This window comes from Diplotaxodon limnothrissa, linkage group LG15 (assembly GCF_057381915.1).
Source record: "Diplotaxodon limnothrissa isolate DT_005_m linkage group LG15, D_limnothrissa_male_GT1.1, whole genome shotgun sequence".
NCBI classification, from domain to species: Eukaryota; Metazoa; Chordata; class Actinopteri; order Cichliformes; family Cichlidae; genus Diplotaxodon; species Diplotaxodon limnothrissa.
The window spans coordinates 10,838,041-10,953,308 of NC_140610.1; the positions used below are offsets into that span (position 1 = coordinate 10,838,041).

The 115,268-nt window shown below is 39.8% G+C and overlaps 2 protein-coding genes across 2 annotated transcripts; one reads left to right on the top strand and one right to left on the bottom strand.

Annotated features, from left to right (window-relative positions):
- Window positions 1–13,014: 13,014 nt before the first annotated feature.
- On the top strand, window positions 13,015–26,175 carry LOC146617114 (N-lysine methyltransferase SMYD2-like). The gene is made up of 12 exons (XM_085371823.1): window positions 13,015–13,336; window positions 14,928–14,991; window positions 16,368–16,478; window positions 16,579–16,639; window positions 17,423–17,547; window positions 19,131–19,198; window positions 20,813–20,915; window positions 21,598–21,708; window positions 22,728–22,848; window positions 23,377–23,551; window positions 24,111–24,219; window positions 24,888–26,175. Exons 1-12 carry the CDS (start codon window positions 13,167–13,169, stop codon window positions 24,966–24,968), a joined length of 1,299 nt encoding a protein of 432 aa, XP_085227949.1. The 5' UTR covers window positions 13,015–13,166; the 3' UTR covers window positions 24,969–26,175.
- Window positions 26,176–26,591: 416 nt separating this feature from the next.
- Window positions 26,592–114,836, bottom strand: LOC146617115 (tyrosine-protein phosphatase non-receptor type 14-like). The gene is made up of 20 exons (XM_085372121.1): window positions 114,449–114,836; window positions 100,246–100,658; window positions 98,309–98,484; window positions 85,601–85,698; window positions 84,137–84,204; window positions 83,670–83,740; window positions 39,366–39,453; window positions 39,190–39,278; window positions 38,992–39,079; window positions 38,712–38,794; window positions 38,412–38,472; window positions 36,802–36,880; window positions 35,377–35,846; window positions 34,014–35,285; window positions 32,578–32,718; window positions 31,375–31,593; window positions 28,206–28,334; window positions 27,751–27,985; window positions 27,475–27,638; window positions 26,592–27,199 (listed from the first exon to the last, which is right to left on the bottom strand). Exons 2-20 carry the CDS (start codon window positions 100,417–100,419, stop codon window positions 27,071–27,073), a joined length of 3,834 nt encoding a protein of 1,277 aa, XP_085228247.1. The 5' UTR covers window positions 100,420–100,658; window positions 114,449–114,836; the 3' UTR covers window positions 26,592–27,070.
- Window positions 114,837–115,268: the final 432 nt, after the last annotated feature.

Sequence of the window (115,268 nt, forward strand, 5' to 3'; positions counted from 1 at the left end):
GATATCCTGTTATCTGATGATTTTTAAACATACTGGAAAATGATGTAAGTTCCTGACTTTTTTTTTAAACTTATGGTCAAAACCTCTTTCAGTGCCACAAACTGCAGGAAATAATGCACAAGCAGAGAAAACAGCTTAAATTCACACGATGAGGTCTGTTTTCAGTGCACTGCCTGCTAATTGGAAATCTGACTCATGCGTTTAAAATGTCTAAACACCACCTTTATAATGCATTTCGGTTATGTTTGTGCGCTACTGAGCAGCTGCCTCAAGTTGAAGATGAGGGTGAATACAATTTACAGGCTGCACCTATTTCATGATGTACATCTCCAAAGCCCATTTGGGAAAAGTAACATCCTACTTCTCTAAGCCTGGATGGCAGCATTTTGCTATTTAGCTACATTTGTGAGTAGGAATAATAATAATTTTTTAAAAAGCGTCACATGCTGTGCACCAATGAATGGAAGAGCTACACAAGGTGAACTGGAATAAAAAACAAACTGTCAAGTAATTTTGATAATTTGGGAATTGTTTGATTTTTCAAGCTGAAATGCTGAAAACTGATTTCACATTCTCAAAAAATGTAATAGAAATGCTTTGCTTTTTCTATTACACGTGTCATCTGAAATGTTTGACTGTTAAAAGCAGCTAAATCTTATCATTACAGAACAACAATAAGATATCCTAAAATAACTTGTGTTTAAGGAGAAACTTTCTAAAGCTTTAGCCCAGTCAGGGACTTCCCGATTCCAAATATTTATAATAATTTTGTCATTTACAGTGCGCAATGATGCAGCAAGGGGTAAATATAACCTCAAGAGTGGGAGAGAATAGGTATTACAAAGACAGCTAACCCCCCCCAAAAACATTTTAAAAGCTCAAGTGGAAGAAGATTACATTAAAGCAGGCGTGGGACGGAGCTTTTTCTGGGAACTGCCTGAGAGTATTAATAAAATAAGCACAGAAAATATAATACAAGAATGTTTTTATCAACATAATCCAGAGAGATGAGGCCAAACCAACCTGGAATATAATCCCAAGGAGAAGGTCCCCTGGTTATCTGTCATCAGGGACACACACCCATACACACATATGGACACACGCTAATACACAGTCTCTTTCTATGTCTCGCCGTCGCTTCAAATAATCGACTCATAATCTTAAAAGGATCTTGTCCTTTCGGTTTCATCTTTACTGCAAGGGTCAAGAGGTCAACTGCTGGGTGAAGCTATCAAAGTGAATATTGACATCAATATAGCGTGCATTTAATAGCTATTATAGTCGTACGTAACTCCTAAACGTGTTTAGATTTGATGGATTTTAGTTTAAAATCAAGTGTTTTTCTCTAAATTCCTTTTACATAAATTGTAGGTGTGAATCCTGCTCAATTTACGGTGCCACAACTTATAATAAAAGAAGTAGCAAATATTTTGTGAGGACTGCCTGAGTGAGAGAAGTAGGCGTTTTACTTGAAGGACAGATCCAACATGAATTCGGTAGCTGACACTTGGAGGACTGTAAGACAATGTCGAGCAACTTTCTCTGTCACTCTGTCCCTCCCTCCTGCATCCTCTCTTTCGCTCCCTCTCTCTCTCTTCTGTATCTAAGCAGCATAATTTGAGTAAATGACAGGGGAACATCTGCTGTGCATAAGAGAGAGGCCAACACTTTAACATGCAGATGTCTCTCTCCATCTGCATTAATTCAATAATTACCGCAATGGAGGCAGGAGAAAAAATCTTTTTTTATAGCTTAAGACAATGTTATCTGTGCCAGTTGGTATGGGGAGGGCAAATTGGGGGTGGAGGGGTGCGTGAATGAGTGTGTGTACGAGTGCATGTGCTGCTGGAGGTTTGCGAGAGGAGGGGTAGATTATTACACCATTTAGCCAGAGCAAGCTGTCACATTGCAGAGAATCTCACTAATTCCATTGTGCCCTTGGTGAGTCACTGACAGACTCCAAGTGACTGATGATGCCTCAACACCACCACTTGGCCACTGGACGACCAACCAGCTTCACTTAGGATATAACCGTACATGTCTTACATTTAATGTGCGTGTGTGCAATGGGGGATGATTAACCCGAGTATTTTAATGCCTGCAGGGGTATGACAGGGTATGCATGGGTATTTAGTGGATGGTGTACGTGGTAGACATAGTGCTCGGAGTTGTGCTCAACGAGTAGAGTTTTTTGTTGAATGAGACCAAAGAATCCCTTCCCTCGTGCCTTCAGAGCTGTTAAATGCCATTTGGAAAACTCCCAGTGTCGTAAGATTTTGACTCAAAGGAGGTTTCTTTGTAGCTACTCTATCATAAAGACCTTTTAAAAGGAAGCACTAGTGGGATGGTGGTCTTTCCAGCAGGTTTCGCCCATATTTGCAAAGGATTTCCAAAGATATGTTCGACTGACTGCTCAAGACTTTGACCAGTCCTTATTTTTTAGTTATTTATTTTGTCCAAAAGCTTAGAGAGTTAGTTTTAAACTTCCATTTCAGAGTTACTGAGGTTGCAGAATTTAGAAATAGTCTGTTTTGCCACATCTTCTTTAAATATTTATAGCAAGTTTCTTGGAGTTGATTTATTTACCCGACATGAAGTGAGATTTAGCAAATTCCAGTAAAGTTCCCGATAATTAACAAAAAGGAAGAAAAATAGGATGTGCCAAAATGGACAAAATTTGCCGGTGCTGTGATAAATTGTCCAAATATTTTTATAAATGACAGGTTTGACTTTTGAGAAAAGATTGGGGGGCAAAAAGTGGCAATTTTATTAATTTACCTTTGAATTAACAAAATAATTGGGGGAAAAAGTGAAAATGTCTGAACACTTAATGAATTTACTGCAAAGACACCGGTCTTGAACTACTGACTTCAATCTTGTGACATTTAAAATATCAGACAATCATATTTCGATTGGACACTCTCAACTAAAATGAATAAAGGGCCACAGAGAACATTAGCATGTAATGGTTTCCATTCAAATAAACCTAATTACTTTATTGAAATGTTGGCTCCAATATCTCATTTTCAAGAAAAAGCACTTAAAAGCCATTCAGAAAAGCTCAAAGAACGTTAGATGAAATGTGAAAACAAAACTTTAAATGACCATGCACACTGTACCCAATCTCCTTCATTTATAACGCATACCTGTGGACCAATACAGCATGTTGTAAAATGTATTAATGTGGTCCATCTAACAGAAATACCCCAACAATCATTTAATGCACCTGAATTCTCGAATAAAAGGTCACAGAGTTTGTGTGTCACACTCAAACTGACAAACACAAATCATTCCAGGATGTCTCATCGTACATGTATGATAACACACATAAATAAACAGACATCCTAACATAATCCCATCAGCATGCATGCACTTGCTTCTGCAGCCACACAGCACCTTCATCCAGGCAGAGTCTCTCACACACACATATCTGACTCTTACATGCCTGCTAAACATAGGGACAAAGGAAAATATCTGTATACTTGGCAGGCCAACTTCCTTTGATTGCAGCAGTGCTGCTGTAGGAAACAATGCACAGGCACTATTAATACACCAAGGAGAAAGAGAATTCCTCTTAGAGGAAAGCTCAAAGGAGCCATCGGCCAGGCTATTTACAGACTTACTGACTGATTGGATGACTGACTGCACTATACTTAACTGTAGTCTCTGCATCTTGTCTTACGTGACTCTTTTTTTTTCTGCAAGGACTGGTGATGAATACAGTATAATGTACATTAGAGGATGAGTGGTACATATTCTTCCATAATACTCCCTTTTTATTTGTTTATACATCCTTTATTTATTTGTTTTGTGACACTTTCAGTGCACAGATATTAATTAGAAGCAAGTGCTTAGGAAATGTAACAGATCTCTTACGTACTTGCTCTGCTGTGTCACATCAACACGCCTGTGACATTTGACTGGCGGTGAATAGCTGCCCAGCCACACTTATGATTGCCTCTCCTTTCTAAAAGTGCCCAGTTAAAGAGCATCAAATCCCCACTCGTTAAACCCACACAAGCCCAACCTTCATTAGCATAGCTAACAAACTCCCTGAAAGAGCAACAGTGGAGGGAGAGAACAATGGCAGTCTATTAAAGGGGAAGATGAGGGGGTGAGACGAAGCGCAGAGGGGGAGAAGCTATTGTTCTGGTCTTATTTAGCCCTTGCTGTCACCCTGCAACTGTTGTCACTTCTAAGTTTAGCTGGACGGCTGAAGAGGACGGCGAAGAGAAGAAGGAGGAGGGAAGGAGGAAGAGGATAGGAATAGGGTAGGGAAAGATGGAGGACAGAAAGAAGATAGGGAGGAACTGAAGACAGTTTTGAACCAAACAGTTTTGTGGATTCCCTACAAACTTGGGAGCTCCCCAGTAACTAAAAACCTTCAAGGGCTTTTTTCTTGCATTTGCATTGCCAGTGGAAATTCTGTAGCAACACAAAAGCTGCTTGGTACAGCCAAGGTTAAATTGAATACTGCATCCAGAGCATATGGGCTCAATAAACCCGAGACAGTAGTGCTTTGAATTAACATTAAATACTGAAGTTTAAACACCAACTCAAGCTTGATTTAAAGCCTGAATTACGGAAGGATGAGAGAATACAAAAACTAAAAAATAAATGTTACAAGTAGGTACACATGTTCGGTTGAATGTTAAACCAAATATCTAATCAGTCAATCACAGCAACATTTAAGCATTTAGACATGGTTACGACGACCTAGTGAAGACAAACCAAGCATCAGAATGGGGACGAGAGGAAGACAGGTCATTTAAGTGACTTTGAATGTGGTGTGGTTGTTGGTGCCAGACAGGCTGGTCTGAGAATTTCAGAAATGGCTGATCTACTGGGATTTTCCCACACAACCATCTCTAGAGAATGGTCTAAAAAAGAAAAGCAAAAAAAAAAGAAAAGAAGAAAATACCCAGTGAGAGGCAGTTCTCTGGGTGACTATGCCTTATTGATGCCAGAGGTCAGAGGAGAATAGCTGGACAGCTTCGTGCTGAAGCAGGGTAACAGTAATAGTAGCAGAAGACCACATCGAGGGCCGCTCCAACAGGAGTGTCAACAGGAAACTAAAGCTACAATTCACAAAGGCTCACCAAAACTGGACAAAAAAGATTGGACAAAATGTGCCTGATGTGATGAATCTCAATTTCTGTCGCCACATTCAGAAAGCTGGGTCAGAAATCTGTATGTGGTGGAACAGGATATTCATATTATGGAGTTCCAGTCGACAAATCAGTTTCATGAACTGAAGAAGATGTCATTTCCTTTACACGAGAAATTCTTTTGTTGCATGTCAAGGGAAGAAACACAGTATTTGTTAATGCCCATAGGTTGTAGACTTCAGGAAGACGGACTGAAAATTATTAATACTAGCGACAGGGTGAGGAACTTGATTATTTGAGAGGGAAGGTTTGGATAACTTTTTTCCTTTAATAAATGAAATCATCATTTAAAGCTCCATTTTGTATTTAAAAACAAATAAAATTGGAATATTCAAAAACTCCTAAATCGTTTCTGTTTAGGATGAATTTTGTGTTCTGTAACCTAAAGTGGTTTTAATTCAAATAAGATTAAAATGATTAAATTGATCTGCATAATATCTAACCTTATTTATATTTATCTTCATTGTCTTCAAAGTCCATGAACTCAGAGGTTATGCCTCTGAGAGATCCTCTGTTTTGAGTTCAACTAGCGTATACAGTACTAAGTAAGTACTTTATTTACTTACTTTTGAACAAACCAGATGGCTTTAAAGTTTTTTGACTGTGTCTTGCATGGTTTTGATGCTACTGATAAACACAAACACACACACACACACACACACACACACACACACACACACAGTGACGGACAGGCTCAGAAGGTAAAAACAATAATGGTCTCATTGTCACAAGTGGTAAAAGAAGAGGAAGACTGAGACAGAATAGCCCAGCTGTCTGCTCATAAAGCAGCCGATGGCTGAGGCGCTAAGCCCTACAGTGAAAGCAGAGCTTAGGTGGGTGACACAGGGCAGTAGACCCCAATCAGCCCTATAGTGTAAGGCAAGAGCCAAAGCAAAGACACATGGATAAACAGTGGGAGATGAGGGTCTGCGCCTGCAAAGCTCACAGAGCTAAGACGGCAGAGTAGGCAAGCAGGGACTGCATTCCCCCCCTATCCAGGAGTGGAGACAGTGTGGTTAAGGCTTTAGGGTTGGCTCCCCAGCTGAAAGACAAAGGACAAAGTAGGATGAAAGACACTGTCTCAGTCAAGTCAACGAGTTCATCAGAAAGACTGAGGAATTACTGTAAATTGCCTCAACTCAGCTGTGGGGAATATAGGGACAATTACACAGGGTCTTGGCATGTACCCACTTCTAAAACACAGCCTGGAATTATCAATTACTCTGTCCTCACTTCTCTCCACTACATGCAAACACACAACACTGTCCATCTCTCAAGCCGTGCACTGCTGTTGACCTGTAGTTAGCACAGCAGCCTGGAAACAGCTTGCGATGACAAGGTCACGAGTACGAGGTGACGAGGGCTCGGTCACTGCCTCTCCAAATCCGAAAGTAGGAAAGGTCTTTAACCACAATGGATTTCACACACAACCCTCCTCCACGACCTCACTGTAAAGAGATATTAGCCGGTGCTGTTTTACGAGCTCAACAATGCGACGCTATACTGCATATTTCCATTAATAGTGTGGCCACAATTATAAGAGCCTGAAAACAGCAACAGAAGAAGTGAGAGAGAAAAAGAGATCTGGTGATATGAAGATGGTAAAACTGATTTGTTATAACCTTTTTGGTTTGATCAGGTTGGAAAAAACTACACAAACCAGCACTGACACTATACACAATTGCATATTCTTACCTAGTCCACATCTCCAAAGCGTGAAAACACACTCTTTAATTCACTGGCCCAGTCTTGTTTAAACTGGGAAGGCTGAGTAACAGCCTTTTTTTATTTTCTTTAGGGTTAAACCCAGAGAATATGGAACTCCAGGCCTCGAGAGCCGGTGTCCTGCAGGTTTTAGATGTGTCCTTGATCCAACACAGCTGATTTAAATGTTAAACTATCTCCTCAACATGTCTTGAAGTTCTCCAGAGGCCTGGTAATGAACTAATCATTTGATTCAGGTGTGGTGACCCAGGGTGCGATCTCAAACCGGCTCTCGAGGACCAACGTTCCCTACCCCTGGTTTAACCCAAGGACTAAAAATCTACCTGTTTATACAAAAGACTTTCTTTTGGGCCAAACAGGCCTTGAGTCTACAACATCTTGTTCTAACTTTAACTCTTTCCCCCTTGGACACAAGTAGGGATAACCCTTGTTTTTCTTTTCTGAACTCAGCAGTTTGTGTCATATTTCAGGTCTGCTTCTAGAACAAAATGATTGGGTATCAGAGAGTGAGAGTGATCTCTGCCTCTACAGTTTACTAGGGCTACCCTTGGAAAAACCCAGAAACTGTTCTAATGGTTACAAATGTCATCTTTATGGGATGGTACCATGGTTAGCACTCTAATCTCACAGGAAGAAGGTCAGTGGTTTAAGCCCTGACTGTGTTTTTCTGCGTGGGGTTTTCTCCGATATTCTCCCACAGTCCAAAGACATGGGGTGTGTACTGAGCCCTCTCCTGTACTCACTCTACACCTACGACTGCACGGCCACTAACAACTCCAACATCATTGTGAAGTTTGCGGACGACACTACAGTGGTGGGTCTTATCACCAACGGTGATGAGACGGCTTACAGGGAGGAGGTCAGCGCCCTGACCCACTGGTGCCAAGACAACCATCTCACCCTCAACGTCGCAAAGACAAAGGAGTTGATAGTGGACTTCCGGAGGTGCAGAGAAGTACACACCCCCATCACCATCAACGGCGCTGCTGTGGAGAGAGTGAGCAGCTTCCGGTTCCTTGGTGTACATCTGGCTGAGGATCTTACGTGGTCAGTACACACAAACAAAACAGTGAAGAAGGCCCAGCAGCGCCTCTTCTTTCTCAGGAGACTGAAAAGATTCGGCATGAACCCCCGCATCCTCAGGACCTTCTATCACTGTGCCATTGAGAGCATCCTCACTGGATGCATCACCACCTGGTATGGCAACAGCACCGCCTACAACCGCAAAGCTCTCCAGCGAGTAGTGCGGTGCTCTGAACGGATAATTGGAGGTGAGCTTCCCTCCCTCCAAGACATCTACAGGAAGCGGTGCCTGAGGAAAGCGGGGAGGATCATCAAGGACTCCAGTCACCCCAGCCATAAACTGTTCAGACTACTTCCATCAGGAAGGAGGTTCTGCAGCATCCGGTCCCGTACCAGCAGACTGAGAGACAGCTTCTTCCACCAGGCCATCAGACTGCTGAACACTTCATAGACACCTCACCTCCACTACTGGAACTTCAACATTTTGCACTCCATACTGTACAGTAATGCCACTGTTTTGCACATGTCTCAACTCTGTATATTTTTATATATTTTATTTATTGTTGACTCTATTTAATTTGTAAAATATGTGTATACACACACACACACACACACACACACACACACGTAGAAAAACATTTAGTATACACATCCAGAATTTTTTTTTTTATTTATTTATTTTTGCATATACTATTATATATTGTACATACACTGAACAAAAATATAAACGCAACACTTTTGTTTTTGCTCCCATTCCCCATGGGATGGACGTAGAGACCTAAAATTCATTCCAGATACACAATATAACCATCCCTCCCAAACAGTGGTCACAAATCAGTCCAAATGTGTGGTAGTGGGCACATCTGCTATATTGAGATAATCCATCCCACCTCACAGGTGTGCCACATCAGGATGCTGATCTGACATCATGAGTAGTGCACAGGTGTACCTCAGACTGCCCACAACAAAAGGCCACCCTGGAATGTGCAGTTTTGTCTCACAGCAAAATGCCACAGATGCCACAAGCAATGAGGGAGCGTGCAATTGGCATGCTGACAGCAGGAATGTCAACCAGATCTGTCGCCCGTGCATTGAATGTTCATTTCTCAACCATAAGCCGTCTCCACAGGCGTTTCAGAGAATATGGCAGCACATCCAACCGGCCTCACAACCGCAGACCTCGTGTAACCACACCAGCCCAGGACCTCCACATCCAGCAGGTTCACCTCCAAGATCGTCTGAGACCAGCCACCCAGACAGCTGCTGGAACAATTGGTTTGCACAACCAAACAATTTCTGCACAAACTGTCAGAAACCGTCTCAGGGACGCTCAACTGCATGCCCGTCGTCCTCATCGGGGTCTTGACCTGACTCCAGCTCTTCGCCGTAACAGACTTGTGTGGGAAAATGCTCACATTCGATGGCGTCTGGCACGTTGGAGAGGTGTGCGCTTCACGGATGAATCATGGTTCACATTGTTCAGGGCAGATGGCAGCTGAGAATGTCCCAGTTCTTGCATGGCCAGCATACTCACCGGACATGTCACCCATTGAGCATGTTCGGGATGTGCTTGACCGGCGTATACGACAGCGTGTACCAGTTCCCACGAATATCCAACAACCTCGCACAGCCATTGAAGTGGAGTGGACCAACATTCCACAGGCCACAATTGACAATCTGATAGACTCCATGCGACGATGTGTTGCACTGCATGAGGCAAATGGTGGTCACACCAGATACTGACCGGTTCTGGGTCCCCAGACCCCCAATAGCGCAAAAAACTGCACATTCCAGGGTGGCCTTTTGTTGTGGGCAGTCTGAGGTACACCTGTGCACTACTCATGATGTCAGATCAGCATCCTGATGTGGCACACCTGTGAGGTGGGATGGATTATCTCAATATAGCAGATGTGCCCACTACCACACATTTGGACTGATTTGTGACCACTGTTTGGGAGGGATGGTTATATTGTGTATCTGGAATGAATTTTAGGTCTCTACGTCCATCCCATGGGGAATGGGAGCAGTAACAAAGGTGTTGCGTTTATATTTTTGTTCAGTGTATATTTATTAGTTTCAGATTTAGCCATTCGTATATTTTGCCTGTTTACGTTATTGTATTTTGCACAACTCTGTTGCTTGTGAAGCTCGCACACAAGAATTTCACTCGCATGTGCTGTACCAATGTACCAGCACATGTGATGTGACAATAAAAGTGATTTGATTTGATTTGATTTGCATGGTCAGTTATATGATCAATCAAGTGCTGTTTGAATTATTTGAATAAATACTCAAATTGAGGCCAAAAATGTGTTTCACAGGGTCATAAATACCTTCAGCCCTTGATCACAAAACTGAGTTTATTCAAGTTTGTTGTGAAATCCCAGAAATGCATTCAAGAGATCTCCCGTTCACACGAATTAGATCGATGGTAGACAACCAGGAGACATGTTATCATAAAGTATTAGTAAAATATCTCAAAGTGGGCTCAATCAAATTCCTGACAGCAAGATAAAAAAAAACTGAACTTGTTTTAGGCCAAACAGGTCAGACCTACTGTATCTATTTAATACCTCTGTCCTGTCTCGTCTTTTGATTTGCCCTAACAGGGTTTTCTTGAGAACTAAATCTACTTAGGATTTATTGTTTCTTATTGTTCCTCATCATTGGAAAATTATAATCCATTCACCTAATCTCTTACTACCTCCCTCTCTTTTAGATCATATTCATCAAGATCATCCCCTCTGACAGAGCAAGAAATCAGCACAACGGGGAGGTCTAAAGAGATATCGTACTGGAACAAGGGGGTTTCTTCCAAATCAAATCAGGTTCCTCTGATGTAATCAAGACGAGACGCCAGAGACGACCGCATAATCTCCCAGGGACATGCTTCCCTTGCTTGCCACGTTATTAAAAAATGAGGAGGAACAAATCTTTAGATTGAAAGACTGGAAAAATGGAATTATAATAAATCGGGGAAATCTGGGGCAAGGTTGGATAAAGCCTTCAGATACAGATGAGGGGCAAATCTTCACAGTGGTTTGTGCTTGTATGTGCGTGCATGTGTACGAGAAAGCGAGCAGGCACGCGCACATGTACTGTAATGTTTGGGAATGGTTGGTTATGAAATATTTCAATTTGCTCAAGATCAAGTACTTGACCTGAGCTTGTCTGCACTAGTGGGGGAAAAACAAAACAACCTCCCCCGAAAAAAAAAAAACCCCACAGGAGTCCTAGTTGTCCAATCAGATAATCTGTCTGTATCTAAGGTGGCTTGTGGACTGTGATGCTTCCTGAATGGGTTCTCAATCACTTGAGGCTGTGCTTACAATAAAGCACCACATGATGGCACAATGTGACAAATGTGGATGCCAGATAGAAAAGGAAAACTCTCTCTCTCTTAATCTGGGCATTCATGATCTCCAAGATGAATAATGTCCCACTTTTATTACACAAAGTAATCAAATATTATTATAGCTAAATGTTTAACTTTATTATTTTTATGGTAACTTCAAAAAACAGCGCCCACAACTCAACGACTTAACCTGTACCACAGCATGAGCATCAAGTGTCAAGACCTTCCTGGCCTTTACCACCAGATGGCCTTGTTGAATTGCACTTAAGAACATAACACTGTGGATCTACTGCAGGCCATACATATGTCTTACACCTTTCTTGTGTATTCATAGTCCATTAAGATATGCAGCACAGGAAAGAAAAAACTGAAATAGTGAAATAACTGAAAATAAGAGAACTGGTTATTGTTCCAATACAATGATTAGCTATACCACAAATTAAAAGGATTAAGAAACTCTTAAAAGCAACACCTTCTGCACAGGTGACTGAACAACCAGTCGTGGTTATTATATAGTTAACTAAAACTAAGCTCAAATAATTAGATAATCAAAAATAAAAACTTAAAAGAAAATAAACACTGACCAATATAATATTTTTAATAAATCAAAACTAAACGAGACTTAACAAACTTAATGAAGAGAAATTTTATATTCATACGTACCCAGCAGGTCCCTGAGATCATGTGATTGGGGCCTGCAGGCTGTGCAGGATCTCTCCCACTGAGCTTAAGAACTTTTGACTCTGTGGTATTTGTGCCATTTATACTGAAAGGTGATACATAAATGAAACATTACTTTACCTTTTACTTTCAGAAGGAGCCAAATCACTCTGATAACTAAATTAAAAATAAATTGGTTATGATTCTCACTTATAAATTTAAAGTTAAGTAAATAACTGATCTACGCACACCGGTCACTTCACTTCAACAACTCATCAACACTGGTCAGAGAAGACCAGACTGCTCTGAGCTGAAAGGAAGGCCACACCAACTCAAATAACCTCCTGTTACAACCAAGGTATGCAGAAGAGCATCAGTGAATGCACAACAAGGCAAATGAGCTACAGCAGTAGAAGACTACACTGGATGATACTCCTGCCAGCTAAGAAGAGGAAACTGAGGCTATAATTGGCACAGGCTCACCAAATTTGGACAAAAGAAGAATGTGGTGTATCCTGCCCTTTATTAACGCCTCGGCCTCATGGTAGTGCTGTAAAGATGTGGGCGACATTTTCCCTGGCATACTCAGATGCTCTCCACAAACACCAGAACAAGAAACGTGGGACAAAAGTCTGTGAGCAATGTTTCCAGCAACTTAGCAACGCTGGGGTTAAAGAAAGCTCAACGGCACTGAAGATGTATCAGAGAGAAATGTATCGGTGAATTTGTAAAACATTACTTGACGCCAAAGAGAATCCATACCTTTCACGGAGATGAAGAGCTCAACATCACACCTGCAGGAATGCGGAATGTTTCACGTTAATCATACTAATTTCCTGTTGGGTGTAATGTTGTAATGTTGATTGTCGATTGTTACTCGTTTAACTCCGTGTCCACTAGGGGCGATGTTGCACTCATTTTTGGTTGCTCCACATATCTTTCAAAAACCTGGGGGGGGTGGGGAGGATGGGGTGGACAAGTTCAGTGATGAAGACATTTACACTTGTGAGGGCATGAGTGACTTTTGCCAAGAGGCTTAACACTTTAATAGCTGTAAAATCGCTGTGTAGCTCCGAAAACCCATCGGCTGCTTGTTTGCTGGGTCCATTCTGTGCCTGGATGCCACTGTGAACTATTATTGGGATGGTAACGCCCTAACACTTGATGCCACATCCCCCTTCTCTTCCAAGTCTCTGGGCTCATTCTGAGAGAAGACACCCCGGGCAGAAGGCACAATGATGGGCAGCATCAAAGGACTCGAGAGGTTTGACAGCCCGGGGAAGGGACGAGGGCTCCGGGTAACCAGACCATTTAAAGTTGGAGAGCTCCTGTTTTCCTGCCCAGCCTACTCCCACGTGCTGTCAGTGAAAGAGAGAGGCTGCTACTGCGAGTTCTGCTTCACCAGGTTAACACTTTGGCAGTGCATCTTTTGCTCACCTCATTAAATGTATACATATATAAGCGCATTCTCTTAGGAAATTACAAAGCCACTGTGATGTTTTGTTTTGCTTTTTACTGGAAATGTGCTTATTAGTAGTTAGGACGATGTGAATTGTAACTAATGCACTACTCCTTTTTCCTGCAGGATCATATAAATTCTGCATATTTAAACACAAATATCGGTGCTTGTGCTGTCTGACATTTTTGTTTCTGCATGCAAGAAATTTGAATAAATGACTGCCAGTGCATCTTCTGAGCTGCCAGGTTGCAAGACGTATTGGGGAGAAAATGTAGCTTGATCATAAAAGTTAGCTTCACAGTTACAAACAGATGTTGAATGGCCATTTTAACATCCTATTTACACAATAATTGTCATAAATAGAGACCCTAAATCAACCACCAGAATCTGTTATGCCATATTCAAAAGCCAGCATCTCATATAAGCCCCAAGCTGCAGGTTTAATATTTGTGTTTATTTTGACAGTCTAGTAAGATCTGGCTAACAAAATGTAGAGACTGTTGGTCAGTTGCCAAGTGTTTTAGGAATTAAAAAGATATTTTTACTATTTCTAGAATTTTATTTTGAAAGTCTGTCAAACTTCTTGTAACACAGGAAGTTCCTTTAACTTTAGTTTTTGGCACTTAAAATTGTAAAGTAGCAAGAGTAAAGGTATGCCACATTATACATAGCCTGTTCCACAAATTTGCAACATATATGCAATTTAAAGTGAAAAAATATAGTCTGGTAATATGTTATCACAGTGTCCGGGCTTTAATCATGTCAATCTAAGAGATGTGTGACATATTCTAGCAGAAAAGTAGAAGAAAAGGGGTTTGGAAAGGCTTTTAATTAACTTTCAGTTTGGAAACAGAACCTGTGGAGGCAGATCTGTTCATAAATTGGTTCGACATACTGAAAGATCATTGTTGATCAAGAACCATTAAAATCAGTTGTGTAAAGCTTGCTTTAACTCAACAATTGAGCAAAAGACAGCATCCTAGAGACAACGTCCTTTGTGACTTGCTCAACTTTACACAGTTCAGTGGTAAGTTGACCCCTGAGTTACAGTTGCTCTTTGCAATAGGTAGTTTTAGTGTGTCATGCTTTCCCACTGGTTGCTCCGGCCCGTAAGTGCCTTATGTAAACCTAGTGTGACTGCGGATGGTAAGAGCCTCAGAATTATACTGGTGAACTTTTTGGCAGCTTTACTGATTCAGTGTGTTAAAAAGACAGCTGGCCTGTCAGAGGGTCTGCTCTATTAATACCACAGTAGGTTTTAAAGCCCTCCATTGCTATCAGTTACAACAAGCTACTAGCAACTGCTATTTCATGTGTCAAAGTTATGGAGCAAACATTTAAATGTCTATACATGCACAACTGAATACTATTATGCTACTACAATTCAGTATTACATAACCAGATGCATTCTTGTGGATATGTTGGCCCTTTGAAAATAAATGGTGCAAAGATGTGTACGGTCTCAGGGTGATTTCTTTTATATCAACTCAGTGCCATCCGCAGGGTAATAAAAAAAAACTGTTTTTGTAATTTATAGGACACAGCATTTGGCAAGATGTGGGAAGTGCAAGAAAGCCTTCTACTGCAATGTGAAATGTCAGGTAAGAAAACATCCTGCAAAGTCACAGCTCTTGTGTGAATTCTTTAAAGTGCACTGCGCAATAATTAAAAAAAAAAACACATCTATATTAAAACTTGGAGCTTAAAAAGTCTATTCCAGTAGTCATAAAGCCAGGGTACATCGCTGACAGGTCGCCTGTCCACCAAAGGGGCCAACACATGGAGAAAGCACAAACCCACAAGCACAAACCCTCACATCTCATACTTACAGCCAAAATAGATCTACCAGTTGGACCGTGGGAAGAAACCTACACAGGCATGGGGCCTCTTTGAATCATTCGATTTGAACCCAGAACCCTCTTGGTTTGCTAACCACTGTTCCATGCACTGCATTCACTACATATGTCATCATTATTTTATGGGTAAACATGACATCTAATCAATGTCTTTAGGCTCTTCAAATGTAAATCCTAAGAAGTGTAAAATGACAAAAAAAAATGTGCGACTGTAGAGAGGACAAACAAGTGGCGACACATCATCAAGCTAAGCTCTATATTTCTGCTTCAGTACTACTAAAGGTACAGTTGACAATAAGTGATAAAAGCCAAAAAGATTTTCAAATTATCCTGCTCTTGCAGCTCTGCTCTCAATGTTCCTCCCAGCAGACAAACGCAGGCATTTGCAGATGCTTCATGTGCACATATAAACAAAGTAAGTCAATTATAACATTTGATTTTATGTAAGATTGAAACCTGATTCTCCTTGGTGAAAGTCATCAGCTTAACTCATTGCACCATGAGAGCTTAGCTTATATCTTGAAAGGATTTCTACGATCTTTAGTTAAATATCTCAAAAGACCTGCTATTGGCCAAAGTCTCCCAACATTTGCTCAATTATTTTAGCCTGAAAACAGATCCCAGAGCAGGTGTACTCGTCTAGTTCTCTCTCAGACCTGTCAAATTAGAATTTGTTTTCATATCCAGTGTCCAATGACATAAATATATCATTCATGTGTCTTCTAATGTAGTCTCAGCAGATGTACAGCTTAGCTGAACTTGGTTGTTCTATGCACTTCTATATGCATGCATAGCATGCTCTATTATGGAGTGTGTAGGATGCAGTGTTGTTTATAAAGTTGGGGACTAAGCAGATAATTGAGTGGGCCATTCCATGTTGGAGGAGTGAAGAAGCAAGGGTAACATTAGATTAACAGAGTGCCAGCATGCCACCATGCTACAGCTTAATGCCACAGCTGGTGGTGTCGCTTAGGGGTTGCCAACTGTTAGGCCTTCTGTTGTAGTGGTACATAAACTGTCAATAGTTGACTGAATTGAATGTACTCACATTTCACTTGGCCATAAAGTAAAGAGGGGCTTTTTGTTTTTTTATGCTATTATTGCATTTACGCGCTCCTTAGAAAGGGGACTGGGCCATGCACAAGCTGGAGTGTTCGGCAATGGTTGCTTTTGGAGAGAACTGGTGCCCGTCAGAGATATCCAGGCTGGTGGCGCGAATCCTTGCAAAGAAGGTTGGGCAGTTAATAATACATAAAATACAATAATCTCTTTTTTAATCGCTGTCCAGAGTTTCTTAAGGTCATTTCTGCTAAACATGTCTATTTTCTGCAGAAAATGCAGAAAGAACGATGCGTTTGTGAGAAGATGTTGCTCATAGGAGAGATGCAATCACGTGAGTACTTATTTCTTTACAACACAAGGAGAAAAAACATACATGATTTCTTGATGGTGACTTGGCTGTGGTTGCTCTTTATGAACTACACTTATCTAGCCACCTGTGTAGTGTCTGTGCAGAAACACTCTACAAGTCAGTCCAAGAGATCCCTAGATACCCTCAAGATATCTCAGAGAAAAATCCACTGAGAAACACCCTCAACCACATCTATATATACCCTATAGATGTGGGTCAAGTGGTGTCCAGACTACATAACAAGTGTAAATGCTTGAACGTGAAATAGGAGCTCTTGGGAACACAGCGCAGATTGCATAAGTGTCTCTCAAGTCAAATGATGTTTGACCAAGTTAACAAGAAGAAACTTATAGTTCTTAGTGCAGTGCAAACCATTAAAAATGCATTTAGTTAATTTATGTGAAAATCCAAATAAATCATGTAAACACAAATAGAGTTCAGTACAAGTGGATCCGTTTTTAGTGGCTTAACAAACAAAAAAAATGGTCTGGTACGAGGACTGGGCTGAACATTAGTTCAGAGTTCAAAGAAATATTTAATAAAAACTCAAATGTAACCAGAGCTCAAAAATATATTAGACTTAAGCCTCGACATTACTGATAAGACAGGAAAATAATAGGAATCCACACACTTTAGACCTCTCTAGACCCATCAACATGTATAACCAAACAAAAAGAAAATCTTAGGGTGAAAAAAGCACAGCACCGTGAAACCAGTGAAACAATAAATTATTTTAAATGAAACCAAATTCTTTTATTGTAACAGACACAGAGGATGAAGATAATGAGAAAAGAGAGATGACCGAGGCAGACATTGCCAGATTCCATCGCTTTTACTCCAAACATCTGGATGTGCCGGACCACAAAGAGCTACTCACGCTCTTCTCCCAGGTAATGCGTTGTTACACCATGTAATTTTGATACAGTGAGGACCTTAAATATCAAAAATAAATGCAGGTATTGTGGTATGAAGTAGTAAAAGTTTTCTGTATCTGTCCTTGTGGCCACTGAGCTGAAAGGGGTGTTATAAAAGTGGTGCAGAGGGTGGTAAGCAATGTTCCCTCTAAGCTGGGCACGTGCGCAATTGCGCACTGCTGGCATGGTCTCTGCGCACAGAAAATCTGCGTTGCGCACAAAAAAAATCTAACCTGAATTGAAATTAAAATTAATACTTCAACAATCCTGTTTTGCAGTGTTAGTCAGTGAGTGACTGGCTGCTCCCATTTGGGATTAGAACGATGCCACCTTATCCCATAGTTCAGCCAATAATGCGTATATACGCAGCCAATCAACGCCATTGACAGGCTATGACAGCGTCCTTATGTGCCGACACCGGTGTTTTAGCTGGCAAAGCGGCGTGGCTGATGTGGAGTGAAGCCACGTTAATGACAACGTGTACAACCACTGGAGATGTGAGCAGGACAGACGGAACAATTGATGGAAAAAGTGTAGACTTTATACCAGTTTTTAAATTGTGTTGATAGGCCACGTAAAACCAGAGTAGTGATAAAAAAAAAATGCAATGTTTGGTTTTCTTCCTGAATACTATCGTTGTTTATATTTACTGCGGGAAGAAACGATAAAAACGGCGTTTTATAAAAAAAAAGACTCGAAAGCGCTCTCCACCTGTGAGCAAAAACAACCCCCACCCCCTCTTCCTTTCCTATTCGTCCAAAAAAGTACGATGTCGACCAATCAAAAAATGATATGGCAACGTGGCATCTAGTTGTTAAGAAACGGGGTGAAGTTTTAGGAGTGACGGCGGTGTTTTGAGATGTGAGAGATTTGAGACGTTTAGCGCAAATCTTGTGTAGTTAGTGTGTAGTGTAGTCAATAGTTTTGTTGTTTGTGTCAGAACAAGGAAGCGACTACTGAATGTTACAGGTGTTACAGGAGTGATCTGCTGTTGTCAGGCCTGCAGGTATCAGGCTGTTGTTCTTCTTTATCTCATAGTGGACAGAAATAATTTTTTGGAGTGGCACAAATAATTTGTGCACTACACAGGTCAATGAATAGATTTTTTTTTCATGGTAAGTGGGCTAAAGCAGTTAATTAAAAGTAATCTAACATAAATGTAAATGCTGTAATTTGATTATTTTAATAAACCATGTAACTTGGATGGATTAGATGCCGGCGTGACCACAGTGCACACGTCTGCTGTTGCTCACAGTGGTCCAAGGGACCGCTCAGGGAGTTTGTGTGCTCGCTCAGACAAGTGAAAAATTAGAGGGAACATTGGTGGTAAGGACCCATTAATTACCCACAGCCATTCTCCACAGTCACTTGTGTTACCTCTGCATCAGTATAGGAAGGAATCAATACGGTCTGTTGATCCAAACTGGATTTTACTGACTTCTGGGTGACGTGTCAAACGCCAGCTAGTTAGCTGATAGCTAAGCCAAGCCAGCACACACAGTTGTAGTCTAATTTTTATCATAACTCTTCTCTGTTCTTCTCTTTGTCTTAAACAATAGGTTGGCTGCAATGGTTTCACTATAGAGGATGATGAACTTTCCCACTTGGGTACTGCAGTCTATCCAGAGTAAGAAAGAAATGTCACGCACATGCATATGAGCACTTTTTGATTGATGACCCAAAGGAATGGGCATAACTTTTCTTCATAAAACAATAATATATGACAATAGGAAGAGAAAGCAAAAGTCCAAGAGACTGGCTCAAAGGTCATATGGAAGTAATCAAACTATGAAATGAATTGAAATGAGCTTTAAAGTCCGAAGAGACAGTGTTACAACAGCGCGTGCTGACAACTGGAGGGGAAAAGTGAACACAGGAAGTAGAAGAGCTAAGTGAAACTGATTTTGGGATTTCCTTAAAAACAGGAATTGACTTAAATACAACCCCCATACCATGAAAGGTTTTATGAACACATGTAAGGTTTCAGCAGCACATATACTGCAAAGTACTTCCTTACATAACTCTACCTACTGTTGTGTCTCAGTGTTTTGTTTTGTTTTGTTTTTGATTTCCTGCACTTTGTGTTTTCTAATGACTTCTATGGATGTCAGACTTTTTATTTAGCTTTAAAAGGCAGTTTGTTTGGTTTGAAGTCACCAAAGGCCTAACTGTCCACAGGCAGCAATATGCATGATCTGTTAATGTCAGTTCACCTAGTTATTTATACTGTAGAGTAGTTCATCAGTGCAGCTGGCTTAAAAATTAGGATTAGCAAAGAGTGGTGCTGGTTTAGCTCACTGGATTGAGCAGGCAACCAATATGCCATAAGAATAATGCAGAGGCCTGGGTTTGAATCCACCACTAAAGCCATTTTCTTATTGTCTTTCTCCCAGCTTACCTGTCCTCTCTCTAATGTCTATAGGATAAAAGCTTAAATCCCCAAAATATGTAAATTAGCTTCGGAAAACCAAATCAGCATAACAATGTGATGCTAGAAGGAGAGGAGAGAAGAGAGGAGGATGAGTATACCGCCAGGACTTTTCATTTGAGCAGGGTTGTCAGTGACTTTGCTGAGTGCAAGACCCAAAAGATGAAGTTCTGATGGGCGAGTAATTTGTGTTTTTGTAAAGGATTTTAAATATTGTTACCACATGTTGAACACTCGTACTGTAATATGCGCATATGTAATACATGAGGAAGCTGGTCAATTGGAAATGATTGCTGAATGGGGAATTCTAGGATGGGGCTTCTTTGGTACAGTGACTTCATCCAGTCAGTCTGCAAGGACCTGCGGTTTACAGGCTTCTCTGGTTTGTTCCATGCTTACAGACATTGCAGTTGTCCTTATTTTACTTTAGCGAGCTAAATCTGTTTTTGGCTTGTGGTAACCTATTTGAAAAAAATGGTGGGCGTTTGTGGCACAGGCTTAAAAAAATGTGTCTGTTGCCCTGACTTCTGACTGCAGTTGTTGTTCATGATACTGATGAATAGCTGGATTATTGATTATTGTTATATGCTTTTTTCCAGCATGCAGCCCTGGTAATAACATATGTCAGTGTCATGCAAGAGCTCTGTGCAAGCACAGTTTTAGCCTTGTAGTAATACCACTTAAAAATAGTGAGTGATCATGCAAATGCTAGGAGTAATACTAAGCCTCAGTTTTTCCTTCTTATCCATAGTAAGAAGGGTTCGCTTTTGTTTAAATCACTTTCTTTCTTTTGATATCTTTCTCTCTGCACAGCATGGCCCTGATAAACCACAGCTGCCTTCCCAGCGTCATAGTCACGTACAAAGGGACATCGGCTGAAGTTCGGGCAGTGCAGGACATGAAACCTGGAGATGAAGTGAGGAAAAGAGACAGCTGCTATTAGAGGGGGTTGGGTTTTGATCTTTTTTTTTTCTTTTAAGTGTGTGTGGAGGAGTTGGCTGGCCTTCCTATGCTAAGGCAGCACATGCTAGTTATGTCAGAGTTATTTGTCAATGGAAGATTGACTGAACAACTTTTAAGTTGGTGAGAAACTGATTTTTTTTATGTTAAAAATTAAACTGTGCAATCGCAACTTATTATAATCACTTAACATTAATGCTAGAAACAGGGAAAAGAGCTAGCCTGGCAAAGGTGAAAAGGTACAATTATAACAATAAAGTTTATTTCAACTGAACTCATCTTGTTTGTTTTATCAGCATAAAACTCTTAGAATGACAAGTTACAAGTACATTACTTAAAAAAAGATCAAAGAAGAAGAACAATGTGATTGACACACCAGTCTAAAAATTGTTAAGGGAAAGGTAGAGAACAGCAACATCGCTAATGAAAAGCACCATGTCAATGATAGGTCAGTGTGTCAAGAGAAGCAGGAGATCTGGTTTGAAGGAGGGATGCAGCAGCAGATTTCAGACGGGTTATTTTTAGCAAAACCTTTGCCCTGCGTCTTAGGAGCTATGTGGCAACAAGGAACAGAAAAAACAATGTCAATGACAGAGAGTGTGCTTTATTTTGAATGTGTGTGTTAAATCCCCTTATAGGTGCTTATCAGCTACATAGACCTCCTCTACCCAACAGATGACCGCAATAACAGGCTGAGAGAGTCCTATTACTTTCTCTGTGACTGCCAGGAATGTAAAAGCAAGTCAAAGGTAAGACCTGGTAATATGTAGAATGGAGATTAAAGCCAAAAATTAATAATATGCATCATTTGGATGGGTGCACATGTAAGAACTGGGAAATGCTACATGCCACAAGGTATGTACTCTCACCGGCCACTTTATTAGATACACCTGGCTAGTACTGGATTAAATCTCCTTTTTCCTTCAGAAGTGCCTCAATTCCTCGTGCCATAACAAGGTGCTGGAAACTCCTCAGAGATTTTGGTCCATATTGACATGATGGCAACACACAGTTTCTGCAGATGTGTCCACTGCACATCCTTGATACAAATATCCTGCTCCACCACATGTCTAAAGGTGATCTGTTAGACTGATATTGATGATTGTGGAGGCCATTTGAATACAGGGAACTCATTTTCATGTTCAAGAAACTAGTTTGAATTTATCTGAGCTTTGTGACATGGTACATTTTCCTGCTGTAAGCAGCCATCAGAAGATGGGTACACTGTGGTCATGAAGGGATGGAGATGATCAGCAACAATGCTCAGTTGGTACTAAGGGGACTGAAGTGTGCCAAGAAACTACCCCCAACACCATCAGACCACCAGCAGCCTGAACCATTGAACCATTACTTTCATGTTGTTTGGATTAATTTCTGACGAAAACATCTAAATGAAATTGAGACTCATCAGACCAGGCAACATTTTTCAATTTTCCATCAACAAGGTATTTTCACCTAGAGCACTGCTCCATTTCACACAATTCTCTATAAACCCTAGAGATGGATGTGTGAGGAAAATCCCAGTAGATCAAAAAGAAGTCCTTTCTTCCCCATTCTGATGCTCAGTTTGAACTTCAGCTGGGCATCTTGACCATGTCTACATGCCTAAATGCACTCAGTTACTGCTATGTGCTTGGATCATTAAGATATCTGCATTAACAAGCAGGTGAAGAGGTGTACTTAACAAAGTGGACAGTGAGAGTATAATTTAGGAATTTGAAAAGCATTGTTTTGACTCTCACGCTCTCTCTCCTGTCTTCATCTATAGGACAAGGCAAAGTTAAAAGTACGTAAGCAGAGTGATTCCATTGAGCCAGATGTCATCAACAACATGGTTCGTTACGCCCGGAAAACTATCAGAGAGTTCCGGGAATTCAAACACACAAAGAATATCCTTCAGTATCAATAGATATCGTTTTGTGCCTTCTACATTGTATCGTAAACTTCATAAGGACCAAAAGGTGAAGAGAACTGTCAGAGTACTGTCAACAAGTTGAAACATATCAGCAATAGTTCAGCATTCAAGCCTAAGTTCCACATTTTCCTGCTTTATTCCAGTCAGTATATTATAATTATTGTCTTACAGATGAAATAGCTGCTTGACATTTATCATTTTTAAATAATTTATTTAGCTACTGCACATTTTTACCAGCAGCAACACCATGACCGACGGGAACTACAACAACAACACATTTCTGTACCTTAACACGTTTATATGACTGTTTGCCATAAAGATAAACCCTGATATCAAAGATAAAGTCACAAAAGTTAACAAGCGTTTAACTGGGAACAAAATGAGGATTGGAGATTTACACAAGTACTGAGTTGTGACCTTCTGAGGTGGAATTCTTCTGTCCCACAGAAGCCCATTTGAATCCTTTGCCAACTATGAGCTTGTAGCCTTGACTCAGTGCCACCCCCTAGTGAGTTGCTGGAGATGTGCGAGCAGAGCCTGGAGGAAATGGGAGCCGTGTTTGATGACTCCAATGTGTACATGCTCCACATGATGTACCAAGCCATGGGGATTTGCATGTACATGCAAGATCTAGATGGAGCTATCAGATATGGCGAGAAGCTTCTCAAACCTTACAGGTATTAACATAAAAACATGTCCCCCCCCCCCCCTCTGCTGTTCTTTCCAAATGTATTTGTTGTTGCTGTGTTTTTGTTGTTTGTTTTGTTTTGGAGGGTGGGGGTTGTTGTTGTTTTTTGGGTACTTAAAATTAGTCAGATATTACAGACTGTATTCCTGCAGGTTTCTTTATTCTGGGTAATGTGTTCATCTAAGTTTATTTGTGCCTTAATCTTCTATTTGTTTACATCAGAAAAATCTAAATATGAATGAATTATGCTCAACTAAAACCAATAAGCCACCATACATAAATACATAATTTCAGCTTAAAATCAGCCTTTTTCAAATCGCTGCATTTTATCAACCGTTATGATATTAGCTCATGTTTAAAAGCATTTTTCAAGTAGTATTTTTATTCCAATCTCCCAAAAGCTGGTATAATTTTGAAAATTTGCAAAGTTTGGGGGTTTTCTGTGTGTTTTTTTACTAACTGTACTGCATCTAAAAAGATCGGTGTTATCTTAGATGTGTCTTTTTTCTTCTTCTTTCATTTGCTTATGTGATCTTGGTCCAATGCAGTCATCTCTATCCACCTTACTCCCTTAATGTCTCGTCCGTCTACCTGAAACTGGGCCAATTGTACTTGGGACTAGAGAGGCAATCAGCGTGCACCAGCGCTCTCAAAAAGGTAATATTAGACTGTCTAAATACGAAATAAATACTAACCAGTGAACAACTATTAATAAGGTAATAGCAATGTTTTTTCTATTACACTGCCTGGCCAAATAAAAGTCACCAGCTGGATTTAAATAAACTTAAACAGATAAGCACTTATCTCTGTATAATTACTTGAAGTGATTGAAATGTCTAGGCTAATCCTAACTAACTCTTATTTCTTAAAACAACCAGGTCGGAAATGTATAATTATGTTTAATAGTAAAATCAAGCGCATTTCTACATTCACAATGTGAAGAGAGAAACAGGAATCAAACGGCTGTGTAGGCCTAAGGAAACCACTTATCAATTGGTTAATTAGAAAAGATTGGATCTGGAACAATAAAGGTCTTATGAGTCTGGCTTTACCCTGTTCCACAGTAATGAGGCATCAGGATAAGAAAAGAAGCAGATGAAGTGATGCACACATTATGGCTAGTGCCTACAGTACAAGCCTGTGGGGGGCAGTGTTAGGATTGGGTTTACTTGAGTTGGTCAGGTATTATGTGCCCAAAAAATGAGGTCAGCTGACTACCTGAATATAGAAAAGTGTTCACCTTCAGTATACCTACACATTGAAATAACATACATACAGCAATTGTGTGATGTTAATTAATAATAAATTTACTTGCATTTCTACAGGCAATGGCTATAATGGAGGTGGCTCATGGGAAGGATCACTTTTACATTGAAGAGCTGCGTAAAATGATAGCACAAAAATAAAGAGAACAAGAGAGAAATACCAAGACTGATCCATAAGGACTGCATACACTTTCCAAACTTTGTCTTATCCAAATAATTTATCTTGGTTTTTTCAGGAGTATGTCTTCACGGTTATTTATCCTGCATCTTCCTATCAGTTAGACGCAGGATACTTTTGCAACAAGCAGGTATTTATTGTGGAATTTGCATGAAAATATGACTTTGTGGAAGGTGTTTTGTTTTTTAAATCAAGTAAATAACTTTGATTTGGCTTGAGACTACAGCTGTACTTTGTAACCCAAGAGTTGAGTTGTTTATGGAGGTACGCAAATAGGAGGATCAATGCGTCATGCAATCAGGAGAGCTGCATCACCATATGGGGCCTGTTAAATAAAATTAATGTATCCCTGTGATGGTGGATGCTTCAGCACCTCCTAGAACTCCTTTTATCTGATGTTGATGTTTCACTGTGATCTCGATGCTGCACTTTTAAAGAAAATAAGGCTTTATTGCATAATGAGCAAGTACAACAGCTTCAAACATGTCTGGGGAGAGAAAACTGAAAAATGCATATACAAAACATATGTACACATATTGAAATGTATTTAGAAGTTCTGCCAAAAAAATTAAAAAAGACAACTTGAGGGGAAAAATTAAATATTAACAAACAGTGGAATGCTGTGTGAGAAAATACTGTCAAAGAGAACAGGAGTGCAATAAAACACTTAAATGTCAAGAGAGCACGAAGCTTATATTTATCAGAGAATATATACATTGAAAAAAATTTTTAATCCATGCATAGTTTACTATGTTGCGGTATTTTAAGGGTACCAAGTCAAGGAAGGAAACTATAAAAACACTTGCAGAAATCTTTTTTCACATGCCCATTATGTACAGAGTTATGCTGGACATGGCTGGCTTTGCATTACAATTCAGAGAAGCAGGAAAACATATTTAATGCAATATGGGAAAAAAAATCATTCAGAACGCAATTTTACAAACAGGACATGGCAACACATTTTTCTTCAGCTGGGTTTGGATACGATTATTAGAATTTCTTTGTTTCTACAATGAAACCTAAAAAGTAATGAATTTAGCCAAAAACCTAATCAGTACAAAGAGTGTATCAGCCCATCAGCTTCTCCCCGTAGTTACATATTACTACAATAAGGCACAATGACACATTATACACAGCACTTGCTGCATATGGACAAAGTTGTATCACCAATTCCAGAGTTTTGAAATGTTTATGATGATAAATGATACATATATATATATATATATATATATATATATATATATATATATATATATATATATATATATATATATATATATATATATATATATATATATACACACACACACACACATATATATATATAAAATTCTTTAGATGATAAAGAATTGCTAAAGTGTACTTTGTTTGTCTGCCTGAAAGGAACTTAATTGAAATGCCTCCTCACAAAAACACATTGGAGTTTTTCCAAAAACTTAAAAAGAGTTCAAAAGATCAACATGGTTGCCATGGCAAAGGTGACCACAGCCTTTATAGAAATAAATAAAAAATTTCTTACAAATTTGAAGTAAATACTTGCTGTATTAAATCAATACAGGAATAGGATCATTTTAGAACAGCGATTTAAGAATACTTTTGTTTGGCAAACTCTTTCAGAGTATAGCAATAATACTGCTGCCACCTACTGTTCATGCAGCATAATGCCATTTCTAATGATGGCTAAATGAGAAATGTACCAGTGGTGCGATATCTCCTAATTGAAACTGAGATTTAATTTCTCTAGATACTTCTTAAGAAACCTGAAGCTGAAAAAACCTGAAGGAATATGCATGTTTCACACAAAAAGTCCAAGATCAAAGGGGGAGAAGGAACAAAATTTGAAATACACCGATTAGGAGAAATGGCTGTCAGTTTCTATACAAGCCCACCAGATCCGTTCCTCCCTTGAGGTGAGTTTTGGGTTAGAATTTACATACAGATGAAGTGCCACACAGAAAACACGAATCTCTGTTCTTCCTTCCCTCCAGCTACCAGTATACTGTGTTTGTTGTACTGTCCTCATGCTGACTTTAAGTACTCCGGAGCAGCCGATAGGTGCTCGGGTTCAAATAAGGCGGGAGTTCTTGAGAAACTGGATAAGAACCTGGTGGACAAACTTATACTGGGATATGGTCTGTACCATTAGCATCCTCTGCTGCCTCAGCTCTGATAGCATTGTGGGAACCTCCACGGGCTGAAGGGGAGAGAAGAAAAAAGAAAGAAAAGGACAACAGTGAGAGCCGGTCAAATGTTTTTGATTGAGGTGTAACTTTATGTAGGAATAAAATTAGATAAAAGTGGGATTATGTATATCTTGCATGTAAAATATCCTAATTTACCAAGTTAAAAACATGCTTCTAAGGGATGCATGTATCCTGCGACTGTCAAAGAAAGTCAGGGACTCTAAAAATGTTCTATACCTTCACTAAATTTTAAATTTGCAGCCCCTTAAGGAAATCATCCACACACCTCATTGTGCTCCAAACACCTGATCATGAGCTCAGTTAGGATGACCACTCCAGTTCGACCTACACCGGCGCTACAGTGCACCACCACAGGTGGATTGAGGCTCTTTGAGGTGTCCAGCATAGAGTTAGTGTGTCTCCTCACAGACTGGATCTCCTCCAGATATGCTTCAGATAAGAAAAGTCACATTGATGTCATGTTTAGTCTTTATGCTGGCTCTGTCCTTACACATATCTGATAAAGCATATTTTTAATAAATGACGGGGCAGCCGTACTTACAGAGAAATCCCAGTACATATTCAGGACAGCCCTGCTCAGGCCAGTCTGTGTATTGCAGATGCCAGACCGTCCTCTCCTGGCCAGACAGCAGGTGTTTAACCTTCAGCCCCGTAGTGGCGTAGCACCCTGAGTCCGTGCGAAATTTGGTGGTCACCTTGAACTTGCCGTGAGTGGCTGAGTTGTGTTTGGAGCCCAGTTTAGGCCAATAGCGATGACTCTTGGACCTGCCGCCCTCCTAGATGAAAGGACGACAAGCGCCAGATGAGAAGTGATTCGTGGGTGATGGGAATGAAGAAAAGAAGCAGATGAGGCAAATTAGATGTCAACAACGAGTCCTGGCCCTTAGAAATAAACCTAAAGTCACAGTGACACAAACTCACCACAGTGTCATTTCTCTCACAGACAGGAAGCTTAAAAAAAAATCCACATCTGTGTGTATGTGTGTGTCAGTGTACCTCCTCGGCAGTAACCATGGCGATAACGTTGACCCCCTGCTCCCAGACCATCTGCCAGAAGTCAGCACAGGTGTTGGCTAGTGGACCCTGGGTAGCAATGTAGTGCCATGCCTCCCCTCTGATCATGACCTGGGAAGACATGCAGAATCAATTAGTGGATATTACAGTATGCAGTGCATATGCAATCAGCCTCAAATATACAAACAAACGCTTTTTTGTTTATCAAGAAATTAAGCCAAATGAAAGAAAACAAACACAGGAGCAGGTCTAGTAATGAACAATGTCTGCAAGTAGCATGGGGTAAATGGAAACATTGACAGGTAGCTAAAAGTAAATGACTGGCAGTTTAGATATTCAACATACAGTCATGTAAAAAACTAAGCACACCAACACTGCTTCAGTAAGATTAAAAATTGGAAAGTTGCAGCCAGGTGCTGCTGATCAAATGCATTTGATTAAATGATCATCAAGTCCAAGAGCTACATCTCAGACTCTTAACATGCTAACTAAGGCCTTTAATGTTAAACTTCACAACAGTACAATTAGAAAAAGACTGAATAAGTATGGCTTGTTTGGAAGGAATGATAGGAGAGACCCTCATCTCTCAAAAAATAATATGGAAGCATGGCTTAGGTTTGCAAAGTTGGACAGATGAGACCACAGTGGAGATGTTTGGCCATAATGCAGCAACACCTCCAGCACAAACACCACTGCCCACTGTCAAGCACGGTGGAGGAGAGGTGATGATTTGGGTTTATTTTGCAGCCACACGAAAAGAAGTATTCTAGAGTCAAATCTGAAGTCTGTCCGACAGCTAAAGCTTGGCCAAAAACTGGGTCAAATGTGACAAAAAGCCAAAGCAGCAAATCTACAATCGAATGGCTGAAAAAGGAAAGAATCAAGGCGCTCCAATGGCCAAAAGTCCAGACTCAAACCGACTAAAGTGCTGCAGTAAGACCTTCAAAGAACTGTGAATAAATGAATGCACACAACCCTGAATGAACTGAAGCAGCATTATAAAAAAAAGAGTGGACTTAAATTCCTCCACAACAATCTGAGCAACTAATTAAAACCATACAGAAAATCATTACATTCGTTCTACAAGCTACTGAATCATGAGATGTACCTAGAATATCACAGAACTGTATAGAGTCTAGTGAAAACTATTTATTTATAAAAGTACAGCCAGCGTTTAAAATTGCTGAGTATAAGTAAAGTTTAACTGTTGAAAATGTTAGACTGATAATAATCAGCTGCTAAATAGAATAAAGGTCGATTAATAGAACAGTGGAAGTAAAAATAACTGATGAAAGCTAATGGCTGAAAAGACGGTACTCATTGATAAACAGCTAACGCAGTTTATCGTAAATGATTAATGGCAGACTGATGCGATTGCTCAGAGTAAATGGCAAGCTAAAAGGAGTCCAGGTCAGGTTTAAAGTCTGTCTTACAGGGCAGAACAGAACTGACAGAAACCAATGTATTAAAGTCAATGACTGTATATAAACTATAAATAAAAAATAGTGCTGCCTCCTCACAGAAGTTCAGCTCACCTACAGACATCTATAATATTCACAACCACTGGAGGGCAGTGTAAACACCTGTTACTTTTATCCACAGCGGGATCGCTTTTCTTTCATTTATAACTCTATTAACTCCTTATCTCTAGTTTTCTTCCATTTCCCCTTCCTGATAACCACAAGACCACAAATAACACTTAAATACGTCCAATCTTTAGCTCACTCCGACCACAGAAACTTCAGTACTATTACATAAAGGGCATGTCTCAGCTGATTTCTCAGGCCACCTCGTGACTATAAACACTGTATTAAGAGACGGATGGGGAATAAACAAGGTCTTTTTGTTCTGCGGCAACCACCTTAAATGACAGGGGAGTAAGAGGGTTACACTGTGGTAGGCAGCGACTCAGTGCTGCTTTGGTGCACAACGTACACATGGCATGCAGACACACGCGTATGCACAAGCTTGCATACACATGCTGTTTGCAACTAAACATGAATAAAGAGCCAGTGAGAGCGACTCAGGTTGTTTAAGAGGGTTTTGGAGTTTGGACAACATTCTTTGGGAATTCCACAAGCTCTGGGAGCTTAAAGGCACAAACAGCCTTCAATAGCTGCCTTTCATCCTTTCCTCCGAGCCATTCCCTGCTTAGCAATGACCGCAACAAAGACTAGAACAAAACTGAAAGCATCAACCTTATACTCTGTTTTCATTTAGGCTGTATGATGTGGGTGTTGCAAAGCACTTTGAGACAGCTATTCTGTTTAAGAGTCATGTAGATAAACCTAAGTATTATAAAACAACTTGTGATATATTTTATTACTCAAGTATTTCTTCTTAAATTGAAACCAACCAGCAATCAAGTCACAGTTGCAGAGCTGACATTATTTGAGCCACCCGAAGAAAGCCACAGCTACATTAGTTGGGGTAATATCTCTTATCATCGCTGTCCAATGAAAAACATGTGCTTCGGATTTTGGTTTGGATAAAGATATCTTGACTGATGAGTTTAGCTTCTTAAGTTTGGATTGAGCTTTTCTTTGGACATCACTCTTAAAAATGCACAAATTTAATGGGCAGACACAGAAGGCATTAAATCTGTCAAACTCAGCACTGTGCATGAGTCATGGAGTCATGATTACTCATCTTTTTTGTTCTTTTTTGTGTGTATATAAAAAAAAGAAACAAAATATGTATATAGATACGTATAGATACAGATATATAGATATGTATAGATACAGATATATATTTGAATCTATGAAATATGACAAAGATAACTTCCACAGTTTCAGTTTGACACATATTTTCTGTTTCCGTTTGAGTAATTTCTCAACAGGAAGGTGGTTCCCAAAAACCTCTTAGCCAAATACTTTGGCTATCTTGGTGTAATGTGTAGTGTGACCTTAAAAAAAAAATGAGGAAACACCATTCTTAAGGAAGCCTAAACAGTAAGAAAAACCTGAGGTATGTCCAGTTACACAAGAACTGGACTGAAAGTCAGGGGCAACAAAAGACCTCTGACTATCCATTAAGGAACATGGAGAAGTATTATTGAAGACTACAGAAAAGGAAATGAAGGGAAACTCAAGACTTTTAAACAGTACTGCAAAAGCCTGGATCACACACAGATAAGCATGGCTGTGTATACCTTGATATGCGAGGCATTTATGTAGCCTGTGTTGTTCTCCTTGTTGGGTACAAGCTCAACTCGATTCTCCTCATAAGGAACAACATCACGGAAACGGTTGCGCTCTGCATTTTCGGGCAGAGTTGCTGTTGTGAGAATACAGTCTGCCCTCTTCTTGGGCACCTGCTCATACTCTGTAAAGACCCGCTCTTCTTCTAGCTTCAACTCCAAGGTCTTACACTAGAGAGAGAGAGGGAGAGAAAAAGTAGAGGGTGTTTATTATTCAGAAGTCTCTCTTTCAGTCCCCAAAAAGGCACTCATTCATTTACATCACACCCCGACAAAGGCATTCGAATCCAACACTGTTATCGTATAACACTCACGTTTTTAAATTCTCCTCAGTCTCCTCATGATGCTCACAAGTATTCATACTGAATCAATATAGTCAGGAAAGAGCCGAATACGCAGCAGCAGTGGTGTTTATTAGGCCAGTCATGTCTGAGAGGCCAGAATCTCTTTCTGTCTCTCTTTCTCTGTCTGGCTCGCTCTCTCTCAGGTCACATTCTTAACATACCAGCAGGCCCAGAGGCGATAAGCACTACCGTGCCACACGTTCCACAGCCCACTTAGGGTTTGCCCCCATTAGCTTAGCAACAGTTGGGACAAAGACTGGGATTCACACCTCCACGCTCAAAAGGGAGCCAAACACACTGGGGATCTACTTGGGCAGTGGAATTCATTAAAATGATGTGATTAATAGAGACTGTGAGTTTTGGTGTGACGATGACCAAACAAACTTTTTGGGGAGATTTAAAGCTTTTATGATTATTCGGTTTAAATAAGCTTAAATAAGACCTAATCCTGAACATCAACTCTGGTATGTTATTCTTGATATCAGTTCTTTAAATACTCGTTTTAGTAATTGTGATTTTTTTTTAAGAGCTTAAAAAGCCTTTTCTATCTTTAATATGATAAGTTTCCAATTACATACATGTCAGTAAATCCCAAAGGTTTTGGGTAAAGTAAATGTAGTAATAAAGTAGCAACAAAACAGATGAGTAAAATGAATTCCCAGCAGCATATTTTTTAAAGGTTGTCTGTAAATTAGCAGGACTTTTTTACTATATGTTACAAAATATACAGAATAATACAAAGTTACAGTCATGAAACCCTTAAACTTTAACCATAATAATGTATATGTTGTACAAAAAGCAAGCATCCTACCCTTTCATCAGTAGCCGCCTTGGCGCCTTCCTCCCCTGGACTCTCGGGGACAGGCATCCGGGCGACGTAGAGCCCGTTGAGTGCGGCCATCATCAGCGGCCTCTTCATGGAGTCCACAGACATCTTCTGTCTCTCCAGCGTCTTCAAGAGAGAGAAAAATCCTGTTGTCATGCTTACAGGCACCAGCAGGTTTGCAAGACTGACTGACCTGCCATTGCACAAGTACAGTGTTCACGCAGATGTGCATGAGCAGTAGTGGGTGGGGAGAATTTCCCGTGCATGTGCATAAACTGCCCGTACCAATCCCCTTGTAATAAGTCCAAAGGTGAGAAACAGGAAGCCCACTACACAAAGCCTATTAAGAAAGAGTTCTTATCCATCTGGTTGCCTTCATCCTCGTTTGTCCTTCTTACATGTTATTAATTGTTTCATCTTTGTTTATTCCCACCTACCTCTTCAGCTTCTGTTTGATTACAACACACCCTCTGTCATCCTGACTCTCTTTCTCGCTTCCAAACACTGACCCACATTGCACCGTCTCCTTCCTCGAAGGATTACCTCTCCTAATCTCTGATGCTATTAAACCTCCAGGACAGCGCCGCCCTTCCCCTTTCCACCTTCTTGATCCCCCATGGGGCAGTCAAAACAACAGCTTGGGGGTCATAAGGGGTACCCTCTATGCATAAGATAAAGCAGCTGGCATAAAAGGGCTTTAGCAGCTTTGGACAGCAGTGAGAAGAAAACATTCTTTAAGTTTTATTGGCTAAAATCACACACACCTGCAATCACAGACAGACAGGTTTATCTCTAGGAGGCAATTATTTATGACTGGACTGGTGCTGGGTCAGATGTTTGCATATTAACAGAAGGCCCACCGACACAAAAACACCCAACTCGAAGAATAATCGGAAGGCTTAGTAAGGCTTTTAGCTGCCTCGGGGAATTCAGAGTCCAGTGCTGCCCTTTTAGGTGCTGAACTCCAGATTACTGCTAATCAGGAGCTTTGAAACTAGTGAGCAGACAACAGACTGTAATATTTAAAACTATACCAGTACAATGGCTTCAGAGGTGTCAGGCACTGACATTATATTTAATAATTTCATGCTAAACATTTTTATTCCATATGGAAAGGTAATAGAAAAAAATTGTGAATGTTATAAACATAGATAAAATTTAACATCATATGTTGCATTGTATTATTAAGTTAAAAAAAAGTATTATTAAACAGAAAATGTTTTGCATGGTATTATTATATTTAAGTAAAAATGTGTTAAATTGTATTATTGAGTAAATGTGTTATATTGTAATATTAAGTAATAAATGCATTACATTGCTTTACGTAAAAACATCGTTACACTGTGTTAAAATGTAGAAATGTGTTAGTTCTAAAATTTGAGGGAACGGCTGTGAAGATGTAGAATGAGTGAGTATCTTACCCTTTGAGCGATTTCCCTCTCCACTATGCTGTCTTCCAAGGAAAACATCTCTGATACTGGCCTCTCTTTGACCGGCTCCTTCCTCACCCTCTCCTTAACACTGGTCAAGTCTGGTTCTGAAATGGATGGACCTAAAACTGCTCCATTCACAACACTCTGATCCCCCCGGGTCAGTGTCCCACCACCACCACCCCCAGGCCCACTAACACCCTGGCTCTGTCCAGTCTTTAAGGCGCAGCCATGGCCTTGGTCCACTGGTCCCTGGTTGCCCTGTGGTCCTTGATTATGGTTGGTGTGGTGGGTGTTGTTGTGATTGTGAGTGTGGGTGCGAGCTTGAGCATTGCTTGCAGGTCTAGGAGGGCCCGGATATTCTGGAGGGGGTTTATTGGGAAGTTTGGCCAGAGCAGCCTGGAGCTGTGCACTGATGCTAATGTTCTCGTTGAGACCTGGAATTTGAACGTCCAGTTCAGGCCGCTCCTCTTCTTCCTCTTCCTCTTCTTCACTTTCACTGCTGTGTATGAGCATGGTAGCATTAGAAAGAGTCTTTTGGTGCTGATAAGTCACTGCCTCGGGTGCATTCTTGGCAGGCTTCATGGGCAACTCTTTTGGCTGCTGAGGTGGAGGCTGAGGTTGCGGCTGAGGTTGTGACTGAGAGTTTTGAGGCTGGGGCTGTGGAATGGACTGAGGCTGAGATGGCATCACAGGTTCTCTCAGAGTATTCCGCCGATGAAGAGGAGCATTCATTCCTTTCATCATAAGGCCTTCCATCGCTCCTCTCATGCTGCTTATAACCTCCATGCTGTGTCTCTTGCCCAGCGTGGACCGGTGCTTAGCAGCTGCAGTTAATGGTTCACTGACCTCCTGCAGGGACTGGTGCACCACAGCTGAGCTGTCGGGCTGGAAGGTTTTGACTGACAGCTGCACCATGCGGGTAACCAGTTCTGGACTACTGCCGCCAATGCGATGCCGATGGCTCGCTAGGTCTGGCGTGCTGGTGGCTGGGCGAAAAGAGCTGGAAGGGTAAGGTGGAGGGGGCCGCGACATGTGGTTCCTCAGCATGTTGGCTGTAGCTGCATAGTTTCCAATGTTGTTCCCCTGTTGTTTGGTATTTGCCAGCTCGGGTGTGCTGACTGTATGGGAGATGGAGCTTCCTCCACCTCCACCGCTGCTGCTGCCTCCACTTTCGTTAACATGGGGTGAATGGCATGGACCCTGGCTGTTGGCTGGTCCTCCCTGATGAGGGCCATGGGACACCGGCTTACTATATGTGATCTGCAAGATGAACAGTCACAAACAGATGCATTGAACTAGGAAGCTAATTACAATTAATTAAATAATAATCTCAGAGCATCCTAACCCTTACCTGTGGTGTATACGGAGCAGGGCTGGGTGCCACACCATGATAAGGGCCCCTCTCTCGCATCTCTGGCTGGCTGTACACTAGAGGCTCAGGCTGCCTGTAGGCACAGGCATTGCTGATGTTGAGACTGCGTAGCGACTGGCTGTGAAGGTCATGGTGAGCAGGGAGCATGCACCGCTTCTGCCGCATGACAGCATCGTACTCAGGCGTGGGCCGATAGGATGGTGCAATGATGGCACTGTGACGGTGGCTGGGGATGTAGTCAGGCCGCATGAGCTCACTGCCAGGGATGCTGAGGTTGGAGGACATGGGCGAGGGTGGGACAAAATTCTGGGAACGATTGAGGGAGCTCAGGCTGGGGCTGCTGTACATGCTTCCGTTTGGCACGTTACCGTTTCGGTAGGTAAAGTCCACTGTACAGCGATCCAGGCTGCTCTCTGACTTGTAATACGGGTCATCGTGGAAGATACTGTCTGCACAGCAAAGGAGGCATGGAAAAATGTGTAAAGAGGATCACAAGAAAATCTGAGCTGCAAACATTTTTAAGCAATTTGTGCACTAAAGCTAAACTTAATCAAACAAAGATTTTATTGATCTTTGAAGTTCTATGACTGTTCAAATACTTGGTACCTCAGTATTTCATATAAAAACTTAAAAGAACACACGCTTTGCACAATGAACCGTGTTGGAGCTTGAAAGAAAGAAAATCAAAAAGGAACATTGACAAATTTAAAGAAAAAAAATGAAGGGAGACCAAATGTTCCTGTAATCTTGCCAGTGGTATGGTGAAGGTGGTACTGGGGGTTTTCCAGTCTTGCAGTTTAACTGTCTAAGCTGTTATAAACAAGCTGAAATAAACACCCTTTGTGGCATCCCGAAGGTGGGAAAAATGATCACTGCTGTTTTGTTGGTTTCACAGCTGCACCAACCACCACAGAAAAATATGTCATGTTATTCCTTCCCGCTGAGCAGAGCGCTCTCCCGTGTGAAACTATCCCATGTTCACAAGGAGAAGGAAGACAAGCATAATCTCTGTCCGCACAATCGGAGTATGATGCCTGAGGTCACACTCGAGACCGATCCCACGCCCACATGCAGTAGCACACCCAGAATGTTTTTCCACTCGCTCGCTTTTTATTGTCAAGCTGACATGAGTGAAGTTCTTCGGATTATAAGGCAGGCTGAGTGTGTGAACACTTCAATGAAAGAGTGAAGCATAAATGAGGTCACTGCTCTGCACCCCAAACGTTGGGCTCTAATTGGCTGGGAGACTGTTAAAATGCGAATGGGCTGTGAGTCACACGCCTGATGGGAAAGACACAATTAGGAGGACTGTTGTTTTGAGTTATTGTCAGGGAGGCAAAAATCTTAAATCACACTGTGGTTAAAGCAGGGGGAGGAAAGCCACTCTAAAACAGTAACACCTACCTTGAGAGCTCTGTGTGTCTTGATAATGGTCTCCAAACTGGGAATGCACTGACTGGAAGTTACAGGACTGTGGCCGTGGCTAAATGAAGAAATTGTAAAACGGTTATAAAGTGTGACATTGTAAGATCTCCTGATCCTCAAAGTGATATTTCAGTTTCTTTACATCACACATGAAACCATCACTTTACTTCTCTGTCTTAACACATCAATCACAATGGCTGACTGTGACCAAGCCAGATTGAAGCTAGTGCTGCGCATCTGTCATTGGACAAAGTTTGCGGTACTCCAGACAGTCATCTGAGCACTCCAGTGGTCTGACTGAACATCTATTGTGCCACATTTAGCCTCACCATTGTCTGGCTAGCAGGGAGGGAGACGCAGAAATCACAGCCTTCGCTGTCGCACCGGAAATCAGAGCAAGCAACACCCTTTCTAACTTTCCAACAACACCCACCACACCACCAACGCATGCTAAAACCAAGGCTCCATGGCACAATTAAGAGCTTATAGAATAGAAGGAAAACGCCAGAACTCTCAAAAAAATGCTTCTTTATATTTATTAAAGGGCAAAAAGATGCATGTTTCAGTAATAAACTGCCATCAGCACAATATAAGACAAACAACAATCACAATAAAAATCAGTGTGAAATTCCAATTTCCAACAATCAGAAAGCAGAGCTCTAACTGCATGATGAAAAACATCTGCATAGAAAACCATGCCAAAAGTAGCAGACATGCGCTATGAACTTAACAGTAGTTCTTCATTTGAGCCTTCAGGGCTTTCTGTTTGTAGTGCATGAATCCAGTAGTATTCCCTTTATAGCAACAATCTTTCGATCGACGTCTCTTTTAAGAAGAGGTATCATTTCACATTGGATTCATGCACTACATACAGAAAGCCCTGAAGGCTGGAATTAGAAACTACTCCTAAGCTGTTTTTTGTTTTGTTTTGGGGGATTACATGCTTCTTTTGTGTGATATTTCATATACAGCCTTTTCACATATATATATATAGTATGTTTCTAAGTGGTTTTGCTATTGTGTAGAATGCTTTCCAGTATTGGAATCTACCTGGTGGCAACTTATTGTGGAAATGTACACATTTGTACACAAGTATTTACACAAGTATTTGTTCTGATGGTGTCACAGTGTTCTCTTTTTCCCCTTAAACTCTTTCCTCATGAAGATGACATTAAATGACCACCCTAGTACCCTTAATTGATGGGCTTTGACACCTCAGTGGTTTGATGACCAATGCAACAGTTTCGAGGGTAGCTGCATAGGCATAGATCACTCTCATAAACCTGTGATACAAACCCATTCATTTTGCTCTGGACCTGAATATGACAGAAACATCTCAGAGTTACTCCTAATAGGCTTTCAGAGGGTAAAGAGTTAAAGTTTTGGAGTGGAAGGCACTATTAGTCTGTATGTCTGTATTCTGGACGATTAAGAGCTTCCCTGAGTGGGAGAGCGGATCAGGTTGCTAATTGTGGACGTTTCTGTGTTCCCCCTCTGTCCTCCATTCTCGTCCCTTTTATATTGACCAGAGGCAATATTAAATAGCTGTATCAAATCACTTCAAAACATACAAATGCTTGTCAACATACCAGAGACAGGCGATGAGTCCAGGTGGGTCTCCTCCTCATTGGTGCAGGTGAGTGAGTGGGCCTACAAAGAAACAGACACATTATGTGACAAATTAGTATTTTATTAAATGCACCCAGGTCATGTACTATAAGCTCAGTGAATGCTACACAGTCTTTTATAGCATATGTTTTGTTGGGGTTTTTTTGTATAACCTTCAACAGGTTGTTGAAATACCCATTAAAAAAATAAATGACAGACAATTGATATCTTAGTGTTTTAATGGCCTTCAGCTGGCCTCTCTGTGTGGCCTTGAAACTCACTCTGCACATATCTTGTTCTGTTTGTAGAATTTGTGTCTGGCTGTGAAAAGGCGGGCGATGTACTTGGCCATTTCCATATCCTCCTGCAGACACAAACAGAGAAAAAAATTAATAATAACACCGAAAATTTAAGGTGAACAGAAAATGAGTATTTCTGTGAAGTCAAGAATCAGCTCTCCCCAGTTCGTTTGTCCCTCTGCAGGTATTTTGTGGACGCATACTTTTCCTGCATGTTTAACCACCCACTATAAACCTCTGTGTCTGCAGACACAACACTCACCATGTGAAAGACGATGGTGTCGTCTCTGCTCGTTATCTCCACTGTGATGGCTGACTTGTTGTGTGCAATGGTACCAATGTCCTTCCACCTTTATAACACACAGATGCAAACAAATGTTTTAAAAAAGGAACAACGGTTCCTCATGAGTACAGGAAATTATGACAATTCTTTCTTTCTTTTTTGAAAGGAGAAACTTACTTGTGGAGCATGATGGATCTGCCATTTCTGTGTTTAACAAACACTCCAATGAAAGACACACCGATGAATATGTCATTGGTATAGTTGTCCTGTGGAAGAAAGTATTACACAAGAACTCATTTAAAATCTCTCAAAGGATACTGATTGAGAGGTTGAGGGTGATGTAATGTATCTACCTTAGCTGGAAAGCTCTCCTGGCCAAACCCATCCAGTTTTTCTACCTCCTTGATGTACAGCACTTCTGCTTCAGCGGCCTGCATTCGACTGGAAATCACAGAATGGTACCAAGAATCTTATTAGTGTGAATGCTTGAAAAGCATTCACAGTATTGTTATTCGAATCTTTATTATTATTAGTGTGAATGCTTGAAAAGCATTCACAGTATTGTTATTCTAATCTTTATTATTATTAGTGTGAATGCTTGAAAAGCATTCACAGTATTGTTATTCTAATCTTTATTATTATTATTATTATATATTCCGTACGTTTTTTGGCATCTCACTCCTTCAAAACCGTTCAACTTAGAAAAACCATTCAAACACCGTTAGATTCCTATTCTTTTGGACATGACTGCTTCTATTTTTCTCATTTTTAACATTTATATTTTTAATTTTATTCAACTTTATTCAACAAAAATTTATAATGTATTTCAATGGGGAGACCCTTCAAATCCTCATTCAACTTACTCATTTTTAAACTCTTACTACTTCCACATACGTTCACATAGAGCCACCATTCAAACTTTAAAACGAAGACAAGACATTCAACTATTCAACTTGTATTTATCTTTTCAATATCTATTATACTTTTTCTTCAGTTCCAGTTTAAGTTTCATGATGTTTTTTCACCCGTTTCAAAATTTATAATGGGTGTGTATGGGACGGAATGTTGGGGCTAGAGTGAGACAGCTCAACTGCTAGAGTGAGAGGAGCAAAAAAATTAATCTTAAAATCTTTTTTAAAACTGCTGCTGTGTCCGCAGCGTTTGCTCTACAGGTATGATTTTACCCTCAAAACGTAGCCATGGCTGTCCTCTTTCATCCAATGTGTTTACTATTGTCCTAGGTGTTACGGTTCTTTCATAAATGTCACCAATGCACAGCCTCCTCCTTCCAACTCTTCCATAGACTCTAATGTTAAAATGGCTCAGAAGGTTCGTTTGAAAATCAGAAGAGCATGGTGTCTTTCCACTGTCACCACGTCCATATAATAAACTCCACAGGCATGAAAACTGAGAATTTGGTAGACTAGACATTGCTGTCGCTCACGGTGAAAGAATTTTGTCAATACGACATGTACTTTTCATTTGGGAAGAATTTGTTTGGGCCTGACTTTTCTGTTCATTTTAAGCAGCAAAAGTGAGGTGCATGTCTGTGTCGTGTGTATGGAGCCATTGGGTGCAGTCACTATAGCAACCAGGCTCACACCTGCCTGCTTAACGAGCTCTCTCTCTCACTCTGCCAAGATTCATCTTAAACACTTCTCTTTCAACTGCTGCTGTCTCCACAGTGTTACAGCCATCATTTTACCCTCAAAACGTCGCCATCGTTGTTCTCTTTCCAACATCTTGTCTTTCAAAGCTCAGAGATGTAAACTTTTTAAACTGTGTGGATCCAAGTGGAGGTATCACATTTTAGTCATTCAGTGATTCAAAGAATATGACCTTTTAATATTCTTTCAGATGTTTTCTGACTCTAAATGTTCTTTTCTCATTTCTTAGGTTTTTCTAATTTACAATTAAAACATTTTCAGCTTTTTTCCAACTTCTTCTTCTGTGTAACCTTCAGCTTTTAGCAGTTCAGCACTTTTGTTTTCAGGTTAAATTCGGGTTTTTTTTTATCTCATTCAAGATTTTTAAATTAAATTCAGCATTTTATTCATTTCAGTGCATACATTCAGATTCAAGCATTCACACTGCAGTTTCTTCAGAAAATGCACTTTCTAGTTAGTGTGAATGCTTGAAAAGCATTCACAGTATTGTTCTTCTAATCTTTATTAGTGTGAATGCTTGAAAAGCATTCACAGTATTGTTCTTCGAATCTTTATTATTATTCCATATTCCGTACGTTTTTTGGCATCTAACTCCTTCAAAACCGTTCAACTTAGAAAAACCATTCAAACATCGTTAGATTCCTATTATTTTGGACATGACTGCTTCTATTTTTCTCATTTTTAACATTTATATTTTTAATTTTATTCAACTTTATTCAACAAAAATTTCCCATGTATTTCAATGGGGAGACCCTTCAAATTCTCATTCAACTTACTCATTTTTAAACTCTTACTACTTCCACATACATTGACATAGAGCCACCATTCAAACTTTAAAACGAAGACAAGACATTCAACTATTCAACTTGTATTTATCTTTTCAATATCTATTATGCTTTGTCTTCAGTTCCAGTTTAAGTTTCATGATGTTTTTTCACCCGTTTCAACATTTATAATGGGTGTGTATGGGACGGAATGTTGGGGCTAGAGTGAGACAGCTCAACTGCTAGAGTGAGAGGAGCAAAAAAATTAATCTTAAAATCTTTTTTAAAACTGCTGCTGTGTCCGCAGCGTTTGCTCTACAGGTATGATTTTACCCTCAAAACGTAGCCATCGCTGTCCTCTTTCATCCAATGTGTTTACTATTGTACTAGGTGTTATGGTTCTTTCATAAATGTCACCAATGCACAGCCTCCTCCCTCCAACTCTTCCATAGACTCTAATGTTAAAATGGCTCAGAAGGTTCGTTTGAAAATCAGAAGAGCATGGTGTCTTTCCACTGTCACCACGTCCATATAATAAGCTCCACAGGCATGAAAACTGAGAATTAGGTAGACTAGACATTGCTGTCGCTCACGGTGAAAGAATTTTGTCAATACGACTTTTACTTTTCATTTGGGAGCGATTTGTTTCGGCCTGACTTTTCTGTTCATTTTAAGCAGCAAAAGTGAGGTGCATGTCTGTGTCCGTGTGTATGGAGCCCTTGGGTGCGGTCACTATAGCAACCAGGCTCACACCTGCCTGCTTAACGAGCTCTCTCTCTCTCTCTGCCAAGATTCATCTTAAACACTTCTCTTTCAACTGCTGCTGTGTCCACAGTGTTAAAGCCATCATTTTACCCTCAAAACGTCACCATCGTTGTTCTCTTTCCAACACCGTGTCTTTCAAAGCTCACACTTTTAAATTTTTTAAACTGTGTGGATCCAAGCGGAGGGATCACATTTTAGTCATTCAGTGATTCAAAGAATATTAACTTTTAATATTCTTTCAGATGTTTTCTGACTCTAAATGTTCTTTTCTCATTTCTTAGGGTTTTCTAATTTACAATTAAAACATTTTCAGCTTTTTTCCAACTTCCTCTTCTGTGTAACCTTCAGCTTTTAGCAGTTCAGGACTTTTATTTTCAGGTTAAATTCGGACTTTTTTTTTAAATCTCATTCAATATTTTTAACTCAAAATTCAGCAATTAATTCATTTCAGTGCATACATTCAGATTCAAGCATTCACACTGCAGTTTCTTCAGAAAATGCACTTTCTAGTTATTATTATTATTATTATTATTATATATTCCGTACGTTTTTTGGCATCTCACTCCTTCAAAACCGCTCAACTTAGAAAAACCATTCAAACACCGTTAGATTCCTATTCTTTTGGACATGAATGCTTCTACTTTTCTCATTTTTAACATTTATATTTTTAATTTTATTCAACTTTATTTAACAAAAATTTATAATGTATTTCAATGGAGAGACCCTTCAAATCCTCATTCAACTTATTCATTTTTAAACTCTTACTACTTCCACATACATTCACATAGAGCCACCATTCAAACTTTAAAACGAAGACAAGACATTCAACTATTCAACTTGTATTTATCTTTTCAATATCTATTATACTTTTTCTTCAGTTCCAGTTTAAGTTTCATGATGTTTTTTCACCCGTTTCAGAGTTTATAATGGGTGTGTATGGGACGGAATGTTGGGGCTAGAGTGAGGCAGCTCAACTGCTAGAGTGAGAGGAGCAAAAAAATTAATCTTAAAATCTTTTTTAAAACTGCTGCTGTGTCCGCAGCGTTTGCTCTACAGGTATGATTTTACCCTCAAAACGTAGCCATCGCTGTCCTCTTTCATCCAATGTGTTTACTATTGTCCTAGGTGTTATGGTTCTTTCGTAAATGTCACCAATGCACAGCCTCCTCCCTCCAACTCTTCCATAGACTCTAATGTTAAAATGGCTCAGAAGGTTCGTTTGAAAATCAGAAGAGCATGGTGTCTTTCCACTGTCACCACGTCCATATAATAAACTCCACAGGCATGAAAACTGAGAATTCAGTAGACTAGACATTGCTGTCACTCACGGTGAAAGAATTTTGTCAATACGACTTTTACTTTTCATTTGGGAACGATTTGTTTCGGCCTGACTTTTCTGTTCATTTTAAGCAGCAAAAGTGAGGCGCATGTCTGTGTACGTGTGTATGGAGCCATTGGGTGCGGTCACTATAGCAACCAGGCTCACACCTGCCTGCTTAACGAGCTCTGCCTGCCACTGTACCAAGATTCATCTTAAACACTTCTCTTTCAACTGCTGCTGTGTCCACAGTGTTACAGCCATCATTTTACCCTCAAATTGTCGCCATTATTGTTCTCTTTCCAACACCGTATCTTTCAAAGCTCAGGCATTTAAACTTTTTAAACTGTGTGGATCAAAGTGGAGGGATCACATTTGAGTCATTCAGTGATTCAAAGAATATGACCTTTTAATATTCATTCAGATGTTTTCTGACTCTAAATGTTCTTTTCTCATTTCTTAGGGTTTTCTAATTTACATTTAAAACATTTTCAGTTTTTTTTCCAACTCCTTCTTCTGTGTAACCTTCAGCTTTTAGCAGTTCAGCACCTTTGTTTTCAGGTTAAATTCGGGGTTTTTTTTGTTTTTTTTAAATCTCATTCAATATTTTTAACTCAAAATTCAGCAATTAATTCATTTCAGTGCATACATTCAGATTCAAGCATTCACACTGCAGTTTCTTCAGAAAATGCACTTTCTAGTTAGTGTGAATGCTTGAAAAGCATTCACAGTATTGTTCTTCTAATCTTTATTATTATTAGTGTGAATGCTTGAAAAGCATTCACAGTATTGTTATTCGAATCTTTATTATTATTATTCTATTTTATTATTATCTATTCCGTACGTTTTTTGAAAGCCTACTCCTTCAAAACCGTTCAACTTAGAAAAACCATTCAAACACCGTTAGATTCCTATTCTTTTGGACAACATTGCTTCTATTTTTCTCATTTTTAACATTTATATTTTTAATTTTATTCAACTTTTTTCAACAAAAATTTATAATGTATTTCAATGGGGAGACCCTTCAAATTCTCATTCAACTTCCTCCTCTTTAAACTGTATCTACTTCCACATACATTGACATAGAGCCACCATTCAAACTTTAAAACGAAGACAAGACATTCAACTATTCAACTTGTATTTATCTTTTCAATATCTATTATACTTTTTCTTCAGTTCCAGTTTAAGTTTCATGATGTTTTTTCACCCGTTTCAGAGTTTATAATGGGTGTGTATGGGACGGAATGTTGGGGCTAGAGTGAGGCAGCTCAACTGCTAGAGTGAGAGGAGCAACAAAATTAATCTTAAAATCTTTTTTAAAACTGCTGCTGTGTCCGCAGCGTTTGCTCTACAGGTATGATTTTACCCTCAAAACGTAGCCATGGCTGTCCTCTTTCATCCAATGTGTTTACTATTGTACTAGGTGTTATGGTTCTTTCATAAATGTCACCAATGCACAGCCTCCTCCCTCCAACTCTTCCATAGACTCTAATGTTAAAATGGCTCAGAAGGTTCGTTTGAAAATCAGAAGAGCATGGTGTCTTTACACTGTCACCACGTCCATATAATAAGCTCCACAGGCATGAAAACTGAGAATTAGGTAGACTAGACATTGCTGTCGCTCACGGTGAAAGAATTTTGTCAATACGACTTTTACTTTTCATTTGGGAGCGATTTGTTTCGGCCTGACTTTTCTGTTCATTTTAAGCAGCAAAAGTGAGGCGCATGTCTGTGTACGTGTGTATGGAGCCATTGGGTGCGGTCACTATAGCAACCAGGCTCACACCTGCCTGCTTAACGAGCTCTGCCTGCCACTCTGCCAAAATTCATCTTAAACACTTCTCTTTCAACTGCTGCTGTGTCCACAGTGTTACAGCCATCATTTTACCCTCAAATTGTCGCCATTATTGTTCTCTTTCCACCACAGTGTCTTTCAAAGCTCAGGCATTTAAATTTTTTAAACTGTGTGGATCAAAGTGGAGGGATCACATTTTAGTCATTCAGTGATTCAAAGAATATGACCTTTTAATATTCATTCAGATGTTTTCTGACTCTAAATGTTCTTTTCTCATTTCTTAGGGTTTTCTAATTTACATTTAAAACATTTTCAGTTTTTTTCCAACTCCTCCTTCTGTGTACCCTTCAGCTTTTAGCAGTTCAGCACCTTTGTTTTCAGGTTAAATTCGTTTTTTTTTTTTTTTTTGTTTTTTTTTTATCTCATTCAATATTTTTAACTCAAAATTCAGCAATTAATTCATTTCAGTGCATACATTCAGATTCAAGCATTCACACTGCAGTTTCTTCAGAAAATGCACTTTCTAGTTATTATATTTTATCTATTCCGTACGTTTTTTGTAATCCTACTCCTTCAAAACCGTTCAACTTAGAAAAACCATTCAAACACCGTTAGATTCCTATTCTTTTGGACAACACTGCTTCTATTTTTCATATTTTTAACATTTATATTTTTAATTTTATTCAACTTTATTCAACAAAAATTTATAATGTATTTCAATGGGGAGACCCTTCAAATCCTCATTCAACTTACTCATTTTTAAACTCTTACTACTTCCACATACATTGACATAGAGCCACCATTCAAACTTTAAAACGAAGACAAGACATTCAACTATTCAACTTGTATTTATCTTTTCAATATCTATTATACTTTTTCTTCAGTTCCAGTTTAAGTTTCATGATGTTTTTTCACCCGTTTCAGAGTTTATAATGGGTGTGTATGGGACGGAATGTTGGGGCTAGAGTGAGGCAGCTCAACTGCTAGAGTGAGAGGAGCAAAAAAATTTATCTTAAAATCTTTTTTAAAACTGCTGCTGTGTCCGCAGCGTTTGCTCTACAGGTATGATTTTACCCTCAAAACGTAGCCATCGCTGTCCTCTTTCATCCAATGTGTTTACTATTGTCCTAGGTGTTATGGTTCTTTCGTAAATGTCACCAATGCACAGCCTCCTCCCTCCAACTCTTCCATAGACTCTAATGTTAAAATGGCTCAGAAGGTTCGTTTGAAAATCAGAAGAGCATGGTGTCTTTCCACTGTCACCACGTCCATATAATAAACTCCACAGGCATGAAAACTGAGAATTCAGTAGACTAGAAGCTGCTGTCGCTCACGGTGAAAGAATTTTGTCAATACGACTTTTACTTTTCATTTGGGAACGATTTGTTTCGGCCTGACTTTTCTGTTCATTTTAAGCAGCAAAAGTGAGGTGCATGTCTGTGTACGTGTGTATGGAGCCATTGGGTGCGGTCACTATAGCAACCAGGCTCACACCTGCCTGCTTAACGAGCTCTGCCTGCCACTGTACCAAGATTCATCTTAAACACTTCTCTTTCAACTGCTGCTGTGTCCACAGTGTTACAGCCATCATTTTACCCTCAAATTGTCGCCATTATTGTTCTCTTTCCAACACCGTATCTTTCAAAGCTCAGGCATTTAAACTTTTTAAACTGTGTGGATCAAAGTGGAGGGATCACATTTGAGTCATTCAGTGATTCAAAGAATATGACCTTTTAATATTCATTCAGATGTTTTCTGACTCTAAATGTTCTTTTCTCATTTCTTAGGGTTTTCTAATTTACATTTAAAACATTTTCAGTTTTTTTCCAACTCCTTCTTCTGTGTAACCTTCAGCTTTTAGCAGTTCAGCACCTTTGTTTTCAGGTTAAATTCGGGTTTTTTTTGTTTTTTTTAAATCTCATTCAATATTTTTAACTCAAAATTCAGCAATTAATTCATTTCAGTGCATACATTCAGATTCAAGCATTCACACTGCAGTTTCTTCAGAAAATGCACTTTCTAGTTAGTGTGAATGCTTGAAAAGCATTCACAGTATTGTTCTTCTAATCTTTATTATTATTAGTGTGAATGCTTGAAAAGCATTCACAGTATTGTTATTCGAATCTTTATTATTATTATTCTATTTTATTATTATCTATTCCGTACGTTTTTTGAAAGCCTACTCCTTCAAAACCGTTCAACTTAGAAAAACCATTCAAACACCGTTAGATTCCTATTCTTTTGGACAACATTGCTTCTATTTTTCTCATTTTTAACATTTATATTTTTAATTTTATTCAACTTTTTTCAACAAAAATTTATAATGTATTTCAATGGGGAGACCCTTCAAATTCTCATTCAACTTCCTCCTCTTTAAACTGTATCTACTTCCACATACATTGACATAGAGCCACCATTCAAACTTTAAAACGAAGACAAGACATTCAACTATTCAACTTGTATTTATCTTTTCAATATCTATTATACTTTTTCTTCAGTTCCAGTTTAAGTTTCATGATGTTTTTTCACCCGTTTCAGAGTTTATAATGGGTGTGTATGGGACGGAATGTTGGGGCTAGAGTGAGGCAGCTCAACTGCTAGAGTGAGAGGAGCAACAAAATTAATCTTAAAATCTTTTTTAAAACTGCTGCTGTGTCCGCAGCGTTTGCTCTACAGGTATGATTTTACCCTCAAAACGTAGCCATGGCTGTCCTCTTTCATCCAATGTGTTTACTATTGTACTAGGTGTTATGGTTCTTTCATAAATGTCACCAATGCACAGCCTCCTCCCTCCAACTCTTCCATAGACTCTAATGTTAAAATGGCTCAGAAGGTTCGTTTGAAAATCAGAAGAGCATGGTGTCTTTACACTGTCACCACGTCCATATAATAAGCTCCACAGGCATGAAAACTGAGAATTAGGTAGACTAGACATTGCTGTCGCTCACGGTGAAAGAATTTTGTCAATACGACTTTTACTTTTCATTTGGGAGCGATTTGTTTCGGCCTGACTTTTCTGTTCATTTTAAGCAGCAAAAGTGAGGCGCATGTCTGTGTACGTGTGTATGGAGCCATTGGGTGCGGTCACTATAGCAACCAGGCTCACACCTGCCTGCTTAACGAGCTCTGCCTGCCACTCTGCCAAAATTCATCTTAAACACTTCTCTTTCAACTGCTGCTGTGTCCACAGTGTTACAGCCATCATTTTACCCTCAAATTGTCGCCATTATTGTTCTCTTTCCAACACAGTGTCTTTCAAAGCTCAGGCATTTAAATTTTTTAAACTGTGTGGATCAAAGTGGAGGGATCACATTTTAGTCATTCAGTGATTCAAAGAATATGACCTTTTAATATTCATTCAGATGTTTTCTGACTCTAAATGTTCTTTTCTCATTTCTTAGGGTTTTCTAATTTACATTTAAAACATTTTCAGTTTTTTTCCAACTCCTCCTTCTGTGTACCCTTCAGCTTTTAGCAGTTCAGCACCTTTGTTTTCAGGTTAAATTCGTTTTTTTTTTTTTTTTTGTTTTTTTTTTATCTCATTCAATATTTTTAACTCAAAATTCAGCAATTAATTCATTTCAGTGCATACATTCAGATTCAAGCATTCACACTGCAGTTTCTTCAGAAAATGCACTTTCTAGTTATTATATTTTATCTATTCCGTACGTTTTTTGTAATCCTACTCCTTCAAAACCGTTCAACTTAGAAAAACCATTCAAACACCGTTAGATTCCTATTCTTTTGGACAACACTGCTTCTATTTTTCATATTTTTAACATTTATATTTTTAATTTTATTCAACTTTATTCAACAAAAATTTATAATGTATTTCAATGGGGAGACCCTTCAAATCCTCATTCAACTTACTCATTTTTAAACTCTTACTACTTCCACATACATTGACATAGAGCCACCATTCAAACTTTAAAACGAAGACAAGACATTCAACTATTCAACTTGTATTTATCTTTTCAATATCTATTATACTTTTTCTTCAGTTCCAGTTTAAGTTTCATGATGTTTTTTCACCCGTTTCAGAGTTTATAATGGGTGTGTATGGGACGGAATGTTGGGGCTAGAGTGAGGCAGCTCAACTGCTAGAGTGAGAGGAGCAAAAAAATTTATCTTAAAATCTTTTTTAAAACTGCTGCTGTGTCCGCAGCGTTTGCTCTACAGGTATGATTTTACCCTCAAAACGTAGCCATCGCTGTCCTCTTTCATCCAATGTGTTTACTATTGTCCTAGGTGTTATGGTTCTTTCGTAAATGTCACCAATGCACAGCCTCCTCCCTCCAACTCTTCCATAGACTCTAATGTTAAAATGGCTCAGAAGGTTCGTTTGAAAATCAGAAGAGCATGGTGTCTTTCCACTGTCACCACGTCCATATAATAAACTCCACAGGCATGAAAACTGAGAATTCAGTAGACTAGAAGCTGCTGTCGCTCACGGTGAAAGAATTTTGTCAATACGACTTTTACTTTTCATTTGGGAACGATTTGTTTCGGCCTGACTTTTCTGTTCATTTTAAGCAGCAAAAGTGAGGTGCATGTCTGTGTACGTGTGTATGGAGCCATTGGGTGCGGTCACTATAGCAACCAGGCTCACACCTGCCTGCTTAACGAGCTCTGCCTGCCACTGTACCAAGATTCATCTTAAACACTTCTCTTTCAACTGCTGCTGTGTCCACAGTGTTACAGCCATCATTTTACCCTCAAATTGTCGCCATTATTGTTCTCTTTCCAACACCGTATCTTTCAAAGCTCAGGCATTTAAACTTTTTAAACTGTGTGGATCAAAGTGGAGGGATCACATTTGAGTCATTCAGTGATTCAAAGAATATGACCTTTTAATATTCATTCAGATGTTTTCTGACTCTAAATGTTCTTTTCTCATTTCTTAGGGTTTTCTAATTTACATTTAAAACATTTTCAGTTTTTTTCCAACTCCTTCTTCTGTGTAACCTTCAGCTTTTAGCAGTTCAGCACCTTTGTTTTCAGGTTAAATTCGGGTTTTTTTTGTTTTTTTTAAATCTCATTCAATATTTTTAACTCAAAATTCAGCAATTAATTCATTTCAGTGCATACATTCAGATTCAAGCATTCACACTGCAGTTTCTTCAGAAAATGCACTTTCTAGTTATTATTATTATTATTATATATTCCGTACGTTTTTTGGCATCTCACTCCTTCAAAACCGCTCAACTTAGAAAAACCATTCAAACACCGTTAGATTCCTATTCTTTTGGACATGAATGCTTCTACTTTTCTCATTTTTAACATTTATATTTTTAATTTTATTCAACTTTATTTAACAAAAATTTATAATGTATTTCAATGGAGAGACCCTTCAAATTCTCATTCAACTTACTCATTTTTAAAGTCTTACTACTTCCACATACGTTGACATAGAGCCACCATTCAAACTTTAAAACGAAGACAAGACATTCAACTATTCAACTTGTATTTATCTTTTCAATATCTATTATACTTTTTCTTCAGTTCCAGTTTAAGTTTCATGATGTTTTTTCACCCGTTTCAGAGTTTATAATGGGTGTGTATGGGACGGAATGTTGGGGCTAGAGTGAGACAGCTCAACTGCTAGAGTGAGAGGAGCAAAAAAATTAATCTTAAAATCTTTTTTAAAACTGCTGCTGTGTCCACAGCGTTTGCTCTACAGGTATGATTTTACCCTCAAAACGTAGCCATGGCTGTCCTCTTTCATCCAATGTGTTTACTATTGTACTAGGTCTTATGGTTCTTTCATAAATGTCACCAATGCACAGCCTCCTCCCTCCAACTCTTCCATAGACTCTAATGTTAAAATGGCTCAGAAGGTTCGTTTGAAAATCAGAAGAGCATGGTGTCTTTACACTGTCACCACGTCCATATAATAAACTCCACAGGCATGTAAACTGAGAATTAGGTAGACTAGACATGGCTGTCGCTCACGGTGAAAGAATTTTGTCAATACGACATGTACTTTTCATTTGGGAAGAATTTGTTTGGGCCTGACTTTTCTGTTCATTTTAAGCAGCAAAAGTGAGGTGCATGTCTGTGTACGTGTGTATGGAGCCATTGGGTGCAGTCACTATAGCAACCAGGCTCACACCTGCCTGCTTAACGAGCTCTGCCTGCCACTGTGCCAAGATTCATCTTAAGCACTTCTCTTTCAACTGCTGCTGTGTCCACAGTGTTACAGCCATCATTTTACCCTCAAATTGTCGCCATTATTGTTCTCTTTCCAACACCGTGTCTTTCAAAGCTCAGGCATTTAAACTTTTTAAACTGTGTGGATCAAAGTGGAGGGATCACATTTGAGTCATTCAGTGATTCAAAGAATATGACCTTTTGATATTCATTCAGATGTTTTCTGACTCTAAATGTTCTTTTCTCATTTCTTAGGGTTTTCTAATTTACATTTAAAACATTTTCAGTTTTTTTCCAACTCCTTCTTCTGTGTAACCTTCAGCTTTTAGCAGTTCAGCACCTTTGTTTTCAGGTTAAATTCGGGTTTTTTTTGTTTTTTTTTATCTCATTCAATATTTTTAACTCAAAATTCAGCAATTAATTCATTTCAGTGCATACATTCAGATTCAAGCATTCACACTGCAGTTTCTTCAGAAAATGCACTTTCTAGTTAAGTGTGCCTATGCGAAGGCACACTTATTACTATTGCTCGGATTTATTATTATTATTATTATTATTCTTTTTCCGCCTGAAATTTTGGACCTTAACTCGCCCCACAGTTTTGAGACAAGGTTCACATATGATATATCATTGTGTGCGGCTGGAGCTGGAATGAGTTGCTATGACTTTTGGTGTTTATTACTTCTATAGTTTTTTAAATATGAATATTTTAATGCAAGTTTTTTCCCATTGAAATGAATGGAGAACAAGAAAACTTCATTTGTGGTGTGCTGGCTCACTCTAGTGGTATGTCGGGAGTAATGCGAGGCGGCCGCTGTCTCCCTGTGGACGCTTTTATTTTGTATAACTACCGGAAGTAGTTCCTATGTACTGACGCTAGCTGGGTAGCTAGCGCCGCGTCGCTTAAAAAGCAGCCGGGCTTGTCTTAAACTTAAGAGGCTGACACTCGCTAAACCACCCGATCGCTCGCCAAGCGACTGTTTCACACTGGACTTATTTTTCGTTTATATGGGCCGATGATGCTGGTCGATGAGGAAAAACTAACTGAGTTGTTTGGTGGTGGCTAACGCGGAGCTAGCTAGCCACCGGTATGTGTCTCTTTCCCCTCATATGTGGGGAAAGAAACATGTGAGGCGGCCGCCGATCGACCGGTTTTCAGGTGAGAATGTAGGTGTGTAAACGTCAAATATCTGCTCGTTTTGTCAAAACATCCCATATTAGCAACAGATTTCTCACGATGTTGCTGCTAGCCGGCTAGCTAGTTTGGCCGGCCGGCTAGCCGGCTAGCTAGCTCGGCTAGCTAGCGCCGCTTCGCTCAAAAGCACCCAGGCTTGGCTTTCAGTGAGGCGTCTCTAACTCCTTTCACCCCCGATCGCTCCGCAAACAGTCTTTGTCTTAGCTGGACTTATTTTTCGTTTATATGGGCCGATGATGCTGGTCGATGTGGAAAAAATAACTGAGTTGTTCATATACCGGTGGCTAGCTAGCTCCGCGTTAGCCACCGGTATATGTCTCTTCCCCTCGTATGCGGGGAAAGAAACACCGATCGACCGGTGGTGGCTAACGCGGAGCTCAATCGTGGATAAGGGAAACCCAATGCAGGAGAAGCAGGCGGCTGGTGAACTGAATTTCAGGTAAGACGTTATTAACTGCACTCTATTTGGGTCAGATATAAACCGAGTTTAGGTGTAGTTTATTTTCGTTGTGCTGACAGTTACAATAACTGTACTGCGTGCTAGCTAGCACGACGGAGTTTCTATACAGCTGTGCGCGCTAAGTTACTGATTTTGAACTTTATGACAGCCTCCCCTATTTTCAGGCGAGAATGTAGGGGTGTAAACTTCAAATATCTGCTCGTTTTATCAAGAAGTCCCATATTTTATCAAGAAGTCCCATATCTCTCACGATGTTACTGCTAGCGCCGCATGGCAGCTAGCTGGCTAGGGCGGCTTGGCTGACACCTAGGCCGGGCTGACTGATACCCAGGCCGGCTCACGCTCTCGTTTCACCGCCGCATGGCGGCTAGCTGGCTAGCGCGGCTTGGCTGCCACCCAGGTCGGGCTGGCTGACACCCAGGTCGGGCTGGCTGACACCCAGGTCGGGCTGGCTGACACCCAGGCCCGCTCACGCTGTCGTGTCACCCCTAGTCTTTCGTGATGACTCTTGGTTGGCTGCTGGACTTATTTTTCATTTATATGGGCTGGTGATTCAGTATGAGTGTCCGGTGAACTGAATGTCAGGTAAGACGTTATGTATATGTAAGGTAGTGACTGGAATAAGTCACAAGGTGTCGCTGTTGAGCTGCATATATGTTGTAAATTTTAGCAATTTTGACCATTTGTCCTCTGCAGGACACCGTAGTTCAGATTTCTCGTTCGCGTGGGCGCCATCTTGGTTCAGTGTTTACTGTGATGTGCAAAGGTAAGCACTGTCAGTGGCGAACTGCATTGGTTTTGTTTAAAAATAAGTGTTCCACTGTGTAAAATAGCGGTTTGTCATTTAAGCCGAGCAAATATTTTGTTTATTGAGAGGTTCATGTATTGTCTGATGAGAGTATGAGACAAAGATATACTTTTCTTTCTTACTCTCATATAAAATATTTAGCTTTTATTAAATAGTTATCTGAATCTTACAACCAAAGTTTGTATAATAATACACAAGATTGGCTGTAGACCATTGTTAATCATTCAGAACACTGTGTAAAAATAACAAAAAACAAAAAGTGAATGAAAAGTGCATAAATATTTATTTTACGTGTTTGATGTGTGTGGCAGGGCGTGGTCTGCAGTGCCGCTGCAGGGGAGGTGGACCCACCTCAGCGGCATCTGCAATCACGCCTCTCAGGTGTAAAGTCTGTGCTCTCTCTGCTTTTTTTTTTTTTTTTTTTTTTGTATGTGTCGGGCTGTGAGATGAAAAGCTACAAGCCGGCTGTGTGGGTACAGCAACTATGTGTGAAAAGTGGTCCATAACGTAATGCTTCAAAGTGTGTTCATGCAAACATTGTCGGGTCTGCTTATGAACCTCTGCGCACAGCGTCTACAAATTGGGGCTGTACGAAGTCACCTCATCTTTACACAAAACTGTAAGCTGTCATCTGTGAGGCGCGAGCGGTGTTTGGTTTTACCATAGTTAATGGTGGAGAATGGCTGCTCTGCTGAGTTTTGCTCTCTGTAGCCGTTTGAATGGCAAACTATACTGATTAGCGGCGGCATAGGCACACTTAAAATTTCTTCAGAAATTTTCGCTTTCTAGTTAGTGTGAATGCTTGAAAAGCATTCACAGTATTGTTCTTCTAATCTTTATTATTATATTTTATCTATTCCGTACGTTTTTTGAAAGCCTACTCCTTCAAAACCGTTCAACTTAGAAAAACCATTCAAACATCGTTAGATTCCTATTCTTTTGGACATGATTGCTTGTATTTTTCTCATTTTTAACATTTATATTTTTAATTTTATTCAACTTTATTCAACAAAAATTTCCCATGTATTTCAATGGGGAGACCCTTCAAATTCTCATTCAACTTACTCATTTTTAAACTCTTACTACTTCAACATACGTTCACATAGAGCCACCATTCAAACTTTAAAACGAAGACAAGACATTCAACTATTCAACTTGTATTTATCTTTTCAATATCTATTATACTTTTTCTTCAGTTCCAGTTTAAGTTTCATGATGTTTTTTCACCCGTTTCAGAGTTTATAATGGGTGTGTATGGGACGGAATGTTGGGGCTAGAGTGAGGCAGCTCAACTGCTAGAGTGAGAGGAGCAAAAAAAATAATCTTAAAATCTTTTTTAAAACTGCTGCTGTGTCCGCAGCGTTTGCTCTACAGGTATGATTTTACTCTCAAAACGTAGCCATGGCTGTCCTCTTTCATCCAATGTGTTTACTATTGTACTAGGTGTTATGGTTCTTTCATAAATGTCACCAATGCACAGCCTCCTCCCTCCAACTCTTCCATAGACTCTAATGTTAAAATGGCTCAGAAGGTTCGTTTGAAAATCAGAAGAGCATGGTGTCTTTCCACTGTCACCACGTCCATATAATAAACTCCACAGACATGAAAACTGAGAATTTGGTAGACTAGACATTGCTGTCGCTCACAGTGAAAGAATTTTGTCAATACGACTTTTACTTTTCATTTGGGAACGATTTGTTTCGGCCTGACTTTTCTGTTCATTTTAAGCAGCAAAAGTGAGGCGCATGTCTGTGTACGTGTGTATGGAGCCATTGGGTGCGGTCACTATAGCAACCAGGCTCACACCTGCCTGCTTAACGAGCTCTCTCTCTCTCTCTGCCAAAATTAATCTTAAACACTTCTCTTTCAACTGCTGCTGTGTCCACAGTGTTAAAGCCATCATTTTACCCTCAAAACGTCGCCATCGTTGTTCTTTTTCCAACATCTTGTCTTTCAAAGCTCAGAGATGTAAACTTTTTAAACTGTGTGGGTCCAAGTGGAGGGATCACATTTTAGTCATTCAGTGATTCAAAGAATATGACCTTTTAATATTCATTCAGATGTTTTCTGACTCTAAATGTTCTTTTCTCATTTCTTAGGTTTTTCTAATTTACAATTAAAACATTTTCAGCTTTTTTCCAACTTCTGTGTGAACATCAGCTTTTAGTACTTTTGTTTTCAGATTAAATTTTCTTTTCTTTTTATCTAATTCAAAATTTTTAAATTAAATTCAGCATTTTATTCATTTCAGTGCATACATTCAGATTCAAGCATTCACACTGCAGTTTCTTCAGAAAATGCACTTTCTAGTTAGTGTGAATGCTTGAAAAGCATTCACAGTATTGTTCTTCTAATCTTTATTATTAGTGTGAATGCTTGAAAAGCATTCACAGTATTGTTCTTCTAATCTTTATTAGTGTGAATGCTTGAAAAGCATTCACAGTATTGTTCTTCTAATCTTTATTCTATTTTATTCTTCCGTACGTTTTTTGAAAGCCTACTCCTTCAAAACCGTTCAACTTAGAAAAACCATTCAAACATCGTTAGATTCCTATTATTTTGGACATGACTGCTTCTATTTTTCTCATTTTTAACATTTATATTTTTAATTTTATTCAACTTTATTCAACAAAAATTTCCCATGTATTTCAATGGGGAGACCCTTCAAATTCTCATTCAACTTACTCATTTTTAAACTCTTACTACTTCAACATACGTTCACATAGAGCCACCATTCAAACTTTAAAACGAAGACAAGACATTCAACTATTCAACTTGTATTTATCTTTTCAATATCTATTATACTTTTTCTTCAGTTCCAGTTTAAGTTTCATGATGTTTTTTCACCCGTTTCAGAGTTTATAATGGGTGTGTATGGGACGGAATGTTGGGGCTAGAGTGAGGCAGCTCAACTGCTAGAGTGAGAGGAGCAAAAAAATTAATCTTAAAATCTTTTTTAAAACTGCTGCTGTGTCCGCAGCGTTTGCTCTACAGGTATGATTTTACCCTCAAAACGTAGCCATCGCTGTCCTCTTTCATCCAATGTGTTTACTATTGTACTAGGTGTTATGGTTCTTTCATAAATGTCACCAATGCACAGCCTCCTCCCTCCAACTCTTCCATAGACTCTAATGTTAAAATGGCTCAGAAGGTTCGTTTGAAAATCAGAAGAGCATGGTGTCTTTCCACTGTCACCACGTCCATATAATAAACTCCACAGACATGAAAACTGAGAATTTGGTAGACTAGACATTGCTGTCGCTCACAGTGAAAGAATTTTGTCAATACGACTTTTACTTTTCATTTGGGAGCGATTTGTTTCGGCCTGACTTTTCTGTTCATTTTAAGCAGCAAAAGTGAGGTGCATGTCTGTGTCCGTGTGTATGGAGCCATTGGGTGCGGTCACTATAGCAACCAGGCTCACACCTGCCTGCTTAACGAGCTCTCTCTGCCACTCTGCCAAAATTCATCTTAAACACTTCTCTTTCAACTGCTGCTGTGTCCACAGTGTTAAAGCCATCATTTTACCCTCAAAACGTCGCCATCGTTGTTCTTTTTCCAACATCTTGTCTTTCAAAGCTCAGAGATGTAAACTTTTTAAACTGTGTGGGTCCAAGTGGAGGGATCACATTTTAGTCATTCAGTGATTCAAAGAATATGACCTTTTAATATTCTTTCAGATGTTTTCTGACTCTAAATGTTCTTTTCTCATTTCTTAGGTTTTTCTAATTTACAATTAAAACATTTTCAGCTATTTTCCAACTTCTTCTGTGTGGTTTTCAGCTTTTAGCAGTTCAGCACTTTTTTTTTTCCGGGTACAAATTTCTGTATTTTTCATCTCATTCAACATTTTTAACTTAAAATTCAGCAATTAATTCATTTCAGTGCATACATTCAGATTCAAGCATTCACACTGCAGTTTCTTCAGAAAATGCACTTTCTAGTTATTATTATTATATTTTATTTTTCCGTACGTTTTTTGAAAGCCTACTCCTTCAAAACCGTTCAACTTAGAAAAACCATTCAAACATCGTTAGATTCCTATTCTTTTGGACAACATTGCTTCTATTTTTCTCATTTTTAACATTTATATTTTTAATTTTATTCAACTTTATTCAACAAAAATTTATAATGTATTTCAATGGGGAGACCCTTCAAATCCTCATTCAACTTACTCATTTTTAAACTCTTACTACTTCCACATACATTGACATAGAGCCACCATTCAAACTTTAAAACGAAGACAAGACATTCAACTATTCAACTTGTATTTATCTTTTCAATATCTATTATACTTTTTCTTCAGTTCCAGTTTAAGTTTCATGATGTTTTTTCACCCGTTTCAGAGTTTATAATGGGTGTGTATGGGACGGAATGTTGGGGCTAGAGTGAGGCAGCTCAACTGCTAGAGTGAGAGGAGCAAAAAAATTAATCTTAAAATCTTTTTTAAAACTGCTGCTGTGTCCGCAGCGTTTGCTCTACAGGTATGATTTTACCCTCAAAACGTAGCCATCGCTGTCCTCTTTCATCCAATGTGTTTACTATTGTCCTAGGTGTTATGGTTCTTTCGTAAATGTCACCAATGCACAGCCTCCTCCCTCCAACTCTTCCATAGACTCTAATGTTAAAATGGCTCAGAAGGTTCGTTTGAAAATCAGAAGAGCATGGTGTCTTTACACTATCACCACGTCCATATAATAAACTCCACAGGCATGAAAACTGAGAATTAGGTAGACTGGACATTGCTGCCGCTCACGGTGAAAGAATTTCGTCAATACGACCTATACTTTTCATTTGGGAGCGATTTGTTTCGGCCTGACTTTTCTGTTCATTTTAAGCAGCAAAAGTGAGGCGCATGTCTGTGTACGTGTGTATGGAGCCGTTGGGTGCAGTCACTATAGCAACCAGGCTCACACCTGCCTGCTTAACGAGCTCTGCCTGCCACTGTACCAAGATTCATCTTAAGCACTTCTCTTTCAACTGCTGCTGTGTCCACAGTGTTACAGCCATCATTTTACCCTCAAATTGTCGCCATTATTGTTCTCTTTCCAACACCGTGTCTTTCAAAGCTCAGGCATTTAAAGTTTTTAAACTGTGTGGATCAAAGTGGAGGGATCACATTTGAGTCATTCAGTGATTCAAAGAATATGACCTTTTAATATTCATTCAGATGTTTTCTGACTCTAAATGTTCTTTTCTCATTTCTTAGGGTTTTCTAATTTACATTTAAAACATTTTCAGTTTTTTTCCAACTTCTTCTTCTGTGTAACCTTCACCTTTTAGCAGTTCAGCACTTTTGTTTTCAGGTTAAATTCGGGTTTTTTTTTTATCTCATTCAATATTTTTAACTCAAAATTCAGCAATTAATTCATTTCAGTGCATACATTCAGATTCAAGCATTCACACTGCAGTTTCTTCAGAAAATGCACTTTCTAGTTATTATTAGTGTGAATGCTTGAAAAGCATTCACAGTATTGTTCTTCTAATCTTTATTATTCCATTTTATTATTATCTATTCCGTACGTTTTTTGAAAGCCTACTCCTTCAAAACCGTTCAACTTAGAAAAACCATTCAAACACCATTAGATTCCTATTCTTTTGGACATGATTGCTTGTATTTTTCTCATTTTTAACATTTATATTTTTAATTTTATTCAACTTTATTCAACAAAAATTTCCCATGTATTTCAATGGGGAGACCCTTCAAATTCTCATTCAACTTACTCATTTTTAAACTCTTACTACTTCAACATACGTTCACACAGAGCCACCATTCAAACTTTAAAACGAAGACAAGACATTCAACTATTCAACTTGTATTTATCTTTTCAATATCTATTATACTTTTTCTTCAGTTCCAGTTTAAGTTTCATGATGTTTTTTCACCCGTTTCAGAGTTTATAATGGGTGTGTATGGGACGGAATGTTGGGGCTAGAGTGAGGCAGCTCAACTGCTAGAGTGAGAGGAGCAAAAAAAATAATCTTAAAATCTTTTTTAAAACTGCTGCTGTGTCCGCAGCGTTTGCTTTACAGGTATGATTTTACCCTCAAAACGTAGCCATGGCTGTCCTCTTTCATCCAATGTGTTTACTATTGTACTAGGTGTTATGGTTCTTTCATAAATGTCACCAATGCACAGCCTCCTCCCTCCAACTCTTCCATAGACTCTAATGTTAAAATGGCTCAGAAGGTTCGTTTGAAAATCAGAAGAGCATGGTGTCTTTCCACTGTCACCACGTCCATATAATAAACTCCACAGACATGAAAACTGAGAATTTGGTAGACTAGACATTGCTGTCGCTCACAGTGAAAGAATTTTGTCAATACGACTTTTACTTTTCATTTGGGAACGATTTGTTTCGGCCTGACTTTTCTGTTCATTTTAAGCAGCAAAAGTGAGGTGCATGTCTGTGTCCGTGTGTATGGAGCCATTGGGTGCGGTCACTATAGCAACCAGGCTCACACCTGCCTGCTTAACGAGCTCTCTCTGCCACTCTGCCAAAATTAATCTTAAACACTTCTCTTTCAACTGCTGCTGTGTCCACAGTGTTAAAGCCATCATTTTACCCTCAAAACGTCGCCATCGTTGTTCTTTTTCCAACATCTTGTCTTTCAAAGCTCAGAGATGTAAACTTTTTAAACTGTGTGGGTCCAAGTGGAGGGATCACATTTGAGTCATTCAGTGATTCAAAGAATATGACCTTTTAATATTCTTTCAGATGTTTTCTGACTCTAAATGTTCTTTTCTCATTTCTTAGGTTTTTCTAATTTACAATTAAAACATTTTCAGCTTTTTTCCAACTTCTTCTTCTGTGTAACCTTCAGCTTTTAGCAGTTCAGCACTTTTGTTTTCAGGTTAAATTCGGGGTTTTTTTTTTTTATCTCATTCAAAATTTTTAACTTAAATTCAGTAATTATTTCATTTCAATGCATACATTCAGATTCAAGCATTCACACTGCAGTTTCTTCAGAAAATGCACTTTCTAGTTCTATTTTATTATTATCTATTCCGTACGTTTTTTGAAAGCCTACTCCTTCAAAACCGTTCAACTTAGAAAAACCATTCAAACATCGTTAGATTCCTATTATTTTGGACATGACTGCTTCTATTTTTCATATTTTTAACATTTATATTTTTAATTTTATTCAACTTTATTCAACAAAAATTTCCCATGTATTTCAATGGGGAGACCCTTCAAATTCTCATTCAACTTACTCATTTTTAAACTCTTACTACTTCCACATACATTGACATAGAGCCACCATTCAAACTTTAAAACGAAGACAAGACATTCAACTATTCAACTTGTATTTATCTTTTCAATATCTATTATACTTTTTCTTCAGTTCCAGTTTAAGTTTCATGATGTTTTTTCAGCCGTTTCAGAGTTTATAATGGGTGTGTATGGGACGGAATGTTGGGGCTAGAGTGAGACAGCTCAACTGCTAGAGTGAGAGGAGCAAAAAAATTAATCTTAAAATCTTTTTTAAAACTGCTGCTGTGTCCGCAGCGTTTGCTCTACAGGTATGATTTTACCCTCAAAACGTAGCCATCGCTGTCCTCTTTCATCCAATGTGTTTACTATTGTACTAGGTGTTATGGTTCTTTCATAAATGTCACCAATGCACAGCCTCCTCCCTCCAACTCTTCCATAGACTCTAATGTTAAAATGGCTCAGAAGGTTCGTTTGAAAATCAGAAGAGCATGGTGTCTTTCCACTGTCACCACGTCCATATAATAAACTCCACAGGCATGAAAACTGAGAATTCAGTAGACTAGAAGCTGCTGTCACTCACGGTGAAAGAATTTTGTCAATACGACTTTTACTTTTCATTTGGGAACGATTTGTTTCGGCCTGACTTTTCTGTTCATTTTAAGCAGCAAAAGTGAGGCGCATGTCTGTGTACGTGTGTATGGAGCCATTGGGTGCGGTCACTATAGCAACCAGGCTCACACCTGCCTGCTTAACGAGCTCTGCCTGCCACTGTACCAAGATTCATCTTAAGCACTTCTCTTTCAACTGCTGCTGTGTCCACAGTGTTACAGCCATCATTTTACCCTCAAATTGTCGCCATTATTGTTCTCTTTCCAACACCGTATCTTTCAAAGCTCAGGCATTTAAACTTTTTAAACTGTGTGGATCAAAGTGGAGGGATCACATTTGAGTCATTCAGTGATTCAAAGAATATGATCTTTTAATATTCATTCAGATGTTTTCTGACTCTAAATGTTCTTTTCTCATTTCTTAGGGTTTTCTAATTTACATTTAAAACATTTTCAGTTTTTTTCCAACTCCTTCTTCTGTGTAACCTTCAGCTTTTAGCAGTTCAGCACCTTTGTTTTCAGGTTAAATTCGTTTTTTTTTGTTGTTTTTTTTAAATCTCATTCAATATTTTTAACTCAAAATTCAGCAATTAATTCATTTCAGTGCATACATTCAGATTCAAGCATTCACACTGCAGTTTCTTCAGAAAATGCACTTTCTAGTTAGTGTGAATGCTTGAAAAGCATTCACAGTATTGTTCTTCTAATCTTTATTATTAGTGTGAATGCTTGAAAAGCATTCACAGTATTGTTATTCTAATCTTTATTATTATTATATTTTATTTTTCCGTACGTTTTTTGAAAGCCTACTCCTTCAAAACCGTTCAACTTAGAAAAACCATTCAAACACCGTTAGATTCCTATTCTTTTGGACAACATTGCTTCTATTTTTCTCATTTTTAACATTTATATTTTTAATTTTATTCAACTTTTTTCAACAAAAATTTATAATGTATTTCAATGGGGAGACCCTTCAAATTCTCATTCAACTTCCTCCTCTTTAAACTGTATCTACTTCCACATACATTGACATAGAGCCACCATTCAAACTTTAAAACGAAGACAAGACATTCAACTATTCAACTTGTATTTATCTTTTCAATATCTATTATACTTTTTCTTCAGTTCCAGTTTAAGTTTCATGATGTTTTTTCACCCGTTTCAAAGTTTATAATGGGTGTGTATGGGACGGAATGTTGGGGCTAGAGTGAGACAGCTCAACTGCTAGAGTGAGAGGAGCAAAAAAATTAATCTTAAAATCTTTTTTAAAACTGCTGCTGTGTCCGCAGCGTTTGCTCTACAGGTATGATTTTACCCTCAAAACGTAGCCATCGCTGTCCTCTTTCATCCAATGTGTTTACTATTGTCCTAGGTGTTATGGTTCTTTCGTAAATGTCACCAATGCACAGCCTCCTCCCTCCAACTCTTCCATAGACTCTAATGTTAAAATGGCTCAGAAGGTTCGTTTGAAAATCAGAAGAGCATGGTGTCTTTCCACTGTCACCACGTCCATATAATAAACTCCACAGGCATGAAAACTGAGAATTCAGTAGACTAGACATTGCTGTCACTCACGGTGAAAGAATTTTGTCAATACAACTTTTACTTTTCATTTGGGAACGATTTGTTTCGGCCTGACTTTTCTGTTCATTTTAAGCAGCAAAAGTGAGGCGCATGTCTGTGTACGTGTGTATGGAGCCATTGGGTGCGGTCACTATAGCAACCAGGCTCACACCTGCCTGCTTAACGAGCTCTGCCTGCCACTGTGCCAAGATTCATCTTAAGCACTTCTCTTTCAACTGCTGCTGTGTCCACAGTGTTACAGCCATCATTTTACCCTCAAATTGTCGCCATTATTGTTCTCTTTCCAACACCGTATCTTTCAAAGCTCAGGCATTTAAACTTTTTAAACTGTGTGGATCAAAGTGGAGGGATCACATTTGAGTCATTCAGTGATTCAAAGAATATGACCTTTTAATATTCATTCAGATGTTTTCTGACTCTAAATTGTGTTTTCTCATTTCTTATGTTTTTCTAATTTACATTTAAAACATTTTCAGCTTTTTTCCAACTTCTGCTTCTGTGTAACCTTCAGCTTTTAGCAGTTCAGCACCTTTGTTTTCAGGGTAAATTTGGTTGTTTTTTTTGTATTTCATTCAATATTTTTAACTCAAAATTCAGCAATTAATTCATTTCAGTGCATACATTCAGATTCAAGCATTCACACTGCAGTTTCTTCAGAAAATGCACTTTCTAGTTCTATTTTATTATTATCTATTCCGTACGTTTTTTGAAAGCCTACTCCTTCAAAACCGTTCAACTTAGAAAAACCATTCAAACACCATTAGATTCCTATTCTTTTGGACACTGTTGCTTGTATTTTTCTCATTTTTAACATTTATATTTTTAATTTTATTCAACTTTATTCAACAAAAATTTCCCATGTATTTCAATGGGGAGACCCTTCAAATTCTCATTCAACTTACTCATTTTTAAACTCTTACTACTTCAACATACGTTCACATAGAGCCACCATTCAAACTTTAAAACGAAGACAAGACATTCAACTATTCAACTTGTATTTATCTTTTCAATATCTATTATACTTTTTCTTCAGTTCCAGTTTAAGTTTCATGATGTTTTTTCACCCGTTTCAGAGTTTATAATGGGTGTGTATGGGACGGAATGTTGGGGCTAGAGTGAGGCAGCTCAACTGCTAGAGTGAGAGGAGCAAAAAAAATAATCTTAAAATCTTTTTTAAAACTGCTGCTGTGTCCGCAGCGTTTGCTCTACAGGTATGATTTTACCCTCAAAACGTAGCCATCGCTGTCCTCTTTCATCCAATGTGTTTACTATTGTACCAGGTGTTATGGTTCTTTCATAAATGCCACCAATGCACAGCCTCCTCCCTCCAACTCTTCCATAGACTCCAATGTTAAAATGGCTCACAAGGTTAGTTTGAAAATCAGAAGAGCATGGTGTCTTTACACTGTCACCACGTCCATATAATAAACTCCACAGGCATGAAAACTGAGAATTCAGTAGACTAGAAGCTGCTGTCGCTCACGGTGAAAGAATTTTGTCAATACGACTTTTACTTTTCATTTGGGAACGATTTGTTTCGGCCTGACTTTTCTGTTCATTTTAAGCAGCAAAAGTGAGGTGCATGTCTGTGTGCGTGTGTATGGAGCCATTGGGTGCGGTCACTATAGCAACCAGGCTCACACCTGCCTGCTTAACGAGCTCTCTCTCTCACTCTGCCAAAATTAATCTTAAACACTTCTCTTTCAACTGCTGCTGTGTCCACAGTGTTAAAGCCATCATTTTACCCTCAAAACGTCGCCATCGTTGTTCTTTTTCCAACATCTTGTCTTTCAAAGCTCAGAGATGTAAACTTTTTAAACTGTGTGGGTCCAAGTGGAGGGATCACATTTGAGTCATTCAGTGATTCAAAGAATATGACCTTTTAATATTCTTTCAGATGTTTTCTGACTCTAAATGTTCTTTTCTCATTTCTTAGGTTTTTCTAATTTACAATTAAAACATTTTCAGCTTTTTTCCAACTTCTTCTTCTGTGTAACCTTCAGCTTTTAGCAGTTCAGCACTTTTGTTTTCAGGTTAAATTCGGGTTGTTTTTTTTTTATCTCATTCAAAATTTTTAACTTAAATTCAGTAATTATTTCATTTCAATGCATACATTCAGATTCAAGCATTCACACTGCAGTTTCTTCAGAAAATGCACTTTCTAGTTAGTGTGAATGCTTGAAAAGCATTCACAGTATTGTTCTTCTAATCTTTATTATTATTATTCTATTTTATTATTATTATCTATTCCGTACGTTTTTTATAATCCTACTACTTCAAAACCGTTCAACTTAGAAAAACCATTCAAACACCGTTAGATTCCTATTCTTTTGGACATGACTGCTTCTATTTTTCTCATTTTTAACATTTATATTTTTAATTTTATTCAACTTTATTCAACAAAAATTTATAATGTATTTCAATGGGGAGACCCTTCAAATTCTCATTCAACTTACTCATTTTTAAACTCTTACTACTTCCACATACATTGACATAGAGCCACCATTCAAACTTTAAAACAAAGACAAGACATTCAACTATTCAACTTGTATTTATCTTTTCAATATCTATTATACTTTTTCTTCAGTTCCAGTTTAAGTTTCATGATGTTTTTTCAGCCGTTTCAGAGTTTATAATGGGTGTGTATGGGACGGAATGTTGGGGCTAGAGTGAGACAGCTCAACTGCTAGAGTGAGAGGAGCAAAAAAATTAATCTTAAAATCTTTTTTAAAACTGCTGCTGTGTCCACAGCGTTTGCTCTACAGGTATGATTTTACCCTCAAAACGTAGCCATGGCTGTCCTCTTTCATCCAATGTGTTTACTATTGTCCTAGGTGTTACGGTTCTTTCATAAATGTCACCAATGCACAGCCTCCTCCTTCCAACTCTTCCATAGACTCTAATGTTAAAATGGCTCAGAAGGTTCGTTTGAAAATCAGAAGAGCATGGTGTCTTTCCACTGTCACCACGTCCATATAATAAACTCCACAGACATGAAAACTGAGAATTCAGTAGACTAGACATTGCTGTCGCTCACGGTGAAAGAATTTTGTCAACACGACATGTACTTTTCATTTGGGAAGAATTTGTTTCGGCCTGACTTTTCTGTTCATTTTAAGCAGCAAAAGTGAGGTGCATGTCTGTGTCGTGTGTATGGAGCCATTGGGTGCAGTTACTATAGCAACCAGGCTCACACCTGCCTGCTTAACGAGCTCTCTCTCACTCTGCCAAGGTTAAACCTAAAAATATTAGATTGTAGTAAGATTAACTTTTTCAATAGTACAATAAGACAGATTTGACAGGGTTTTGCCACAGATTAATAGTTTGTCACTAGTTAGTATATGCCAACTAAGTAGAGCATTGTGATTGGCACAAAGGTTTTTCAGATCTGGGCAGTTGGAGTCAGTTGATGACTTCAAAATCATCCTTTCTGACTGGATAATTAAAGCTCTCAGCATCTATTGGTCTGTAGTTAATTTCCCCACCTTTTAACTAACGTTTAACTAATCTAATCTCATTTATGTTTCTGTTTATAGTCTGTATAGTTTATCTCCCCACGAATACACTCAAAGTAGTCTTAAAATAAAACCCACAAAACAGTTCAAGATTTAATACTTTTTATTTGCTCATTTAATGCCAGTTGCCCTGTTTTTCTGTATGTCACTCATTCGCTTATACTTGGGCAAAAAGTACCAATTTGTACACTAGTATAGTGTATTTTTTCCCTCTATCTCTCTATGTCTGTCACACACAGAGACCAACACACAGACATGTATATGCTCATTATTGCTGTTCAAACTGATGGTCAAATTTCCAAGCACCACCTGAACGCCTCATCTGTTTTTAACCTATCACTGGACCAACTGTCGTCATTCCGCTTCGCTCTCTGCTGTGGTAAGTACAGTACACTCAGTACTGCAGTGTTTTATTTTTATGATGGAAAAAATACATGTTTGACATTTAAACTCACATATCAAGTCCAACAGAGTTAAAAAGAATTCAAAGAAGAAAGAAAAAAGAATAACCTTCGCTATCATTTATATACGTTTATGATGTTTTGCTGTTAGCAGCAGTGCTAACGCTAGCTTCGATGCTAATGCTAGCAACAATGCTAATGCTAGCAACAATGCTAACGCTAGCTATAGTGCTAACACTAGCCTTAGCACTTGTTAACTGACAAAAATAATATTCCTGTGATATTTCTTGCCAGTCAGTGAGACAAAAGTAAGAAATGAGCTTTATTATTGCCATTGTGGCTCAGTTTTAACAGTAAGAGTGCTAGCGCTAGTAGCATTGCTAACGCTAGCTGCAATGCTAACGCTAGCTGCATTGCTAACACTAACTGAAGTGCTAATGCTAGCCGGAATGCTAGCGCTAGCAGCAATGCTAAGGCTAGTAACAGTCTAACAGTAGCCTTACATAAGTGGCAATACTTCAGTTAATTAGTTTGAATTGTAAAATGGCTGCTGTATCAGTTGGTGTGCTATATTACTCTATAATTACCCTGCTGACTATAAGTTCAGTGTATCATGTCGTGTGGGCTTTGTATTTCTGTTAGTCTGATAACACTGTACAGACAACTAACGTATTATTTCTCGTGTTACACTTTCAGGAACCTGACTGACACTGTGCTTTGCCTGGTAGGTGTGCACATACTGTAAGAGAAGTAGACCAAAATAATAAAATAATCTGACTAATATAAGATGTAAAGTGATGGGTTCAAACTTTGTGCTAGACCTTTTAAACACAATTTTATAATAAATACACATAAGTGCAGCTTAACAATTGGGCTAAAATATTTTTTTCGTACATTTTTGTAGTCACACTACATGTGATTAATTAATGATTCACTCAATCATATTTGTATTTAAAAATATTATTGCTGAATTTAATTAAATATTTATTCTTTTAAAAAGTGCCCAATTATGCAACTTTTTGCACATGGCAGCCGACAACAGTTTAGCTTGAATATTTGTTTTGTCCTTTTTCAGTAGTCACAATTAGTTCATACAATTACCATGTGATATATTTTTAATAAAATAATTTTTTTCTTGTTTTTTGTTCACAGTGTGCAGAAGAAGAACAAGGACCAGATCTCCAGTCTTCTCTCTCACATCCCAACCCCCCAACCCCTCTATCCTCTGTCCTGCTCCACCTGTTGTCTCTGCCTTCTTTCCATCTGTATTTCACTCTGTGGTTTGTGAGAAATTTTGCCAAACCAAGAATCTTATTGCGGTTTGATTTAAAGCCGTGTCTCTCCTGCTCTGTCTGTTCTCTCTGCTAAATTTTCTCTCTACCTGTTTTTCACTCTTGGCTTGCTGCTGAAAAACGCCAAGCCAACAAAGCAATAAAGAGTGCATATTTTGCCTCAACCTATGAACAAACTGAACAAACAAAGAAAAATCTGCGGTTTGATTTAAAGCCGTGTCTCTCCTGCTCTGTCTGTTCTCACTGCTAAATTTTCTCTCTACCTGTTTTTCACTCTTGGCTTGCTGCTGAAAAACGCCAAGCCATTAAAGCAATAAAGAGTGCATATATTGCCTCTACCTGAGAACAAACTGAACAAACAAAGAAAACTAATTCACGGTTTGATTGTGATTTCCCAGCCGTGTCTCTCCTGCTCTGCCTGTTCTCTCTTCTAAATTTTCTCTCTACCTGTTTTTCACTCTTGGCTTGCTGCTAAGTTGTGCCAAGCCAATAAAGAGAGTGCATAATATTCTCTCAACTGAAGAACAAACTGTCAAACGAAAGACAACTGTTTAAGACAAATAAAAACTGAAATATAAAAACAAAGACAACATCTCCTGGTGTGTGCCACTCTTATCTTGTGAACAATTTTTCTAAAGACTAAGAAACACTTGCAGGTGTGTGAAAATGCCAAGGAAGCAGAAAAAGTCACAAGCTGCAAAACAACGCTGGAAAAAGTTTCATGAGTTTCACAGTGTACCAACATGTGAACAAGCTGAGTTTGATTTTCCTCAGAGCTCTGCAGAAGACAGTGTGTCTACAAAGACCAATTCTGACAGTGTCAAACAGGCAGGTCAACATGTTCCTGCACATGTACAACAGGTATCTTATGCTGATGCTGTAAAGAGTGGACTGCAGCATGAATTTAATGAACAACATGAGGTGTCATGTGACCCACAGGTGGGTTATGCTGATTTTTTGAAAAGAGGCTGTCACAGTGATGTGGCAGGACCATCTCATGCAGAAAGACTGAACCTTGAAAACCAGCCCTCTGTTATACATGTCTGTGCATCTCGCAGCCAGGCTCATCCTAAATATGGAGACTCCAGAAACAAGCAGTGCACATGTAACTCACTCACATTTCTTGCTTTCCTTCATGAGAATGAAAACATGACTACAGCTGACCTTAATCTGGTCTTGGATAAAGGTGATGTGATGTACAAAGAGGCCAAGAAAAGATTTCCTAAAAATATTCATTTGGCAACCGATGAGCTGCCAGACAAAGTTGATGCTCGCAGGTCTATGTATCATGTCAACATGACACAGCCTTCCCGGTATGGGACATTTGAAGAACCTCCAGAGGAGGCAGTAGATACCTTTCTGAGCTTAGAAGCAGGACTGAGCTGCCTGTTGTCAGATGTGCAGTATGCCTTACTGATTATGAGTGGATTGTGTATCGCAGTGTTCAGATCCACATCAGGCATATATGGTTTCTTTGACCCACACCCCAGAACACCCATTGGTCTTCCTCTACTACTACAGTCACGTAATCGTGGTACAGCTGTGATGCTGAAATTCACACTCCTCAGTGACATGATTAAGAGGCTCCAAGATTCTTATGAAATGATGGAGATATCACCCTCTTGTAACTATGAACTGAAGCCTGTGCAGTTCTACAGTATGAGCACAGTCAACCTGAGTGATACTATCACAGACACAGTCTGCAGACCAACAGCTGCCACTGCTGTGGCACCTACTCACTCTGATACAACTGTTGATGAAGCAAACCCCTCTACTCCAAGGAGAAACACAACCACTGATCCGACTGAAAATATCTTTTGTCAAATGTCCATTTGTACGCCACTGGTGAAACAAAAAGAAGTCCACATGACTCAGTTCACATCATATGAAGATCAGAATGAACCTCCTAATATACCAACTGAAGAACTATGCAGTGAATTAAGTTTCCTTCCATCAAGTGATGCTTTTTCATGTCAATCAAATGCTGCCATAACAAATGTTGCTGCCTGTGACCTTTCTGATATAGTTTTACAAAAACTGAAAAAAGTTAATAAACAACAAAGGAACAAAATGAAAAGAAGATTAATGGCATCAGAGAAACCCAGAAATCAGAGAAAAGAAAACCAAAAAAGGAAAGAACAACAAAAGTATGCTTCAAATAAAGATTACAAAGAAAAGAAAAAATCTTGCACAAGCGAGACATATAAAAACAATCCTGAAGTTAGACAAAAACAACAACAGTATATGAAAAGACGTTACTGTGAAAATGATGAATTCAGACAGAAACAACAGCAATATATTAGAAGACGTTACTGTGAAAATGATGAATTCAGACAGAAACAACAGCAATATATTAGAAGACGTTACTGTGAAAATGATGAATTCAGACAGAAACAACAGCAATATATTAGAAGACGTTACTGTGAAAATGATGAATTCAGAAAGAAACAAAAACAATATGTTAAAAAACGTTTTTCTGAGAATGCTACAGTTAGAAAGAAACAACAACAATATATTAAAAGACGCTACTGTGAGAACGATGAATTCAGAAAGAAACAACAACAATATATTAAAAGACGCTACTGTGAGAACGATGAATTCAGAAAGAAACAACAACAATATATTAAAAGACGCTACTGTGACAATGCTGAATTTAGACAAAAACAAAAAAACTATATAACTAAAAGGTATCAAGAAAACCCTGAATTCAGAGAGAGACAGAGATCTCGAGTGACTCAGCGTTATGCACGTGACAATGCATTCAGAGTAAGACACAGACAACTAATGAAACAACTAATGCGAGACAGGTATCAAAGTAATCTTGCATTCAGGATTATGCACAACATGAGATGTGCAATGAAAATAAAAAGGAAATACAGATGGGTGAACAGACAAACCCAAGAGAGTGACAACAGTGTGATCAACGAGGCCATATCTGTGTTCAAATCACAAATCAAAGCTGGACCATCATACCCATGTACTGTATGCTTCAAGGCTTCATTTCCAAACCAAGTGCGACCCTGCACAAGGTCAAAGTATGTCAAAAACCCACATGTAGTTGCAACATGTTTGACAGGAAAGTTTGTTCATGTTTGTGATGAAAACTGCAGAAATGAGCAGTGCAAAGTGCCTGATGAGAGAAAGAGAGAGTGGATATGTCACACCTGCCACGATCATCTTAAAAATGGATCCATGCCAGCACTTGCTGTTGCCAATAAGTTGGATCTTGCTGATATTCCAGCTGAACTTTCTGATCTCAACATACTGGAGAGACATCTCATAGCCAAGTGCATACCATTTGCCAAGATCATTCCTCTTCCCAAAGGCAGACAAAGAGCAATTAGAGGAAATGTGGTCTGTGTCCCATCAGAGGTACAGGAAACTGTTGAAACACTACCTCGATTGAGAATTAATTCTCAGGTCATGAGAGTAAAACTGAAGAGACGCTTGTCTTATAAAGGTCATCAGCTGTTTCAGACTGTAAGCTGGTCTAAACTTGTGCAAGCACTGCATAAACTCAAGCAGATTCATCCACAGTATAAGGATGTGAGCATCAGAGATGATGCTGAGCTGTGTGATCCAACTCTTCCTGATGAAGATGATGAGGATGATGATGATGAAAACATGAATGAGGACGATTATGATGAGGCTGATTTAATGGAAATTGACAGCTGTGAGAAAAATGCACTGAGTGAAGCACAAAATATAAATGAACAGGACATTGACATGTTACCCTGTGATGGTGAACAATCGCATGAACAGATGAGAGATGATTCAGAGCAAGCAGATGGACTGACTAATGGTGGTTTTGCACTCGAGTCCTGTTTGCAGCCCCCTGATGTGGCTGAGGAGATATTATGTTTCAGTGAAGGAATCTACTCTGTTGCTCCTGCAGAGAGAAACAATCCAATAAGTTTTTTCAAAACACCTAAACTGGAGGCCATGGCCTTCCCTGTGCAGTTTCCTACAGGCCAAAACACACTTGATGAAAGAAGGCTGATCAAAGTATCCCCCAGTGGGTATTTCAAATCAAGACTTTTCTGCATTGATGATCGTTTTGCCAAAGACACAAACTATTTATTCTTTGCACAGTTTGTGACTGAAATACACTTGGCTACATCCAGCATGACAGTACAGTTAAGGAAGGCAAAGCCTCTGACCAGAGATGGTAGAAAAATAACCTCAGGCATGTTACAAGATAAACATGAGGTGGAGAAACTGGTGCGAAATAAAGATGCAGTGAGATTCATGCAGCCTCTGAGAGGAACCCCAGCCTATTGGGAGAAAACAACAAGAGATCTTTTTGCCATGATCAGACAGTTGGGAACTCCCACGTTCTTTTGCACATTTTCAGCTGCTGAAATGCGCTGGCCTGAAGTGATCGAGGCAATAACAAGGCAGCAAGGTGAACAAGTGAATTTTGAAGGACTCGACTGGTCAGCAAAGTGTGACATCCTGAGAAGCAATCCTGTCACAACAATGCGCATGTTTGACAAGAGAGTTGAAGCATTATTCAGAGATTTACTCTTATCTCCCGCAGAGCCACTTGGCAAAGTCATTGACTACTTTTACAGAGTTGAGTTTCAGCACAGAGGAAGCCCACACATACACTGCCTCCTGTGGGTAGAAGGTGCTCCTGTGTTTGAGGAGGATGATGAGCAAACTGTTCTTGATTTTATAAACAAATACATCACAGCTCAGCTGCCTGATCCACATAAACAACCTGAACTGTACAAAAAAGTAACAGAAGTGCAAAAACACAGTAAGAACCACACAAAGACGTGCTTTAGGAGTTTAAGCTCCGGGTGCCGTTTTGGTTTTCCCAAACCACCCTGCAATGAGACAATGATCACAAGACCCAGTGAGGATGATGCACTGGAAGTAGAAACGGCAAAGAACAAGCTCAGACCACTGAACCAGCTGCTGAATGAACCTGAAACTGCTTCCATGAGTTTAGAGCAGCTCTTGGAAAGATGCAAGTTGACACATGCAGAATATGAGAGATACCTGAATAAAATGAACATGAGGAGTACGATCATACTAAAGCGTGATCCAAAAGACTCTTGGATAAACGGCTATAATCCACATCTGCTTGAAGCCTGGAACAGTAATATCGACATAAGCTTTGTTTTAGATGCTTTTGGTGCTGCAAATTATTTAATGAAATATATATCAAAAAAAGAGGGCGGGCTATCTGAGTACCTGAAAACTGTCATTGAGAACTCCCATAAGGACAGTGTAAATGAGTGCGATGAAATGAGAGCCGTCATGCAGGCATATTCAAAGAAGCGAGAGATCAGTGCACAGGAGTGTGTTGCTCGTGCATGTGGTCTTCACATGAAGCAATGTTCACGTGCTGTAATCTTCATACCAACTGATGATAATCCTGTGAAAATGAGTCGTCCCCTGTCAGTTCTGGACAACACAACACCTGAGTCTTCCAATGTTTGGATGACATCTTTGAATGACAAATACAAAGCCAGACCTGAAACACCAGAGTATGAGGAGATGTGCATGGCAGACTTTGCTGCTACTTGCAGGATTGTCTATGGCCAACAGAAAAAAGGTAAAGATGTTTTGCCCCTTCTCAATGAGATGGGGTTTGTGCAAAGGCGCAAAAACAATAAGCCTGCTATCATCAGATTTCACCGCTGCTCACAAGAAAAACATCCAGAGCAATATTACGGAAGACTGCTTAAACTGTACCTTCCTCATCGTTCAGACCACGAACTGAAAACACCATCGTTGCCAACCTATCAGGCTTTCTATGGTGCTGGCTGTGTACAGCTGCCAGGTACTGACCGTCTTGAGTACGTGCAACACATTGTCAAAAGAAACAGAGAAAAATATGAGAAAAACAGTGAGGAGATCGAGAGCGCTGTTGAGGAATATGAGCAGAACAGAGGTGTGACTGACGAATGGTGTAATCTGGCACCTGAATCAGATCTCGTAAGGTTGCCACTTGTTGAACAAGAAAGAGAGCGAGACAATGAAAATGAACAGGAAGATGTGCCCGACTACAGCCGTCAGGCTGATGCTTCAACAGAAGTCAGAGCCATCAGGGAACCCCCTGCTATTGATCCCACATTGTTACGTCAGATGTTTCAGAATCTGAACAAGAAGCAAGCCTGCATATTTTATGCAGTTAGAGACTGGTGCATTAAAAGAGTCTGTGCTCTAAATCCAGAGCAGTTTTTCTTTTATATTAATGGTGGTGCTGGAACAGGAAAATCACATCTTATCAAATGCATCTACTCAGAAGCATCTAAGATACTGAGCAAAGTGCCCAGATATGCAGACGACGTTGACATATCAAAACCCACTGTCCTGTTAACTGCTTTCACTGGGACTGCAGCATTTAACATTTCTGGAACAACACTGCATTCTCTTCTCAAGCTGCCTAGAAGCTTAAAACCTCCCATTCAGGGACTTGGCAATCAGCTGGATGAAGTCAGATCAGAACTTTTGAATGCTGAAATAATCGTCATTGACGAAGTGTCTATGGTGTCAAGACATCTGTTTGCATATGTAGATGCAAGACTCAAACAGATCAAAGGGACTCGGAGACCCTTTGGAGGCATGTCAGTCATTGCTGTCGGAGACTTCTATCAGCTACCCCCAGTGCGACAGTCTAAACCTCTCTGTGTGCACGACCCGTCCGAGATCGACCTGTGGCGGGAGCATTTTCAGATGATCACTCTGACTGAGATTATGCGTCAGAAAGATGATGTTGTCTTTGCAGAGATGCTGAACAGAATTCGTGTGAAAGGAAAGTTGGATGAGCTTTGCGAAGCAGATAGAAATTTGTTGTCACAGGCCATAACTGAACCAGCCCTTTGTCCAACTGATGCGTTGCACATTTTTGCAACTAATAAAGAAGTGGATGCACACAACTCTGCAACACTGGCTCTGCTCCACACTCATATCATTGACATCCATGCAGATGATTATAGAAAAGATCCTAGAACTGGCAGAATGGCACTTCAAGACAGACCATTGAAAGGAGGTAAAAACGAGTTACCAGACACACTGAAAGTTGCAGAAGGAGCTCGTGTCATGCTCACCAGAAACATTGACATACAAAATGGTTTGGTTAATGGAGCTTTTGGAATACTACTTAGAGTAGTTCACTCTGAAAACGACCAACACATCATCAAGCTTGGACTTAAAATGGATAATGAGACATCTGGAAAGAATAACCGCACACCAGCAGACGACATGGTGTACATTGAGAGAGCAGAGGAGAATCTGAAGCAGAAAGGAGTGGTACGAAGACAGTTCCCAGTGAAGCTGGCCTTTGCATGTACAATACATAAGGTACAGGGTATGACAACTACATCAGCTGTTGTCTCTCTTAAGAGCATTTTTGAGCCCGGCATGGCCTACGTAGCTGTCAGTAGAGTGACGTCTCTCAGTGGACTGTATCTTCTTGATATGGAGGAGAAAAAAATATTCACCAACCCAGAAATCACTGCAGCGCTTGAGAACATGAGACAAGCCAACCTTGATGACATGATGCCTCTTCTACACGTGAGGCAAACACTGAGCAGGTCAGAGGTTTTCACCATTGTTCATCATAATACAGAGGGACTGCCAGCTCACATTAATGACATCAAAAGTCACCATGAATTGTGTCTAGCAGATGTTTTGTGCCTAACAGAAACACACCTGCGGGGCTCTTTTGTCGCAGAGAGTCTCCACTTGGAAAATTACAATTTGTTCAAACGCAACAGACACCTGTCCTACACAAACTTTCCCCAGATGGCAAACAGAAGTGGTGGTGGAGTTGCTGTTTATGTGAAAAGTGACATTCAAGTGCATGAAAAACAGTACATCCATAATGTAACTGACCTTGAATTTCTGGCTTTAAAGGTTGAAGCACCAGTCAGTGCTCTGATTGCAGTTGTATACAGACCTCCAGACTACACTCTGAGGCCATTCCTGAAAAACCTGGTAAGCCTATTAGACTCATTGGAGATCATGGACTGTCATCCCATCATAGTTTGTGGTGATTTTAATGAGAATGTTTTATCCAGTGCAAACAAACCAATCCTGGAGCTGTTTGAGTCTAGGGGATACGCACAGGTCATCACTGCCCCTACCACAGAGAAGAACACACTGCTTGACCTAATTTTCATTTCTCAGTCAGATCGATGTCTCCATTCTGGAGTCATGAAGACCTACCATAGTTACCATGACCCAGTATACTGTGTATTGTCCTGTGATGATTCATGATCTAGATCTTTGAATACAGTAAGTAATATCTATATTTTTGAATGACTTAAGAAAGTAGAGCGATGCTTGAACTCCAGAAAGAAGTCCAGACGCTTTTCTTTGCAAGCTCCTTTGACTACGATGACCTGGATGACTGAGAACCTTCACAGACATAAAGTAGAGCGATATTTAAAAGTTGACGCCCTGCATTGCAGTATAATGTTTGAATTGTTTACATAAAATACAATTACATGAATTAAGTAATGATATCAGTAAAAGATGACAATTTTATTTATTACAGAAAATCTAAAATTCACTAACAGTAACCTATAAATGTCAGAAAAATCAAATATAGCAGTTTAAAATGAATAGTGTAGGCATATCCTCTCTGCAGCCAGGCTTCAACATCCTGCCAGGCTGCCCCAGTCTCACTGTGGCTGGGAGGGAGGGAGGGTGGACCAGAGGATTGCCTACACAACACATAAATGTTCAACAGCTTCTTCATTGTTTCTGAGAGAACAATAATGACTAAAGGTTGCTTTTTAAAAAAACAAACAAACAAACAAACCTAATTACAGCAATAATGACAGTTAAGCCACTTTATGTGTGCCTCTATTTTGAAATACTATTTACAAAAATGTTATTATTTTGGTTTGTTATAAACTTTAAACTTTTTCAAAAGTATACGATTATATTTTTGGACCAATTTTACTATGAAACATAAATTTTTATGAGCTTTTATCATGTTTCTGGCCAGTGCAATCATCAGGGTGGGTCTGGGTTGATAACTGCACATTTCTGGCCAGAAATGTTTCAGCAGTGTTACATATCGTTAGCTTCATAGCACAAGTGCCTAAGTCATTGACTTAGTCAAATGACTAAGTCAATTATGCTATGAAGCTAACGATATGTTACATATGTAGTGCACTTGCTTTCTGTTACCAGCTGATACCCTACATTTGTATAGACATTGGATGGTGTGAGGTTGGGGAGTTGAGTGGGAGGGGGGGGGGGGGAGGGTACGGTGGGAGTTGAGGGGGGGGGGGGGGTTTCCTTTCCTGTTAGGTTTCCTTTTTTTTTCTTTTTTTTTTTTAAAGCAAGACACAGTCCTCCTGTGTCTTCTCCAAGCTTCACATGTAAAATCCAACAATGTGAAGCACATAGCAGCCAGAAACTGTAATGCCACAGATCAGAGAAACTTCATGATCACCATCTTCATCGCCATACGATCAGAGCGTGAGACTTCACATCTGGAGCACAGGAGAGATTCTGTGATAAGTCCTCCTTCTAGCTTGTCCCACAAGCAGCCGGTGAGATTTACTCACAACAAAAAGGGTTAATGACATAATTTCCATGAAAACATGTATTCATTCTTTGTGAAGTGTTTAAATTGTGTTTTCACTTGACCTTAGGAGTGTTAGAGTGTATTGTAATGTCTGTACTCAGGTGTTTCCCTCTGTGATCCATCCCCTTCAGAGCTGAGACACTCAGGACTGAACAGACGGCACAGTTTCTGTGACTGAGCCTCCAAAACACCTTCTTTGAAACCACTCATGATAGAAGGGCTTCATATTTGCAGCAGCACTACTACAGGTATTCAGTTTATTACAGGATGTGTTTGTTTCTTAGGACCAGCTCTGAGTGCACACTACCTAACATATACACCTTTCTGTTCATTACAAACCCACTACTCTGGATCATATGGCCAGTTGGCAGGAATGTTGCTGCAGGAAAACATCCCTGGAGATCACCATCATTGTCAGACTGACTGTGCCTCCTCTGTGCAGTGTCAAGATCCTCCCTAAATGAGTGTGTAAGTTAACATTTTCATTATTTTATTCCCTTTGACAAGACAAGTATCACTGATATTTACATTTACAACTACATATTCCTGTTTTCTGCTCTTCTTTTAAAGTCCTCAGCTATCCTGCTTCTGTGCTGCTTGCCACACACCAAACACTGGCCGGATGACAGGGAGGATCCACTCTGAAGTCACTGGACATGATGAGGATCATATGGGACTTTATAGTTTCACAGAAACGATGTGCTCTGTGATTACAGGTTTTAAATGGACATAATGACTGCCTCTCTCTGATCAACAGGCTAAAGGATTGTTGTCATTGTTAGTGCTCTGTACAATGTATGCTTATTTAGTATTTCATCACAGAGCAAACCTTTTTTTCTTTAACATATTTTTATTTTTTTATTTGTGGGGATAGGTTAATTGATTAATCCAAATTGTCACTAGGTGTGAATGTGCGAGTGAATGTGAGTGTGAATGGTTGTCTGTCCCTGTGTGTTGGCCCTGTGACAGACTGGCGACCTGTCCAGGGTGTACCCCGCCTTTCGCCCTATGACAGCTGGGATAGGCTCCAGCGCCCCCCGCGACCCTGGAAAGGATAAGCGGAAGCGAATGGAGGGATGGATGGATATTTTTATTTTGTTCTAATGTTGAATTAACTGTGGGGATTTTTTTTAAGTGGGCACTCGGGATGTCATATGACCAGAAATGTGGTAACTGGAATTCAACAGTATGGAAGAAAAAATCTGCTAAGAACAAAACACACACAAAACCCCCCAAGAAAATTCAAATTCATTCCATGTAATCCAATCTAAAACATTTTAAACTGCTGAACAGCAACACAAACAGCGTTAAAAAACAGTGTTAACAGAATGATTATGATGATTTTGTACCAAAGTTTCAGGTCACATGGCACACCTAGTGTGTAGTGTGGGGTATCAGCTGGTAAGTATAGGTTTTTTTTTTCATATTTGTGTCCTTAGAGTTCAGATAGATAAAGCCTTGTGTATAATAATTAGTCATAACCACAACTCAAAGTCAGGGACTAACTAATTTTGGGACTTTGTGTCTGAGCCCAGGTTAAAACAATGTGTAAAAAAGCATTTAGTGGCATGGCTGAACAATGCTGTATTGATACTTATTTATCCATGTTCACAAAAAGGACTAATGTGTTTATTTGATTATTTGCATGTGTTAAACTGTGTCACCACCTTACGCTTTCATTTGACTTTACTCAAAAATCTCTATACAGTTCTCTTTTACCACTGTGTGGACTCTGTTTACATTAAAACATAAAGAAGAATGAGTAATAAAAAGATGTGTAGACAGATTAAGTAGACCGATAGAAACAGCTGTTCAGCCATGTTCTAAGAAACCAACACAATTTAAAGGTTCAGGATTGTGGTTTTAAAAGTTGAATTTTCATGTATTTCATATCTTGCTTATTATTTTTTATTTAGTTATTTAATTTAGTTATTTTTATTTATTCTACTAGTCCTTTTCAGAAAGAAGCTGTAAAATATGACTTAAGATTTTTATGTTATTTTCTATGACATACAAAACAAATTGATGTATGTAATACTATTAAACATGATATACACATGTGTATATGTCTGAAAAACATTATGCTGTATATTAAAGTTTGTATTTTCTCCAGAATTTTTGTTCATCTTTTAAGTTCATTTCAATTAGAAGAATTTGAACTTTTAATATTCATTCAGAGGTTTTCTGACTCTAAATTTTCTTTTGTCATTACTCATCTTTTTATTATTTACATTTTAAACATGTTTAGCTTTTTTCCAACTTCTTCTGTGTGAACATCAGCTTTCAAAAGTTCTGCACTTTTGTTTTCAGGTGAAAATTTCTGTATTTTCCAGCTCATTCAGAATTTTTAACTTAACATTCAGCAATTAATTCATTTCAGTGCATACATTCAGATTCAAGCATTCACACTGCAGTTTCTTCAGAAAATGCACTTTCTAGTTAGTGTGAATGCTTGAAAAGCATTCACAGTATTGTTCTTCTAATCTTTATTATTCTATTTTATTATTATCTATTCCGTACGTTTTTTGAAAGCCTACTCCTTCAAAACCGTTCAACTTAGAAAAACCATTCAAACACCATTAGATTCCTATTCTTTTGGACATGATTGCTTGTATTTTTCTCATTTTTAACATTTATATTTTTAATTTTATTCAACTTTATTCAACAAAAATTTCCCATGTATTTCAATGGGGAGACCCTTCAAATTCTCATTCAACTTACTCATTTTTAAACTCTTACTACTTCAACATACGTTCACATAGAGCCACCATTCAAACTTTAAAACGAAGACAAGACATTCAACTATTCAACTTGTATTTATCTTTTCAATATCTATTATACTTTTTCTTCAGTTCCAGTTTAAGTTTCATGATGTTTTTTCACCCGTTTCAGAGTTTATAATGGGTGTGTATGGGACGGAATGTTGGGGCTAGAGTGAGGCAGCTCAACTGCTAGAGTGAGAGGAGCAAAAAAATTAATCTTAAAATCTTTTTTAAAACTGCTGCTGTGTCCGCAGCGTTTGCTCTACAGGTATGATTTTACCCTCAAAACGTAGCCATCGCTGTCCTCTTTCATCCAATGTGTTTACTATTGTACTAGGTGTTATGGTTCTTTCGTAAATGTCACCAATGCACAGCCTCCTCCCTCCAACTCTTCCATAGACTCTAATGTTAAAATGGCTCAGAAGGTTCGTTTGAAAATCAGAAGAGCATGGTGTCTTTCCACTGTCACCACGTCCATATAATAAACTCCACAGACATGAAAACTGAGAATTCAGTAGACTAGACATTGCTGTCACTCACGGTGAAAGAATTTTGTCAATACGACTTTTACTTTTCATTTGGGAACGATTTGTTTCGGCCTGACTTTTCTGTTCATTTTAAGGAGCAAAAGTGAGGCGCATGTCTGTGTACGTGTGTATGGAGCCATTGGTTGCGGTCACTATAGCAACCAGGCTCACACCTGCCTGCTTAACGAGCTCTGCCTGCCACTGTACCAAGATTCATCTTAAGCACTTCTCTTTCAACTGCTGCTGTGTCCACAGTGTTACAGCCATCATTTTACCCTCAAATTGTCGCCATTATTGTTCTCTTTCCAACACCGTATCTTTCAAAGCTCAGAGATGTAAACTTTTTAAACTGTGTGGATCAAAGTGGAGGGATCACATTTTAGTCATTCAGTGATTCAAAGAATATGACCTTTTAATATTCATTCAGATGTTTTCTGACTCTAAATGTTCTTTTCTCATTTCTTAGGGTTTTCTAATTTACATTTAAAACATTTTCAGTTTTTTTCCAACTCCTTCTTCTGTGTAACCTTCAGCTTTTAGCAGTTCAGCACCTTTGTTTTCAGGTTAAATTCGTTTTTTTTTTTTTTGTTTTTTTTTTAATCTCATTCAATATTTTTAACTCAAAATTCAGCAATTAATTCATTTCAGTGCATACATTCAGACTCAAGCATTCACACTGCAGTTTCTTCAGAAAATGCACTTTCTAGTTCTATTTTATTATTATCTATTCCGTACGTTTTTTGAAAGCCTACTCCTTCAAAACCGTTCAACTTAGAAAAACCATTCAAACACCGTTAGATTCCTATTCTTTTGGACAACACTGCTTCTATTTTTCTCATTTTTAACATTTATATTTTTAATTTTATTCAACTTTATTCAACAAAAATTTCCCATGTATTTCAATGGGGAGACCCTTCAAATTCTCATTCAACTTCCTCCTCTTTAAACTGTATCTACTTCAACATACATTGACATAGAGCCACCATTCAAACTTTAAAACGAAGACAAGACATTCAACTATTCAACTTGTATTTATCTTTTCAATATCTATTATACTTTTTCTTCAGTTCCAGTTTAAGTTTCATGATGTTTTTTCACCCGTTTCAGAGTTTATAATGGGTGTGTATGGGACGGAATGTTGGGGCTAGAGTGAGGCAGCTCAACTGCTAGAGTGAGAGGAGCAAAAAAATTAATCTTAAAATCTTTTTTAAAACTGCTGCTGTATCCACAGCGTTTGCTCTACAGGTATGATTTTACCCTCAAAACGTAGCCATCGCTGTCCTCTTTCATCCAATGTGTTTACTGTTGTACTAGGTGTTATGGTTCTTTCATAAATGTCACCAATGCACAGCCTCCTCCCTCCAACTCTTCCATAGACTCTAATGTTAAAATGGCTCAGAAGGTTCGTTTGAAAATCAGAAGAGCATGGTGTCTTTCCACTGTCACCACGTCCATATAATAAACTCCACAGGCATGAAAACTGAGAATTAGGTAGACTGGACATTGCTGCCGCTCACGGTGAAAGAATTTCGTCAATACGACCTATACTTTTCATTTGGGAGCGATTTGTTTCGGCCTGACTTTTCTGTTCATTTTAAGCAGCAAAAGTGAGGCGCATGTCTGTGTACGTGTGTATGGAGCCATTGGGTGCAGTCACTATAGCAACCAGGCTCACACCTGCCTGCTTAACGAGCTCTGCCTGCCACTGTACCAAGATTCATCTTAAGCACTTCTCTTTCAACTGCTGCTGTGTCCACAGTGTTACAGCCATCATTTTACCCTCAAATTGTCGCCATTATTGTTCTCTTTCCAACACCGTGTCTTTCAAAGCTCAGGCATTTAAACTTTTTAAACTGTGTGGATCAAAGTGGAGGGATCACATTTGAGTCATTCAGTGATTCAAAGAATATGACCTTTTAATATTCATTCAGATGTTTTCTGACTCTAAATGTTCTTTTCTCATTTCTTAGGGTTTTCTAATTTACATTTAAAACATTTTCAGTTTTTTTCCAACTTCTTCTTCTGTGTAACCTTCACCTTTTAGCAGTTCAGCACTTTTGTTTTCAGGTTAAATTCGGGTTTTTTTTTTTATCTCATTCAAAATTTTTAACTTAAATTCTGTAATTAATTCATTTCAGTGCATACATTCAGATTCAAGCATTCACACTGCAGTTTCTTCAGAAAATGCACTTTCTAGTTGTTTCTATTTTACTTTGTCTTGGTGATACATGCATATATGTGCATACAGTATACAAAGTAGCTAACAGTACCAGTGACTCTTGTGCTCCTCAGCAACTTTCTGGGTCCACTCTTCTAGCGCCTCTTCTCCATTACGCCAGTTCTGAGAGAAAATACATTATTCAGCAAATAAGAGCAATGCAGAAGAAAGCTGTGGAAAAGCAACCTATGACTATAGGTTCAAGTGAACATCATATTGTTGGGAATGTTTAAAAAAAAAAAAAAATAATGCTCCATAATTTAATATTTTGTTTCTATTTGGTAATCAGTTCATATTAATTCATCCCATCCTCCAACTCAAATTCTTCTTTATTCTTTTTGCTTTTTGCCTGTCAGTCAGGTATGCAGAGGGAGGAGGTACACAGATGTCACAGGAATGTGTGCCTTCAGGCAGCACATACACAGAAAAACACACAAACACAGACTTTCTCTGCCTCTCTCTCTCACACACACACACAAACACTGCTAGTATTTGAACGGTAAAGGCTCGAGGACTCACCACTGGGAAAAGCACGTACTCCCTGAGGAAGTCCTGAGACAGGAATTGAGTGAAGTCTCCAAAGTCAGCTAAAAATTACAAACACAGATGTTCACATTTATTTACACAAAAACAATGAATTTCATTTTTACACTGTAATGCGCAGCCTTTACACTATAAACTGACTGTGAGTTTGTTATTGTGTTTGATATTGTTCAATTGAGGTGGCATGATGGTGCAAGGGTTAGCGCCACCTCACAGCGAGAAGGTTCTGGGTTCGCAGGTCAGCTGGGAACTTGTAACAGAGGGAGGAGAACAGGTCATCTACTAATAGGGAGGATGGTGGTTTGATCCCTAGCACTGGCTCAGTATCCTTGGGCAAGATACTGAACTGATGCATTAATCAGAACGTGCCAATTCTCAGTTCTGAGTGGTCAAGTAGAGTAGAAAAAAGGAATCGGTACAGTCCAATATGGACTCACTGTGTTCATCCTGCAATGCTTCTTGCGTGGGTTCTCAATGGGTATCCTGGTTGGCCTTTCTCTTCGATCTATACAGTTTCCCTAATAAGAAAAAAACTACTGATTTAAAAATAAAATAAATTTATGTTATGAAGGTGCTAACCCAATAGGACAAAAAGTCGGGATGAATACAGACTTTCCAGTTAAAACTAAGGCAATTTCATTTGTCCAAATACCTATTATATTCTGCTAGCTCGCTTTGCAAAATTACTCCTCAAGACTAGAAAAGCAAATGCTTAACATTAGAAAAAAGTCTGTTTTAGCTCAACTGTCATCTCAACTCAACTGCATCCACAATGGTCAAAGCAATGCAGGTTTCATCCATGTAGATGCTTTGTCATGCTGTTGTCATGGTTACCCAGGGGAAATCACATGAAGCTACCTGCAGCAAATGTGCTCTTCAGGCCGTGGACATGTCCATTGAGTCGTAAAGTGTCTCTGAGTGTTTCTTGTTTTATTAGATGGAAATATTTCTGAACTTGTGTACTGTGCAATACTATTAAAGATAACAAAAACAAATATCTACATAACAGAAACAAAACCACCTGCACAATCTCTATAACATGTACAGTTCTCCTGATATTGCTTGTACTAAGTACCTAAAAGCTTTCTGCTGTTTGCCGGGCAAAAGGAGGTCTAGCACAGGATCCTCACCTCCCGACAGATAAGAGCCTTCCTGATGCTGCTACAGCTAACCTTGGAGCAGCTGATAAGCAAGCTGTCTGTTTACATTCCCCTGGGACACAGACAGCACCCAGGAACTGAAAGGATGGAGCGAGGGTGGGTGTGTGTGTATGTGCATGTGTTAGGACTGATACCATAGGAACTCAAGTGGACTGGGTTCTCCCTGCGGTATGCAGCCATACAAGGTAGTGAAGTCAAGATGACCTGAGAAAGTGTGAGTTTGTGCTCACTCTCACTTGCTGTCTGTCTCTCATTGGGAGACTTGTTCGTGTAGTCTTACCTTGTACTGCCAGGCCAGCGAGCCTGATCCCCTGCTCTACAGAGCACTGTAGACGTCCATCCAACACCTCCTTCTTTACCTGCAGGTAATACTGATACCTACAGAAAAAAACAGGAAAGGAAGGTAAAAAAACACACAACAGGGATAAAAAGATACCTAGACCGTGTTAAGTAAAATTTTTAATTTGCATTGATTTATGATTTATTTATCTCCATAGGGATTTTAATAATGAGCCATTATGTTGTAACCATCCAAAGTAGACTTACTTTAAGCTAAATACAAAATGGTATGTACTCCTATTGAAACCACACGACTATATAATGTCAGTTTTGTTACATATGCGATCGTTGACAAAACTCGACACATAAAGCTAAACTGAAACAGCAACATCAAAGGTGCTGTTACCATGGGAATCTTTAAACCTGCGAACATCAGGTCGAGAAACCACCTGAACACTGATTGCAGTCGGGGAAAAAGGTCTGTACATGATCGTAGCAATGCAAACCGGAAAACGGAGCATGTTAAACTTCAAAATAAAAGCTGTGTTTCAGCACTGTACCCAACACATATCAAAATGCGCAACTTTTGATTTGAAAGTCTCCATTTCTGCTGTGTGCTGCACATTTCCCTATTTTGCTATCACTTGGAAAGTAGTTGGGAAGTGTTTGCAGACAACTCAACGTCTTTAATGCAAACTATAAACAACCACCGTATTCTGCTAGCAATCAGGCCTAGGCCTGTGTGACTGCAGGCTTATTCACTTGGCTGCATAGTCACATGTTCAAAATAGAAGACAAGTTAACTTTACATGATTGGCAGTCACTTGACTGCAAAATCCAACATAAGGATTTTCTGAAATATCAGTGGAGCAAATGAATGGGAAATTCACTTCTAGAGCCCTTGGAAAAAAAATAAGAGTGGTCACTTTTGAGCTCAATACCTTCATGTGGAAGCTTTAAATCTAGGAAAAACTAAATTGAGACCATAAAAATCATTTGGAAAAATTATACTGGTCACAGACCAAGTGAAAATTATGATCTTTTTCTCACAGATTTCTAAACTGGGAGTGACCCCATGTTATTTTATGGTAATTAGCAAACTGACTGTAAGCACGGTAAAACTGCCATACCTGCTAAAAAGTAAGCATGCTTGCTTTTAGCTCAAAGCCTTGCAGAGTTGCTAGAAAGCATACAGACCATAACTTTTTAAAATCAGACTGCATCTGTATGCATTTTATAGCCAAACTGCACAAAACACTGACTAAGTGGGTGGCAGCATTGGCACTGTTGTTCGCTTTCAAAAACCCTTTTTTTTCATATAAGCCACAGTGTCTCCAAACACCACTTATATAAAATTGAGTTGGAAAACATGATGGGTTCCAGTTTGACACATTTGTCCAAAGAAAGTAAGAGGAGCTGTGCTCAAGGCTCTGCACATTAGCAACTGAAAGATGGCCAACATCTGCTGAGACACCACAGAGATGTATTCCTCTGCTTCTGGTCTGTGCAACTGAAAGTATGTGTCAAGAAAGTATTGGCAACAGCATTAGCTGCTCAAAACAATATCAGTAAGCCTGTTGCTGAAGTGAGGAATGAGTGAATCACCTCTATTTGAAACAGCAGTGAGTCATTTTTGACTTGAGTGGAATGCCAAATGTATGCCAATGGGGCTGCACAATATGATTTTATAAAAGGCATGTTACACGGGGCTGACGCAACTAACTCGGGGTTTAATCTTCAGCAGGAGCAACATAAGCTTGACAAAAGTGGACCATTATAATTGCAGTGCAAATGTGAGGCAAACTGGGAGTCATTTCACCGTGGTTTTAGGCAGTGGTAGCTTTGCCAAGCGTAAGCTGATATGATGACACAGCTCAGATTGCGTTCACAAAATGTGGTAAAAGTCCCAAAACCGAGAGGCTGAAATACACCAAGCTCCTAAAGTTTCTGTGCTCCTTTTGTCCACTTTTAGTCGTGGTCCAGCTGGATGTTTGTCTTTTGAAGAATGGAGTGGCCACACAAGAGGAAAGAGAGAACTGTCAGGGTGACCAGGCTCAGCCGCATAAAAACTCACACGCCGTTTCCTGTTGGCTGCCATGGCGACCACAGACCGAGTGTAAGCTGTGAGACACCTTTTCTGATGTGCACACACACACACACACACACAGTCAGAAAGAGTATGCAAGTCCATGCCAGAGTAACCAAACATCTATGTGGAAACCACTAAGTTACATGCTTAGTCATTCACCCACTTTTCTTCTTCACAAGTTTTAGTTCATTTTCTTTGAAAAACTTGGTTTCACTCCTCGCCTGCACATTAGCTCCCACCTATCTTTTTATTCACCCCCCAGTTTCATTTTCATGCCCGCCATTATCTCCTCACATATTTCATGATTCATATTCTCTTTGGCATTCTTTTCCCCACTTCTTCCTTCTTTTTTGAGCTCCTCTCAGCATACTCCTGGGCCTATAATCTGACCCCGCCCTCCTCCCTCACCCTGTCATTACACCCGTTGGCTAAGCTGCCATTCCGTTCCCGTGGCAACCCTCTAATTAGCCAACCCCAACCACAGTGGCTGCAGCGAGAGGCGGAGTCTGATGCGGTTTAGAGGGGAGGAGCCAAGCGGGACACAAAACCCTTCAAATGATTGTGGACTTTGCTTTTAAAAACTCTCTATGTTTTCCCAGCAATCGCTGTATGGGGTCTGGAGGAACGCTGAGGTCAACAGAGGTTGGCTCTCATTCTGAGGTTCAATGGTAACAACATGATGGTGTTTATACATACGCGAAGCCAGCAGTGGTGAGGCGGACAGTAAACTGTTGAAATAACTCTGAACAAGTGGAAGCGTGACAGTAAAAGTCTCAGAGCATCCCTCATGGGAGAGTCCACTTTACACAGAACAGCCACAAACGCAGCCACATCTTATGGAGCTGTGGTTTCCTGTATTTTTGGCTTCTGGCCTTGAAATCAAACCTCTACAGGTTGACAAAAACTGACCCCAAAATTAGTTACCCTTTATGCAGAGGTAAGCTTCTAACTACCAAGTGCAGTTTTTTGTAACTGATTAAGTCAGATTAAGGGAATTATTAAAATCAAATGGCTTTTAATCTTTTAAGAGTGTAACAGTGACAATAAGCACAATAATATTTTTTGCCATGTATTAAAATTCGGAACCGTTTATTCATTAACCTCTTAAGCCCCAAGCCTACCTGATCTCCTGCCTTTTGCCCCCGTATCAGGGGGCGTTGGGGCTTCAGAGGTTAATAAGCCTACAGAGAGTCTAAGAAGTGTAGAGACTGACCCGTTTTATGATTACAACCTGATTCTGCACAAATAATAAAACCCATACGAGTCATACAGCACTTTTCATTAATCACAGTCTTATGCTTGTGGTTATTACAGTATGGTTATTCTAGAAAGAGCACATCCTTCCAGTGTTTTGAGACCAACCACAATTGGACAGATGAGGCATCTCCAGCATTTTCTGGAAGCTCTTCACTCAAAGTGGCAAAGGCTTTTACGCCGTGTGTCTTGGCTTTTTAAGGAGGGGTTTGGATTTTCCAGTTTTCAAAGATAGAAAACTACTGGTACATTTCTAAAAGTACATTAGAGAAGTTGGGGGGGCGGGGGCTTTTGGTGTATCCAACGCATATCCAAGCCAAGATGCCGTGTCACTCTTTAAGAATGCAGATTAATTTTAAAAAGCTAATAAAAAGCTTCGGTGTATTCAAAGGATAGCCAGTGATTTCCAGGTTTCATTTCCACTGATGTCTTCCATCCTAATCTACAACCTGCTTAAACATGATTGTAGTCTGGGTTTTAATGACCAAACAGATAAGAAGAACCAGAAGGCTTCCACAAATCTTGTTCCTTGCCTATAGAGTTTGCATATTCATATACAAACATCTGCCTTTAGGTCACTTTATGAGTTTGTCTCATCAGTCCTAACTAGCTTAAATCTGCATATTTTGACAGCTGTATTTTTTTTCACTGTTTTTCATTTTCATGCTTCAGTGCTTTTAAATCTTCTGACTCAAGTATGGCATGAAATCAAATTCCTCATTAATAGCCCCGGGTGCATTTTCATCTGCAGAGCTGAAAATGTTGCTTTGAAATAAAACCTGAAATGAACTGCAGCAAAACCATCAGACAGCAAGTACTAAAAAACTATGTTAATGACCCAGGTTGTGGCATTTCAAGAGGGTTTTTAAACAAATTTGAAATAGTCATCTTTATTAAAATAAATACAACAGTCCTCAAATGTTACTATTTTGTAGGCACTGTCTTTGAATGGCAGTTAACTGTTAGCTAAATTACAAAATAAAACATGCAAAACTCACCACAAAATGATTTTAGAATCAGATCCAGAAACTTCCAAGGTTACCAAACAAGTATAAAATGTAGGAGCTTCAATAAAGAGTTAAAACACTCAACTGCATTTAATGATACCAGTTTTTAAATAGGGGATTAAACTACTGCTGAAATTGTAGTAAAAGGGAGCAAATTTGTGGTAAAATCAGCTCATTGTGTTTTCATAGAACAAGACAAACATCACATAAAATTGCTAGCAGGAGAAAAACATTTTATGACGTTCAAGACTTGCATGCTTGCACATACTTGTGCACAAAGAAACCCTTATTGTAGCACGCACCTGGCATGTATGTCAGAATGACATCACAATGCTGTAACAGCAGGTGAATATACATAGATGGACATGAGGTAGCGCTTTCCTTACTAGGGCTTTTCATGGGACTTCCACTATGGCAGAGTGCTCTGCTGGCAGTCCAGGCAGCCTCGCAGGCACAAAGAGCCCTTTATATGCCCACGCATGTTCAAACCCTGCTCAAGACATGCTGCCAGATGTCCAAGCAGTCTGGACAACAGGCCTGAGAGCATATGCGCATGTTTGCATGCATGAATGTGAGTATGTGTGTACATATGTTTCAGCCCCTCCTCAATCTCGACCACCTCTGGTGGTGGTAAGGTGACCACCCCCTCAGCCCCCAGGATGCGTCTAGACAATTTGTGTGGGAGGCAGGAGAATATCACTTTGAAATGTGTTGAATCAGCAAGGGGCACCACCGAGTACAGCTGTGTGTGTGTGTGTGTGTGTGTGTGCGTGCGTGCGTGCGTGCGTGCGTGCGTGCGTGCGTGCGTGCGTGCGTGCGTGCGTGCGTGCGTGTGTGTACTGGTGATAACTAACTGAACAAAGCTAGGATTTCAAGGCTATTGGTGCTGTTAGCCTTAGGGGCTGCTACGGCCAGCTGGCCATGCTCCAGTCAACGGCTCTTCGTTCAGGTTCCTCATTTTCAGTCTGCGAGCCAGCTTTTCTCTCCTTTCTATCAGAAACATACAAGTAGCAGAAGGCTTTAACCTCCTCACTCTATGCAAGAGTGTAAGATGTGTTTTTGTTGACAACAGGTAAAAGTGCTCTATTTACAAGTGAGTTGTACAGTATATCTGTAACTGCTGCCTAGTAACTGTACTGTTGACATCCACGTCATTTAAGGATAATATATAAAAATTAATGCTCATGGGGAATTTAACAAGAGTAAATCAAAGATAATTATCACCAATTTAGTATCTGACTAAGTGTGAAATATTTTAATTGTTTAGTGAGATCGCAGAGAGCTGTAACCAAAATCTATTGGGTTCAACCTTCATTCCAAGTGAAAGTGGACACATATGAAGAAATGCCCCCAACGTATTAAAATAAATATATATATCCGACAACAATTTGGATAGACGCCTAGAAAAACATTATAACAGCTATGGACATATTTCATCACACAAGCACAAAGAGTCTGTGTTTTTACAAACTGAAGTAGGAGTGACCAAACATTTAAATATTATGACTATAGGGTATATTGGAGAACTCTGCATGGTGAATTTGTAAGTATATACAGTAATGGATGCAGAGACCCCAGCTTCCCCTGCTCTGACTCATTTTTGCCGCTGCAGAGAAAGGAAGCGAGGGAGGAAGAAACAGATGACTCTACGGATGGGAAGAGCGGGAGATCCAATATCAGGCTACATATCAGCCAAATACTGAACATCAAAGCCCTGACCACACCATACATTACCTTCTCAGAAGAGATAACGTCTACAAATGTCTTGCCCGTCTCATTTCTACTTGTTCTTTTTTAATGTTTTCGTATTGCTAAATTGCTGTTAAAATGCACCAAAATGCATCACATCTTACCTTAGTGAATGTGAAAGAGTTAGCATGCATTCAAAATAATAACCTTTTTTGCCCTTTAATTTAACTTTTCTCAATAATGGTTTTGGGAAATAAAACTAATTCAAAGCACCAACACCTAAAATGCCAGATCTACTCTGTCTCACACGGTTTTCCCAAACAAACAGACTTTACCACGTGGATACATAAATATGTAAAAGGTCTTGCGATAAATACACACAGGCAGACAGCTCAAACCACATAAATAACAAGGCTCAAACGTGAGCTGAGTTCTGCTGCCAAGCTTTTACTTTCTCTGCCCCCACTTGTTCTTCCTCTTTGCCTTTGTCATTCTCCCGCCCACCTCACCCTCATCAGACCAGGTGTGTAGAAGCAATGACAGGGATGTGCCTTCCTGGATCTGATCCCGATCAACCTTCAGACAATAAATGTCGTGTATTTTTTTAAAAAGGGAGCTGTGACTGTGCCTATTCCCATGCTGACTGGCTGATTTCTCAAAGGACAGAGCGATTTGAATTTAGTAAAACCCATCATAAGGCGTATTGGATAATAAAGATGTTTTGAGAGTTGAGGAGATCGTTTACAGCTCGATATATATATATTAGGGGTGCAACGATACTCGTATCGATATTGAACCGTTCATAGAGTGCTTTCGGTTCGGTATGCATATGTATCGAACAATACAAAATTTGTAATTTATTTTATCAACTTTCCTTCTGACGATGCTGTCTGTGTTGAGCGCTCAGTGAATCTGCATTCGACTACTCCGCCTAGGCTGCACTGTCGAGCGCAGATCCACTGAGCGTTCAACACAGACAGCATCGTCAAAAGGAAGAGCTCAGGGCAAGCTAGCGAGACAGAAGTTAAGCTCTCCTTGCAACATGGCAAATTGAACCTCCCCCACCCTCATTCAGATCTGGCGTTTGGAATTACTTTGGTTTTCATGTGACGTATGACCCTGAAGGTAAGCGCATCATGGACTAAAGTAAAACAGTATGTTGGATGTGCCACGCAATGCTCAATTACATGGGTGGGAACTAGTGTGTTAGAGCAGTTAGCTCGTTAACGTGTTGGCCGTCTAGCCCCATGCAGGGGTAGCTCGTTAACGGAGATTTGCCATGTTGTGGCGTTAACGTCATTTCAACGAGATTAACGCTGACAGCACTAGTGGGAACACAACGAATATGACTGCACATTTACGCAGACATCATCCTAGTGCAAAGACAAGTGGAAGCAGACAAAAACAACAAGCATGCATGCTACAAACTTTACCCGAGTCATTTAGACAGCCGTTAGCACATGATTCTCCTTATGGGGACCTGATATGTTTAATATTGTGGCGAGCTCAGACAACGAGGAGACGGAGGTATCGTTTGGTCTTGCTTCCGGTGAGCTAGCCAGGGAGCACAGCCGTTTATTGACATCTGCAGAAGAACACTGCCGCTAGCTAACTGCTCAGCGCGGCAACCGCACAGCAACAACAACAACAACACACAGGGCGCCCTCTGACCCCGGAAGGACACACCGTCGCAGCGAGAGGGCGTCACCCGTCACTATGGCAACATAAACAAAACATAACTGTACAAACAGAACCCCGAACAGCCCTGACCCGCTACAATATGCTGCTGAGAATATAGCCCAGAAGAAGCGTATAGTATAGCTTTTATTTTGGAAAGAGCCATTTCTCTGTAATAAACTCTCTTTTCCAAAGATGAGTGATTCCTCAATCAGATACAGGGCTTGCAAAATCGCTAGCCCGACGTCCCGGGGCTAGCAATTTTTCCAGTCGGGTTACCAAAATCTATCTCTGCTCTGCCCGTCGGGCTATTGTAGGAAGGAAAAATATATGTCAATGCTTTTGCATTCTTTCGGAAATGTAGCTGGGTAATTATGTCATTGGCATCGGTGAGCCACTGTCAATATGTGACATATTGAAATCGCGTTTGAATTTGTGCTTGTTTTTTGCTTTCACTTTGCAATCGCGCGAACTGTGTATAGAGAGCGACAGTACTGATTGGTGAGTGATGATAATTTGCGCACCAATTCCTCTGACATCGTCTTATCAATCATTAGCTTACTATGCAAACATGACAAGTGAAATCTCCCGCAGCAAGCTTAAACATGTGAGAGGTTGATCGCGCAGAGAATCGCTGACCGTTATGTGTGTGTGTGTGTAAAAGCAGCAGGATATATATTTTAGTCTGCTGAGCCAAATAAGACAGGTCAGGGTGAAGAAGTGACAGCCAAAGAAAAGCTTACCACAAAATGGAAAAGTTATGACAAATCAGACTATAAGGCAAAAAGAAAGTGCAGCTTTATGGTTTCATGGACAAAAGAATTTCTGTGGCTGCAATATGACGAGCTATATAACCGGGGCTGCACATAAGTGGTCCACAGGTGCGCATTCGCTGTCAAAATAAAATAAAAAAACGCGCACAAGATATGAAGTTGCAACGCGTGTTTGCATACATAAGATTTTCTGGAGGAGAACAGACATTTGTTTAAAACTCTTAAAGATGTCGAAGAAGCTCCTTTAAGCAATTACTTTGGTGTTCCTCCACCTCCAAAGAAATGTCAGGAGTCCGAACCACAAAAGAAGCACGTATTCTCAGAAAAGTGGTTGCAGGAGGTGAGCTGGCTTCAAACAAATGATGAACGCACAGAGATGTGGTGCGGAATGTGCCGTGAAAATCCCACTCTAGCGGACAAAAACAGTGCTTTTTATATGGACGCAAACGCGCGTTGCAACTTCTTATCTGGTGCGCGTCTTTTATTTTGACAGCGAATGCGCACATGCGGACCACTTGTGTGCACCCGTGTAAATAACATAATGTTCTGCCGGGTGTGTTGTTGGTTTTCTCTCGATTTCTGAGTCGACAAGCGCCTTTGTTACTGGGACCAGTCATTTTAAGAAAGGCCCCCATTAGAACCCATGAGAAATGCATTATTGCTCAGTCTGCAATATCTTTCCCAGAACACCAATTGAAAATAACATACTAAAAATAAACCTGAAAAATCTGTTTAGAACAGCGTACTATGTTGCAAAGAGTGAACTACCACTGGCAAAATTTAGCAGTCTTTGCAAACTTCAAAAAGCAAATGGCCTAGATCTTGGTTCCACTTGTCTCTTACCCGTGACTTCAGCGGAAATTTCAAATTCAGGATCTGACGCAGACTGATTCATGTTCTACACAGTTCTTACAAGTTCATAGAAATTTCTGTTCAATTAGAACCAAGTATTTGAGTTGATGATTGTAATTTTTATACAATGTTGTAATTTGTTTTTCAACAATTTTTTGATTAATGTTTTGTTTCCTTTACAATATTATACTTTAATGTATAATATTGTAAAGGAAACAAAACAGGAAACAAAACATCAATCAAAAAATTGCTCTCTTTTTTTATTCGGGCTACTTACATTTATTTTGGGCTACCAAAAACTGAAGAGTCCCTGCCCGAAGGGCTACCAGGGATTTTGAAATTTTGAGAGCCCTGAGATATATTTATTTTTTTAATTACTTTTGTTTCAGCAACATTAAATTTAAAAACTGTACTTTTGAGTTAAAATATATATTTATAATTTTAATAAATGACAAATTAAAAAGGCATGAACATTTTTTTTGTATAGAAAAAATATCGAACCGTGACACCAAAGTGTCGAACCGAACCGAACCGTGAATTTTGTGTATCGTTGCACCCCTTATATATATATATATATATATATATATATATATATATATATATATATATATATATATATATATATATATATAATATAAAAACACCCAGCACGCCCCTGCGGGCGGTTTATCCTTCAAGCTCGGGTCCTCTACCAGAGGCCTGGATATATATATATATATATATATATATAATTTATTTTTTTTAAAGGATGGGTCTTTTGGAAAAGTCTGCCTCGTGGGTATGCGTACGCTCTCACAATGTGGTGTATTGTAACTTCTGACAGGGCTGCAGCTGGCTTCTGAGAGGATTCTTGGGGGATTGTTTGAGGTGTGTGTGTGCATATGTTTTGTAAACCAGACCCCCCCACCCCTTCCCCCCTTCTCTCTTCTCTCCATCCCCTTTACCCCCCGCACTTCTGCTGCAAGGAATGTGTGGTCCGCCTCCTACGCTGGACGGTCGTGCCAACATTCCTGACTAACAGATGAAAACAAAGAAAAGAGAAAAGTGAAGGAGACACAGGAACACTGAGAAAGAGCAAAAATGTAGGACTAAGCTGATCTGCTCTTGATAAAAAGTAGACGGGTGACACCATGTACAGGGATTGCAAGGAAGAGAAAGGGGGGCTTGAAAAAAAAAAAGACGGCCATTGTTTCCTAAATTGCCCCAAAGCCCCCATCATAACCCCCTCAACCCTATAACCCCTGTGTACACACACACACACACACACACACACACACACACACACACACACACACACACATCATAAGAGCCCTCAGGGGATTCCATGAATACCATCCCTTTACCAGAGCAGATCCTGGCTTCTGTATAATAAACCTGCAGACACACTCTAGACAATTTACTCTCCTCTGTCAGATCGCTCACAAATAAATTACTTCACCACTTTCAAAACAGGCTAAGTGCGGGCATGCATGGTTCTCAGAATTACTATAAAAGGGTTAACACGCTGGCAAAAACACACACACCTTAAAACTAACTCTAGTGTGAAAACGTCAAGCTGTGACCTGCAATCAACCTTTCCCACTTCCAGAGAAGCAGAAGCCACAAATTCACCAGCTCAGTGTGAGGCAGACCTGCAGAGTTCGGCGCGTCAGTGTGTGTGAGAGTGTGTGAAGGAATATGAGACGGCAGACTGTCCATTACACACTGACCCTTGCCTGCACTCTTCACAGATACCCAACATGCTCATTCACACACTCATTCAAACACACACACACACACACACACACACACACACACACACACACACACACACACAGTGGCACAAGGAAAGACTGGATGCCGCTGATGCCATTATCTATGTCATCAAAGAGATGTTAAAGGAAGTTTCTTTGAAGTTTCTGGAAAACTCTGATTCACTGTCTTCCTGGGAATTAGCTGCTGATCAGTTTCCCCTTCATATTGGTATGCTAACTATGAAGCTAAAGCCAGGAGAAGTTAGGATGGCTTACCAGTAAGCCCTCATTCACAGAGGCTTAGAGACAGGTCGGCAAACCACTGGCAACCTCTGGTCAAGAGGTAAAGATGATTGTATTCCCGCGACCGGATGGCAAGTGGTGAAATCGGCCAAAAAAGGATGCTACACCTAAAACCTCCTTATGTTTGTTTTGGTTGCTAGCAGATTGCCACAGTCATCTGTACATTTTGTATGGAAGAAGGCAACTTGTTTGCAAACGCTTGCCATTTACTCACCAAACTGTGGTGAAATTTGAAAATGAGAAAAAGAGAATGTTCACCATCCAAGGAAAAGGTGCACCATTCAGTGCAGCATCGTGTATTTCACGCTAGCCAGCAACCTACAGCAGCCGGTTGCAAAATACACACCTTGCCTAAGCGAGCAGTGTTTATATAACCAGGGAGGTACTAGTTATCAGATGGTCGCTGACCAGTCTGAGACTGAGGCCCGAGATTGTTAACAGAGAAAAAATAAACTGGCTCTGTCTGAAGGTAGAAGATGCATAATCCCCCTAAGTACAAAACATTCTCCACTTTTTTGTGTTCCTATCAAATGATATAACTTTGAAATTACTAGGGGTTTATGCTGCTTTTTATGGATATATTTTACCTTATGATAGACGCAGGCTAACCTTCCCCAAAATCTTTGCAAGAGACTGTATATAAAGGATGGACAACACCATAGTTGTTTGTTAATTTCAACATTAGCTTGAATTTTAACGACCATAATTACTCACAAGGATGGGGAGCAGTTGGCCGTGGAAGTTATCGGCTAAGAATAATAAGACTGGATAGCTAGATCCATCTATAAACTTTATGGTTGTATTGCAGCTTGTTAATAAACATAAAAAGTAGAATGTAATTTACTAAAACTGACAGTCAGTCTAATTAACTACACAGGAAGCCATTATTATTTGTCTGATAATTTCATTAAAAAACTTCCAAAAGGCACCATGAAATAAGTCAAAAGCTCCATGAAGGCCACCAGACTTTCAAAACCAGCTGGTGTTTAAATGTAAAATTACATTTTTATTTCTCCACATTTTCAAAGTGACTGCTTTTAAGCTCCTGGCATTCTAAATAATGAAGAGTTATGGGACAGTAATCATCTACTTTAGGAGACTGATCACATTTGACTTCTTTGTAGCCAGAACCACTTTGAAACGTCAACCAATATTGACAATTAGTGATGAGAGTCATGAGAAGACGATTTTGCAGTGTTATGGCAGCGTTTGGAAAGCACTGTTACTACTGCAATTCTCTATATAAAGCTAAAGCACATCTGCATTCTGATTATGTGGCTCTCTCAGTGACTTGCGTAACTGTCTCACAGTTACCATTTGAAGATTCTTTACCTGGTGGCTTCTTGCTCCAGCCGGGAAACATTGGGAACATAGAACATGACTCCAAAGAAGAGCAGTGGCTCATTGCCAAACTTGTCCAGCTGCTTCTTGAGGGGTTTCTCGAGTTCCACCCAACGTTTTTCCGGGGTCTGGGTCTTCCCTTGGAACCACAGTCCAAAGTAATGTGTCTAAATACAGGGGGTGAGGAAACAAAAATAAGTTGTGTAAACCAAAAGGAGTATAAAAGAGCCAAATAAATTAATTCGCAATAGTGGAAGCAAAGGGCTAATGAGACCAACTGAGTAAAATATATCAGGTAAAAGTGGGTGTACAGCAATTCATTTTCAATTATTTTTACATCTTTATTTTCCCTACTTTTCAGTTTTTTCAGTGAGCAAAGAATCAGCAAAAATCAAAATCTGCAGGTCACGCATAGAAAAAAAAAACAGAAATTGGAATCAGCCAAGAAACCTGCAGTTGGTGCATCTTTAGATGGGATTTCTCAGGAGAGAAATGGTAAATGAGTTGAGAAATACACTGAAAAGTATTGAGAGATTAAGCGCCTGAATTAAAAGCACACATTTCTCCTTAAAATCCGACAAAACCTTTGACGTCAGCAGCGTAACACTATTAAAATTAAAGTGGAATCATTACCTAGCTCACTAAATCCAGGGAAAGTCATTAGTCTTCCTATCCAAACAAAACGAACATATTTAAACTGAAAGTGAAACACAAAAAGCAAGAATAGACCAGTTTATTTCTCCCTTCACGTATGATGTTTCTGATAAGAAATTGTTGATATGAGATGCCACCATGTTGTCAGGAAATCCATGCATAATGAAAACACACACATCAGCTCACAATCCATTGACTTTTGTAAAAACACAACATACTAGTGGCACAGGTTTGTCTCTGTGTAAAGATCTCGTGAACTTTTTTTCCACCGTTTTATCTCACGCAGTACATTTGGCAGAACATGTCATTTAAATGTCATGTTTTTAATGTTTGGTTATTTTGTGTATTTGTGCATTTTTCATAGGTTTCATAAAAGGTTGAGCACACAGATTTGGCCAGTAAAAAGTCAGAGAGAAAGTAATAAAGCTGGTAACTGAAACGGCGCACACACATTCATGCGTGCAGACGGGCACACGCTTCAGACCTCAGATTTAACAGCGAAGACCAAAACAACACGCACACTCTGACGCACACATAATCCTGAGACGGTGTGCACACGAGGGGCAGACAGCCGCTACAGCTGGGGTGCTTCATCGCCTCATTTATAACATCACTGACACCCAGCAAATACCACAACTCTGTGTGAGTACACCCCCCCCGCTCTTCTGCGCTGTCAGCAGCTCCAGCAGGTGCAGACACACTCTTGAGCACGCATGTTCATCAAATTTAATCACCCTTGAGCCAAACACGCACACAATCGTCATGTGATCTTTGACCTAGACAAACCATGCTTTTTACAGACAATTCGTTTACTTTGTGTTTTAAGGTGGAAGAACAGGAAAGGAAAGGAAAAAATCATCAGAAGTCCACCTGCTGGTAGAAAAAAAGCACTGACAATAATGGGAAATAGAAGTAGAGGAATGAGAAGGACCCATGGGGTAGGGGAGACAAGAGGACGAGCAGTATGTCTTTCTTCTGCAGTGAAGAGAGGACAGACGTAAGCACGCTTCATTAGAGACAAACAAAGACAGTGAAGGAGAGACGCAGCAGAGGGCAGGGAGACATGCACAGGGTGTGGGGAGAGACGCGTGGCAGACACAACCAAACTCAGAGTAAAAACAAATGCCCACTCCAACTCCCCATTAATTACATCCTGTAGCTGCCAACGGCAGACAATTTATAACACTTGCAAGCTCAGATAAGACAAATGTGTCAGAAACCTATCACATGTCATACTATCTCAAACTAACGTGCACATGTGTCACAACACTAACCTCCCGCAGCTCCAGCCTTTGGGCCACCGCCTCCAGACATTCCTGTCCCGTACTCTCCACTGACAGCGTGCATTCAATCACATTGCTGTCCAGCAGGCGGATACGCGTCACAAAGTAGTTCTTGCTCAGGACATTGTAGCGCCTTGTGCGCCGCAGCTTCAGCCGGAAGGGCATGGCTGGCAGGAGGTCAAGGCGGGGCCGTGGCAGAGTCAGAGGTCAAATGTCACTCGAGAGCAAGCAAGCAGAGAGAGGGGTGGGCGGGCTCTATGACCTGGCTGCTGCCCTCCTCACTCTCGCACGACGCCAGCCACACCACCGGGCGGAGAGATGCAACCTGGCAAGGCGCTGGCCCATTCCCAAAGGTGTCCAGAGAGGAGGAGGAAGATGAGGAGGAGACGGAGTACAAACAGGTGCTGCAAAGAGAGATAAGAGAGGAGGGTCAGTCAAACACATAACTGGCTTAAAAAACTATTTAGAGTTTTATGGATACATTCCCTTTTCTAAGAACGAAGATGGTTTTCTAATCAGTGAATATTCTTTCAAATAATCCCTCCCACCTTTCATAAACAAGCAGAAACTAAAGCAGATAAAAAAGGAGTAGTTGTGGTGCTAGAGCATTAGCACAGCACAGGAATGGTACGGCAGCAGCCAGACAGCTTTATCCTATAGTTCGGGCAGCTGCGCTCTCTGGACTCCCATGAGGCCCGGTGTCGGGCGAAGCTGGGAGACAGAGTCAGAGATGTGAGGCTATGGATGAACAGACATCAAACGGTCGTGCGCAGACATCCATCTGAACCCGGCAGCTGGCTTTGAGGAACTAATGGAGCTTCTATCTGCCTGTGTGGGAGGCCCTTCCTTTCCTTTTTATCTCTGCTCTCTCTGCTCGACAGCAGCACAGTGCCAGACATTGTGGAGTACAGTGCAGCGGTGTGTGTAAGATCACACGCCTGCGGTGGTGGCACATATGTTGCCACAGAAACACTTTTTGCCAGCTACTGACACAAAACCAAACAACAACAAAAAACCCACATCTTTGTTGTTAATAAGAAACAGAAGTGTGAACTCGTGAGGTAAACAAGAGAACACACACGGGGAAGTTTAAAAGGTTGAGCTAGGTGTTTGGGAATGACTTTGAATGCAACTGGGGTGCTCATCAGTTCATAGCTTTCATGTCTGTAATGAGGAAAGTGCTTTGAAAAAGAGCATGACAGATATAAAGGCGGAACAGAGTACATCCTGTAGGGGTGTACTCTGTATATCGCACATACTCAATCATATTTTAAAAAGTAAGCTTTAAACTGAGCTGTTAGCCAGCAATCGCTAAGGAATTTCAAATAATCCCGCTAATATCAATGGGATTAAATTTAAATAGTTAAAGCAGTGTCATTTTAAGGGTGGTGGCTACTTTGTAGCCTTGTTAGACAGGAACTAGATTACAAAACTAAAAAAAAAAGCTCCACACCTTGAAAGAAGGGGGAAAAAACTTCTCCTTAAAACACAGACAAACCAAAGAGACCCAAAATTGAACACTACAAAAGACAGCAAGGAAAATTATGCGAAAATAAATACACACATGCATGAATGTGAGGGAAAAAGAGCAAAAACATGACAAGGCAATGTTCCAACGATTAGGTGAGGAGCAAGGGAGAAGGAGGTGGAGTAAAGATGTGTTGCTTCTTGTCCTGGGCTCTGGCTATGTGCTGCTGATAGTCAGCTTGGACCCTGGCCCAGATTCCTCTCTACCCTGACTGGAAAAACAGAGCACACCTGACACAAGTATGCACCACAAGGAAGGAAAAGTGTGTGTGTGTGTGTGTGTGTGTGTGTGTGTGTGTGTGTGTGTGTGTGTGTGTGTGTGTGTGTATAACAAGGCTGAGTGAGCAGGAGAAAAAGACACAGGGGAGGCAGGCTTGAATGAAAGAGGGCAAGAAGCTACAGAGTCGGGTTGTTTGCTACAATTTTAATTGCACTTGCTTCACGCTCATCTTTTGTAATGGCCTTGCCTCTTTGGGCGCCGTAACAAATTCCTTACTCCTGAGTCCTTCTGAGACGGTAATGTGGCATCATCTTCTTCGTGTGTTGTTGTTTTCTTTCTTTCTTTCTTTCGTTCTTTTTAAACGGCCATTTTGCACTAACCTCAACGAGTGACATCGGTTGAGTAAATCAGCTTCGCTTAAGGATATATGTGCACGCTGACCCCAATCGTCACATGACCCTTAACCACAGACCCTGCGACCCTCCCCACTGTCTCCTGCTTAGGGTAAGTGACATCACAGGCTGACAGTAAAACCTTCCCAAAATGACTCAAGAGTGTTTCCCGAGCACCCAGGCCTCCAAGATCACTGTCAACAAGTACACAGACAAACACACAAAGACACAAATAAAGACGCATACTTTCACTGTGTAGTGTACAAACATAGACAAGCATCAACAGGGCACGCCGCAAACATATACACAAGATCTCTCTCAAACACACACACCCCTTCACCAGGTTCCTCAGAGGTTAGCCAAAGGACCAGACAGCAGTTGGTGCAACTCTAAACTAGTAATCAGTGGCTTGGTTAGGAGTGTGTGGTAGAGTAAAGCCAGACAGAAAGACAGACAATAGTTTGGGCTCTTACCCACTCCTTGATGAAAAAAAACAAAACAAAACAAAAATGCCCTGCTTCAGTTCTGCTCCAGCGACTTTTTCTCCTGACCGTCGTGTTTATTTCCAGCGTGCAAAAACACCATATACGTTTATGAATTTGCACATTGTAATTTTGTGGCACAGACGAAACGAGAGGGAAAACTGAGGAAAGAGGCTTGTTTTTCTTTTTGAGAGGGGTGAGCTCTTTCTAAATATATGTGAAACCATTCCCATCTTTTGTTATGTTTTTTTTTTGTTGTTGTTGTTTTTTTATATTACCCCACAACTGATATTGCACAGGGGTAAGAAAGTTGGAATCAAGTAGCTTTTTTCCCCTTTAACGTGCGTGCTTAGACCAGAAACCACATTACCACTCAAGTATATAGGGGTTTTTTGAAAGACGCGTTGTGGGATGACATTTTTACACACATTTACATCAATCATGATAAAAACGATTATGCGGGAGCTAGCCGAAAAGAGCAAAGGAGAAGAAATTTGACCTTTTAGTCTTGCATGCTTTTAACTGAGCACCATGGCAAACAAACATCTGCATTTTCTCTGTCAGGTTGGTGTCAGATACATCTTTAATCGAGCATTTTTGTGCTTGTGCATCAAAGAATCAACACTACTCATTTGACGCTGCAGTGCACGAGTTGTGTCTTCCTCATTTAGCAATGAGAGTATTTAATTAAAAATGTTTTAAGCGTCCTACGTTTTTGGTTTTTTTTACCATCACGCTTCAATCTGCTTTTGTCACTACACAATATCAGAGGTGTAACAGCTCTCCAGAAAACCACGGGTCAATATTGGGTGGAATTATCATAGTTGTTGTAACTATGATTCTGTTTTAAAGGGATAAAATTTCTTGGCACAGCCAAGAGGCGGCAGAAGATGTATTGATGGGACTCTGTTAGTAACGACCTCCCGTTTGCAGCCAACTGTGGCAAGTCTGAAAGGGGTGGAGGACCTACTCCAAGGAGTTGCTGCCCCAAGTTAAGGAGTTTAAGTATCTCATGGTTTTGCTCCCGGGTGAAGGAAGATGGAAGCAACGGGTTGAGAGACAGACTGGTGTGGGGTCAGCAGAGATGCAGAGGCTGTACCGGTCAGTTGTGGTGCTGAGAAAACACCCTCCGAGGTGTCTGCACAAATTTGGTCCTTGGCTGGCTTAGTAGTGCCTCGAGTTTCTCCACAAAAAAAGTGAAAGTAGTGGTCAAGGGATGGTCACCCAGGTTGTTGCATAAAACCCTAAATAAACGTGACATCTGTGAGCATAACCAGTGTGTGTCTGGAGTGCATTCTACATATACCTTTGTAGTTTCAGTGATTCCTTCTATTCCTTTCTGGAAAGCTTATTTACTGGTAGCTGACATAAGAAATGCTACTGATGTGCACTGGAGTGCCCTGAAATGCAAAGAGATATGCCTGCCGCTAATAGGGTTACTAAGCATTGTGTGAAATTATCTGACAAAGGCTTGAATGAAATGGATGCTCCTTTAGGCAAAAGTGCTACACTTTAGCTTTCTTTCTGATTCATACAGAAAGAAACAAATTGAGAGGATGTTCTTTTTTCATACTCTGTGGATGTCAAAACAATTGGACACACACAATTATGCTCAGAAAGAAAAAATAAAGCAGATTCTTGCATTAACTAACCAACTTTAACTAAGTGAGTAAAGTAAATTTGTTTGTGGAGTTTCCATTTTTGCAGTATTTAAACTGGTTCAGGATTCTACATCTGAGTTTGGGCTCAACAATTCAGCAACTTCAGCGAGATTGCGTGACGCAGTGTCAGAAAAAAAGCAGTCCTGGCCTTTTATAAAGTGACACGTGGCAAATAAGAATACAAACAGTTTAAACTTCAGCATCAGCAACATTTAAGCACATACCAAAGCCATGAAAAACTGTTTTCATCATTGTGAAGCTCCCGTGAGTCTCATCAGCTTCTGAACTAATTGTCTTCTAAGATACCTGTCCTGTTCTCCATCCTTTAAGGCCAACAATCAAAACAAGGGCACAGCAGGAAATACTCATTTCACTAGCTGGGGCCACATCCTCATTTTAGGTTTGACAGTGTTTTAGTAGGTAAAAGTGAATGCTTTGACATGAATTGAGCTGCGGTTTAGGGAAGGCCTCGAAGGGGACTGGCGATGACTCCCGGGCCTGGCAGATCCCCATGCACTAAATAGAAATGAAGAAGTTAAAGAATTGAGAACAAGGAGGTAGGGAGGGTGGGGCATGTAAACGAGAATGAACAGCTTGCAGAACTGGGGGAACCTATATAGATGACAACCGGAAGGAGCGTGTTTGGAGGCGTGGTCCTGCTCCTGAAATTCCGATACATAATCTCCAACAAAAGAAAAGTCCTGCATGCAAAAACTGAGACCAATTCCAAATAATTTCAAGTGAGATCCTTTGTATTGAGCTAGAATAGAAAGCTTGACAGGTGTAAAAACTGTTGCTAAAGTGGGCGGGATTTGAAAACCAGCTACAGGTCAGCAGCTGACAAAAGATGGATTTAAAATGAGTTGGTGTTCTTCTAAGAAATGCTGACATGGGTTTCCTCAGCTGGGGAATTTCTGCAGAAAACCAGTAGATGTTCCTTCACTTGCATTGTCCCCAACTCGACTGATTTATTTTCTGCAGAAACCTCAGCTTGCCTCAGGCTGCAGTGTTTTTCTGCCAGTCACCTCTCTACCCACTCAGGGATAGATTCTGGGGTCACCTAAAAATTTACCAAATCAAAACATGCTGTGACTTACAGGCCAAAAAAAAAGGTGGTGGTTAAAGCTGCTAACTTAGAATCAAAACAGGCATAATTGCGATATCCATTTCTTTTACATTACCATCACAAAGACTCATTTTAAACATAACGTCTTCTCAGGAGCAGAGCTGCTAACGTGCGTGCTCCCCCTCTGCTCTGGTTCATGCCAGCCCCTGTGTCGCTTTGCTCCATTCACGTCCACACAATAGCGGGAACAAAACAGCACTTTGTCACCTACTGCTAAGACCATTAGATGCAGGCCGCCAAGAGGCGAGGAAGCAAGTGTAGCGTGCGTAACTCAATCAATCTCATCTCTGTTGCTTGTCTCTGTCTGAAATACCAACGCTGCCCTCCCAACACCCCCAGCTACCCTCCTGTTATACACAAGCACTGTAGCAAAACAAATGGGTGCTTCACAGCTCGTAATTACACTTCCTCCTGCGCAGTCATTTTACTATTTGGTCTGTGAACCTAAACCGAATAGCTGGAGTGTAAATCGGCTAACTTGTGCTCAGAATTCACGTTTTTACAACTAATTAAAGCATTTGGTTTTCATAAATCAAGAAATATGGAACTACTGGTTGTTTTTTATATAATTAATACAAATAGAGTGTTTCATAGAAGGCTAAAACAAGCACACACTTGCATTTTTCAGCAGCTAAACTCACAAATAGTTTGAGCACTCAGACAGTTAACAGTCACAACAAAGACCTACTTAACCTAAATTATTTTGTATTATGTGAACTTGCTGTATTGTCCTATCTGGTAACCCAGCGAACTGCTACTCCAAGCACAGCTAAATCAAAAGAATTTGGTAATACTGACAGATTTTGTTTGATATTTCTAAAATCTTCTTAAGACTCTGATCCTCTTGTGGCCCACTAACTTAAAGTTGAGTTCAGTAGTGAAATGTTTTGGGGGAAACACACCTCTAAGTCCACACACACTCCTGGAAACATTCAACCAAAGTCTGTCTGAGTATTAGCTGACCCTGGACAGAGCATTATCTTAGCAGTGAATGAAGGTGTGTGTGTGTGTCCATGTCCCCTTCACTTTTCTCGACGAGCGCTTATCCGATCTACTTCACACTATCACTGGAGACCTAATGATAAGCAGCACTGAGTTTGAAGTTGTTCTGATGTGCATTTTGGTCAGTTTGTGAGGCATTCGGAGAATATCTGTGATTTGTACCCAAATAAACAACCACAAATAAAGTTCCAACACATGAACACTGCAAGAAATGTTCAGGTCAACAATTAAAAATAATGGTTCTCGCGACATAAGGTTCATTCTCTGGTGGTAATATCAACCTAAACAGCTACTACAAGGTGAATTTTCAGTTGTTTATCCAGCTGCCCCAGTTAATATTAGTGCTGCTCCTCAGGTGTTTTTCTGTTTATTAGCCACACACACGATCCTCTTGGTGCCGCCTTTTTCCTCCTGACAAAAACAAGACGATAACTAAATAAAAACGAATATGACACGAGATGTAATCAGATCTAATTAAGCTGTGTAGAAAGGTGCGACAAGTTTGGAAGCAATCCAATCAGAAGTAACTTCCTTGTGGTGTAAGGTTAGACACGCATATGATATGCCCCCAGGAAACAGTACTGCATACAGCTAGCTCCCATGCTCCCAGTTGACTAAAACTAGACTAACGTCATTTACAATCACCGCTGCTGCTCGTTTCATGTGTGGATTAAAAATGCACCAAAGTAGCCCATGTGGCTGTATTATCACTAACACCTCATGATTGCAATGGTGATGTCAAGACATGTATGCAGATGTCGAAATCTGAAAAAGCACTGTACTCATTCCATTCATGTAGAGAGACACGTGCAGTATTTGTCTGACTGGCCTTTGGTGTACAGACTGGACAATCTGTACAGGACTAAAACATAAACTTTGCCATCTTTTGATATTTACCAATGAGTATTAAGGCCACATTAAGAAAAAACTTGTTACATTGTAATTTCCTTTGTAGTTTACTTATTACTAAAACTGATTCTAGTAAAACTTCACTAAGTCATCTACACAAGGCATTTTATAGAGGGTAAAGCAACGTCAATCTCCACAGTTTATAGTTATATATACTGTTTATATATACTGTTGTTTGTTTGTTTGTTGTTAATTAGTTAGTTAGTTTATTTGCTTGTTTTAATCAATTTTAAATCATGCTTTTTATTTGTTCTTGTTTCTAATGTCTCTGTAAAGCACTTTGAATCACCTTGTTGTTGAATTGTGCTATACAAATAAACTTGCCTTGCCTTGCCTTGCCTTATGCTGTAATAGGTGTAGACTGCTGAAGGAGTCCCATGATGCATTGAGTATTTCCTTTTCAGTCACCTTTCTCACTAAAAGTGTTAATAGACCTCTCTGCATTGAATCACACTTGTTATTAATCTCTGGCTCTCTTCCACAGCATGTCTTTTATCCTGTCTTCGTTGTCTCACCCCAACCGGTCGCAGCAGATGGCCCCGTCCCTCCGTGAGTCTAGTTCTGCCGGAGGTTTCTTCCTGTTAAAAAGGAGTTTTTCCCTCCCACTGTCGCCAAAGTTCTTCCTCATAGGGGGTCATATGTTGGGTTTTTTCGCTGTATGTATTATTGTAGGGTCTACTAATATAAAGCGCCTTGAGGCAACTGTTGTTGTGATTTGGCGCTATATAAATAAAAATGAATTGAACGGAATTGAATTGAACTTTGACTTTATTCTAAAAGAATATTTTGACTTTTTGCTCGAAATTTTGACTTTGTTACTCCTAATGAGCAGTCATGTGTTTTCTTAATGTGGATCTAATGCCCTGTCATAGACATTTGAAGAAAGCACAGTACTACAGAGATTATTCTCCAGACACGTCTCAGGGACATTGGCACTGTGGATCAGGCCCCTCTTTGTCATCTGACACTCTGGCCATGTGTGTTTTTGTCTGACCCAGAGGATGTGTGTGTGTGTGTGTGTGTGTGTGAGTGTGTGTGCTCACTTTTACACCTAAAAAAAATACTTTATTAAAAAGAGAAAAATTATATATATATATATATATATATATATATATATATATATATATATATATATATATATATATATATATATATATATGCATCTCCTTTTTCTTCCCCGCACACAGGCTCCACTCACTCACCCTGCACAGACACAAACATACTGTATATCACACACAAACACTAACAGCTGCAAACAGATGGTGGAGGCAGGCCACCAGACTGTGTTTCTAACAAGCGCATCTGCTTTCTCACTTTCCAGCTCGCTTTTTTTTTTTTTTTAACTCCTCCAGCCCCATATCTCCGAGACAAACACACCCGCAAATAACACACTTGAGGACACGGCGGCGAGAGTGACACAAACACAGGGCAAAGCGTTCGCACAGTTGTGACGTGCAGACAGCGAAGGGGCCATGTCTGCAGCTTCCCACACACACACGCGCGCAGCTTTATCTCACTTCAACCTGGACTTAAATGGGTGAAGAAAATTGTTACACTAAGTGAGAGCAGACTCTCGCCAATTACATTGTTTACATACCCGTTGCTATCAGCGAAGGAGACATCAGGCCCGGTTTTGAAATTCACAGAACTGCTCTGAAAGGATCACCGCACTGGCAAACCTTCAAAACGAAGCTTCGATTCAAAGTTTCGTACATACATTTGTGTGCATTTTGCTAATTCTTTGAATCATCCCAAGCAAAGATATGTCTATAAAAAGTTTTTTTTTAAGCAATCAGCACATTTTGTCCGGTGTATCTTTTCAATCAACAGATTAAATTACTTTTCAGCTGCTACTCATTACCTTAAAACAAGTGAAGGAGGCATGCCAGTGAGCACTAACAACTGTCACAATCACAAAAAACTCAAAATAACGTCACTTTCCGGAACTGGAATTCAAATGAGATGCCAAACTGCTTATATTTAGCTTTTGACGACCGGAAATACCATAGAAACAAAGGAAAAGTGCAGGAAAACAATAGAAGTTACAGTAGCAGTAGTGACAGTCACAGATAGGGAATGCCCAATGTTTCCCACTGGCACTGAAATCTAAACAGTGTCACTAAAACATGACGAGGAGGAGGAGGATCAAAGGCAGATGCTTTACACTGTCCGTATGCTGGTTTTCCAAACCAGCAATGACGCTCCTCTGCCGACTCATATTCCAGGAGGCAAACCGGAGAACTGATGTCATGCAGGCAGACTTGGATATTTAACTGAGAGGCACAGAGTTGGATTGTGTGTATACATGTGCCCTCAAAATTCACATATAAGTCATTCCCAGCACCTGAATGAGAAAACAAAGGCTTTAGATAAGCAAGGATATGGAAAAGGCAGCAGAAAGGAAAGAGGAGACACAACGCTGGTGATTCTCAGGCTCTTATCGTGTTGGTTCAGTTGGTGAGGATGGCGAGAAAGGAAGGAGTGCGTAAACATGGACAGTGGAACTGATAGCAGGCGGCTCCCAGCCACAACAACAAAAACACAGGACCATCAATCGTCAGCCACCGAGTCTGCAGCAGCCAAACCGCAATGCTCTTCACATTTTCCATAACCCCCTCCTCTCATCTCCTCCTGGGAACCACATCACGGTCTCACAACCATACACACAAATACAACTCCACACACACACACAAGCTCAATCACCCAAAAGCCACTCAGTATTTTCTCATGGCTGAGCCCCCAGGAGCCAACGGGGACGTCGGTAGCACTGAGTTTACAGGCCTATGAAAGCAGAAACACTTTGGTTTTGCTCGTGTTGACATCCGGCTGTATCTAAGACCCATAACGGCCTCAAAGGAAGGAAAAGTCACATTTTAAACGAAGGATCAAATGGAAAATTTCACCCGTTGATGCTCAAACTTCCTCACAAACCACTCTGTGAACAGTGAGTCCCACATCACAGGAAGAATCACATGTTTTTAAATTCTGGGCTGTTCAGAGGTAGCGGGGGTCAAACCTGTTAAGTGTGGGTGGCAGGGCTAGCAGTGACTGACACCTAGCACGAAAAACACCTGGTGGAGTGTGGGAGAGTTGGACAGGTCGCAGCACGCTCTCTACTCTGTTGTTGTCTGCTGGGCTGAGAGAACAGAGCGCTCACAGAGAGCACAAATCTGACAAAAGCATCCGTGCATGACTGAATACACTCACCACATGCACAAGAGATATTCCTCACAGTCATACGCTGCACCTACAGCCAGCCATTATATTATTACTTCACAGTAACATCACTTTTGTTAGCTTTTTATAGAAATTTTGTAAACAATAGCTGCTTTCTTGGTAAGTAAGTGATTTATGTTCATTCATGAGCGTTTCTGCTCCTAGGTAGAAGTTCAGTATTGTTACTGATACCGACCCAGCACAGCTGATTGGTAAAACTTTAATACTTCTTTAGAACTAGCTTGGTAGTACCACCAAGGGAGGTTTTTAAAAGTGCAGTTCCTCGAGTGGCCACTTGAGGCATTCTTTAAAAGCCTGCAAATCCCCATAGGCTCACATGTTATAATGTCCAACTTTACAGCAGAAATAAACATGTTTACAGCCGCGTAGAAGAAACTGTTTCGGTCTCTAGTGCACATCTCATCCTTCACTACAACTGCATGGGGGTCACTTTTTTGGGGCTCAAAGTTAGAGGCATGATAATTTTAATGATCATATCATTCGCGATAAAGACTCTATACGTTTTTATGTGATCCAAGCCCAGGTACCTTAAAAGGAGCTACTTCACAAATTTCAAACAAAGCTCTTTACAAGCTACGTGGAAAAAAAACTGCTCCCGCTAAAGATGAAGACAACAAACTTGCTCCACCACATGAGGCAAAAAACATGACATCTAATACAAGCAGGCTACAAAGGAGGAGATGCCAGCAGCCAGTGATGTGCAACCCAAATGTAAACAAATGTTGACATTTTGTTGTGCAAAATCCTGAAAAGGTACACGGTTAAGTTACTTTAATTCTTGTTAAAGTGAAGTGTTAAGCGCTCACGTACTACTTTTACTTATAATTTGCAGGAAAACATTAGCTTTTTGTGCTTACATTTGATTTATGCTGTGTCACTCGATGTCATATTGCATCTCTGCTTTAATGCTGCTGTTGCTGCTGGCACCTTGTGGGAATAGATTCACACTTCACTAATTCACCAAGGGTCTTGTGGCAAAGAAAGGAACTGAAAAGCTTATTCATGCACTTGTTTTCAGTAGGCTAGATTACTGTAATGGAGTTTTTACTGGACTTAATAAAACATCAATTAATCAGCTGCAGCTATTTCAAAATGCTGAAAATGGATCATATTACATCAATTTTGAACTCGTTGCATTGGCCTCCTGTGTGTAAAAGGATTGATTTTAGAATTCTGCTAATGGTTTATAAAGCATAAATATATTGCTGACCTACTTGAGGGGTATGAGGCTTCTGGGCCTCTTAGGAACAGGTTTACTTGACATTCCCAGGAATAGAAGAAAACAAGATGAGGCAGGATTTAGTGTGGGTCATTTGTGGAATAAACTCCCCTCACACCTGCAGTGTGCAGAATCCATTAGCTATTGTAAATTCAGGATTAGAAACGTCTTGTTTTCTTTAGCTTTTTCCCCCAAAAAGTCTTGTTTTTCCAAACTGCTCCAACATCTCCCAATGTTGGAGCTACTGTAGTGATACATCATTAAAATGGTGTTAAAAGCTGACATGATTGTACGCTTGTGTCTTCAACCCAGTTTACAGAAATCGAGAGGTGCACGACCGGCTGAGGTGAAACAATGCAACATAATTTTCTGTGTGGGCTTAAAAGAACCAAAACAACCCATCTAAGAAGTCAGAGCTTCACCTAATCATCCAAATACGGTCACTTCTCACACCAAAACGGCAACATAGTCAAAGGCAAATGACTAGCATCGAGCCTTCAAAACAGGACTACACAAAGTGAAGGGTGGCATAGAGGTGCTTACATCCATCATTTAAATACAGTCTTTGTATACAACTAAAGTTAAAAGCATTGCAAGGACAAGAAATAACTGCTAAACATCAATTTTTCCAACACAAAAAGTATATTTAAAGGTAGAGTATTAGCATGTAAGGTGATATAGGGGACTAATATTTACACACTGAAACACTTGATTTATGTAAAATGCACTACAGTGTCATTACTATTAGATGTGAGACTTTTGGTTGCACATGTGAGTGTTTTATACTGGGTATGGCCGAAGAAGCTATCAGCAGATTAACAACTATCATTGCAGATTAATTTCATCTGTATTTAAGTCAATGCCTTGGACATGTAATCACTTTAATCACAAAAAAGAGGTCATAGCCTTCTTCACACCTTCCATTTTCTACTGCAGTGCAGCTATGGTGTAAAATAACAAGTGAACCACAAGCTGACTACGAAGGAATTCGATGCATTTCTTCCACTTTGGTTAAAATGTTATAACAATAACTACAATAACTGCTGCTGCTGTCTGTTTCCCCCCTCTCTTCCTGTGGTGCAGTGTGAGCACTTGACCAAAATTACAGGTATGTTTGCACCACACCGTAATCAAATGGCCACTAGACTCAAATGACCATTGGCTACACAAACAATAGCCACTTTTCCTTTTAGACGCAGGCTCACATTAAGCAGTAAACACCTATTATGATCTTACCGGGCTGACCTTCAACAAAACACCCCTTTTGGGAATTAACATTTCAGCAACTTTCCTTGAATAAAAAGCAGGAAATAGAGTGCCAAAAATGGCACTGAAAGACAAATGAGATTTGTGACTCTCTACTGCACAAAAGATAAGCATGGATGGAGGTTTCTACTCTGCCTTTTAGGCCTTTAAAAATCTCCACCAGTGTTTTAAAACTGCTGTGTACACCCAAGCCACTTGCTCGGGCACCATGTAATTTACGCAGCATGCCTTTGAGCTTATAAAGACAGCCAGATGTATGTGTGTGTGTGTGTGTGTGTGTGTGTGTGTGTGTGTGTGTGTGTGTGTGTGTGTGTGTGTGTGTGTGTGTGTGTGTGTGTGTGTGTGTGTGTGTGTGTGTGCACCCTACGCCTCCAGCAGCTATGCTGTGTTGCCTTTACTCCCCTTTTACAGTAATGCTAGTTGTCCAAGGTGCATGTTCAAACACATTTTTCTTTTTTACACAAACATGTACACACAGTTTGCAGCCAGGGTGTGAGGACATCAGTCCATCATCATCTTATAGAGGAAGGCTGCTCATACTCAAACACACCATTCAGCCACCAAGCTTGTTTAATACAATTCAACGAGGTGAATTTACAGACGCACTCTCTCTCAGCGATTATGGAAATGTAATGTACACATGCAAAAATTAGAAATAAATGAGGAAGGGCCAGATATTCCAGGTGTTGCGCACTCCATATGGCATGAGCCCACTGCCCAAACCCAAACTGGGTCTTACAGAGGGCTCTCGGGTCTCCAAAGCCCTGTTCAGTCGTGTGATTTCATGATTACTTCATTAACTCCGGGGAATCTTTCAGTGGTTTTCCAGCCACACACAGGTTCTCCAACTTCCTAGTTTCTCTGGAATCGCACAGACTACTATCTTATTAGATGTAGAGGGGGATTTAGAGGCTCTGTCTGTGATGGTGATGCATGTTTATGTGCAGGAGAAAGGGGGGCATTAAAATAGTTTGGATCTCCTTTTTGCCCTACGTGGCCAAGTCATTTGGCCTACATCTAAGCACTCCTACTGTGGACTTTACAAGAGTTTGGATCTACTTCCAGATCTGCAGGAAACCATGAAGAGCAAAACTGAAGTCTTTTTGACTGAGGTAGATTTTCGCTTTTTTTCCCCCCATGCAAGAGAACTCACCCCTGATCCTGCGCTACATGCCGATTTCTTCTCCCAGCTGAATAAACTCTTCTTTGCTTGTCGAGGTTTGGAACTCACGGCAATCAGATAATCCACCTTAAGTTATTTAACTAACTTTAAAAATATATATTTTAAAAAAGTATAAAAATCCGGCGTGAACAAGAAAAATCTGCGTCTTCTCACATCAAAATGAGCTCAACCTTTACAACAACCACAAAAGTCGCAGAGGCAGACCAAATCCTGAGCCTCCTTCTTCTCGCAGTTTTGTTGCCTTTTCTTTTTTCTTTTTTCTAGGGAACACAAACAGTCACAAAAAGTTGTCCGACTTGGATAAAGCGACGTGGTCTTCTCTCGCTGGGACTCTTCGTATGTTTATAGTGGTCCCTCTAGCCCAATGGAGGCGTTCAGGACAGGCTGAGAGAGGCGCTTGCTGCAGCTACGTTCAAAAGCTGAAGACGGCATCGGAAAAATGAGCTTTACGTTGAACGTCCCAAGAGGCCGAAGTTCACAAGGGACCGAAAGAAAAAACGTATTAATTAATTGTCATATTAAAGTTTTTCTTTTTATTGAGAGTATTTGTTATTTTTTTAATCATATGTGAGTATTTCTCTTTTTAATTAATTAATTTATAACATTTTTCAAATTAAGAAATCGAAGGAAAGACTGAATTTATCTAAATGTACTCAGAAGCTGTAAGGTGGGAATTTGGCAGGCCTGCTTGTAATTATGACACTTAATACAGTCTTAGTGGATTGCAGTGATTGCCCACGACCTTTCTGCAAGCTTTAATTAAAATAAGTCTCAGTAAGTTGGTGAAAAA

Coding starts and splice junctions, on each gene's coding strand:
- LOC146617114 (XM_085371823.1), top strand. CDS start 13,167: ATGATGGGCAGCATCAAAGGACTCGAGAGGTTTGACAGCCCGGGGAAG. Junction 13,337..14,927: donor TGCGAGTTCTGCTTCACCAG/GTTAACACTTTG, acceptor TGTAATTTATAG/GACACAGCATTTGGCAAGAT. Junction 19,199..20,812: donor GGTACTGCAGTCTATCCAGA/GTAAGAAAGAAA, acceptor CTCTCTGCACAG/CATGGCCCTGATAAACCACA.
- LOC146617115 (XM_085372121.1), bottom strand. CDS start 100,419: ATGCCCTTCCGGCTGAAGCTGCGGCGCACAAGGCGCTACAATGTCCTG. Junction 39,279..39,365: donor AGGAGAGCTTTCCAGCTAAG/GTAGATACATTA, acceptor TTTCTTCCACAG/GACAACTATACCAATGACAT. Junction 38,473..38,711: donor CAGAACAAGATATGTGCAGA/GTGAGTTTCAAG, acceptor GTTTCTTTGTAG/GCCCACTCACTCACCTGCAC.